Genomic DNA, 144179 nt, shown 5'->3' on the forward strand with positions numbered 1-144179 from the left:
TATCATAAATAATAATACAAACTACTATTCAAAATTGCTGACTCGAATTGTCCGCGTAATTGTCACGGCTCCGGAAAAATTTTGTTGTCAAAATTTTTGCAACGAACGAGGCACGAAAGCCAGCGATGCTGATCCCTTTAAATTTATAACATTCAGACAAAACGGTAATCTATATACAGAAAATTAATTGAACATAAATTTCGTGAAACGTTCTAGACCTGTTTTTATCATATTTCATTAGGTTGAAATTAGTAAAAGCATAGAGATTTCTAAACCGTCACTACAAGTAGTCTTTCTATCCAATCTCGTGTAAAAATATGCCTAAATGTTTTTAAACACTAAAATGAGGTAAATATTTTCGGACATTTATTGCTAACAGCACTGTCGTTACGATGTCAAAATGCACAATTGTGATTCATCAATAAACCAGAACACCCAGAACAACCCGAACAACCAAACCTGGTTACATAGCAGATAATTCAAGTAAATTTGTAATTTGAATAGACAACCGAAACAACAATTCACAAAATACTTCTCATAGCATGTGGCATGAACAAATGAATAAGAATTATGTAAAGCACTGCAAAAGAATGTGATACAAACTTTGCCATACGATATTTGTTGATTTTTTCCTAAGATTATAAGACTAATATTCTCAATCTCAAGGGTTATTTTACCAGAATCCAGTGGAAATTATCGCAAGTATTTCAAATTATCATAACAATTATGTCAAAGGCAGCTGTTATACTAGTGAAAAAGAAAAACAAACAAACAAACATATACATTGCGGAGAGGAAACCCCTCGTAAGTCTTCTGACTGATTAGAATAGTACTTGTGTATGTAAATATATATATACAGAAAATTAAACAAAAACACCGTGAGTTGTAAGTGGCAATAAAAAACAATATACTTTTTTATTCTTATTTCCAAATACTCACGCTTTTACTCACTGAAAGGAATATGTTGAAAAGAACATAGATGCACTTTAAAAAGCACGCAAATAATGAGCACAATATTTCTTAAAGCAATACCTTTCCGGTACACTCATCCAACCATACCAGCCTAATCCTGAAGGACAACGTACACAATCGAAAACCAATGTAGACCATACTATAAATAATGCACGAAAACAAAAAAAAACAACAAATCGCACATCTGCCGAATGTTATGTCGCACCAAAACGAGAAGCACCATTCAACAAATGCACTTAAATATATATATACAAAGTAAAACAAAATGGCGCCTAAATAATAGTAATGCACGAAAAACAATCTAAGCCACTAATTTGTTACAATTTATGTAAAACTATTTTTCAATAAGAGCGTAGATTAGATAAGAATTTTTTGTTACACAGTCATGAATAGGCACATTTCCTCAAGAACATAAATCGCCTAAATATCAATGATGATTACAGAAACAAAACAAATAATGCGTGTAAATATAGTTATACAACAGTGTAAGAAAACATGAAAATCCACTAGAAATATATGCCTTCGTGATTTGCTGGCGTAGAAATATTTCGAACAATAGCAATGCCAAACAATTCAACTAGTATTTAACGTAACCAGTGAATGTTAAAAAATGTTATTTTATTTAGTTTATTTTGACAATCTTTTTTTTGTATCAATAATTGAAAATTTAAATCTAAAATCGCACTTATTTGATCATAGAAATATTGATAGTAATTTTATTATCATGAAAATATTATTTCTTCGATACTGAATAATCATCTCTCAGCAGCCTGCACAATCTGTGAAACAGCAAAGAATAAGGTCTCGTAACAGACAATCGAAATCCAGTAGCACACAAATTTGGTTTTCTGACAAAACCATTACAAACCCACATTCCTGTGAAATTTAGTAATCTAAACGGTCCACCGGATCAGAAGAAAAAAACATTCTTGTATAAAACCAACGAAATAATTCAAATCATAAAATCAAAACTCCCTTTTTTTACAATCATCACATTGATTTCTCGTCGAAAAAGCTTTCAAAGCAAAAATAAACAGATGAACCGTTCTAAACAAACAAAACATCAAACAAAACACATTTTTGCCTTCAGTATGTGATTATTTTCTAAACAGACATGCATAAAAATAAAAAAGAAGCCATTTTCCAGCATAACTATTCTCGGAATATGACAAATACTTATGAGAGAAAATTACTTTCGTTACGAACAACAATTCCAAGCATGCAAGCGTTTGCATTGAACCATTTCTTCGATTTTACCGCGAAATCACACAAATGAATAAGCATAAACAAATAACCAACTTGAAGACATTACTATACCACATAATTATATATATGCAAACATAGAATGATCATATACATCTCTATTTATATAACGTGTAAACTAAACGGAAAAGATGTATGTAAAATAAATGCCTCAGTCAGTATGAACCAAACAACAAGGTTTGATGTGTTTCTTATTTTTCATTCCGAATATTCCTATTCCCAATATGAAGTTAGAAACCATTTCAAAACCAGCTCACATTTGCTGCAAAAGATCCCACAAATTCGTCTCCACTCCAGTCGGGCATGAGCTAGGTATTTTTTGTCGCCAATTCGTTGAACATCTCAACACTAACAGGTCAGATACCAGACCCGCAGTCTTATACCTCACTGAAGGGGGAAGTTATTTCTGGATCAGTAAAGGTCGTTTACACAGAAAAATTCAACGTAGGCTGATGAACAAAATTTCTCCAATTCATTCAGTTGTGGTGTACCGCTCTCCAATTCCTTAGACACCGCGTATTTGTCACCAGATCTCTCTCCACCTGGTCTAACCATTTTGCTCGCTGCACTCCTGTTCACCTTATTCCGACCGGATTTGAAGCAAACACCATCTTTGCAAGGTAGTTGTTCGGCAATCTTGCAACATGCCTGCTCATCGTATCCGTCTTACTTTAGCCGTCTTTGGAATACTGGTTTCCTCCGCCTCCATACTCCGTTCTCCTGTACACCGCCGAAGATCATTCTTAACAGTCGTCTTTTGAAAACTCCGAGCACTCGCAAGTTCTTCTCGAGCATCGTCCATGTTTCTTGCCCGTTACAAACAAACCCTGCGCATTCATTCATATACGGATATCACCGGCCTGTGCCATTCTTATCCGGACACATTTTGGCTCGCGGCACAAAGCCTTTGCGGGATCCGTTCAGCTTTCCGTAGAACTTTCACGTTTCTTGAGAACGATGCAGCCGCTCAAACTCTGCAAATTCTGCTCTTTCGGGTAGCGCTTTTTCCCGGAAGATTTGGTTTCGCTGCATCTTCTTCTGTTTGTGTCTTTCCACGTTCTGACGTATGGTACTGCACATCTGGCCGCCCGCGCAGCGTTCTCTTCATCCATCATCGTCCTATATTCATCGTCAAACCAACCGTTCCGATGATTCCGTGCCACATGCCCGATGGAGCTCTCAGCTACACTGTTAAAGGCTGTTTCGATGATATTCCAACAGTCCTCGGGAGGGGCTTCAGCCAGCTCGTCCTCTTCCGGCGGCAGAGCTTCGAGTGGGTACGCGTAGTTTGCGGCCACATCTGGCTGCTTCAGACGCGCGAGATTTAATCGAGGTTGGCTTCGGTACCGAATGTGGTTCACAATAGAGAGTTTTGGGCGCATCTTAACCATCACTAGATCAATGCTAGCGCTTCGATTAAAACGTGGTCGATCTGTGATTTTGTCAGATTTGGTGACCTCCACAAGTATAGTGTGGAACAATGGACTGGAAGAAGGTGCTACGACGGCCATATCCATGGAAGCGGCAAAGTCGATATGTCTAAGGCCCATTTCATTGAACAGCTGGTGTGCGCCGAACCCGACAATCACCGGTTTGTGTTCCTCCTCCTGGCCGACCTAAGCATTGAAATGTTCGTAGTGAGGCCTGAGCACGTTGATGATGCTAATAGTGAAGAACCGGCCCTTGATTCTTAATATTCAGTACTATATTCGATACGTCGTAGAGCACCCGAGTACTCCCTTTTGGAAGTTGAGTTATTGGCAGTTTCACATCCCAAGTTTAGGATGCATAGTAGGCCGTCCCTTATTTTTCAAAAATTGACCTAGCGATGAGCTCAACATCACAAAATGTTCGTTTTTTTATGCAGAATAAAATGACGTGTTGTTAAGGTCCCTGCGATAACGTTAAGTGGTCCCGCAACGGACTTTTAGATAAAATTATGTGAATGACTGGATCCTCCACATAATGACAACTACACCACTATAATGCGTACGCTTGGTCATCCGTTATTCATTTTAGTGATGAGTTCAACATCACAAAATTTTCGGTTGGCCGTGCAGAAGAAGATTATATGCTCTTAAGACCCCTATGATAACATTAGGTGGTCCCCCAACGCTCCGTAAGTTGTTTAATGAGCGACCTCCAACGTAATGACAAGCTCTTTACTGCAGTGAGCGTTCTAAAGGGTCTAGCAAGCAAAAAATCGAGGCAGTTATCGCATGTGTCATTTTCAAATCAAATAGTTTTATTTCAAACGTAGGGGAATTATGTATAACGTGCCCCCCGTGGCCAATGTGCCCCCCCTTCGTTTTTCGCTAAACAAGCGAAATTAAAATGCAAAACCACCCAGAAACCATAGTATTTGATGGAACTAGCCTACTATGCAAGTATGACAGTTTTCACATGCTGTAAAAACAAAACAAAAATAAATTTGTTTTTGAGCAGCTTCCGATGTAACTTTTGGCGTCATTTCCATAAGCTATTTTCTTGTCAAAATCTGTAAATAACCGGTTGTTGCGATTCGATTGCGTAAAGTGAACTTCAAAATGACATCCCTGCTAAAAATAACGGTATGAAACGCTTGACTTGCTTTAACATTTAATATTTTTTCAAATAAGTAAAAGCAGGCCAAAATGCCCCACTTGCGGTGGTGCAATTTGCCCCCCTTGCAAATGTGGCTTTAAAACTATGTAAACAAATCTAAGTTGAAGTCGATTGCCATTATTTAATTCAATTAGTATTGTAGAGTAACCGTGGTGGGAATAATTTATTACCAACGTCCAAATTCTAGGTAATTCAACTACCCGGTACAAAACGCCACAGCTGCGTATAATGTGCCCCATGCAGAAAAGAAAAAGTGCACCAGAAGGCCGAAACTAGGTTTATTTTACATAAAATAACGATATTTTGCAAAACAAAGGAAATAGTTTTACTTTCTACAAAATAGAGTTGGTCTGTCACTGGTAGAAATACTCAAATTACCGCATTGGGCATATTATACCGCAGGTGGGGCATTTTACCCCGCGCAGACGAGAAACACAACATTTAGGTGCTTTTATTAAATAATTCCTAGCATGTTTATTCCACAATACTAAATGAAATAAACAATTGCAATTGGTTGTCAGCTTAAGTACCAACATATACACGTAGTTGTAACGTTAATTTGGGGAAGTATAACGGAGATATATCCATTTATTCTTAGGGGGGGCACATTATACACTTTTCCCCTAAGTCAATTAGTTCATTTAACGATCCTACAAAGTTACGTAAAGGGATACCTTCTGTTTGTTTGGAAGTTTCTTCCGAAAATCCTCAATATTTAGCAGCAAGTTCTGAAAAGCCTTTTCTTTTTGGCCTTTTCTTTCTAACATTTCTGTTCTAGTCTTGCATTAATTTTATTGGTTAATGTGATTTAGCAGCTGCTAGCAAGATTACTGGAGCAGAATCTGTGCTAACCTGTGCAGCGTCAAGAGCCTGTGCCAATTCAGGGGTCACAACATTCTGTGTTCCTCTGTGTCTTTGTGGAGATTCTGTCGATATACGATATTCGTCTCCATCGCTTGTATTCTCAGAGTCTTCATCTTCACTAGATGTGTAGAGAAGCACGGTATTAGCTGCAGTTTAAAAATGTTGTAATGTTGAATCTATTAAGATAGAGCGCTATTTTGGCAGTGGTCGATTTTCAGTTTATTTCCTTCGGTTTACCATGTGTTTCCAAAATGAATGCCGAAGAATATCTGCTGAAGAAAGCCAGTATCAAAATAGTCTGATACCCTAAATGTGCTTACGATGTTCTTCCAACAGCTTTTGTCTTTGTTTCTTATGTTCCTCTGCTTTCTGTTTCTCCTGGATTTTGCCAGCAAGAACTCCATCGACACCAGCAATAGTACATACACGACAACCTTCTTTCTGATCCTTCAGAAATTGTATATCCTCCAACAGAGCTTGCTTCACTATTGGATTGGATCCCTTTCCTATTAAGCTTTTTGCTGCATATCCGCTATCGCCGTGCGTTTGGATATATCGAAAAGATTGTCAAGCTTTTTGCAGAAGATAGTCTCTCGATTATGTTGCGTTTTGCTCTTCTTTCGTGATATTTGCTTGCAGAGTACCGATAATCCAGCATGGAGGGATACGATTCTCGTAATGCAATGTGCTTCCTGGATTATTGGTATTTCGTTTTCTGCCAGTAGGACAACACTTGCTTAACGGCGTTCTTCGCACTCACTTTAAGTGAAAGTTTTGTCGATCGGAGCTGGTAATAAAACGCAGCTAATACTTGGTGTATCGTGGGAAGACGCGCACCAGTTATAAATTCGCATTCTTACTAAGAAATGACAGCATTGTGAAATTTGTTGGACCTCAATGATAACTAATTGATATAAATAAAACTAATTGATTTGAAAATGACACATGCGATAACTGCCTCGATTTTTTGCTTGCTAGACCCTTTAGAACGCTCACTGCAGTAAAGAGCTTGTCATTACGTTGGAGGTCGCTCATTAAACTACTTACGGAGCGTTGGGGGACCACCTAATGTTATCATAGGGGTCTTAAGAGCATATAATCTTCTTCTGCACGGCCAACCGAAAATTTTGTGATGTTGAACTCATTACTAAAATGAATAACGGATGACCAAGCGTACGCATTATAGTGGTGTAGTTGTCATTATGTGGAGGATCCAGTCATTCACATAATTTTATCTAAAAGTCCGTTGCGGGACCACTTAACGTTATCGCAGGGACCTTAACAACACGTCATTTTATTCTGCATAAAAAAACGAACATTTTGTGATGTTGAGCTCATCGCTAGGTCAATTTTTGAAAAATAAGGGACGGCCTAATGCATAGTTTTTTTTCGTCGGCTGGGTCTATTCCGAATATTCCACTCCAAATTTCCTTGTTCACCGTTCGTTGCTTATTGGGTTTTCATGGTAGCGGCTTGCAAGGACTGTGGCACCAACCCCCGGTCTCGTCGGAGGAACAACGAAGCTCAAAAGAGCCTTCCTGCCTTCCATTCAGAATACGACCTTGGTTTCCATCGCGGTTGGTAACTCGATCTCCACCAAAGTTATTATTATTTATTGAATAAAATTCATCTGACAAAATATTGTCTTAATGAAAAATAAAATGAGCACAGGATCATGATAGTCTTCTCATAAAAACATGCAATGGAACGTTAAAGTCAAAAATGCTGTAAGCGAGATCGGATGCACTGGCAATGGAACGGATTGGCTCATTTTGTCCGTATTGTCGACTACGAGCTGTGTGGTGTAAACTTTTTTTGTACTCGCGCGAATCTAGCAATCCAACACGCTTGGTATGGACACCATACCACACTACTAAACTCAAGAACTGAGCGGACTAGTGCGCAATACAACGCCCGTAGGCACAGCGGATCGCAAAATTCTTCGGAGATTTTGAATATAAAGCCAGGTTGTCTGTTGGCTTTCGTCAGAATGTCGTTGTAGTGAGGTTTGAAGGTCAACTAACAGTCAAGAGTAACTCCCAAGTCTCTAATTTGGTAGACCCGTTGAAGTCTGTGTCTAGCAATTGAATAAGTAAACATGATCGGTTTCTGTCTACGGTGAAAGGTTATCACATTGCATTTGTTGATACTAAGTGTCAAAAGTGTCAAGTTGTTAGTAGCCGCAATCATTAGTACTGTTGATGATATTACATATTTTGACGTCGTCGGCGTCAAACAGGCGGCATCCAGATGGCAGTATGATAGAAAGTTCGTTGATAAATAACGAGAACAAAAGTGGCCCAAGGTTACTACCCTGGGGGACACCCGAAACATTCGTAAACACTTCGGAACTAGAAGCTCCGATCTTAACGCGATGCGATCGGTTTATCAGATAGGATCTGAACCAGACGACTAAGGATCGGTTGACTCCAAGTTTTTCTAGTTTCCTTAACAGTATTTCGTGATCCACTGGATCAAATGCTGCCTTGAGATCAGTGTAGACAGCATCAACTTGTCCACCGTTGTCCATTGTGCGAACGCATATTGATGCAAACTCGGTCAAATTTGTCGCAACAGACCGCTTGGGATAGAATCCATGCTGAGCAGTTGAAAAGTAATTGTTACATGAGCAGAAAAGCGCCTCATTGATAATAATCTCAAAAACTTTAGAACAGCAGCATAAGGAGGTGACGCCTCTGTAATTCCGAACGTCTCTCTTATCACATTTCTTGTGAACAGGGAACATAAATGAGGATTTCCATTGTTCAGGAAATTTGTTCTCTTGCAGTGACCTGTTAAACCTGTACCGAACGTACCCGAAAAGCAATCATACGCATAAGCATTCCAGCGCGGCGTGGAACAACTTCGGCGGAATAAAACGCGCTCCTGAAAAACAACGATTTTTAAACTTTATGTACCTTTTTCTCGGAAACTACACAACGTATCGGAACAAACTTTTTTTGTTTTGTCTTTCACAACTTTTGATGTTTGTAAACAAAACACAACCTGAGAAAAAAGAAAAAGAAGAAGGAAATTTATTTTTTGGCCGTTTATTCTTCTTCTATTTCGTTTTTCTCAAGCTGTTTTTTGTTTACAAAGCTCAAAAGTTATAAAAGTCTCTGTCAAGCTCCTACCAACAAAACAAAAAAAAGTTTGTTCCGATAAATAACTGCAACATTGATTTCAGTGTAGGCTTTACTGTGCAAAATCCGCTATATACAGTGCCACCTGGACCTCGTGGTTGAAATGATCTCGACATGCAGAGCCATGTTAAGCTTGCGGCTCAACATTAAACCAACGAACCCAGTGCTAAGATGATAAACGCTGAAGATGCTGAAAGTCTTTTGTTTACATTTGTTTACATTTCAAAATATTTAGCAATTTTGCGGTGATTGATGGTGTTGTTTTGTTCGTTTCGATTTGGTCTAGTTTTTAGGTTTTTATCCTGATTATTTAAAATAAGCAAGTCCTGAGGCAGCGGGTATATAAATTAAATAACGTACAGTAATTCAGTTAGTGTTTTCAAAAAGTGAATTAGTTAATTCTTCAAGATCTTTACGAAATTTGTATTATCCAAAATCAAAATGCTGTTTACTGCAGTATTTATTTTGTTTTCTACGTCTCAACTAAACAAAAATTAACGAAAGAACGACAAGAAAAACATTCCGTTACTTTCGCTACGTTCATCGCTTTGGCTGGAGGGAGCTAGCCAGTTTATGTCGTGTGTCAGCTTAAGATAGAAAGGTACAGCTGCTGGTGAAAGGTAACTGGCAAACAATCGACCAGCAGAAAGAAGAAAGCCATCTGCCACGCAACGGTTGCAGATTGTCTACCAATTTTGACGTAAAACGGTTCAGTCGCCAGCTCGGGTCGTTGGGAAGGTCACAATCCTCCGGTGGACCACTTCGTTCGGCCATGGATAGGAGCCTACGGTAAAGCACACTTCAATTAGCATCTGTTGTAGTTGTAGATTCACAAAAAAAAGAAACAAAAATAAGACTGCTCGAGGAAAACAAAATCGTCATCGCTTGACCTACTGCGTATTAGCAACCGCTGGCGTTGCTAAGAGAAAAAAAAATAACGTCGCTAGCACGAGAAAACGCAATTTGCAAATTTTTACTTGGATTCAACCTGAGCGAACGATGGCGCTACTTCCACCGGATCCCGTTTACTGCCTAAAATCACCGGATCTCAGCTCCTACCATTCACTGTGCTTCCATACTTCCGAACGATTGCATGCCGGCACCACCAAGGGAACCGTTCAGCTGTGGGATTTGCAGGTACGTATACGGAAAACCAACACCTTAAGTTAAAAAGCTTTTCTAATATCTATTCAATATAAATTGTATGGCAAATTGGGTCAGCTATAAAATATAATAGTCGCTTTTAAACAATAGAAATACTTTCAAAAGTCCGGTAAAAAAAATAACCTTAACCTTTTTTCGTGTGCCCATCGAGCGAAGAGCTTGCATGCAAATTAGTGTAGCATTGTAATGGCAGTCAAATTCTTTATTCATGTAGGCATTGTATTCAGTCAATAATGTTTTGGTAGTTTTACTTTATTTATTCCTTTGCATTTAAAACAATATAAGATACCAATCGTGAAAAAATTCAACTCATTCCTAGGTGAACCCAGATCGATAATTCCTAAAACCTAACGCGAAAAAGTAAGAAGGGTTAGAAAAAATACTGCAGGAAAGGTTATAATGAAGGCCGTTAGGCTTTGGGGGCTTTAGCAATGCTAAACAGACATTGTGAGAATTTTGCATAAGCTGTCCAATGACCTGAGTTGTATTGAAGGGTCAATAATCGATTTTGTAACGAAACTAACCATCTAATATCCATGTTCACTTTCACATTTTATATCGGCACAAATAATCGGCCTGCAACAGCACCATGCCCTGCAGAAATTTGATAACGAATATTAAAATTCTAACAAACTATATTTTCCTCGCCTGCAGAGCAACCGCTCACACTATACGCTCTCGGTGGGCACCAGTCCTATCATCAATGTTGCGCACACCGAAGATGCCTTGATTACTCAGGAAAAGGAGGGCTACGTAAAGCTGTGGGAGCTAACCAACTCGGCGTACGTTCTCCGGCATGAAGTTGCCACCGGCCACGTCGGTTTCTGTCGCTTCGTGTACCACGGTTCAGCGCAACGTAATCTTTCCAGTGAAACACCGGCTGTGATAATCCCGAAGGCGGGATCAAGCATTTCCATTCTCTGCGGACGTACTTTCTCCGAGCGCCAGCAGTTGACCGTACCGGAAGGAGGTGGGCTACGGCTCGGTACGGTTATGTGTTTTACACCAATCGAGCTGGGAGGTGGCAGCTACTTATTGGCCGGATACGAGTCTGGCACGATTGTACTGTGGGACCTGAATACATCGAAACCGATCAGCCATCTGCAGCTCGAAGCCGGAGAATGCTTGATGGCGATGGACTACGATCCGGTTACGAACCGCGGAGTATGCGGTGGGTCCTCCAGCAGAATCACCGTCTTTTCACTGGACCGTCAATCGATGGAAATTCGCCAAAAATCCGTTATAGAAATCAAGAACGCCGGCGTACATCGCCTAAGAATCCGAAAAGACTTGAAGGTGTTCGCCAGTGCCGGATGGGACGGTCGACTAAGGGTATTCTCCTGGAAAAGCCTGCGTCCGCTAGCCGTCCTCACGGAGCACAAGGGAGAACTGATGGACATTATCTATTCAGACGAAAAGGTTTCTATGTGGAAGGCAGTCATCATGGCGGCGGCTGGTTCAGACGGACAGATCTCACTTTGGGATCTGTATAAATAGCATGAGAGAGAGAAAAACAGAAGAAGACTTCGCATGGTGATAAACAAAAACTTGTTACTTGCTGCTTTTTTATTACGTGTTTCAATCTATATGTTTTCGTTACTCAGCTTCTGTCGATAGGCTACTTTGAGTAAACTGACGGACTGTCTGCATTATGCATTAAATTATTATGACTATGTACAGATATTGATTCTTTACAAAATAGAAATCTACAATGTTGACAGCGTGGAACTTCCGCGGTATTCTGATTGTTGGCGAAGCGGATTACTTTTAAAGTACCTACTCGGTTCGCTTGCACATCTATAATAGATTTTAATTTGAACAATTAATTACTGAATAACGGCAAACCTACGACTAGACCAGTAATAAACGTATGATTATTTTTGTACATGTTTACAGAGTTATAAACTGTTTTCTATTCATACCGAACAGTCCATGAGAGTTGGTTGATTATTTATTTAAATAAGTACCTAGATGGAAAACTTGCTATGTAATAATGCGCTATGATTTCATATTTTGATCTACTTTGACTCCTGTTTTATTTGATGGACTTCTGTTAGGCAAAAATTGCGTGTAGTATAGTACGAAATAAAGGTAGTACTAGTTTTAATGATTTTGTTCGGATAATGATTTTAAAGCGGAAACTTAGGACAATAGGAGAAACTGATAATAACTTGGATTTAACAGGTTAGTTACAGAGGCAGTCTTAAATACAAAAAAAAAAAAAAAACAGGAAACGTCCGTACGACTCCTCAAATTTCAAGCTCTAAATTAATAAATATTAGCTTAAGAACACATACTGTCGTTCACTGTCACTAAGATGATGGTAAAAGTGGATGAAATGCTTTCAGCGATTCTTATAAAAATAACGATGCAAAATCTGACTTCTTATGAAGCTAGCTTATGAAACCTCAGCGCCTGTTTCCCAGGTGAGAGGCGGCTCAAAAAGTCATCCCTCTGCTATATTTCGAAAGGATAGGTTTTTCGAACGAAAGTAGGTGGTATTCTCCATTCCGCCAGCAAAATCAAATGGATCACTAACTCGTTCAAAACAATTCGAAGGAAATAAAGATCCGTTCAAAATACAAAATAGGGGTAAGTGTCTACTTCCAAGCGAGCGACTGAATATGAAATACTGTATCCCACAAACTATACCTAACATGATCCATCAGCGGGATGCAGGTATCGCGACCCCAGTAAGGTAGTTGGGAGAAAGCCTGTACGGCCGTACTGCCTCTATACCAGGACACTAGCAATTTTTGAAAAGCAGAGAATGATCAAATTATTGGGAAAGAATAGAATAATTCTACTCTTAATAATAATTATAGGTAATTTTTCAAATAGACCTCTGTGATAATGAGAGACTCTTTTCGTGTCTCCTCTCTTCCGTCCGGTCATACAGGACTTCCCCCTTTACCGAAACTCTCAATTACCACGAACAACAAACATGGAAATATGGAATGGATCAATCGGCATGAAACACGGTAAAGAAAAAGGAAACGATGGATAACTATTAGAAAATTGGTACCTGGAATGCCGGTACTCTCCATGAACCAGCACGATCTGGCTTGCATACTCGAGAGCTACATCGACTCGGAGTGGAGATCGCTGCTATTCAGGAAGTTCAGTGGCCAAATTCCGTAGAAAGGAAGCTATGTGCAGTAAACCCTATCGCAGGCTCTTCCTTCAAGTACCATATTTACTATACTGGCGGTAGAAAGGCAGACCAAGGAGTCGGTTTTATAGCGTTAGGAAATCATAGACAACAAGTTATCCGGTTGAGGTCCGTAGATGAACGTATATATGAGTTGAGAGATAAGGGCATATCCTTCAATTACAGCCTAATCAACTCATTTGCTCACTTAAACGAATTACGAAGATACAAATGCACTTGAATGCATCTGCATTGCATGAATCGGTTGCTGGCATCATTAGCTAACTAATCCTTACGAAACCGTGCGTTGAAATGCGTTTATGTCGTCGTGATAATCGGAAAAGAGAGATATTGAAGAGAATCTCATTGTTGATTGTACCTTTCGATAAGTTTCGCGAAAATTCTTCTGTGCTGTCATAGGCTCTATTCTGTAAGCAGAGTCGGCGTTACAGCTCGCGAGGCCCTGTGCAGATTGAGCAGCGAGGCCCTTCTTTGTATGCCAGAACGGCATTGTGTTAAAAGGCCATCGTGGCAGTCTTAATGATCGTCTTTTGGGGCACGCTTCGATTGCTGTACACAGTTTACGGACCGCTCATACTTATTAACGAAGTTGAGCTAGATAGTAGTAATCCTATGTCCCAATTCGGTTTATTTATTCACGGTTAATAAAATTGATGATCTTTTGAGATTTAAGTTATATAGTCGGTATGGAGTTAGAAGAAAATTTCCGAAGAAGTTATGCCTCGATCCGATATTCTTTAAATGAAAACGAACGGGACGTCCCATGATTGTGCATAGCTCACTGTTTAACTATTTAGTCTACTACTACTACTACTACTTTCCCAGGTCAAAGCCGGGGTGGCTCTTGCCGTACCGAGAATTCCTCTCCATTGAACCTGGGCTACTTTTTACCAATTCGTTGCGTGTGTCGACACGCACTAGTCGGCTTCAACCTGATCGACCCATCTAGCAAGTTAGGCTCCTCAATTACTGGTGCCGATGGGGTTCTTGAAGAGAACGGATTTCACTGCACAGTCGTCAGGTATCCTTGTGAGGTGGCCGACTCACCGTAATCTCCCAACTTTCACCAGGTGTACGATGGGAATCTATCCAACTATTTAGTTACAACCATGTATTTGATTGCAACGAGATAACAGAATTATTCCGAGAAGTTTGATTTCATTACTGAAGCCCAGGCTGCCACCAATGAGTATAGGATGGGCTGACCAAACGTCCCGGATTTGGATGGCTTGTCCCAGATTACTAAGCGCCCCGGAAAGTGTCCCGCATTGATTAATTTTTTAATCGAAACAGTTTCTAAAGATGAAACATAAGAAATTATGTTACATTGCATGAAAAAAGCTGTTGCTGACACCGCTTGTCAACCGATGCACACCCTCTCCAGTCACGGCCCAGCCAGCCGGCACCTCAAACTCCTCATCTGACCAATGTCGCTGGTCTTCAGCTTGCGCTTCATTATCCCCCAGTATTTCAATACTGGACGAACCCTGGAATAATTTGGTGCACTCAGCTCTTTTGAGATGAACTGAAGTCCATAGTCCATTGTAGCATGCATGCTGAACTGCAGCTGAAGCTTATTCATCATCGATTCAGACACATGCATCGCATTTCGTCACCACCCGGCCGCACAGCCCGCGAGACCGGATTCTAGCCTTTGTTTAGTGTTTGAGGCTTCTGTTGGGCTCCCCAATTGCTCTATAACACTTGTAGCCATTTCGAGACGGATTCGCGGTCGGTATTCAGTTTTTACGTCATAGCACAATCCATGGTGCTGAGATCAGCCCTGTCTTTCCGAATGACCCTCAACCGAAGTTGATGATCGAAAGTTCAACTACAATGTCTGGCCTGCGCCTTGCGGACAGCCCTGAGAGTTTCCTTGCACCCCTCAATTACTCACACTACAGCTCTTTTACTATAGTCCGTCGGTCCCGTCAGCTCTGGGCCACTGGGAACGCCGCTATCGTCAAAATGAAGTGCCCAAATTTTAAATAATCCCATCTTTACTACCGAACCGATTTAGCAAATAAGCTATTCAATATGTCCCGCATTCATCCAAAAAAAATCTGGTCACTTTAGTATAGGGCGAGTAACAAAAGGTTTTTTCGCCTAGTGAACGGTATAACGACTGCTCTTGTGGGGTTTATACTAAGCCCCTCTTGTAGACATCATACCATGTTATGATATCCATCTTATGGTTTTTATAGCTCTTAGACGCACTGCGTTAAACTTTCCTCTGACGATAAGTACTAAGTCATCGGCGTAAGCAACAGTCTTGTAACCAAGCTGCGATAGCTAGTGTAGGAATACGGCGGTCACCAGTAACCAAAGCATGGGTGAGAGAATTCCTTGTGGATTTCCTTTCAACTTGAACTCTACTTGAAAGCATTGCTTGAATCTCACTCATTGAAGTCGATTCCGTTTTGAAAGAGAGCCGTAAAAATTGAAGCGAAGGACGCGTTATCGGAAGCCCCTTCAATATCATGGAAAACACAAAGTGTTGTCTCTTGATATTTGAGCGATTTCTCAATTAACGGTAAGTGTAGGTTTACCGTGTTGGTATGCATGTTGAATTCTATGTAACAGAGAGTTCTTTAAAAATTCATTGCGGATATAGTCATCCGTGATTTTATCTTTCAACTTGAGAAGCGGTAATGTCAGACCTTTCGCGAAAGCCTTTCGCTTTTTCTCTGCCTTAGGTATGCGTACTTTCCGGTATCTGTTTACTTTCCGCCAATTCTCCGGGATAGGTCCCAAAGTAAAACTTGCTCGAAAAATGTTGATAAGCTCGGACATTACAACGCTGTCCATTTTCTGTAAGAAAACGGGTAGAATAGCATCAAAATCATGCAAATATTTTTGAACAGCCAATTGTGTTTTATACAACCAGGGATTGTCCACTAGAACTGATAACATTTTTCTCTAGTCATCACCAAGCGCGAGATCCCCCCCCCCCCCCCCGTCCTGAAGCGCGAGGCTCCGTTCTATCGCACAGGTTTGCCGGCCTAAACGCTGGCTCTGCCTGTGAGTCACGTCGAGTTCAACTTTGCTTGACTAGTCCACTTTTGGTATTATGTAAGTCACACACAATTTTGTCGATTGCCTCAACTGAGTCGACCGCTAAAAAGCTGGTGACTCAACTGTCAGTAAGTGTCTCGCCCGAACTTGCTTTGTTTTGGCTATTAATCATGCCGCTCCGCTGCCCGTTCTCCCCGCACTCGACACTCAATACAAAAGTGAGTCGAGTGAAGTTGCTTAACACTTATCTGACCAATGCGTTTCAACATCCCGCGGTTGATGACAGGTGGCGTGGCAGCGGAATACACAGAAAGTTATCAACGGATCGCAAAACAGTAGGAAGAAAAAAAAGTCTACTGAGAAGGAACCTCCATGGTGCCATTGAAACAACTGTGACATATGTGGTAAGTACGACGCGTGGAAGACAGCGTAACAGCTGCTTTGATGCCGAATACTAGAGAAGGACAGATGAGAAGAGCCAGGCCATCATGAGTCGCATCAGTGTCTATCTTTCAGACATTCGGCTCTTGAATCATGTCCGAGCCAGCGCTAGAGAAAGATGTATAGCTATTGTTATAACGCGCAACGATACATAACTGCCGCTGGCTATTGAGCTTCAACTTAAATGTTATCGAAGCCATAGCGGCCTATTATCCGAAACAAACCAGGGCCAGGGGCATTACGGAGCCACTCAATCAGCTGATTTATCCAAACTGTGACCTTGCGAATGACCTTAATGCCCGGCATGGAGCATGAAGAATCCATAACGGGACTGTTCTGACGGAAGACTTCAAGAACGGCCACTACTGCTACTCTAGATCGGGATTTTATTCCATAATGGGTATGTTTCTGATGATTGTAACCATTACTGCAGTCACGGAGGTCTTGGAAGAGCTGGCATCCAATCTCTACCCCCGTGGTGCTGGCTGTCTCTACCGGTATACCGGTACTCTAACAGTAAAAAAACAACCAAGGCGAAACTACATTCATACCAACTGGGTCGAGTTCTATCATCGTATCATCGATGACATTGATCCCGAATAGCTGCTGGATATCCCAAAGCAAATCAATCGGGTGCTTGCTTTATGCCCTACTCTCCAACATGTTGGGAGATCATTCCAAAGGGGTCGTTCTTTCCTTTGTCGATTAGAACGATGAAGGAACAGTTTGGATTCCACAAGAGAAGATCCACCGTCCATCAATTCAGTCGAGTTACCAACATTGTCTAGCGGAACAAGTCTGTATTCAAGACAGCAGCGCTATTGAATATCGAAAAGCATTTCGACATTGTTCGAGCTTCATTGGTACAATATTTCGATCCATCTGATAGAGATAATCAGACGGCGACGGAAAACACTTCAAAATAAGCTAAATAGGGAGAATATTTCCCAATTTTTGCACCAAAAATAGTTCCACCTTTAGTGACCATTCAAACGACTCTAGCAACAATTTAGTGACTATCAAATGGACCGACGACAATTTTATAAAAGCGGTAATTTGAATGGCGCTTTGATATCGAAAAGAAAGGTCGCACCACTTTCGAGGAACCAAATCGAAATCTATGTTGCACATTCTGAGATCACCATGAGTTATCGTGAGATATAGCTAAATGTTATCTTGAACTTGCCAAAAAGCACCAGATCCAATGATTGTTGAATTCTAAGGTAATTGCAAACCTATTTTCCAACAGAAAAAAAATAAATAAACAGAATACAGAATTTAAAACTACTCATGGTTTTCCTAACCTTTCCCGTCGCGGGAATCACTTTCGCGCATTCTACTGCTATCCACCTGTTGTTCGTGATGTACCATCGCCAGTCGTTTCCGCTTCCTTAGGGGCCTACTCCGTTCGACCATATCTCTGCTTTCCTCCTCGTCTTTTTCCTCCAACAGCTTCTTTTCCACACTTGTCAACCGTTCGTGTAGGGAGGACTGTTCAATCCCCTCACCACTACTGTCTACACACTTCAAACCACCGACTCTCGTAATCTTAAACTTCGGCAACTTTTGCTCCGGACTTTTGTCGTCATCCTCCATAGTTTGCTCATCCTGACTAACCGCTTCCAGGGAGTAACTTTCTGCCTCCGGCATGCTACCACTGGTCGGTTGCTCAAATGGCAGCATAACAGTGGCATCCCGTTGTCTCCGCTGTTCGTGACTGACAGTCGTAAAATCCAGCGGAGAATCATCCATTGTTCTATCCTCTTCAAGTTCTGCTTCACTTATCACTGTCCGAGTTTCAGTACGACTGATTGACGGTTGTTCGGTGTTGGATGTAGGTGACTCACTTTGCTCCGGTTCTACCTTGGATGAATCACTACTCTTCTCACCAGTGGTTGCTTTGAGAAAATCAATCAGAGGAATTGGAATTGGGATGGGAAGTGGAAGGGGAATTACGATAGGATATGGAACCAGTATAGTAACCGGCGGTGCCGGTAAACCTAGCAGGGAAGAAGGAGGACGGATTGTGCTGTCGATATTCGGTGGCAGATTGGTCACCGGAGGAGGGGGTGGCATAGGTGACTGCGGTGGTGGTGTCCCGAAACGGAAGGCAGGATTCATCGGAAAGAAGGGATGACGGACAGCTGCCGCAGCCGGTGGCAGCTGCAGGTAAGGTGGTGGCAGGTTTAAAGCGGGACGAGGATTTGAAGGAGAATCCAGGGTCTCGAATTTTTTTGGATGTGGTAGCTTGGGGATTGAGATGGTTGCACGCAAGTCCGAAACAGTGGAACTGATTGCTGTGGCTTGTTTTGAAAGGATTGACGTACTGCTTACAGTCAAATTGTTATTTAGCACATTTGAGTTATTGTTGTTGTTATTGTGGCTGATTTGCGAGAAATCTCCTTTGCTGCTCATGATTCTACGAGATCCGCCGAGTGCCGTCTGCTGTACCGGACGAAGTGCGGTGCGACGTTTTCGCGTAGCTTTGGCAGGAGATCGAGAAATGGTCACTTGCAGGTTTTTCGACAGCAACTTAGAAACTGGAGCAACCGAAATCAGAGGTTTCTTAATGGGGGACGACTGCATCGCCGGCGATGGTTCCGGTGAGGGGCGCATCGGTAACGATGGCGTTGGTGAAGTCGACTCCGATCGATCCGTTGCCGGAGAAGCTGAACGACTTCTACAATTTTTCAACCAGAGATCAGGAGTGATCAGATTACCTAAAATTGGAAACAAAATTCATATGAACATAATTAAACAGAAAAAAGTCCGAATTACCTCCTGTTGACGTACTCTTTTCCTTTAGGTGCGGATTCATATCCAGATGAGCTTGCGTTTCGTTGCAGAAAATTTGCATTTTGTACTGATTAAGACATTTGTCCGAACAGAACTGCAACTGGGTTACACCGTCCTGGAAGTCCACGTAGCTGACGGCGTGACGCACGTGTCGGCACCAGTCGCACGTTTTGGCTCGCTTAAACGATGCTCGACGACTCTGGGAGAAGCACGATTCCGAACAGAAGATTGTTCCTTCTGTTGTGCCAAGAATTCCGGTCTGATTCGGTGGTACACCCCGACAACACCACTGGCACACAGGTTCTGTGAAAATAAAACGGCATTTGATTATAATAGCAGTAAACTAACTGTTTATACATTTTCATACTCCAATGGTTAAATATTGTCGTAATTTCTAATTGCGTCTAACTTGGTCATTCGATGGAAGGACAATAGTTCACTAATGGGCACCCTCGGTGACCTCTTCTTGCCCGGAGACATTTTCTTTGATGTAGAAGACTGCTGTGTGTGTACATATCTAGTTAGTTACGCACCCACATGGACTTCGTTCTTGTGCGACAACGAGCCAAGAGCGGTGGTGGCGTCTTATGACATGAAAACAGAAAAACAGACACCTCTTGAACATGACACAGCCTCCAATCTTCAAGTGAAACAGCACAGGAACTATATGCACACGATCTGCCGATATAATATATAGGTATCGGTAAGTGAGGTGGGGGTAAACTGTCAGAGGCAAAACGAAACCTTTTTGAAATCGAGCTTTTCTCAAGCGGATCAATTTTCACATTATTTTAATTGATAATCATCGTCAAACGAGCATGCTGACTGACTCTACGGTAGAGCTCGGCAGTTCAACATAGCATGGTTGTGTTCGAGTAATGAACCGGACGGTTTGACGTGGGACGGGCCAGCCATTCGAACAGAACCGAGGCGAAATCGAACGTGTAAGTATGCGCCTATGATTCGGAATTGAATGTTGGTTCATTAAAATCGCGAAACATTATCCCGGCTTGTAACGAACGGCAAGAGTGCGCGCCGGTCATGGCTGAGGTCCGTGCTCTCATTATGATTACCAAAATCCGATTTATTCGGGATCAGCTCGAATATCTCGACTGAGGCAGCCCACAGAAGCATGTGAGCGTATTTGGGATTTTTCGAACATTTGTCCAAGGGTGGCACCGCGGTGCACTCATTATGACGCCACCACTGACTGCACAGTAACACTGACGATCGGCTGAAATCCGAAACCGCCATCGTGTTGTTTGCCTGCTGCTATCGGTGGTGGGCACTAGTCAATGAGCCATGGAAAAATCATTTGCCTGCCTATTCGTTAAGCTCCGATGGACGACGTGCTGTCAAATCGGCCAACGCAGATGCAACCGGCTGTGGTGAGCTATCAATTTGCGTTTCGAATTAGTGGACTTCCAATTGGATGCGGCCGCAGTTTCCATTAATAGTGATTTGTTTATTGTACTATCATGCTCGATTGAATGGTACGCTACTGCGTGCCTGCTAATACAAGACGATGGTATCTGAGTTCTGCTGATTGAACTACTTATAATCCGAAGCCATCATTGTTCGACTTTAGTTTAGCCTTAGGGTGGTAATTTGCTCAATTCAATAATAATGATGTCGAAACAGGAATAACTACAGAGACTATAGGTTACAGAGGCGACTCTCCGCTTTCGTTCAAAATTTAGCGGTTTGTGAGTGCCTTGTCGCTTCTGAAATCTATAGTCTCTGTAAGAATAACGTGCGCCATATTTGAATTGACCATTCCAGAGAGCATACAAAAGAAGAAATTGTTGAAATGCGCCAAAAATTCGTTATGTGACTAGCGTCTGCGGATGAGTCATCCCTTGAACACATTTAGACCCGGACATATCTAAAAAGACAAATGCCTTCAAAAGCAACTTTTGTCCTTCTTTAGGATCCTACCCTCTACCTGCACACTATTCCGTATGAATAAAAGAGTTTGCGTTGCTTATCCCATACTGCTTACACGGAAACTGTTTTATTCTTACAGTCTACTGTCTATCGCAGACTAGTTGGTCATCATGTTGTTTTTGTTCCGAAAAATGTTAACCCTATAAACATTGGTCAAATAAAATGTTTGTCAACTTAGTGGTTGTCAGCCATTTGAGACATTACTACGAAAAATGAAGAAAAATTTCAATATCATGCTTTGGCAAACACCCTCTTACTTCAAGCTTTTACTCTCTTACTTGTCCACATGCCACAAATATCTCCCCTCTCTCGCTCTCTCTCTCTCTCTCTCTCTCTCTCTCTCTCTCTCTCTCTCTCTCTATCTATCTATCTATCTATCTATCTATCTATCTATCTATCTATCTATCTATCTATCTATCTATCTATCTATCTATCTATCTATCTATCTATCTATCTATCTATCTATCTATCTATCTATCTATCTATCTATCTATCTATCTATCTATCTATCTATCTATCTATCTATCTATCTATCTATCTATCTATCTATCTATCTATCTATCTATCTATCTATCTATCTATCTATCTATCTATCTATCTATCTATCTATCTATCTATCTATCTATCTATCTATCTATCTATCTATCTATCTATCTATCTATCTATCTATCTATCTATCTATCTATCTATCTATCTATCTATCTATCTATCTATCTATCTATCTATCTATCTATCTATCTATCTATCTATCTATCTATCTATCTATCTATCTATCTATCTATCTATCTATCTATCTATCTATCTATCTATCTATCTATCTATCTATCTATCTATCTATCTATCTATCTATCTATCTATCTATCTATCTATCTATCTATCTATCTATCTATCTATCTATCTATCTATCTATCTATCTATCTATCTATCTATCTATCTATCTATCTATCTATCTATCTATCTATCTATCTATCTATCTATCTATCTATCTATCTATCTATCTATCTATCTATCTATCTATCTATCTATCTATCTATCTATCTATCTATCTATCTATCTATCTATCTATCTATCTATCTATCTATCTATCTATCTATCTATCTATCTATCTATCTATCTATCTATCTATCTATCTATCTATCTATCTATCTATCTATCTATCTATCTATCTATCTATCTATCTATCTATCTATCTATCTATCTATCTATCTATCTATCTATCTATCTATCTATCTATCTATCTATCTATCTATCTATCTATCTATCTATCTATCTATCTATCTATCTATCTATCTATCTATCTATCTATCTATCTATCTATCTATCTATCTATCTATCTATCTATCTATCTATCTATCTATCTATCTATCTATCTATCTATCTATCTATCTATCTATCTATCTATCTATCTATCTATCGATCTATCTATCTATCTATCTATCGATCTATCTATCTATCTATCTATCTATCTATCTATCTATCTATCTATCTATCTATCTATCTATCTATCTATCTATCTATCTATCTATCTATCTATCTATCTATCTATCTATCTATCTATCTATCTATCTATCTATCTATCTATCTATCTATCTATCTATCTATCTATCTATCTATCTATCTATCTATCTATCTATCTATCTATCTATCTATCTATCTATCTATCTATCTATCTATCTATCTATCTATCTATCTATCTATCTATCTATCTATCTATCTATCTATCTATCTATCTATCTATCTATCTATCTATCTATCTATCTATCTATCTATCTATCTATCTATCTATCTATCTATCTATCTATCTATCTATCTATCTATCTATCTATCTATCTATCTATCTATCTATCTATCTATCTATCTATCTATCTATCTATCTATCTATCTATCTATCTATCTATCTATCTATCTATCTATCTATCTATCTATCTATCTATCTATCTATCTATCTATCTATCTATCTATCTATCTATCTATCTATCTATCTATCTATCTATCTATCTATCTATCTATCTATCTATCTATCTATCTCTCTATCTATCTCTCTATCTATCTCTCTATCTATCTCTCTATCTCTATCTCTATCTCTATCTCTATCTCTATCTCTATCTCTATCTCTATCTCTATCTCTATCTCTATCTCTATCTCTATCTCTATCTCTATCTCTATCTCTATCTCTATCTCTATCTCTATCTCTATCTCTATCTCTATCTCTATCTCTATCTCTATCTCTATCTCTATCTCTATCTCTATCTCTATCTCTATCTCTATCTCTATCTCTATCTCTATCTCTATCTCTATCTCTATCTCTATCTCTATCTCTATCTCTATCTCTATCTCTATCTCTATCTCTATCTCTATCTCTATCTCTATCTCTATCTCTATCTCTATCTCTATCTCTATCTCTATCTCTATCTCTATCTCTATCTCTATCTCTATCTCTATCTCTATCTCTATCTCTATCTCTATCTCTATCTCTATCTCTATCTCTATCTCTATCTCTATCTCTATCTCTATCTCTATCTTTCCTTTCTTTATTGTTCAAACACTTACGCATCGACATTAAGGTCGGAGCAAATTTTCCAATTATGTTTAACTGTATTTTATTATATGTAGAGCCATTTGACTCATGCTTAGTATTTTTAGTACATATTTATTTATTCACATACTTGTAGCATGGGCTACGGGAAACAAGTATTATTTGTATCCCTGATGTAGTAATAGAATACCAGATAAACCGTTGCTTTTCAAGAGATGACGCTTTTCTCAAAATTTGTCCGTTATCTATGTTTACCTACCTAAACAATACCTAATCTAATATTATCTAATTTTCATAACTTCTGCCTAACTTTAATAAAAACAAACTTTTCCTATACCTCTTCATAGCATCTTACTATCATTCTTCCGTGAGGCCGAGAAGGTGATTTTGATACCGTGCGAGAGCCGGGAGCTGAATATTTTTACATTTTTATTCAAAGAAATTAAATTTCGTGATATGGACGCGATAAACAAAAATAATATTTACCAACTATTTGTTGGTTCAAATTTCAAAGGTTATACCGCCTTACCGGTAAACACAAAAGAAACCGAGATGAACGAGAGTGCTGCTGCCAAGCTGAGAAAATTTTTTGTTGCGCAAAATTGGGTTGTTTTCAATATGTACAATATGCGTTACCAAGCAACGACATCTGTTGTATTCAACAGGGAAACATTGACAGTTTCAAGCATCTTTTCACACATGACGCATGATGAAACACTAGCGCCAACTTCGGATATTTATTTTCAGAAACTAGAAGCGGTATCCTATACAGTCTTCAAACTCTGCTTAATGCTGTCTATGAACAAACGCCATTCAGCAGCGTCATAGGGCTTACCAATAGCCCCTTTACATTCAAAAAGTAACTTCGAATAGCCTCTTTATATCCAAACACTAACAAGCATTGTCGTAATTGGCATAACATTTATCGGATTGCTTGTCATGATCTATATAAATGGATACACAAAAGGAAACGCAGTTTGCAATGAAGCAGTGAAATTAACGGGAAACTAGCAGTCATTAACTTTTCGTCGTTCAGCCCAATTTCGGAAGCAGTTTTTGGGCCCAAAAGCGGGGTTCTGTTTATAAAAATGTAAATACTGCATTCTTCTTGCCAATCTGCACACAGCGAATACATTTTCATGAACATAATTTTCGTTTCAAACAAAAAAACTGCTTTTGAAATTGGCAAAATCAATGACGACTAATTTCACCTTAACCGGGGTTGTAAAAATATAGTTTCCACAAGCGTAACAGAGTTTCTGTGGATTATTTTCACGTTTAAACTCATGCTTTGTTACGCTCATTTTTCTTACTGTTCTTACTATTTTCATAATTCTTACTATTGAGAATTCAATCAGTCTTCAAGCATGATCATGAGTATGATATTCAAATGCGCAAATATTGCTGTTTTAGTAAAATGGTTATAACTTTTACAGTTTTCAACGGATTGTTATCATTAACCCCATGATTTCTTTGTTTTTTATCGGCCTTTAAGACTCACATGAAATGAAATTTTTGAAACGCTTTAAACTTGTCTAAAACCTTTGATAAGTTGAAATTATTCCAAAAAAAATGCGTTCTTTTTTGTTTTGTTGTGAACAAATTCTCAAATATATACAGTACTATTATTCTTACAGAAAAATGAAGTTCAACTAATCGATAGCAAATTTTTTCCTCTTTAATATGGAAAAAAGAGATTTAAAATTGGTGCGCCGCAGCCGGAGAAATTTGTATTTATGTGCATGTACTTTCTTTCTTTAAGCAAAATTTCAATTTTAATGCATATCTCAAAAACTATCCTACTTTAAATTTTTCTGACAACATTTTCGGATTCAGCGACCAATTTTACACGAAAAATCACCTCCAGCTTGCTGAGTTCACGCTTTTTGTTTTATTTTGTTAACTAGTGTAATTTATTAAATACAAATATAGCGATAAACTGGAAATAAAATCTCAAAAAAATACCTACCAATGCATAATGGCAAAAACGAGCTCGTAATCCCAATAATTAGAAGCCGTTGATTTGGAATCTCACCGTGAAGAATTCACAAACTGTCCATTTTGCCTGATCCTCTTTAGATCCGCAAAAACATTTGCTATGCGTTCATTTTCTATTGCATAAAGCACGCGGTGTTCAAAATACCGTTATTAAAAAATAAAATAGGCCATTTAAACGGAAAATGCCAATTGGTTTGTATTGCCATCCTACAGATCTGAGCAAATTTTTAAAAAAATCGATCGACGAATTTTTGAGTTACGCCCTTTTGCGGTTTTAAAGGGCAGATTGCTCATATAAAGTAAATAAAAATGTTCAATGACACTTCCAAAATGAACGTAAATCACAGCCGGTATTCTTTTTTTATGCAACATATGCCCATTGTCGTTCATTTTAGGAGTTTTACGCTGTATTTGGACTAACTGGAAATGTTCCGGATTAAGTTATTGCTGTGGAAAATAGCCAGTATCGAACATGAAAAATACTTATCATGCGACTTCGAAAATTACGCCAGAATTTAAAAACTAGATCACTGACAGTCAGATCAACTACCTAGCACAACGTTGGTTATATCTGGACAAGTTCCGGGGACTTCCGGGAACACCCAGACGAGTGGCCAATTTCGTCCATAAACAAAAGCTTATCGTGCGGCACCGTAAATCACACTAGAATTCAATAACTAGATCAATGGAAGCCAAATCTGCTTTCTAGGATCAGATTTGGTCATGTCTGGACATATTTGGGGGACTCCGGGAACCCCTGGGAAGTCAATAACACAATGTGGTACATTTTTGATAATAAAAACATGTTCGGAATTGGCCATTGTAGTTCTTGGTACTCAATTTGGCTTACTTGAATCTATTTTAAAAGTTTTAGTGTGATTTAAGGAGTCGTATGATGAGCTTTTGTTCATGTTCGAAATTGGTCATTTCCTAGGGAAGCCCCCCATTTCCTTCCGGAGCCCCCCAAATATGTCCAGATATGACCAAACCTGACCCTAGATAGCAGGTTTGGCTTCCATTGATCTAGTTATTGAATTCTAGTGTGATTTACGGTGCCGCACGATAAGCTTTTGTTTATGGACGAAATTGGCCACTCGTCTGGGTGTTCCCGGAAGTCCCCGGAACTTGTCCAGATATAACCAACAACGTGGTGCTAGGTAGTTGATCTAACTGTAAGTTTTCAAATTCTGGAGTAATTTGCGGAGTCGTATGATGAGTATTTAATACAGAGTAAAACGCCTAAAATGGTCGGCAATGGGCATATGTTGCATAAAAAATCAATACCGGCTGTGATTTACGTTCATTTTGGAAGTGTCATTGAAGATTCTTATTTACTTTATATGAGCAATCTGCCCTTTAAAACTTCAAAAGGGCGTAACTCAAAAATTCGTCGATCGATTTTTTTAAAAATTGGCTCAGAGGTGTAGGATGGCAATACAAACCAACTGACATTTTCCGTTTAAATGGCCTATTTTATTTTTTAATAACGGTATTTTAAACACCGTGCGCGTCATTTTTCAACGATGGTGTCTTTGGAGTAATTTATCAGTAAAATAGAGCATATGTTTTTACATTATTAGGGTAACCATAAATTTACCTATTAGGGTGATAGAAAACTTTAATTTTTCTTAATAAATACATAAAAAAAAATTTTCTTAGGAAAAATTGTAGAACACACTAAAATGTGCTGAATATAGTAACTATATATCTTTTACTAGTTGCGAGATATAACAATTTGTTTTAAAATGACACTTAAAAATCAATTCTGCATACTTTGCGTCCAAATTTTTTATTGCTTTCCACTGTTCTCGAAAGTTATTCAGTATGTTAAAATAGACATTTTTTAGAAGACGAACAGTCAATAAATAAATTGGATCGAGTTTTAATCGCTTAAATTAGGTTTTACTATGTATTTAGCGGGGAATTGGGCAAAATGGACTATTCTTGCATTTCGCGCTGTATGGAATGGATTGGATTTGATTTTTCTGATGTTTTGACAACATTTAGAAGTTGATTGAGTTCATCTCACGGGCGGCAAATAAGTTTTTATACTGTTTAATTAGCTTTTGCCATGATTTTTGGGTATAATAGGGCAAAATAAACATCTTCCCAAGGTCTGCGCAAGATAGGACTATCACCAATCGATTGGTTGCATTTTTTGACATAGGAATTAGTATCTTGTAAGATTCAAAACCAGCGACTTCTAAAAATTAGGATTACGAGTTCATTTTTGCCCATTGTGCAATGCAGGTAACAATAATAGAACATCCCAAGCAACAATGTGAGTTTTATTGTACTCTTATGGTGGTCATCAAGACCATTTTTGGTCTTAAATACCATCATAAGGCTGTAATAAAACCCAAATTGTTACTTGGGATGGGTCATTCCACGCGAAGTGTCCGAGACCCATGCAATCGACCTTCAAATTTTGCCAGATTATTCGTTTTCGGTCAGGAAGTAAAAATCCAAAATTTGGTGCCGATCAGACATTCCCTCGGTTAAAGGGAGTATTTCCATTTTTAAGGAAAATACCCGTTTTTGTCAAAACCTCTTATTTTCTTTTGCTCATATCTCGGGAAACATTAGGTTTAGAAAGACACTATTTTCACAGTTTCATAGGAAATTACCCAAGGAAAAAGATATTATTTTTGAGCACCAGTGCTGCCAAATATTTTTAAAGTCAATTTGAAAACTATATCTACATTTTTCTCTAAATGAAGACTATTTGATCTCAAAAAATCCAAGTTTTTAGATTTTTTTTACCTAAGAATCACTTATCGCCCTGAGGTATCAATATGGCAAAATTTGGATCAAATCCGTGAAGATCGATTACACGTTTGAACTTTTTCTCGGTCACTGGACGTGGAATGACCCACATGTATTTGATGAATTTTAAATAATCCCCGAATACTAAATGAATCATATCGTTAAAACCGATATACTTTATTCAAGTTGCAGAAATATAATATTATCGTTAAATATAAAGCGAGAAATAAGACTTCTACCCCCATGACACACAATTTTCAACAGAATAACTTTAATTGGGTTTCATCTTCACAATAAACGTACCTGGTTTGTCCAGCATCTTCACCAGCAGGGGACTCTTAGAGCTTTCCCGAGAGCTGTCCTTCTCGGAAGTTGAGCTTTCTCCGTGATGGTGTAAATTAACACCGTTTCGAGTGTTGTTGTTGTTGTTGCTGTTATTATTGTTGATGCAGCTACCTCTGCTATCATTACTGTTATTGGTAGAAGCGATAGTATTATTGCCACCCCCACCGATACTGGCACTACTGGTGGCGGCAGCCTTTCCTAACGACGACGACGATGACGCCGGTGAGGCTACACCTGATGCGACGACTGCTGCTACCGATGCAATGGTATCACGTAACTCGCCGGAATTATGCTGCCGCATATTGAATTGCCTCGACTTGTGCTGCTGCTGCTGTTGCTGTTGCTGAGCCTTACTGTGCTTCGATTTCAGCGTGGATGAGCCTTTACTTGTGCCGTTATTGTTATCCTTGTTGTTGGTGTTGCTGCTGGTGCTGCAGCGATTCGATTCGCCACCTCCTGTCGGGGCTGGGGCGGCGGACATCGGCAGAGTGATATCGATACGATCCACACTGTCCCCGTAACCGTACCAGCCGAGGATATCGTTCATGGCTGTCTCGGCGAAATCCTGTGTGCGAAACGAGCGAGAGAAAAACTTGATGAGAACCTGAGCCGCACACTGTAAAGGGATATTTTCCAAAGTAAAGTCATTATTTTATTAAAATCATGATACCGGACCAAGGTCGAATTTCGCCTACCGGTCCCTGGATCCAGTAGGGTTTGAACAGGGAAAAAGGGAAAGAAAAGAAGGGTATGGTAGAATCGGTGAGATAATAATTGTAACAGGATCCTGTGTTGCCTCTTTACTGGTTGTCTGGTTTGGATTGTTGAGGAAAGTAATGAATTCTTTGGTTGGGCAATGAATAATGCTTAATTTCGCGAGTGCAATCTGCTCCAAAACGAGGAAAGCAAATCTTAAGTGTACATATTTTCAAACCATGCAGTCGTCCCCGAAAAAAAGCACGAATGTGCAACTCTTATCTAATCATCGAAATAGGAGCGAATAAGAAAAATGAACTTCACCGGTTTCCCATTCGCAAACACACGCCAAACCCAGCCCGGGCGGTGTAAGCTGAGAAAGCACCCGAAAGAGGATACTTTTTGCGTCAAACAGCGAATGCTACCGGTCGCTCGTCAGAAGGAAACCCAATATCCGCACACGCCTTCCAGGACGATTCGGTGTACCAGTCTAGAAGAGCTGATTCTAAAATTGTGTTCCGTTCCATTCGGTATCGCGAAACAGGACGATATCGGGTTTCACTTCGTTCAGTTCATCGAGGTATCTACTGCTCAGAAGCCGACCTTCGGTTGCCGTTGCCTACATGAAAGGCGAAAATTGTTGACTGATTAAGGCTGCGATCATTGCCGGTGTACCGCAACCACATTTTCTGCAAAAACATTGTTTGCAACCTGCGTTGAGGGACAGGAATATCAATATGAACATTTATGACGCAGCAGTAAACATGAGGGGGTGAGAGGTGACTTTCACACTTTCGAACAAGTTGAGACGGTAATGATGACAGGATGAAATGGAGACATCAACATGAGGTTTTTACGCATAATCGAAAATCTGTGTCCAACATTGCGAATGATTGCGACAGAAACATTCGACCTTTAGGGACTTGGCAAAAAAATCCATGAAATGCGATTTTTTGCGAGTTAAAAAAAATCAATCCTAACACATTGACAATTAACAGAAATGCATCAAAAGCCTCGATAGATCCGATTAAATAAACTTGGACCGAATTAGACCACGAATATTTTCTTATTGAAGTGTAACATTTTACGGGGCGGTCAAGTTTTTACTACCCACAGGTAGGCGATCGATTCCTATTTTACAACCGCAATGAAAAGCTACAGCTATAATCATGCTTACGCGCTCCATTTGATCTGCTGATGGCTTTTGCATCGGAATGTCGATCTATTTAGGCCTCTGAAATATTTCGTTGGATTGATCCGGGACCGACCGACCGGCCGGCCGAGCCGGTCTAGTTTAGCTAGTTGGCGAGTAACCTGATATTTTTGATGGCCCGTCCTCGCGAATGTAACTTAATGATGACAAACTATGCCTCATTAACGGCTTGAGGATGATTAATAATCTGTCTGCTCATCGCCAGTAGGACTAAGTCAGGTGTAACGACACAAGTGGAACGAATCCTAATCTGATTTTGGCACAAACGCGACGCCATTCGGTACGGTTGGTCAGAATTTATCAACGGGTGACGGTTTGACACAAAACCGCGTATGCTGAGGCGATGTTTTAATGTAGAATGGCTTCCTGTAAGTGCACACCGTGGTTGGATAGAGACACAAGAAGTGCACGATGAGCCAAATGACAGTTGCTTGGAAGTTGTAGGTTCAACAACAATCGCCACAGGTCATTCAATTCTCGTTAAAACCATATTAAAATTTAATTTACGACGAACAAATTCACACACAGTAAAATCTACGCTGTTTGGCTAATTCTGTCGGACTGTCCAAACGTTATTTTACTTTACCATAAATTTTAAAATTCTCCTTTTTATTACCGGATTCAAAATAAAAGAGTAGATTAGGCTGACCAGACGTCCCGGATTACTAAGCGTCCCGGAAAGTGTCCCGCATTGCTAATTTTTTAATCGAAACAGTTTCTAAGGATGAAACATAGGAAATTATGTTACATCACATGAAAAAACCTACTGCTGCCAGCACTCGTCAGCCGGAGCACCCTCCCCAGTTACGGCCCCAGCCAGCCGGCACCACTAACTTCTCATATGGCCAATGTCGCTGGTGACTGTTCTCTTCATCTTCAGCTTGCTTTATTATCCCCCAGCAGTATTTCAATACTGGACGGACCCTGGGACAATTTGATGCACTCAACGCTTTTGAGATGAACTGAAGTCCATTCTCCATTGTAGCATGCATGCTGAAACTCCGACAGGCTATCATGGGACTTAATGAAGAGCAAAATCCGTCTGGCGAAGCACCTACCCCTGTGTATCTCCGAATTCTTATCCGTCACAAAACACTGATTTTCTCTCGGATGCCAATGACACAGATCCCTTGCCAAGTCATGACCTTTTATCACGAACCCATCCCCAAAACCAATCTCGAATCTGCTACAAACCCTACCGCGAGCCAGAGCACTTGTAGCCATTCCCAGACGAATTCGCCGTACAGTACAGCGGTCAGTATTCAGTTTTTTTCGACAAAGCACCATCCGTAATGCTGTGATCAGCCTTGACTTTCCGAATGACTCTCAACCGCAGTTGACGGTCCAGAGTTCAACCATAACGGGAGTAGTGTCACATTCGGACTAGTGTTACATTCGGGCTAGTGCCCTTCGGGCATGTGGTATTCGGCTTTTGGTATTCTGGCTAGTGTTATAAAACCGCGTGAGCGGCGGATGCTCCGCACGGCCGCGCCCGGATCCCTGAGTAGGGCATCTCCTCTCATGACCTTCAAAACCTACGAGTATTTCGACTCGTCTGTTCTCAGGATAAGAGCGTCGCCCTTATTCGCTCGCTTCCTTGTCGGTTTAGGCGGAGCTTTCTCTTTTTTTTCTTGACCTTAATCTCGATCCACGGGCCACCCGTCTTGATGCTTTCCGCTGGTTGATCGGTTGGCCAACCCGCTAGCCTGTGGACTTGTACCGATCAGGCGTTTTTGGTCTACCAGGGGTGCCATCCCCCGGAGACTGTCTCAGACGCTTGGTGGATGCCTTACCGCTGTTGGCAGCGCTCTTCGTGGCCTCCTGGGCTCCGTCAACAGGCAGGCATCCGTCTGTAATGACTTCGACGCCTTCACGGCCCCCTTCTTCACCTGTCCTGCACGCGCCACGAAGTCGTGCAAGCTCTGCTTCAAGTCCTTGAAGAAACTGCTGCGACCTGACGTGAACTCGATGATTATATCGAGCTGCTGTGACACTGCTACCAGTTTAGGTAGTGCGTCCCTATTATTTTGCACAATAGTCGGAAAATTGCGATTTTTGGCCAAAATTAATTTTAGATGATATTTGTTACAAAAGAAATTAATTTAACTTATAAGAACTCATATTTAGAGTGATTTGGGGAAAAATGATAAAATGTTTCCGACATAAATATTTGCTTGAAAAAAAAATTTCTTTCTCGCGGAGATTCTCCCATTTTCTCATTGAAACTCTTTTCAGGTACTAAATAAATTTAGTAACAAAGATAATCAAATATGTTGAAAGAGTACTTAAAATTTTAAAGACTTGCTAAAACTATGACAATTTTAATTTTTTTTCGGAAAATGTCAAATTATAGCAAACTTTTAATTCGTGTTTTGATACAACATAATTTTTAATTTAATTTTTTGATTTTTTTTAAAATGACTTATTTTTCAAACTTTTGAAATGGGCAACTTTGACGGCTTATATTTTTTTTCTATCAAAATTTTATTCGCGAATCATAAAAATATAGACCATTTACTACAAAACCGCGTTTAGGCATGTGCTAAAATGTGAAATTTTACATTCGGCAATTTTGGCCGCTACTTTAGATGGAGCCCTTCTTATGTTCCTTGGTGGAGAAAGCTGGATCCTCCGCCCGCGAGCGTAAATTTGTAAATTTGTTTAGAAGACTCATTTTGATTCTCCCCCTTCAAGCCGTTATCCAAACTCATTTGCAGTAGTCGGCTTAAAGTTCGCGTGGCGATCTATGAAAGAGGAAGGACCATGCGAGGGTTGGGGCAGCGCCTTATGGGCAACTCAGAGCCAGATCGGCGTAAATCAGAAAAATGCATCTAAACCAAGGGGCTTCCAACAGCAATGATTACTACGCATCTTTGAAAAAAGTTACTTTTGATTACTTTACTGATTACCTCTGTTTACCAGTAATCAATCTCTTGTGATTACTACAAATTAATCATGATTACCAATGATTACTTAAGATTTTCATTGATTAATATACTGATTACCTAATCAATTCATTCGTAAATGATTACAAAAGTAATGTCTGATTACTACGCACTTACACGCCTTGCTGGAAACCCTTTGATCTGAACCTACACACGCCCGGTGGTCGCCGGTCGATAGATTTGGAACGTACTTGAAGGCCTACCAGGTTTTACGGAACAGAGACACATGCACCGTTTGCCATCTCGCCGTTTCAAATCACTACCACCCGTACCACGCGACTTTACTAAGGGAGCTCGTCGCAAATGCCAAGCCTAAATCATGTTGTATATCGTGTCCGAGTCATGTCCAATAACAAGCTGCCAGTTTACCGAAGTTGAGACCTTACTGGCATCGGCCCCAATGGGTCCCAATGAACCACTCAGACACTTGGTAAACCAGAAGTCTAAGATCTAGGAGTTCTTCTCTTCTTCTTCTTCAGCAGCATAGAGCTGTTTCAAGCACTCGTCTCCATTCAACTCGGTCTTGGGCCACTCGTCGCCAATTTCCTAGTCGTCTCAGAAGTCGCAAATCGCTTTCGACCTGGTCGAGCCATCGTGCACGTTGGGCCCCCCTGCTCCTGGTGCCGGTGGGGTTGTTGAAGAGGACTATTTTCGTCGCACTGTCGTCCGGCATCCTTACGACGTGTCCGGCCCACCGTGGCCTGCTAACTTTCGCTAGATGTACGATGGGAGTCTCCCCAAACAGTGCCTGTAGCTCGTGATTCATACGCCTCCGCCACTCTCCGCTTTCAGTTTGTAATCCGCCAAATATCGTCCGCAGTACTTTTCGCTCAAACACGGCAAGGGCGCGTGTGTCCTCGGTAAGCAGCGTCACGGCTTCAAGTCCATAAAGAACTACCGGTCTAATAATGGTTTTGTGCATTGTTAGCTTCGTGCGGCGGCGTATGCTTCCTGATCGTAACGTTTTACAAAGAGCAAAGTAGGCTCGATTTCCCGCTTGGATGCGCCGCTGGATCTCCTTACTAGTGTTGTTGTCCGCGGTCACCAGCGATCCCAAATACACGAGCTCCTCTAGTTCGTCGCCGTCAACGGTACCGTCCGTGGGAGGCGCGCGTTTGTTTCCTTTTAGCCTCTTCCTTTCATGTATTTGGTTTTCGACGCATTTATTTTTAGCCCAATTCTTCTAGACTCCGCTTTCAGTCTGGCGTAGATTGCCTTCGCCGTCGCAAAGTTCCTGGCAATGATATCGAAATCATCTGCAAAGCCTAGTAGTTGGCTACCCTTGGTAAAAATCATGCCTCTCGTTTCGATGCCCGCTCGTCGGATCACCGCTTCAAGAGCGATGTTGAACAGCATGCAGGATAGACCGTCACCTTGTCTCAAGCCTCGCCGCGTCTCGAAGGAACTCGAGAGTGTCCCAGAGATGCGTACGAAACACATCACTCGATCAAATGTAGCTCTGATCAGTCGCGTTAGTTTGTCCGGAAAAGCATATTCGTGCATTATCTGCCATAGCTTGTCTCGATCGACTGTATCGTATGTTGCTTTGAAATCAATAAAGATGTGATGCGTGGACACGTTGTACTCCCGACATTTCTGCAAGATCTGTTGGATAGTAAAAATTTGGTCCGTAGTTGCGCGAGCCCCATGAAACCCGCCTGATAATTCCCTACGAAAACTTCTGCTATCGGTGACAGCCGGCGTAACAGGATCTGGGAGAGTACCTTGTAGGCGGCGTTTACCAGCGTAATACCACGATAATTGCAGCAGTCTAGCTGATCACCCTTTTTGTAGATGGGACAAACCACTCCTTCCATCCATTCCTCCGGCAGCTTTTCCTCCTCCCCTCTCTCTCTCTGTCTGTTTACAACCACGGGTCCAACCAGGAGTTTCTGGTTTTTCCCGGGACTTGGCTACGATGGATGTGATCCAGTGCTGTGTGGCAATCTCGGATGGATTGTCGGACCCATTCGAATCTCGCAGGGGACTTCGACAAGGAGATGGTCTTGCCTGCCTGCTATGCCTGCCTGCTATGCCTGCCTGCCTGGCACGATTTTCAATAAATTCACAGTCAGCTTTGCTAATGACGTAGAGGCTGTCAGAAGATCATTTAAGACGGTGGAAAAACAGTACACCAGACTAAAACGCGAAGTAGAGAAGATTGAATTGAAGATGAATACGTCTAAAACGAAGTATATGCTGGCGGGCGGGACCGACCACGACAGGGCCCGCTTGGGCAGTACCGTGGTAATCGACAAGGATGGGTTTGAGGTAGTCGACGAGTTCGTATACCCTAGTTCACTGGTAACAGGGGACAACAATACCAGCCGTGAGATTAGAAGGCGTATTATTAGCGGAAGTGGGGCCTACTACGGACTCCACAAACACTTGCGGTCGAACAATCTGAGCCCCCGTACAAAGTGCACACTGTAGAAAACGCTAATTAGACCGGTTGTCATTTACGGGCACGAAACGTAGACACTGCTAGAAGAGGACCTACGAGCACTCGGAGTTTTCGAACAGCGGGTACTAAGAACTATCGTGCGTCTCTACGGCGAACCCAGTATTCAGAAAGTGGTTACAGCTGGACGGACACGTTGGGTAGGACATGTTGCTAGAATGCCGGACAACTATCCTGGAAAAATGATTTTCGAATCGAAACCGGTAGGAACAAGACGAAGAGGACACAGCGAACGAGGTGGCAAGACCAGGTGAAGCAAGATCTGGCGAGTACTGGGTGTCCGCGGAACTGAAGACCAGCTGCCATAGACCGGAATAGATGTAGAAATTATACTGCGGAATTCTTGTCATAAGACGTCAAGCCAATTAAGTAAGTAAGTACTTAACGTGTATGCGTATTTCAATAGTGAATTTCCAACAATAAACTGTTCGAACTTCGATATTAGTATAGATTTCGGTTATACATCCTTATCTTCCCGAAAGACGTAGTTCTAAGTAAAGAAAAGTCATGCTCAATGCACTGTTGGACGTTGCGGTGCCGGTCTAAGAATTTCCTAGCATCATATTGCGCTTCCCACTCTAATTACAAGTTTTTGGCATCAGGTTCTAACCAAATAATGGATGCGTGCAAATGCACATCAAACAAAAGTTCTTACACCGTTGCGTTCATTAGTTGATACAAATTTCAAACGAGTTTTCCAACGAGTACATTTTCGAGTGCATATCCATTTCCAATAACAACGGCCCTAATCGGCAAAAGTTTACTCTCACGGGTTGGGCGTTTTTGTTTTGGTTTCGAGCCGGTTTATTGACCGGGCCTGCAAGTGCCTGGAATGATGGAGCATTCGGTGCGGAGTCCTGCAACATGTTCGAAATGATTCGAGCCGACGAAGCGAGAAGCCCACCGCGAGTTTCGGTTTCGCAAACGTAAGGTCGACCGACACCAGGCAGGGTAAGTGAAACTCATCCACTGTGCCGTTTTGCGGAGTTTATTTTCGCTTTTTCGCGTACTTTTAATACGTTTGGTGTTGTGTTGTAGGAATGCCGTGAGATGTTTTGCAAGTTTATTTGCACTGTATCACATTTCAATTAGCAATTCTCCCTTTGTGTAAGATCTTTTTTTTGCCTCGCTGGTTGTGAAGGTATTCCGTGTCACACGGCGCGGCTTTCTGCCGTTTTACTGGCACTTTGTGCCGCTCGTTGCTTCGATGTGCACGGTCGGCTAGAATTTCCCGTCGTTTCAGGTTTTCCGCCCGGTGTCACTTGCGACAACGCACACACACACAGTTGCTTGCGGCTCTTCGGGCTCGCAATAATAAAAACAAGCCCTACATAAACGATGTATAATTATAATTTGAATCGTATCGTATGACAGTGCCGAGATTCGTTTACGCGAGCTTGGAAACTGACAGCTGCAAGCAGAGTCGGCCTTACTTACGTCTAGATGCTCCATCAGGCCGCCCGGGCTGGAAATTGGACCTCTCCGGCGTGCATTACAGCGACTCCAAAACTGGAAGTTGCTCGGTCCTCAGCTGTAAATGCGATATCGTCTAAATGAGAGTCAATTTCGACAACTTTTGCGGTGCACCTCCTGCAGTGTATCAAAGTTCCCAAATGTTGATGACATGGAAGAAGAACAGTTGATTTACTCCAGCAAATATTACTTTCAAACTCGTAAATTCCGTTTATTGATGGAAATAGCAGTTTTGTGTTTACTGGTTGACCAAAAAATGCATAGTTATTCACCCCTACTGGCCTAGGTAGGGTTCTCAGGGAAAGATCACCACATCGATTCTGTGCGAAACAAAACGAGTGGGAATTGCGCCCAGCTGCCCAGCTCGGACTGTAATATTTTCCGATATATTTATTACCTCCATTGCAGTTCCAGCTCAGTCGGTCCATCGGGTGCTCGATGCTGACTTTGCATACCGGATTGAGTTTCAACAGGTCTGACTCTCCGGTGTCAGTCGTAATTTTTCGTCCATTGCACGTTTGTCACCGTGTGCTCGCCGGCTGGCAGACCAATCATGCGAGTAACAAGCATCGATTAAATTGATTAAATTTCATTTCAAGCTTTAAATTGTAAATTTTAATTCATTTACACAAACGTATCGTGGCACATTGCAATTGTCACCGGTCGTTCGTTCGACCGGACCGGACTGGACTGGACAAGCCGCCGCCGCCATGCGTTCGTGTGAGAAGAGTGGCCACCGACAGCTGAGTCACCTCGGATCGTATTGCGGCCAGACTCGTTTATCCGAGGAAGAAGTACGACACGTTTCCCATCAGTGTTGCAAAACAAAACCCGAGAACCCGTCTGTCGGATTGGTTTTCCATCTGATTGCGTATCATTTTTCCACGGCTTCCACGCAGACAGTGTTTTGCTGGAAACTGGTTTTTGCCAATGTGACATGTTGAGCGAAGTTTCTGCGTATTTTGAGTTGATGTATTTTTCGTCGGACTTTCGGATCGTTTTGGCGTGCTGCTGCTGCTGCTGAAAACAGGATATGGTAATCCGTTTCCGAGCGTTATCCTCATCAAGGAGCTGTAATCATATAACAACCGAGAGAGAGAAAGGCAGCGTAGTTTTTCATCATCCATTACGAGGCGCAGCCCGGAACACGATAGCATAACACATAAATTTGACGTTAAACTTCGCGCTGCGCAACATGAAACCGGTGCTGCAGTATCGAATTCGAAACTCTTCATGAAAAAATATTTCCCACCAGCAGTACAGTGGTGGCACGGTGGTGACGTTCACAGAGGCCATCGTAGTGTAACCGAACGGACGTAAATTTAATTTGAGGAATATGAACAATACTTTTGAATCGGGACTTAATAGGACATTCGCGAATACCTACGTGAATAATGTGATTTACAATAACAATTTATCACGATACCTATTGTAATCGCAAGAAAATTGCAAACATGTCGAACATGTGAAGGCTTATTAAACACTAGCTGAGTACCCGATCTTTTTTGTCGGAAGATTTGACCACTGCGACCATCTTACTCGGGGCGCCTTTGTATCACCGCCACTTGTATATCAGTTATTGTAATCGAAATGCTTATAATGCAAAAATATTAAAATATTGTTCCTCTTTTAGAAGTTCTTCCCCATTTGTCAACTTTCCCTTTCTTGTCTACCCGGTGACGAGCACATCTGTTTTCTTTACGCAAATCCCTATAACACCCTATAAAGAAAGAGAAACAGAGAAATTTTTCCTATTTGCACCTGCCGCTTTTAACAACAGCCACCCCACCCATAAGAAATAAATAGTTTTATTATTGTACTTTTTTGAACACAGCTTTTTATTTAATTATTAGTTTAGTACTGCATCGTATCCTGAAATCGGAAACATGCCATATAAAGCTGACCATGAGAAAAACATGGTGTTCACAGATCCACTACAAACTGTTTGAATGATTGCCCCTGTAACTCAAATCAAGTGTCGGCCAACAACACTTTGCACTAATGATCGAACACTTTTTATACGGGTAAGTGACCCTGTGATTCGGTTCATAATTACACTTGACGAACCTATAGCTGGGAGCATTGCAGTTTAGTGTTTCGTATTCATTTTTTCTGTTGTACGGATACATTGTTACAGTCATGTGGGCGTTACTCCCCCTTCCTGTCAGCAACTCCCGGTCATCAACTCCTCCTTTTGCCCCACCGTCACTTATGGGAGAACCGTGTAAACATTTCGGAGCCTCACCCTGTTATGAACCCCCCCCCTTATGTCAACTCCTTCAGTTCTGATTCCCTTATGTCAAGGAACATGTATGCTAAGTTTGACAAAAAATGGTCAAGGCGTTTCGGAGTTAAAGCTTACCGCCCCCCCCCCCCCCTATTAAGGACCATCCTCCCTTCCTATTAGGGAACCTCCCCCTTCTTTTTATTTACCCCCAGTGCTTCTCTTTATTCAAGGAACATGTGTGCCAAGTTTGATGAAGAACCATCCAGTCATTTCGGAGTTATGACCTCCCCCCTGTTATGAATCCCAAACCCCGCTCCTCTTGTTGTCAATCCATCAGTGCTGATTCCCTTATGTCAAGGAACATGTATGTCAAGTTTGGGGAAGAACCGTCCAGGCATTTTGGTATTATGGCCTCCCTCTCCCTCTTATCAACCCCCCAGCGCTGATTCCCGTATATCAAGGAATTTGTGTGCCAAGTTTGGTGGTGATCGGTCAAGGCGTTCTGGAGTTATGGTGGAACATACAAACTCACGCTCCGTTTTATCTATACCTATAAAGAAGGATTTCTGTCTGTCTGTCTGTCTGTCTGTCTGTCTGTCTGTCTGTCTGTCTGTCTGTCCTGTGTTCCTTATAGAATCAAAAACTACTGAACCAATCGGCGTGAAAATTTGCATGTAGAGGTTTTTGGGGCCAGGAAAGGTTTTAGTGATGGTTAGAGACCCCTCCCCCCACTAAGAGGGGGGGCTCCCATACAAATGAAACACAAATTTCTGCATAACTCGAGAACTAATCAAGCAAATAGAACCAAATTTGGCATGTGGGTGTTTTCGGTGACAAGAATTTATTCTAGGGTAATTTGAGACCCCTCCCCTCTTTATAAGGGGAATTATAACTCCTCTCCCCTTTAAGAGGGGGGGTTTCCATACAAATTTCCTCATAACTCGAGAACTAATCAAGCAAATGGAACCAAATTTGGCATGTGAAAGTTTCCGAGGGCAAGAAAATTTTCTATGTTGAATTAGGACCCCTCCTCACTTTAAGAGGGGGGCTCCTGTACAAATGAAATACCAATTTCCTCATAACTCGAGAACTAATCAAGCAAATGGAACCAAATTTGGCATGTGTGTGTTTTTGGAGACAAAATTTTTTTCTATGATGAATTGGGACCCCTCCCCACTTTAAGTGGGGGGGGGCTCCTATACAAACGAAATACAAATTTCCTTATAACTCGAGAGCTAATCCAGCAAATGGAACCAAATTTGGCATGTAGGTGTTTTTGGAGGCAAGAATTTTTTCTATGATGAATAAGAACCTCTCCCCACTTTAGGAGGGGGGGCTCCTATACAAATGAAATATAAATTTCCTCATAACTCGAGAACTAATCAAGCAAATAGAACCAAATTTGGCATGTGGGTGTTTTCGGTGACAAGATGTTATTCTATGGTAAATTGAGACCCCTCCCTCTTTATAAGGGGAATTGTAACTCCTCTCCCCTTTAAGAGGGGGGGCTTCCGTACAAATTTCCTCATAACTCGAGAACTAATCAAGCAAATGGAACCAAATTTGGCATGTGAAGGTTTTCGAGGGCAGGAAAATTTTCTACGGTGAATTAGGACCCCTCCCCACTCTAAGAAGGGGGGCTCCTGTACAAATGAAATACAAATTTCCTCCTAACTCGAGAACTAATCAAGCAAATAGAACAACATTTGGCATGTGGGTGTTTTTTTGGTGACAAGAATTTATTCTATGGTGAATTGAGACCCCTCCCCTCTTTATTAGAGGAATTATAACTCCTCTCCCCTTTAAGAGGGGGGGCTTCCATACAAATTTCCTCATAACTCGAGAACTAATCAAACAAATGCAACCAAATTTGGCATGTGAAGGTTTTCGAGAGCAAGAAAATTTTCTATGGTGAATTAGGACCCCTCCCCACTTTAAGAGGAGGGGCTCCTGTACAAATGAAATACAAATTTCCTCATAACTCGAGAACTAATCAAGCGAATTGAACCAAATTTGGCATATGTGTGTTTTTGGAGACAATTTTTTTTTTCAATGATGAATTGGGACCCCTCCCCACTTTAGGAGGGGGGGTCCTATACAAACGAAATACAAATTTCCTCATAACTCGAGAACTAATCCAGCAAATGGAACCAAATTCGGCATGTGGAGGTTTTTGGAGGCAAAAATATTTTCTACGGTGAATCAGGATCCTTCCACACTTCAAGAGGGGGGGCTTCTACACAAATGAAATACAAATTTCCTCATAATTCGAGAACTAATCAAGCAAATGGAACCATATTTGGCATGTGGGTGTTTTTGGAGGCAACCATTTTTCCCATTATGAATTAGGACTTCTTACCTTTTTAGGAGGGGGGGGGGGCTCCCATTCAAACGAAATACAAATTTGCTCATAACTTTAGAACTAATCAAGCAAATGGAACCAAATTTGGCATGTGAGAGTTTTAGATGGCAGAATTTTTTTCTGTGGTGTATTACGACCCCTTTCCCTTTTAAGAGGGTGGGCTCCCATACAAATGAAATACAAATTTCCTTATAATTTGAGTACTAATCAAGCAAATGGAACCAAATTTAGCATGTAGGAGATTTTTGAGTCTTGAATTTATTTTATGATAGTTAGAGACCTCTCACCCCTGTGGTAGGGGGATATGGACTCTCATACAAATAAAACAGAAATTTTTGCGAAACTCAAAAACTAATCCAACTCGAGAAATTCGAGACTCTTCCATAAAACATTAATCAATAACAAGACCACAAAAACTATCTATAGTAACACTAGATCATTCAGGACGAGCCGGTCGCGAGTGTTGCCGGTGACCCGCCGTCGGAAGCGCCGCCCACTGCGGGGCTTGCAAAACTCGAGATAGTGACAAAGATCATCCGAGATTCATGATTTATGTACAACACAGGTTAATTTGTGGCAATACGAAGTTTGTCGGGTCAGCTAGTATATCTATAAAAGATGATTTCTGTCTATCTGTCTGTCTCTCTGTCTGTCTGTCGGGATGTTCCATATAGAATCGAAAACTACTGAACCAATCGGCGTGAAAATTTGCATGTAGAGGTTTTTGGGACCAGGGAAGGTTCTTATGATGGTTAGAGACCCTTCCCCCCACTAAGAGGGGGGGCTCCCATACAAATAAAATACAGATTTTCCCATAACTCCAGAACTAATCAAGCAAATGGAACCAAATTTAGCATGTGGGTGTTTTTGTACGCAAATTTTTTTTCTATGGTGAAATGAGGCCTCTCTCCTCTTTAGGAGAGGAATTATGACTCCTCACCCCTTTAAGAAGGGGGGCTTCCATACAAATGAAATACAAATTCCTCCTAACTCGAGAACTAATCAATCAAATGGAACCATATTTGGCATGCGGGTGGTTTTGCTGATCGCTGATGGTCGGATCCAATTTTTCCGGTTTTTGTGTACGTTTGAGATGGTATGACAATTACTACAATAAAAATTAATACAAATTCGTTTTTTATGTTTGTGTGAAAGCAAATACTCACTTTATATTTACGGCATATTTAAATTTCATAAATCTATAAATGAGTAATATTACAAAGAAGATAGCATTCTATACCTTCTGCTAATGCAGCTATGTACAATTGAGTTTAACTTAGGAACTCTTAGTAAAACCAATAGATTGTTTCCACTAATTTTTGAAAATAGTTTTTTTCGAATTAGTTTCACCGGTAAAAAAATATTATTTCAAACGAACCATATTATCCAATTATATATGTGTTATGTAGAAGCATATTTGCGCTTTCTCTCATGAATGCTTAATTTTGACTATGTGCTGATATTTCTACATCCAAATCACTCGTCATTTTTTCGGTACTTTACGCAGAAGTTTTTAATTGCGTGCCCATTTTCCCGAGCACAGAAAACGGATTGCGCACAAATGGGTGACCGTGTGTGGTGTTCAGGATCAGAAAACTAGCTAAGCACGAAGATGTGAGTATCGGAGCAGTTCAAACCGCGTTCAAAAAGTATGAGAATGTTGCACCTTCCAAATTCCCCAAGAGGTGGTAGAAAATCCGAAGATAAGAGATTACTACAAGCGGCATCCTTCAGCATCAGTACGTGATATGGTGGTGAAAAAACTAAGTAGCGTACGGTAGGGTATTTTCAGCCCATTAAGGGGGCATAGTACTTTTTCAATTGAAAAAAATCGAAATTATTTTACTGATTATTTCGAAAGATTAACATTTTGACCATATGTGTTTCAAGTCATTTCGATGAATTCCAAAAATTGACAAAGTTACAGCTATTTGTACCGTGAACGTACCATATTCTGCGCAGTTAAGACATTTTTATGGTTCCTCCGCTATTATAAATATTCTAGAGTTAAATTGATAACGTTGATAGCAGCAACATGTAGTGCTATGGTCTATAATATATGGTAAAAAACATGGGAATTAAAAGTCGACCAACAATTGAGTATATCTTTCGTTTTGTAAACTTATTCACGGTGCCTAATTCTGCGCACTCGCTTGCCCATGTTCCTAATTCTGCGCATGTTTGTTCCTAATTCTGCGCACCTAAAAAGTAACAATAAACATGCATACCATGTAATTTATGTCTTTATACGCTGAAAGCACATCAAAAATCTGACATTAGCCATTACCATTATTAAATCCATGATCTGGCCTTCTTGTGCTGTCCAGGTGGCACAGGAACATTATTATCATTTGGATTGGCTTATTTTAAATATTTTATTGTCGATAACGTGAAGGGCGAGTTCATTCGGGTTTTCTCTATACTGAACATTATACTTTAGACTAATATTAACAATTGTGTTTTCATATAGAAACCACTTCCCCACTCCCTGACAGCTCAATGAAGTTCGACTGTCAAAAAAAAATCAGAAGACATGGTTCCATGAATTGGCGTTCGTAGGTTCGGACCCCGAGCCGTAACACAGGATTCCAATCAATGCAAGTTAAAGGTTCTACTTGAATTTCTATGCCTCTATACCTCAGCCATTTGGGAGAAGTTGCGTATTTTTTCGCGATTTCTTCATAGGATACATTACTGCGCAGAATTTGGAACATGAATAAAAAATCTGTGCCTAAATCTGCGCACTACTGCATCGCATTTTTCCAACGAAAACAAGGCATGCAATCACTCTTTTTGCCTAAAACATGACTAAAACTAATTATTCTTTCTAATTATGCTGGGTAATTTGATCATTGCAAAGAATTTCGATCATAATTTTGTTAATTTTCTAGAAGGACAGTTTTAGCGTTGGCGCTAACGACGTTGTTTTCTGACATATAAAATACTTTCAGTTTCACTTTAATTTATTTCGCTGTCAAATATTATGGCCCTTTTGTGAGTAATGGCGTAATATTCAACAGAGATTTATAAAAAAATAACACTATGGCCATAGTTATGCACAATGTTGAAAAATACATATATAAAGAAAAATGCGCAGAATTAGGAGCTGCGCAGAATATGGTACGTTCACGGTACCACACATGTCTGGAACGATTACACAGCTAATAAAAACTTCAACGTCGTTTTTCTCAAAACCGGGGTTTGAAAGTCGGTACCATAAATATCTCAAGAACGGCTCAAGCAATTCTCATGATTTTTTTTGTTTCAAAGCCAACAAAATTATCTAGTGTTTGACCCATCCTTTTTTCGATATTACAATTTTTGTATTTTTTAGAAATGTTTGAAGTCAATTTTTTCGACTAAAAACCTTACTTTTATGTTTGAATGTCCGCCATTTTGTTATTCATTCGAATTTAAAAAAAAGGGTGGGTCAAACACGAGATAATTTAATATACTTTCATGTCGTTTTGGAATTTTTCAATTCGGATAAGTCCCCCAGCGCCAATCCATGGTACCACAAACCATGTTTTTTTCGAATGATCATGTTCAAGGAGCCGTAGGAGAGAGGGGAAGAGGTTCACATATACAAACAAAATTGTAAATATTAGTATAAAGTGCAATGTTTAGAATGCAAAAAACCCGAATCGATTCGCTTTTCGCGTTATCGAGAAAAAAATATTTGAAATAAGGCAAAAAAGATGGTGTAAAAAGTACTATACCCCCTTAAGCGGTAGCCTGAACAATATTCGTGAAATACGTTGAAACTATATTTATTCGAGACAAGATTCTTATACCAGTTGATAGAATAATATTTACTAAATATCGGCGTGCATTTTGGTCTTAATGAAACGCTACTGAATTTGAGTTATAGTCGCTAGAAATGATGAAGTTGCTGCGGCTAAATTGGGCCAACTTTTATAGTGGTGTCTGTCTTTAAATAACCGGCAGGCCGGAAAAGCCTGCACAGCGATTACTGTTTTTCAAAAACAGATCAAAAGCGAGTAAGATAGATAACGTGATGACGGATAACGTGTCGGTATTGCCTACATAGCGGCTCATTGAAGATAACTAGTTTTGTAATGACAGCCAGCTTGCTGCTGGCGCTAGTGTATCATTGAATCGTTTATATACACTAGCACCAGAAGCAAGTAGTTGTCACTCAAATACTAGGGGAATGTCGTCGTGGTTGGGCGGCCTTTTGACATTCGCCCATAACTTCCGTTTCAAAAAGAATTTTTAAAATCTAAATAGATCATTGGTAAGGTCTAAGAATAAACTATATTTCTGAAAAATCTTGAACTGATTGCTTAAAAAATAATAAAGTTATAGACATTTACGTGAAAGCAAAAAATGTTGTCATACTCGGGCCACGTTGTACAGGTTGGACCACCACTCTTAATCCAAGAAATACGTATTGAAATTCTATGTATAGACATCAAAAGAATGAATTTCGTGAGCAACGACCCATATAAGTATAAATATCCTATTTTTAATAACATTTTCGCGAAATTTTTGGTGACTTTGTATAATCAATATTACTACAATTGCGTTTTCCGAAGTGTATTACTGCAATGAAAAATCAACAACATTCTATGTTTTTTTATTGGACTAATTTTGCTTTATTTCATCACATTTCCCATGACTGACGTTCTCTAGCGAATATTGCGCTTCTGTGCTTAAAATTATAGTGGCCCAACCATGGCTACACAAGTGGCCCGACCTTTACAATAAGCGCTTTTGTAGCATTTACCCCCTTACCATACCCAAACACCTAACTGGACGGGATTTTTCGAATAGAGCACAACACACTTAATAAATTTTCAATATTTATCCCGATAATTGCATTTCATGAAGCATTTCTTGAAGAAAAGTTAACTGCACTTTTTTTGTACTGATTTAATCAGTGAATTCAGTACCCGTGTTTTGAATACACGATTGAAACTCACAATATTGTGAATAGTTGCTGTCATAGTAAGAAGTTTTACAATGCTTGTACATAGGTATCACGAGTTACTAAAACTGAAAAAATCGTGGTGGCCCGACCATAACAGTGACCCGACGATAACGACATTACCCTAGCTATGTCAACACGATAGAAGAGTTTCAGGCGCAACTGCCTCCCATATTGGTAGTAGTGTAGAGCACCATATGCTGAAATTAAAAACAAAATGCTGCAAATTGCTAGCGAATGAAAATTGATTTATATTTTCATATCAGAGGGGAATGTTTGTGTTCTTGGGGCGAACCAACCAACGGTTGAAAGCCCCATCAAATAGTAAATAAATAAATGTTTGTGTTCTTCTGTGATAAGAAGAAGTAGAATTATTCTGTGATACCATATTCACCGCTGTTTAGTTTCTAGAATAAGTAAACGTTATCACAATTGTGTGTCTTCCAAACCATCATCAAGAGCGGATACGCGTAAGCGATTGCTTCTGTTTTTTTTCAGCCTAATTACGTGCTAGTGGACAAACAGTGGTTTTAATGTTTATTGAATAAAATTTAGCAAATTACTTACATTTTTATGAAAATAGTTATAACACATTAAAGCCTATGAGTGCTGTTTCAGTATTGTTATATAGCGGCAAAATTTTTATTTGGGAAAATCTAGCAAAAACATGCCGAATTTAGTAGCGTGCTGGAAATACCATCCCGTACCCTACCTCAGCGACTAAAGTTGCAAAGAGAGAATGGGCCTGCAGACCCATCTGATGCAGAAGGAGTCATAACGAAGCACTAATCTGACTGACGTCCCCATCTAACGCGGGAAGCTGTCAACTCACCCTTTCCCTCTGTCCGGATACACGCTACTGACAACTACCTAAGTAATTGGTTAACAACACATTTTACACATTCCAGACAATTCCTCTAATATGGCATAAATACCACACTCTTAAATGAAATTACGTGTAAATAGGTTGGGTTGAGCTAAAACTTGGTTAAAACTACTCAAAAGTGTACCCTTAAAGTGTACAAACTCACATTCTGAGTAGTTTTTTAACCAAAAAATAAGTAGTAAAGATACAAAACTGCGTTATTTGTCATGGCGAGTAACTCAATTATTGGTGTAGCAAGTAGCCAAAATTTATTAAATTTTCTACTCAAAATCTAAGTTTGTACACTTTAAGGGCATTTTGAGTAGTTTTAACCAAGTTTTAACTCAATTCAACCTACTTACACGTAATTTCATTTAAGAGTGCAGGATTCTACACGTAACTTTGAAGATCTCGTGTTTACGCATATTTTTGTAGAAGTAAGCATTATACTAGGTGGTAAAGATTTCGTGATATAAACGTCACAAATTCGAAAAAAATCCGATTTTTTTATCTATTTTTACTACAACGCGTACTTGTAAAATGTAGTCCCACCCCACCTCCCACCCACCAAGTCTCCATTCATAACTCAAATCATTCAGTCTATTAAATTGCCTTTCTAACACATCTAAAAATTCGGAAATCCATCTAGTTTTTACTGAGATATAGCAGTTTGAATTTTTTGTAGTCAAATTGACAGACAACGTAAGTTTTTTTTTGTACAGACAGAGGGTAAATCCCACGGGTGTCTACGAGCTAGTTTGGGTATTTGGAACATTAAGAATGGTAATGAATAAATGATTTTATAAAAACTCTTATTAAAGCTATAATGCAATTGATAATAGTAAATAGTATTAATGTCGAAAACTACTATTGAGACAACTGGTTGGAGCAATGTTATAAATCTCGGACATTAAAGTGGGTTTTAGTAAATGTTATCTCCAAACGTGGAAATTTTAGATTAGCTTGGTAGACCAGCATCGTACCATGAGATCAACCGGGAGGCCTAACCATTCTTAGTTTTGTCAACTTGATCCCGTGCAAATAAATTTACTCTATCCAGGCTCACTTTAACCAGGTGCAATATGAATGCGTGTACTGAAATATATCCGACGCAGTGAACAGTGTTAAAACTAGATTCTGTTTGATCCATCCTTTAACTTCTGACAAACGATAGATTCAATTTCCGGGCTCGCGTGAGTAGGGTCATTAAAAAGTAATCAAGCTGCCCCAGCCACCCTGCTGGTTAGATGTCTTTTCCTGTTGCACATTTTGCTACCACTTTAGTATTGTAGCTGGCTGGAAAACAAGAAACACGCTTAAAGCTAACAATCGGCGTTGATGGTATGCTGAAATTTCATCAGAATGAGCCAAGCCTAGATAACGGGTTATATCAATAATAGTGAGCTATTAGGCCGTAATCGATACCGCCCGATAGACAGCGTATATTGCTGCTAAACTATGACTAATCAATCACGGCTACCTACTCATCTCTGCAGCAGCATCAACAAAAAAAATCAGCGAATCTCTTCTATCGACGGGGACGATTGGGATCAAAGCCATACACCCTGACTCATGTTGACACACGGTTCCTGAAGAAAAAGGATCCATTCCACATTCGAACAGATTGACGTTGATCTAATTTGACACTCGGTTTGCTTCTGCTACTCGCATATCATGGCAGGAGGCATGCCTTTTATTCCAGTGAGAAGCGCGATGTTGAAATGAAAGTCCAATCAATCATAACAGCCAAACGTTTTAGGATTAGTTTCCTCGGCCGATTGTTGAAGCTGCACTATCAGTCCGACCCCTTATTGGACTGCTTCGGGGCGAGAAATGTAGCTGAGCTGAAATAACGTGACGATCATAACGGTAGCTGAAACGTGACACTACAATACTGCTTCGGTTGATTAACGGGTTAAGCGTGTCGTAATTCGTTCAACATTGGAACGTTTACCGAAAACGCACTTACAACAAATGGGAAAAACGTATTCGTGAAACGAATTAAGCGCTGTTGAAAATGACACATTTTGACACCAACAAAGCGGCAAAGCGTTTGAACTTCCCGATTAGATGTAACCTAAATGATCGTTACTATCGTTACTACCTCTCCTCATTTTTTTGAAAGTGTTCACTAAAAAGGTAAAAACCAACTTTGCCGCACTCAAAAGCCAAACCCTCGATCGATAAGGTCAGATTGAAAACGATAGTCTCTTCGATAACTTGAGACGCAATGATTTATCCGCCACAACCCCGCGTTTCACGCAGCGCAGCGTCAGGAGTTTTTTTTTCACTTTCGGTTTGACAAAGCTGAAACCCATTAAAATAACGAAAATCGGGCGGATCAAGATATATCACGGCACCGTACGTTCTCAGGTTACACTTAATGGCTCTACACTACACGGTCAGCCGGTGGACAGATTTTCACTACTATTTTTTGCCTTTCGGTATCCATTTTGTGTCATCAGATTTCAATCGACAGGTCCGTTTTGCTGATTAAAGCAAACTGATTTAAACTGCTCAATTTTATGACTGGCCGCAATCTGTTCCATCTGTTTATTATGTTCGAATCTAACCACTCACTATATGGAGACTAGAGATTTGTTTTCATAAATGCATAGTAAAACACCGAGACCGAGCTCGTCGGTTATACTTTTTCCGAATTTATTTACATTTTAAAACTGCTAATATCCGAAATCAATTTCAGATTTAAGGCTTTGAATCAAACGCGTTCAAATGATGCGACTTGCGAAGAATTAAATTTCAAAGTAACAAAGTAGAAAATGACTGGAATCGATCCAAATTTTAGCGACTTGTTGCAAGCTTATTTGCATTCTAATAGCATAATGCAGCCAATTATGCCCGGCGTAAATGTAATCGCGATACAAACGATCTCCGCAACATTTGGCTAATGCATTTGATCACGTTGTTGCACGGTGTTTTATTCAAAGTAGGAACGTCTTACGAGATCGCGTCGAAAAATGGCAATGCGACACCAACGGCGGATGCTAAAGCGGCAGCCATTTATTTTTTTTCTCATTTTGCTCACATATTAAATTAATTAGCTTGGCTCCTCTATTCATCACTACACTCAGTGAACAAGACTATCGTTTGAATTATACTTCGGATGCGAAACTAGCAATGTACGACTACAGACACTATCAATGTCCTTCAATACTTAGCATGTAGTTGCTAAGATGAATATATTCCATTAGAATTCATAATGACTGGAACTCAAATCTAACTGTCCGAGTCTAACAATGCTAGCTGCACAGCCTGGGTAAGTATCCTGCTGTCAGTGGGTTAAAGGCATTTTCTTGCTAAAGACAATCTTGATCCCAATGAATAGCGTTTCATACAGAGCCAACCAAAATGGGTGTAGAACATGAAAAACCCAGCAACAAGAAAAATGCAGCCATTTATCTATTTTATGAGTAAAATTAACTGAATTGCATTAAATCATAGTAGAGATTATTTATCAGGATAAGTTCAATTTGTTTACATCACGGCGTCACCGAAATAAGCGCATCGCGAATTAATTCTGCATAGGGGCATTAGGGGCATAATGAGCACCCTAACTTGTTGGTTGATTTAAGCACCCAAAATGACTGAATTTTTAAAGTGTCGCCATTGCAAAACATACATTCACTATCGATAATCAAAGGTATACTGTTAACAAATTGAAAAATAATTCACATGATGACGAAAATTGCAATTTAAATTCATGCTTCCAAAACTAAAAATCGGGCAGCGTGTGGGGCACAATGAGCACCCCCTGGGGCATAATGAGCACCCTTATAAACACATGCTTGAAGGGTGTATGTAAGTACAACAACCACACACACATACACACACACTCACACACATGCATAATCACATACATACACACATACATGCACATATACACATACACATACATACCCATACATACACAAACATAAAACGTGTAAAAACGTCGAAAGTTTTATTGACCGCAAGCCGCGTAAAGCCAATTGAGCCGCGGAGGTTGCTTCTGGAGCACACAAAGAATGTTTCGGATGACGCTTAAGCTAGCTGTGTTTTAGTGTTGAAGACATATGCTTTCCCTCTGACAGGTGATATACGAGGGTTCTGATTTCACGGGTAGTAATACCGTACCATCGAATATACAAAATATGGACCACCAGCTCTTATTCTACAGCGGGAACGAAAAAAGTATTGAAGGTTTTGAATCAGTTTGGTCCACCTCCTGCCCCGAGATTGCCCTTTCGTATGGCCCCGCATACCGAGCTAACGTCTGTCGCCTTGGTACTTGGCGACTTGTTTTGTGGATATTGCGTCTCACCTTATAGTGGTCAAGGCTGCTTGCAAGGCCTTTTTTGACCAATTATGTCTTCCGGATTCCCTTGGCATATTCATACCATCACTGTAAACAAGCATTGAAGCGATAAGCAAAGAAACTGTCAGGTTAGTTAATGAGACATAGTGCTCGTTTCACCCCACCTAAGGGTGCCCATTTCACCCCCAGTCAAGTAGTTAAAGTAAAAATGGGTTTTTACACTAATTATAGTATAAAATCAAATCTTCAATGAAGGTGAAATTTGAGATACAATGTATACATCATGTTGCAGTGTGCACTTGATAGATTAAGATATTTATATGATCGTAAAAGCTTATTTGGTAGTGCATCAAAATTATAATTTTTTCATCGTCTGAGAACCTAGTTAAGTTTTTTAATATAACTCCGTGTTTTAAAAGTAGAGATCACTCATTTTTTGATAAATTGACACTGTAGTACCTACAGCAGTGTTTCGCATGCCATATGATGTTACAAAATGCGTACTTTCGTAGAAAAGAGGGGTGCCCATTTCGCCCCGTGTGCTCATTATGCCCCTAATCCCCCTACTTGCAATGAAAATTCCGGACTATCCGCTAGTAAGTTGGCTGAATTGTTAAATTATCCCAAATCGATGATGTGTCGATGATGAAATTCAATCAATAGGAATAGGTAAAGGTGTTATGCCTTTTCTTGAGCAACATGAAATTAATTTCGTTTTTTGGCACGACAAGCTGTTCAAGTTCGACCAAACAGCCCTGAAGCTGAATACTGGTTGATTGTGCAAGACAAACTTTACAAGCGACAAAAATGAGTGCAAACGAAAATTGAGTTGGTTAGTTGGTTCGGTTACTAAACAAGTGGGAATTTTGGGTCAACGCCACGGTTAGCACTTGGCACGTCCAGTCCTAGCACATTACAACAGAGCTTCATTCTCCCGAAACTCACTCATAAATATTCATGCAAAAAAACCATCGACAAGTTGATGTCGTTGTTCGGATCTACATTTTGCAGCTTCCGCTGGCGATTCAACTGTCTCCAGTTTATTAAGAAAGATAGTGACGATTGGTTGGCATATTCGGGCAACGTGAATGAATCTTGCGATGATTCCAGGCTTTCAAAATTGATAGAAGTGCAGTTTAAAAACTTTATTTACGTCGGCGCAAGTTTTCGACATTAGCGACTTTGCGAAAGATTCTTTTGTTTTTTTTTTTTTAATTTTTTTGTTACACCAAAAAAACAGAAAGGTTGTATTTCAACTACGCTTGGCGGGTTTTTGTAATGACACCGTGAATAAACGTTTTACACCATATTGACCTGGGTATAGCCAAAATAGGAGTGCGCCAAAATAGAAAACTCCTGAATAAAAATAAATTGCTGCAAATTCATATCTTTAGAATAATATTCCAAGTAACAATGCTGGTTTTATTATACACTTACGACGGTTCTGGTGACCAAAATTGGTCATAAAAACCGCAATAAGAGTGCAATAAAACTCAAATTTTTACTGAAAATAATAAGAACCGTCATTTTATCTGGCTTGAGAGGCAGACCCAGAGGCTCATGACAACGTATCTTAGTCAATGGCATCCGGGTTGTTGACGAGAACCTGTCTTGGCGACAGGCGAAAGCCATAGCGGGTAACGGAACCGTCAGCAGTGTGGATCTCTGATTTCATCCTTTTGTTCTAGCGGACCGGTGGACATGGATACAGAAATAAGTGAATAAGATGCTTGATCTGGCTTTACCAACATTCAAATAATTTTACATTAAGCATACGTTTTTCCGTACTGACAATTATCAAAAGCAAAGTTCTCGTTCAATGCCTTTTAATTCTATCCTGTTGAATCTCTTGTCTGCCCTTTTACTCGTAAACTGTGGCGCTGCACCAGTCAAGGCACACAACTTAATTCACATTAGCCAGTCTATAAGAATGTCAAGAAGACGGGGTTACGCAAGAGCCCCGAACAAACCATCATATCTGTTCGTAATTGGAAGAGCTATTAGTGTACAAAATTCTTCATTCTTTCGTGACGCTGCCCCAAATCTAAATCTTGATGGCAAAGATTGATATTAGGGAGAAACCGATAGTGGCTACAAAATGGCTAAGTAAATGAGCTGGATGGAATTGGCTGTTCGTAGTCGGCAATACACGTATTCGGCACGATACATACATCAGCTGTGGTTATGTTTACATGCTCTACTATTTGACATATTTTACCCATACAATGAAGTCGCTTTCTACGCGGTTTTAAGCGACTATTTTTACGCAATTTTCGTGATTTACGCGATTTGCGGAATTTACGCGGTTTTGATTTACGCGGAGCGTATCCTTCGATATGTACTGTGTGGCATCCTAGTATTTATAGCATATTAGAGGATTTACCTTGAATGTGTAATGTGTGTTAATAACACACGTTAGCGTATAACTGGGACAGAGAGAAAGTGTCGGGAGTCGGTTGACGATTGACAGCTTCGCGTGCTGATGGAATGAGTGGTTCGTTTGTGTTATATGGTGAACCACAGGACATCACATTGGCGATCTTTTGGCCAAAATGAACCTTCGATGTGATTTTAAAGGTAAAATCTGATGTAAGAAGTAGGGAATATATTTTGTTGTTTTCAAGCTGGGCTTGGTTGGCATTTGTTGCTGGGTGTGTTGTGTTCATCGAGCATCGAATGTTTTGCATGAAAAGAGGCTGTCGCAATGATTTCCCCCTATTTTGCAACTTCACGTAGACTGAATCGTCCAATTATTGCAACAACACTTAAAAGCAAATGCTTAGGTGCTACATTCTGTTATCAAAACTTGATCTTCTGTTTTAATACAACAGACTTCGCAGTCAGCTGTTAGAGTACAGGACAACTCTTATTAATGATTAAAAGGTGGAACTGTTGATTCGTCGGTATGTTTAGTCGATCGACTAGAGCCGAGTAAGTTGACAATTAAGTAAGGTGATAAATTAGAGCTGATCTACGGAACCAGACGAAATAGGTTGATTAATCCGGAAATAGGGTTCATTGATTTAGTTCATTTAGTAGATATATGCATATGTATGCATATCCTATCAACAATTTATGACAAGTAGTATTTAGTATCTATTTCAGGATATGAAAGGGAAAAGGTCATTACCTTAGCGTATCATAAGATGCGTCCAACATAGCTCTAGCCACCCCAAGTTCCTACCTGGATGTGCTACTCCACGTGGTCATATCCGGTAATGCTCTTTCCTTAAGATTGAGTAACTACGCTAGGAGGTGCGATACTGCGTAAGTTCCAACATATATTCTAATTATTTGTTTCGTTCTAGCTCTTCCAACACCTACTATACAATGGAAACATTAACCGTAAAACTTACTAATATTGTACATGGATATTGTCGGGCTGATGTATGTAGGACTGATGGAAACTCAAATGATGCAACTATATCTGATTCTAAGGACTGCTGGTGAGCTATTTTCTATTTTTATCCATATTAATTTCATTTCATTATATTTCATGTGATAAATTCATTATATGCGTTATTTGATATATTCATAAATACAGAGGCATCATATGAGTGGAAGACTGGATGGAGTGAGGAGTCAACCAGAATCACTAGGAGGAAACTCCTGAAGGTCTGAAACAATATTTATGTTGCACTCTTCGAACAAACAAACCATCACGTGGGTTAAAGCTGGTGCAGCGAAATTGATTGATACATGGAAGGATCCTAATGCTGGAAGGAAATTCTAATAATCCCGGAATGCGCACAAGTGTCTCTGCTTGTGGGTCCGCGCAATCCTTTTTGGTCTTTCTACAACTTTAGTGTGAAATTCATTTGACAATCAAATTTGGATCTACTGTAAGTCTACCCACATACACTGGCAGGATCTTGAACTGATGGTGGATTCCCCCCATACATACAGTAGTATTTAGTATCTATTTCAGGTCGTCACTTTACAAAAGTTAGCGATTTCTCTACAGGCTATGTATAAGAGTTAACGATTTTTAATAAAACAAACAAGAATAAATTGCAGGCTGTACCCACAATGTAAATAATCTGTAATGAACCTGGAATAATATCATATATTGAATTGTTCATATTATGCAGGGGGAGGATGTGGCATCTTGGTATTTCTAGCATATTAGAGAATAGACCTTGAATGTGTAATGTGTGTTAATGACACATTATTTGGATAGTTATCGGTAGTCTGTAACTGGCATAGAAAGAAAGTGTCGAGCGTCGGCTGACGGTTGACAGCTTTGCGCGTAAATGGAATGAGTAGTTAGTTTGCGTTATATCAGTGGTGCCCAGGCATAGGCATGGTGCGGGCCAAACGAGATCGCCCCATGAGGTCGCGGGCCGCAAATTCCTCTGGCCATCCCTGCGCATAACAAAATGCAAAATATGCGGCATAAGTTCACCATCTCTATCAGTCCGCGGGCCGCACAAAACATCTTGAAGGGCGCATGCGGCCCGCGGGCCTCAGTTTGGCCATCACTGTGTTAGATGGTGAACCGCAGGACATCACATACTGTACATCTCATGTATATGTTAATAACCGATGAGTTTATTTTAACGTTGCAATAGTATTGGTAAAACATGCCAGTAACAAAGCTTGTGAAGCTTGTGTGTGTCCAAATATCTATTAAAATGAAGAAAATTCTCTCTCTCTGATTCTTTCTCTCTCTCTCTCTCTCTTTCTAGCTTATTTTCTCTCTGACTCTTTTTCTCTGTGATTGTCTCTCTGCCTCTCAGTTTCTATCGCTGTCTCTCCTCTCCTCTGTCTATCTCCCTCTCTACCTCTCTGTTCCTGTTCCTGCATGCCTCCCTCCCACTTTACCTCTCTTTTCCTTTCCCTGTATGCCTGTCTCTCTCCTTCTCTCTTTCTTTCGCTCTCCCTACCACTCTGTCTCATTCACTCTTACTCCTTCTCTCTCATACACATACACTCACTCTTGCAATCTAACTCTCTCTCTTTCTCTCTTTCTCTCTCTCTCATTGTCACTCCCTCTGCATGAATATGGTAGGCAAGAAAGTATTTATCTGTGAGGATGAGGATTTGTGAGGATTTGGAAGAATTTTAAGCATCAGGCTGTAAGATGAAAAACCAACCAAATAAATTTGGGTGAAAACGAGTGTATAGCAATACAGTAATGTTCCGATTTTGTCAACTCCCAATTTTGTCTACTTTGTCTACCCCGCTTTTTATCCCGATTTTGTCAGCCTATAAATTTTGTTTAACTTTTGTGCTTTTAGATATGATTTATAAAACTTTTCAGCCTGCTTGAAACTATTCCGATTCTCTGGGGAGACTTTTTGAATAAAATGATGCCATCTTGCGAGTAATTCGGCGTCAAAATTAGGGTATTTTTATAGTAAAAGTTCTATAGTTCCTAAACAAGCAAAGATAGAGGTGTACTATATTCAGCAATGTTGTGTATTTTTACTATTTGTACAACTTTGTGAAACAGGAAAAAGTCATACAACAACTACAAAAACAGCTAAAATAGAAAAACTGATTTAAACGATTTTTCATTTATGAGAAATAGGATTTTTCTATCTTTGCTGAAGAGATAGAAGGTTACTGTCTTCAGCAAAATTTCTTGTAATAATATGCTGTAAAACTTTGCAGAACACATCAATGTGTTATATTGAAACTGAAGAAAAATAAATTTTTTATTGCACTTTTAGGGTGATTAATCAAAATTTGAATTCCGCTGGACGATAGAAATTTTAATTTTAAGAAACTCTTCCAAAGGTTCCATAAAATTAAAACCAAGTTTTCCCGCTCAAAGCTAATGCGCACCAAAAAAGGTTCTGGACCAGTGGTTGACCAATTGAGGGTTAAAATTTAATTTTTAGTAGAAGTCTTCGATATTGCAAAGTCTTAAGTCTTGAATTTTGAAAAAAATTTCCCGATTTTGTCAGCCCAAACCTCAAAATGGGGCTGACAGAATCGGAACATTACTGTAGCACGATAATTTTTGTGCGTGATTCTGTTCGATATTGCTCGACAAACTGCTAACAATATTCTTTCGAGTTCAACATTTGGACGATTTTTATGTACATAAATATACCCTACTAGCATAGTTGTTACAAAGTAGTTGTGGTAAGATGATGTAAAAGTAGGTGTAACCATAATAGTGATATTGTTTACCTATTTTTTGTAGTGGTAATAATAATTTGCAAAAATATGGGACTGCACAAAAAAGGTAAATATTTGGTTTTAGAAGGATAGAGCTGCATTTTTGATCTTTTACATGAAACCATCCAGTGTATGATTTATCCTAAATTGTGCAAAACATGCCATAACTTCGTCGCGCTTCTGGTCGTACGTTTATGATGTTTTAATTACTCGGAAAATAAACCTAACTTTAAGGCTGGTTTAATGCCGCCATTCCTAAAATACTCTTTCCTAAAATACTATTTCGCCCTAGACGACACAGGTATGTTCATCTCGAGAAACCCATTTCTCCCCATTTGTTGCATTTCGTGCAATCTTTTGTCTGACGCTAATGTGTCTACACGCTGACTGCTGGAAGTAAAAATAGGTCAACAACATCGGCGTCAAACGCGTACAGGTAAGGTAAGGTATTGCACACTTACGCCCCACAAGCACACAAGCACCAGAAAACTCACAGCCCAACTTGCCTAGGTTCCACAGTTTCGGTCCCAATTGAGGTGTGAGTCGCGAAGGCAAGTATGAATTTCAGACGCGGTTATTTTTGGCCTTCGAAACGAGGGAATCCGTGTTTTTCGAACGTTGTAATCGGATACTGCCGTTTTTCGGAACATGTCTTTTCTCGGATTTGACTGCGGCTCCGGCGGCTAACTGATGGACTGACTGGCTGCTGACTGGCATTGCGTGGCATATGTATTCGCCGTTGCCGTCCTTTGCCGACTCCGGTTGAGTAGAGTACAGAGAGATGCGACACGATCTGCACGACCAGGCGTACACCACACAAGGGAGACTGTGCCTGTTATGCCCGTAGGGTCGGGTGATTCGATTGTTTGTTATGTCTGATTATATCGGAAGGGTATCCAGTTGCTCGGGTGCTGGTGTGCATAAGTGGTAGAGTTACGTGCAAAATTTCTCCTTTTGAAGTAATAAAAACCTGGTGCAATTATTTGTAGGTCCTATGATGGTAACTTACTCTTTGAAATTAAGATTTCTAGCTTATCATTTCACAAAATCCAAAGTGCTAACAAATTGATCTTTACATCCAGTTTAGTGCTTTCACTTATGTCTTTTGTTCTCGGATTGGGTTTTGTAAATAAGAAGAAATTTAATTTCTTCAAGATATAAAGTCGATCGAAGTAATAGTTTCAAACGAACCCATGAATTAGTTTTGAGCTGGTAATTTAAGCCAGCTGATTTTTAGTTTCCATGTTTAAGAAAAATAGCAATTTCCAACACTGACTCGATGCGAAAAGAAGTGAAACAGCTCAGCTTACTTAATTAAAACCGGCAGTCATTTTAGTCGCATCCAACATCGTCCTATCAAAGGCAGAACACAATGCATCACGCAATTCCGAAATTGAGAATAACATCGCAGCGTAACGTGATGCCGATGAAACGAAATACTTTTGCTCGATGCTACGGAACACCAGAGTATCTTCCCACCCGGCAGCCAGCCGTAAGTTTCCCGGTACCGAGCTGAATCATCCTCTCGTGTTTGGCACGACCGTCATCATCACATCCTTTGCCACTTCGGATCCATCCGGACGGACGGTTGATGACTGCTGGCTGGTGCCGCTCACGCTGCTGCGCTGCTATATGGCTGTGGGGATCATCCGATTCAAGATGCGACTCGAGCACAAGTTGAAATCTGAAACAAATACCTACCTACCTACCTACCAGCTACATAACCGGCAAGCACCGTGCCGGGGTTGCGAGGTTGCTCCCGGAGATCCGAGCTCTTGGAACACGGATCGGATTCGGCTTCGAGTCGAGTTGGCCTGCAACGTCGCAGCACCAGAATCCGAAAGCAAATTAATGAATCGGATATTTTAAACTTTAATTATGAACATATTCTCCTCATCGGAAAGCATCATCGGTGGCAGTAAATAACGTGGCTCGATATCCAAGCCAGCTGAATTGCATCAGCCGGTTTCGATTACTCCGGCTGCCGCGCGCGCTGGCCGGTGCAGTTTCACAAGGTGACAACCAACAAGCCGAATAGTGACACTGTTTCGCTTAGCTAGGGGATATGTTTTCACATGTTTATAATTAAAATATTGGATATTGAGTAATGCAAGTCAGTCATGTCCTTACCGGTAAAGACGGAACAGAGCAAAGAACAACGGGGTTTGGTGCGATAAATGCAATATGTTTGTAGATCGTGATATCCAGTCCTAGAAGCTTTCTAGAAAAAATACGCGGTAAAAAAATACGGCTGTGGCATTCAGGAATTTCAAACAGATATCGATTTTCATTAATACCAAGAGCACAAGCGGCAGTAATGGCAACAACAAATACTCAAAATTGTCAAAGCTTAAACGAGAGTTTTCCTACTCCTAAAATGCAAAGAAACGAGAAATTACAATTGACAAGTTAAGTTCAAGTCGGACACAAAAGTTGCTCAAAACCGATGTTTATAACGAATAGTAAAAAATGTATGGAACATTACGATACAATGCATGGATGCCGTCTCGAAGAAAAATTACACATTTTGATTTTTTAATCTTATGGCATATCTACAATGAATTTAGAAAAAGACAAGCATTGAAGACCCCTCGCAATATCGACAGCAAAGCAGCGTCTATCCGCATCCACGGCAGCGCAGGGCCGGCGATTCCCGCCGCTTAGAGTGCCACTTCAAGGGAGTGCCATTTCGGCTACATTAGAAAAAACTGGAGCATTAGATAAATCCTTTAGCAGCATAGAGCCGGGGCCTCACTTAGAGGTACTCTCTGTTATATTTGATCTTGGGCTGCTTGCCGCCAATTCGTTGAGCGTCTCGACACGAGCAAATCGGCCTCAACCTGGTCGAGCCATCTAGCACGTTGGGACCCTCTATTCCTAATGCCGAAGGAGGTCTTGAAGAGAATAGATTTTACTGCACAGTCGTCCGGCATTCTTGCGACGTGACCGGCCCAGCGTACTCTCCCAACTTTTGCCAGATTAAATTGCCTACCAAATTATTTAGAAGAGATTCCCGAATCATTTCAAATTCAGCAAACATCTTTCAATGAATTGTTTTTGAAGGTTTATCATTATGATAATGGGTTTCGAGAAACCGACAATTATGCAAGAGAAATGGCGGGTAACCGTCACTTTGATGTGTCATTTATTTCCGATGATTGAATCCGCTCCTGCCACAAGAAGAAATTTTTTTCAAATAAAGCAGATGACGAACCGACTCTACTCTGAGATTTAACGTACCTAGATGGCTAACAACCTGTTTTAGATACTGCTATCAATTTTATTGAAACATTTTTTTAAATTGTTAGATGTACTAGAAATTAACATTTACATATTGTGTGCTTCAAATTTAGATTCAAACAATTAAAGAATCATCAGAAAATGCTTTCAGTTTTTTCTGTGATATTGAAAGCATGTAAAATAATCTTTTCGTAAGAATCTCAATTTTGTAAATACAAAATTGAATAATCAATTTTATAATTTTGACATCGTTATTAATGCAATATCTACCTGAAGAAATCTCTCTTATTTGTACGACTAAATTATGGGGGCGCCATTTTGATAATTTGTGTGGAGCGACAAATTGGCTAGCGCCGCACCGTGGGATGAAACCCAAATCTAGGTGGACAAAAGTACGCTAAAACCGTTAGTCCTAGGTAAATAGTATGTTCGAACTAAATATGTTATTTTAACTTCCGTAGTTTTTGGTGTATATGACATTAGGGCAACCATCATAGTAAGCGAGTGCAAAATATAAACTTTTTTATGGCTTAAGTTAGCTGAATAAAATGTTCTGCAAAGTTAAAGAACATTAAATTTTAAGTAACTTTGCCAAATAAATTAAAGTTCTATCTCTTATGGTTGATGGGCTAGAGCTATTTAAATTTTTTTGTCGGGGTGGACCTAAAAATCCGTTTTTTCTTTATATCTTCTTTCGTGTTTATTTCTCACAAATCATGCCTTCTGAGCACTTTCACACGAATGGAAAACACATATTTTGTTTGAAGGAATCAAGTTGTTATCTCCTTCGGTTCCGAAGCTATAGGCATTTTTTCTCGAAAAAAAAAATTTTTTTTTTTGACGTAGGACTACGTCTTACGGCAAGTTTTGAGATAGGGTGTCATTCCAAAAAATCGAAAAATGCGAGCGTCACGAAAAATGAAAGGCTTTGAGCGCTAATAACTCAGCAGTTTTCCGATCGATTTTCAATATTCTTACATCAATCGATCGGAAAATCTTCTAAGAATTGATCCAAATGAAGAAAAGTATGGATTCTTGATGTTGAACTATTGAAAAATTGAAAATAATGAACCTATGTTTTACCAGAATTCTCGCTTCGCGATTGGTTGGAACATTCTTCGCGATGATCTAAACCTATACCAATTTGATATCTGTGCTTGGGAAGTAAGCCAAAACAAGTGACAAAGTCTCATTTCAACAAGATTTCTTAACACTGCGGTTAAACCTAGACCATTTTGATGTCCTTGCTTGGGAAGTACGCCAGAAAGAGTGACAAAGCCCCCTCGTGCCAACAGATTTCTTACGAACGCCATTAAACCTAGTCCAATTTGATGTCTGTGTTAGGGAAGTGTGCCAGAAAAAATGACACAAGTTCGTTGTCCCAACAGATCGCAAATTCTTTACTGCGAGACGATTAAACCTCGGCTAATTTAATATCTGTGTTGGAAAAATGTGCTACATCTGTAGTGTTCTGTTATAATACTACTCTGTATGAATACGCATGCTTGCCGTTTCACTAGAAGTGTAGTGAAAAGATGTGCTGTTGATAAAATAGGATTGAATTGGTAAAATCCCTTCAACGTGGGGAACCATGGGTAATAAAAACAATCTTTAATTTCTGTAAGGTAGCAGGAAAGCAATATTTTGTGTTCTTGATTTTGTTAAATTGTATTCAAATGCACAATCTTGTGAGAATTGAACGTATGCAATGTTACTACTTTGATAAATGTTACATACAACGCATGTAGCATGTATATATGTTGCATATAGCATGTATACATGAAGAATCAAATGATTACAAGCATGAATACATGCTACTATCACTACAAAGAGTCTTACGTAGTCCTGCGTCACCTATATATGCGGTCGTGTCTTGTACACAACCCCTCTGATTTTTTCAAAATGACAATAACTTAAAAATTGCTCAAAAGCAGCAAATTTAATTTTGTATAAATGTTTAGTAATATATTGGCTTCCGAAATTAATTGATATCACATCGGTCCAGGTCGGCCCTTTTTTGCTAGACCGTATTGAATATTGAAGTAAAAATTACCGTTTTACTTACCAAAATCACAATTTTTACGTAAATAGAATGGATTAAAAAAGCGAAAGTAAGTCTAAATGATTGTATTTATCTTAATCAAGTATAATTAAAAACGGTATAACTTCTCAGGGCAATTTAAGTTTTTTTTTTAAACTAAAATACCTCTAATTACCTAGTCACAAATCTGAGTAGTGTAGCATCATACTCACCAAATTAATAGTTGTTATCTCTCAAAAACTTTCGTGTATGTCTTTCTCTAACTTGCCTATATATCTTGTTAATTGCTTCCTGTACCTCTTTTGACATCATTCCAATCGGTAATATCAGAGAATCAGCTACAGTGGAGCCATGCATCAAAGTTTTGTGCCTTTACGACCGAAGGGTCCACTGTTTCGAGATACTTAAAGTGTAATTCTTATTTTTTAACAATTTTCAACCAATCAAATACAAAAGTTTCAATATTTGAAGACCTCGCGTCAGTAGTAGCCCGGTTTCAACGAGAATAACTGTTATATTTTCGGCGACCACAGTTAATTAATGTTACAGCATTCACATCCCCTAAAATAAAAGGGGTTTCAGCTCTAAAAAAACCAGAGCCACTTTCATAAGTTGAATACAGATAATTAAGATAAAAACAAGCATTTAGACTTATTTTCGTTTTTATAATCCATTCTATTTACGTGAAAATTGTGATTTTGGTAAGTAAAACGGTAATTTTTACTTCAACATTCAAAACGGTTGAGCAAAAAAGGGCCGACCTGGACCGATGTGACTCAATTAATTTCGGAGATCAATTTATTACTAAATATTTATACAAAATTAAATTTGCTGCTTTTGAGCAATTTTTAAGTTATTGTCATTTTGAAAAAAAAAATTTTGAGAAAAAATGCCTGTAGGTTCGGAACCGAAGGAGATAACAACTTGATTCCTTCAAACAAAATATGTGTTTTCCATTCGTGTGAAAGTGCTCAGAAGGCATGATTTGTGAGAAATAAACACGAAAGAAGATATAAAGAAAAAACAGATTTTTTGGGTCCACCCAAAAAACTTTAAATAGCTCCAGTTCATCAACCATAAGAGATAGAACTTTAATTTCTTTGGCAAAGTTACTTCAAATTTAATGTTGTTTAACTTTACTGAACATTTTATTCTGCTAACTTAAGCCATAAAAAAGTTTATGTTTTGCACTCGCTTACTATGATGGTCACCCTAATGTCATATACACCAAAAAATGCGAAAGTTAAAATAACAAATTTAGTCCGAACATACTATATACCTAGGACTAACGGTTTTAGCGTAATTACCTTTGTCCACCTAGATTTGGGTTTCATCCCACGGTGCGCCGGCCCGGACGGCAGGCTAATGTTTAGAGAAATCGGGAGCAACCGATCCATTATGAGCCCAAAAAAGAAATCAAACTATTATGGAATATCCGTGGTGATAGCCATTAATTCGTTTGAAGTGAGCATTGAAAGAAAAACAGCCGTAATATGCACGAGTCTTTAATTTTCAATTATAACTACACTTGAAAATATTTTGCCATGCTGGTGAAAGATATAAGTATTGTTAGCCACGAACTGCACAGTGGATGATAGAGGGCAAACTTGGGTGTGTGTCTTAGCTATTTTAATATTTTTTTGAAACGGTGGTTCTACAATTGATTAAAGGACGCTAGGAGAAAGTAATGAAGAATTTTTGAATGAAGGAGTGGAAAGGTGAGGGGAGGGGGGGAGGTTAGTGGTAGCTACGCTTAGTAAGTTGTCGTTGTGACTCCTACCTTTTGTCCAATGGTGGAAGGTGCATGGATCGAACCAAGCTATAACCTGAGATTATAACCGGATTCGAACCCATAACACCCGCCAGGGCATGTGGCTCGCTGGTACTTGTACCTTTGAACCATAGAGGCGCTGGACTCCAGCGGTTTTTGGGCTGGTTATTACTAGGTTGGCTTATCTTAGTTCCTTAGGTCAACGTAGTGTGTTTCCCCCTACTTGGCAAAGGATGCGCCGTTAGGGTAGGCCTGGCGCGCAATTCTCGGTTGTGTTTTCGACGTAGCTGTACCGTTGCGAGTCTTCGCGGTAGTATTAAAAAAGCTTTCCCGTATGAGTGACCCCTCCGTCCGACGACTTGGAGTGCTATTACCCATACAAGACAACCGACTATGTGCCATTTTAGTAAAGTCACTGGACTCATGCTGGAAGTGACCGCTCCGTCCGAAGACTTGGAGTGTTATTACTCACATACAGGGAATCAAAAATCACGAACGCACAAGAGACAAAGATATTGTCCCTACTTCAAAATGTTGCGACAATATATGATGAAAGTTTGTCACTATTGCATGGAAGTTAGGACAATAACAAGACATCGTAGCTGTTTATCGTGGATACAGATGTTTCATGACAACCACGTTATAGCCTACGAAAAAGACACACTACTGTATGCAATACCTATTGTACGCAACAAAAGTAATCCTAATCATGTCACACTGTGTCGGCAGCGGGAATAGTTGATAGTTAATAAGGTAGCATTGTACGCCAGACTTTGAATCAAAGTAAGCTAGCCATTTTCTTAAGGTTTCTGCTGTTTATCCCTTTTGTTCAAATTGCTGATAAAGTATTGTCTTTAGCCAGCCGACATGCGACAAATACATATTTTATTATAAACCAGCATTACTAACAACAAGCGCTTGTGAGAGCAAGTGTGTATCAAAATATATTCTCACCGAAAGTTTTCCTTCTCACTGGTGTGAAGGGACATTCATTTGTCCTAATATTGTGGTATCGTGATACATTCTGGTTGCTACGTATGTTTGTTTTATACGCATAGAATAACGAGTTTATCACTCTTCGTCTTTGTCGGTTATTTCTGTGTATCAGGCATTCAATTTATCCTCTCCAACGCGCGATAATCTATGAATTTTGCCGACTACGAATAAAAACTTAACAAAAGTGAAACGAGAATGTTTTATACCCGCTTATTGTCGTTCGTGAGCATGGGTTACCTAGACTTTCATTTATCCCAACGAATACACGATCATGATTTGTTTATTTTTAAATTTTCGTAACACGAGTTTATCCTCTCTTTGTGTGAGAGGATAAAGCTGTATCAGCCGTTTTTCAGAGACGAAAATGCACAGGTTACTATTGAATTTACCAAACAATCAGCCAACAAGAGAGTGAAATAAAACAACCGAGTTTATGTATTTGAGTATCACCATGGTATCCTGTTATATACCTATTATTGCATTAGATTTTCGCGCCAAATCTACCTGCGATATTTATTTATCATGCCTTCAGTGAGAGAGGATAAATGTTTTTCAGGGAAAATGAAACGAAATATTATCAACTCTCTTTCTTCAGCGGAAAAATGTTTTTCTTCCGCTTTATACGAACAGATAACTACAAAATCTATTTGTCTAGTGAGAAGAATGGGTGAGCGAAATACGCTTATCCTACATATGAGTGAACATTTTAATCCCTGCTGTGTATGAACAATGCTCGCGTAACTTTTCAAAAGGACCTAAGTAACAATGAGAGATTCTCTTTGTGCTTCTTCTCTTTCGCCTCCCACGGCAATGCAAATGCACTTTAAAGCACCAGCTTTGCATGAATCGGTTGCTAGCGTTACTATCTAGTTAAGCGTGAGGAAATTTTTTGTTAGAATGCATTTATGTCGCCGTAATAATCAGAAGAGAGGGACGCCAAAGAGAGTCTCTCAATGTTACTTAGGTCCTTTTGAAAAGTTACGCGAGAATGGTATTTTGATATATAGTTGCTCATATAGTTGAGAGCTCGCCTGCAGATGTATGCTCGCAATCCACATTGGAGCAAACTCTCCCCTGTGAGTGACCTCTCTTTCCGAAGACTTGGAGAGCTATCACTTCTACTCTCCACAGTTTGCTCAGAGGCGGACTTAGGATGTAGGGTTTTTAAGCAGTTGCAGAAAGCATAGTAAATTGGCGGAGACAATACAAAAACTTGTAACCAACGGTTACAATATTTGACCGTTATTTATTTATCCGCAATCATCTGGATACCTAAGCAAAGTAAAGCAAAGCCTGGGTGCTCTATATTCCGTTATCGAAACTTGACCTTCTGGTTTTTTATACGACAGACTTCGCAGCAAGCTGTAAGAATACAGGGCAATTGCGTGGCTAGTGCTACGATTCTATTGACTCTAGCAACCTCTTCCAGCCGAGACTCGAACATACGACGACTGGCTTGTGAGAGTAGGCCAACTGGGATTTACTCATTTCCTAAAATTGTTTTTTTTATTAAAACTCATCGAGATGATTCAAAATAAACGATATTCGTGCTTGTACCGCCCGGTTAGCTTCGAACTTCGATGATGGTCTAAGAAACCAGTCGTCGGATGTTCGAATCTCGGCTGGGCGGCTGGGCTGGGCAGCTTCTAGAGTCAGTAGAATTGGTATACTAGCCTAATAGAAATAAACCCTACTTTTTAAAAAACTTAGGTTACTTTATTGTCCAAAAGTATTCAGGCGTTGCATTTCTAACCAATGCAAAGTAGAAACCTAGTCCAGGAGTTTGTTTAAAATTTTTAAAGACGTCCATTACGATACATGAGGATTTCGTCAAATAACACCATACAATTGCCGAGCCAAATCCCGTTTATGGTTGGCAGTTGGGGACTAATTTTTGTAAACTTGGTTTTATATAACTTTAATTCTTAACGTAGCTGAGAATTCTGATCGAAACCTGAAAACATTCCGTTCTCGAGGCATTAGTATTGATTTATAGTAATCATATTGTGATATAGTTTTGAAGTCCGTTCTTGAGAATGTTTGAAAGCACATGTTTGTCTGCAGCTGCACTTATAATGCTCAAGCTGATGTCTATGCCAGCAAAACACCTGGTTTTCTTAGCAAATGAACTGAAAATATCAAAAAATGCATTGCGTGACATTAGGCAATTTTTTAATGGTGCTAAAAGTCTAAGCGTAGAAGATTTTCCGATGGTTTGGATTTTCCGAACAATAAGAAATCTTCATTATATCATGTTTGTAGAATCAAAACAAAACAGGCCTCGCAATAAATAATTAAAAATAATCGAAATTATAGCCCTATAAAACATACATATATAAATAACAGAATTTTGCTTCAATCCATCTACTGTGAATTCCAAACGTTCAAACTCGCTTCGATCGGCGATAAAAAAAACCCCAAATGGTGATGATCTAACAGCATACCCCAAAGCACACTCAATTTGTCCCAGTTCTAGCGCATTACCCTCTTCCCTAGAATAAACACAAAACGCAATTCTTTTATATCCGATACAAATCAGACGGCATCGGGTTACATTTACCATGTCCGAAGAGATAGTATTACCGCAGACGCGGTTCTAGCACCAAAGCGACAGGCTTCCCGTTGCTCTTATATGTTTATGCGCCTGTACACGGTTGCGCCAAACCTACCGTCCGTCCGTCGGTCGTCGTCGCCGTCAGCGACAGCGTTGTCGGTCGTACCAAATGATAAAGAGAATAGGAAATTTGATCCGCCAGTAAGAGGGATTAATAATGGAACCCGAACGTTCCCAACGCGAATTCGGTTGAACAGCTAAACCGTAAATTCTGCACCTTGTCCAAAATCTAAAACACCCCGCTGTACAATGTTGCAAATCTGAGCCCGAAAAGCTTACCTTAATGTTGTCCGGTTCGCTGCCGAGTTCCTTCTTGACCTTAATCCGATGAGGTGAAGAACTTTTCGGTGGCGCAGCCATGACTAGATCCATGGAATCTTCCCGTTCCGGCTACGTGACTGGTTCGCTCCTGCTGGTGACTGACCAGTCGATCGTGGTTGTTGGTGCGCCGGCTCAGCAAATGTTCAATTTTCTGTTGACCTCGCACACGGCACGGAACGCGCTTTTCGGATCGTGAAATTCGATCCGTTTCACATGCCCCAACGAACGACGAACAAACGAACGATGGGCGAAAGAATGCGATGCGATGCGACGCGGGAGCGTTACAACGGCACGGAGTCAACGTGTCGTCGGAATGGGTCACACGTGTGACGTCACCGTCGTCGATACACCCCGTGAGTACTCGTCGTCGGTCCCACGCGATTCAATCGAGCGGGAAAATATTTGATTTCAAAATTTTAACCACACCGCACCGCACCGGTGAGAGATGGGTGTGCTCGGCCAGTAGTAACCCGAAACCCGCCGTTACATGTGATCTGCATATTTGCGCTCTCTCACCGTACCGAGTGACAGACCGTCGCGCCGCACAGGTCCACCGTTTGGAATGGTGTCGATTCTGAGCCGTAGCTGTTTACGATCGTAAAGTCTTCTGCTTACAGGCGGGTGGGTATCTGAAAGGTAGAGGATACGGAAGAATGAAATGATTATTTTTGAAATGATTATTTTTTTATATCACAGCAATTAATTCTTATTTTTCTAACAGCAATGGGTTGCCAACACATCGAAACTAAATGAAGAATTATGCAATGATGAGTATTTATTGATATCAAAACGCCATATTATAGGTAATATAGTAGATATAATATAAAAAACTGCATCAGACTATCAAGCGGAAGGATGATAACGATAAAAATATGGCACCAAAGTCCCGAAGAAAACCAGGATAGTAATTACTCATTCATATGCGATTTATTTTATACAACAATAGCACGCGTACAAAGTACAAGTACAAAATACCAAATCATAGTGATAAACAGAACGCGGTGGTCAAAACTCGCACAAAGAAACTGTACAGGTAGTGGCTTACAAAATCACTCTACATTGTGATGAATGATGAAATCTACATTAAGGTCGACACCAGACAAATACCGGAACAGGAATTGCAGTTCCCGAGAATGTATGGAAGAAAAAGTTGCCGAATTTCGCCAAAAAAAATCCTTATTTGGCAAGTGATCTGTGGTTGTGATAAAATAAGTTCGCCGTTCATTACCTCAGGCACCGTCAATGACCAAATTTGCAAAGAGGAATGCATCCAAAAGCGATTTTTACCCTTCATGATATCTAGTAGATCATGTTGCGGCATTTTTGTTTGCTGTCGCACTTGATGCAGAACGGTTTTGAGAGCCACTTCCTATACAGCTTCCTTGTGCGAGCTTCAACCGTTATATTCTGTTTGTTACTCCGGGTCGGTGCCTTCCGAACTTTATACACATGTAAGTCAAAATGTATCATTGTTATTTAAACAAAACAAGTATAATTTTTCGACATTGTCGCTACATTCTCAATCAAAATATTGGGTTGCGCTTGAATGGGTAACTACCATTTTGGCATTCTTCGAGTCTGTGGTGTTGCGTTTCCAACCACTTCGATAGCAGTTTGCCGATATAAACAACATATTCAACTATTATGAATCAATAAGAAGCTTAAAGTAATTCACTGCTTAACATCAAATGTTATTCATTCTGTTGGCGAATAAAAAATTGAGCATAAGCATCGTGCACTGTGTAAAATACCACGGATCTTGGGTACTGTTCTCCTGGAAAAGTTCGATCGTTGCGTTTTAATGGATGACTTCTGGGTCCGCGATTTTTTAACGCTGTCTAAGGGACAAGTGCTCCTGATGACGTAAGATGCACCAGAACAAAAAAGTTTTGAAGGAAGGCCTTGCTGTGGCAAGTAATCTGCTCGTGTAAATTCTAAGTTCTTCGAATGCGGGCACGATCAGCAGTGAGGACTATATTATATTTATATTTATATTTTATTTGATTCTATCATAACGTACAATCTTTTTCATATCATGCAACCCAAATTGATGAATTTGTCAAAAAATAAATAGTTTTCTGCTAAAAATAGATGCCCTCGACTGGTACAACTATTGCGGCATAACGCTGGTAAACGCCGTCTACAAGGTACACTCCCAGACCCTACTACGCTGGCACCGACAGCACAAGGTTTCGTAGGGAATCATTAGGCGAGCTTGATGGGGGCTCGCGCAACTGCGAACTAGACTTTTAGCATCCGACAGACCTTTCAGAAATGTCGGAATACAGCGTGCCCATGCCCTCGCATCACATATTTATTTATTTCAAAGCAGCATACGATACAGTCGATCGAGACAAGCTATGGTAGATAATTCATGAACACGGTTTTCCGGAGAAACTGACGCAACTTATCAGGGCTACATTGGATCGAGTGATGTGTTTCGTGCGCATCTCGGGAACATTCCAAGTCCCTTCGAGATGCGGTGAGGGTTGAGACAAGGTGGCCGCTTATTCAGCATGCTGTTCAATATCGCTTTTGAGGAGGTAATCCGAGGAACGGGCATCGAAGCGTGAGGCACGATTTTCACCAAGGGTTAGCCAACTTCTGCGCTTTGCAGATGACTTCGATATCATAGCCAAGAACTTTGCGACGGCGGAGGCAATCTACGCCAGACTGAAAGCGGAGTCTAGTAGGATCGGGCTAAAAGTAAATGTGTCAAAGGTCAAATACATCAAAGCAAGCAGCTCAAAGGAAACGAACGTGTGCCTCCCACGGACAGTAACCGTTGACGGCCACGAACTAGAAGTGGTAGATTTGGGATCGCTGGTGACCGCGGACAACAACACTAGTAAGGAGATCCAATGGCGTGTAATCGGGGCTATTTGGCCCTTCGCAAAACGTTACGATCAAGAAGCATATGCTGCCGTACGAAGCTTACTATATGTAAAACTCTTATTAATAATATTAATAATACTTCATAATACTTTATGGACGACAGTTCGCACTCGTTATAATTTTCGGCGTGCCGACTATGAGGGTTATTAGGTGCGTTACACGACGTCGACAGGGCAAATGCTCTAAATGCAAGTGATATCGACTTGACTGTTAATGTGTTCACGTCAATCATTAATGGCTTGATTGATCGCTTCGTCCCTAAAACGCAAAGGCGTCCACGGAAAAATCTTCCCTGGCAGTCAGCGAAACTTCGACGACTGAAAACGATAAAAAATGCTGCTTTCAGGAGGTTTTCCGCAAGTCACGCATTGCCGCTGCGTGACCATTATCGACGGATTAACTACGATTACAAAAGGCTCAGGCGACGCTACTACTTGAATTATAGAGGACAAATGGAAAGAAGCCTGAAGTCAGACCATAAACGGTTTTGAAATTTTGTCAACAAACAGCGAAAGCAGTCAGGTTTGCCTTCTACTATGGAGCTAGCTGGCGATACGACCAATAATACTGCTGACATATGCAGCTTATTTGCAACGAAATTTGCCAGTGTATTCTGCAACGAAGTACTCACTACAGGGCAAGTATTGGAAGCCGCGAGCAACGTTCCTCGCTTTGACCATTCGTTTGCCTCGATCAACATTGACGATAACATGATTCTGGCCGCTTCCGCTAAGCTAAAACATTCCTACTCTCCAGGGCCGGATGGGATCCCGGCTACGATGCTTAAGAAGTGCATTTCTGGTTTGCTTCAACCTCTCACTCTCCTGTTTCGTTTATCGCTTTCTACTGGTAGATTTCCTGTAACATGGAAGCAGGCGTTTTTGTTTCCGGTTCATAAAAAAGGCGATCGGTCGAAGATCGATAACTATCGAGGAATTTCAGCGCTGCGTGCGACGTCGAAATTATTCGAGTTCATCAAACAATTTTTTTCGCACTGTCAACAAGCGATGGCAGATGAGCAACACGGATTTCTGCCAAAACGGTTCGGTGCTACGAATTTACTTTACTTCACGAGCTATGTAACGAACAGTTTTATTGAACGATGTCAAACCGACGAGATTTACACAGACCTCTCTGCTGCTTTTGATAAGGTTAATCATTACATCGCTGTCGCTAAATTCGACCGTTAAGGTTTTAGCGGTGGTCATGCTACCTCCGGGATTGCACAAGGCAGCCATCTGGGTCCGCTGGTATTTCTATTATATTTTAACGATATAATCCATTCACTAGAATGCCCACGTCTCGCATTTGCGGATCATTTAAAGTTATTTTACGCAGTTCATAACACTGACGATGCGTTGTTTCTCCAGTAACAGCTTAATACATTTGCTAGCTGGTGCGAGACTAATCGAATGCTGCTAAATCCAACCAAATGTTCGCTCATCACATTTTCGAGAAAAAATCACCCGCTACACTTCCAATATACACTAAATGGGATTCCAATTCAGCACGTGGAACAAGTAAAGGATCTCGGCATGTTACTTGATGTAAAGCTCACTTTCAAACAACACATTTCTTTCATTGCCAAGGCCTCTAAATAACTAGGCCTGATTATGCGAATGACACGTGACTTCAACAGCATAGAATATTTGGTAGCGCTCTACGGGTCACTAGTTCGAGCCTCTCTAGAATACTGCCCTGTAGTATGGGTCCCTCACTGCAACAATGCAATCTACCACATCGAAAGTATCCAGCGTCGGTTCGTATGCTACGCTCTTCAATGGCTTCCATGGCGTCTACCAATGAGAAACACGCGATACGACGATCGTTGCCAGCTCATTCGTATCGACACTCTCGAACTTCGCCGAGAAACAGCACGCGCCATGGTTGTCTCGGATACCTTGACATCCAGCATCGACTATCGTACCATCCTTCGTCAAATCAACCTGAATGCACCAAGGAGAGTACTGCGGAGGCTACCCCTACTAAATCTACCTTTTCGTCGCACCAACTACAGTGCCAACAGTGCCATCACTTCCTTGCAGAGGTCGTAAAACCGAGTTTCATCAGTGTTCGATTTTAATTTGACTCAACAAGTATTACGTTCAAGATTTGTGTCTATGTTTCGACGTTTTGTGTATTAGTTAATAAGGGCCATTAGGGCAAGCTTTGTCTGTTGGTAACAATAAATGATAAATGATAAATGACTTAAAGCCATGACACTGCTCGCGGAGGACTTGCGCGTCCTTGCCGTGTTCGAGCGGAAGGTACTGCGGACAATATTTGACGGAGAACTGAAAACAGAGAGTGGCGAAGGCGTATGAGTCACGAGCTACTGGTACTCCAGGAGACTCCCATCGCACATCTGACGAAAATCGGTAGACTACGGTGGGCCGGACACGTCGTAAGGATGTCGGACGACAGGGCGTCGGAAACAGCTCGCTTCAACAACGCTACCGACCCCAGGAACAGGGGGGCTCAACGTGCAAGATGGCTCAACCAGGTCGAAAATGATTTGCTACTTTTGAGACAACTGGGAAATTGGTACAGAGTGGCCCACGACCGAGTTGAATGGAGACGACTGCTTGAAACAACACGACAGTGAAAATAAGGTGGTAATACCTAGTGCAAGCTATGATATTGAGTACCGTCATTGACCGTGCATGGGTCGGCCTTCCAACATTGGACAAAAGGTAGGAGTCACAACGACAACTTGTTAAGCGTAGCTACCAATAGCCCCCTCACATTCACGCTCTTTCTCCTCCACTCAAAAAAAATTTTTCATTGCTATCCCCTACCGTCCCTGCAGCAATTGTAGAACCACCGTTTCAAAAAATATCATAATATTGAAGATAAGGGTTAGCGAAGAGCGGTCAGATAATTTCTTTAATATCTCTTATTCTACGGAATTTATGAACTAGGAAATGATTTAATGATAATATAAGTAGTCAATAGCCAAACAGAAATAAAAATAAATCAATGTTGACAATCTTTGTACGAATACGTTGGGGCATGATCATAACATCAACTGAAGTTAAAAATCCTTACAAATTCGAAGGGATCCCAGAGTGCTATCTTCAATAGATCTATTTTGATTCGAACTCATCTGACTTCAAAAATTTGTAGTTCATAAATCAAGCGCCATCATAATTTTAACTAATAAAATCACAAACAAGTCGGCAATTCGATACAGTAATATTCCGATTTTGTCAGCCCAATGTTGAATTTTGAATTAACAAAATGGGGAAACTGACAAAATCGGGATTTTCTTTCGAAATTTTTTTCAAAATTCAAGACTTAAGACCTTGAAATATCGAAGACTCCTACTAAAAATTAAATTTTAACCCTCAATTGGCTCAATCAACCGGGCACAGCACACTGATCCAGAACCTTAAAAAATCGTTAAAGTCAGTTTTTCAATTCTAGCTGTTTTTGTAGTTGTTGTATGACTTTTACTTGTTTAACAAAGTTGTACAAATAGTAAAAATACACAACATTGCTGAATATAGTATACCTCTATCTTTGCTTGTTTTGGAACTGTAGAACTTTCACTATAAAAATACCCTAATTTTGGCCCCGAATTACTCGCAAGAAGGCATCATTTTATTCAAAAACTTTTCTCAGAGAACCAGAATAGTTTTAAGCAGGCTGAAAAGTTTCATAAATCATGTTTAAAAGCACAAAAGTCAATCAAAGCAGGCTGAAAAGTTTCATAAATCATGTTTAAAAGCACAAAAGTCAATCAAAATTTATAGGCTGACAAAATCGGGATAAAAAGGTGACAAAATCGGGAGCTGACAAAATCGGAACATTACTGTATATAAATAATTTCGTAAAATTCCACCCACCTAGTGAAGGAAAATTCCGAAAAAAGTGGGATCTTTTAATTATTTCATTAAAAAATAATCTCAAAATCCCTTTTTACAGTTGTAGCAACAACCCTTTACCATACCCTTCACTTCATTTTTAAATCTTTGAGTTTGATTGATGCCTAAGAGAGGCGGAGAAAAGGGGGTCGACTTTGAGCTACTTTGTTACCTACTACTTGATATTTTCAACCAGCAAAATAAAAAAAAACTAGTGATATTTCATCTAATCATATTTGAACGCGTAAAAAACTAAGTATCTGCCTCTAAATTACTTAATTGTATTGATTTAAGTATGATAGCTGTAACGACTATCTAAGAATTCATGCCGCTATTCTAAGCTTTCTTGACAACATGTTCACAATCTAAGTTTCGCAATTTCATTGTATCCAAATAATCTACTTGACTTACGAACAGTTTGTTCCACATACTCACCTCACCTTTGCCTTTTCAGTACATCCACACGGTAGCTGCACACAGTAATTGGCCCAGCTGAGTGAGATCCGAGACCAATCCAACTGTCAAATTAATTAATTCACAAAGTCAAAATACCACGACTCCCGTACAGAGACCAGATTTCTCACCGACTCAAGTTACAACATTGTATCTATAGTAGCACTCAGTCACTTTCAGTTTTGCAACGCTCGGCCGACACTGGATATAATTGATCGCGACAACGGCGCGGCTGCCGAATGTTTCATACGCCAATTCCCAAGCAGCAGCGAATCTACCGCCGTACCTACAAGTAGGTAGATGAAGGACGCCCCGAACTCGCGGCTTCAGCACGGTTACACGATCATTGGACAGAACTCCAACAGCGAGCACATTTGGTTCGCATTCTAAGGAAATGTATCAAATTACACCTTTTTTCCGTCGTTTCTCACAGCGAAACCGGCCACATTCGTATGTACGTAATTCTTCCTCACAGACTGTTTTCGATGAACTCGCGAACGCGGAAAGCTATTTTTAATTCATTTTCTCCATGTTGCAAAAATAATAACACCAGAAAACGTTTCACCGTTCTTCAGCTTCTTGTCGTACGTGAATCGATCAATTGCTTGCAGTGCATTTCACAATCTACTAACGGTTGTCTTCTTCGTAGCAGCCACTCTGTCCCACATTGTAGCACAATTCAAACAATCCATCACCTCCCGGTGCCAGGTGCTCAATCTTGCAAAGTCCCAATCTTGGCGACACTAACCGAAAAAACGTCTCCACCGCACACCGGCGGGAACATACACTTAATTAAAAATAAATTTCCCACGGCATGCACATTCACGCCGCGCCGCGCCGCACCACCAACACACACGGTCGATAAAACACCTCGAACAACCGGAGGATCAAACTATGGGATGCCCTGCAGCAAATCCACCAGCAGCAGAAACATTATCGGATGCACATGGAAACAGTCTACGAACACAGGCGAAAACACGTCCACTCCGAACGGCGGTTGAATCGAATCTGCGCTGTGTCCGATCCCGAACGACGACGGTGCCGCCACCGTGTTGATACCTACCAACTAGCGAGCGCAAAGGTTGTTGTTTCTGTTGCTGCTGCTGCTGCTGACGGCGATGATGATGATGGCGATGATGACGGTGAAGATGACCTAAAAGCGATGAAATGAGGATATAGAATTTCCAAACGGCACTGTATCGGCTATGCTCCGGCTCCGTGCTCTGCCGGATTGAATTACACCTTTTTGAAGCTTCACACAATGTTTTGATTCCTTGCGAGTAGCGAGAGCTCTATGCCCACGTCCTCGTGCTATGCTGACGGTGCGTGCTTACAGCTGACGGAGAAGGAGGCATAACTACTAAATATGATGCAGCTGAGTGCTGGTGATGTTGGTTTATTGATGGTGGAGCCACGCGGTCGCTCATGCCATGCGCGATCGGGTGTTTTGTATTCAATTCGTATCGAACTGACTTTCCTGTGGTTATTGAAGTTATGAAAATTTTCGGGAATATACACTATAGCATTAGTATTCAGGAATTATATTATCTTAGATGATCCATTGTGTTTCGTTTTTAAAGTCTCGGAAAGTGTCCCGCGTTGATTAATTTTTTATCGTACAGCTTGAATATTGAATGTTAAAGAATTTTTTTTGGAAATTTCGTTTTTTTTCAAACAATTGGTGAAACAAGTACATTCAACTGAAAAACTATCCCGCATTCGCCCAGAATCCGATCACCTCGAACACTAACTGACCACGTGCCGTCCTCAACAGCGCACATCCATCGGCCCGAAGTCTAGGGCCTCTTCCAGGTGGGTTTCTGCTGAAAATAGTTGGGCATTCTGGCCACGTGCCCAGCCTACCGCAGCCTGCCACATTGCACTACGTTCACTATATCAGCATATTTGTTTACTTAATACAGCTCGTGGTTCATGCTCCAGCGCCACACTCCATTTACCATTTTGCCACCAAGTATTGATCGCAGAATTTTACGCTCAAAAACCCCAAGCACTCATCGGTCAGCTTCCTTTAGCGTCCATGCTTCATGTCCGTACAGGGCCACTGGAAAAGTTCTGTAGAGCGCCAGCTTTATGCAAATTTGCAAACTACGGGACTTCCGCTGGCTACACCTAATCCATAGAAAGCTCGATTCGCAGCGGCAACTCGTCGTTTCACTTCTAGGTTTACCTTGTTGTCACATATCAAGAGCGTACCAACGTACATGAATTCCTCAACTACTTAATATCGTTCCCATTCCAACGCAACATTGGCACCAACACCGTTTGGACTTCCACGTTCCCTGCCAGGAACCATGCACTTCGTATTGGCCGTGCTAATGGTCTCGCTGCTTTTCCATTTGAAAATACTAAAGATCTCATCCGCTGCTCTACAGTTGATTCCGATGATATCGACCTCATCCACAAAACCAAGAAGCGAGTGTAATTTCGTGATGATAGTTCCGTTCCTTTCCACGTTTGCTCTTCGTACTGCACCTACCTAGACAATCACCTCGATTCTCGTCATTCCATTCGGGCCAGTTCCGATCAAAAACATCCCGATCGACGTGTGTTACAGCATTCGTTGTATTCCGATCAAAGCGCAATTTCTGAACGGATCCGGTTCCGATCGGTATGTAGAATAGCGACGAATGTTGAATAGAAGGTTTGAGTGCATTCACTTGCTTCAGTCCATCCAACGTTATGACAGCGGCGGATTTCTCGCCCGTTATTCTGACGCAAGATTTTGACCAATCCAGCGTCGCTCGAACTACTAGGAACTAGGAACTAGCTTTGCACCACGGAGGTTCCTCCACAGCTCACTTATATCTTCTTCTCTTTCTTCCTGCTGTTCTGCGATTCGCTGATCAAGCTTTCTGACGTATTCCACTGCCACGCCATCTGCCGTCAACCGATAGACGTTGAAACGCAGCACCCTTGCAGCGCAAGCATTCACCGCGTTCGACAACCTTGCGCGAATCGTACACACGACGAGATATTGATCAGAGTTGAAGTAGGTGCTACATGTGGCCTTTCCTCTGGCTGCGGGAAAATTTATAAGCATCGTTATCATTGGTCCACAGATGAAGACTGTCTTCCAAGGACAGGACGGAAAAATTCTTCACTCCCGATCTGCGCGTTTGCATCTCCGATGATGATGAAACTGGATGAACTTTATCTGTCAGATAGGAGCAAATGAACACAAAAAATTCATCCGGTTCCAATTCGGATTGAATTTTTTTATTCGCTATAAGATTTTTATTTATTTATTATTTAATATGTTTCTATCCATCCGACCTGAGAGGTCTCCATGGAGAAATGGAGATTGTATGGGGAAAAACTAAGTTGAGGCCATCCTCACGTAGGCATAAAAACCCTATCATTTTTACAAAAATACATTAATACAATTTACATCACATATCACAGACATCAATTGTTACTCACTTGACTAACTTAAACTAAATACAAAAAACTACAAGGTATACAGCCCTAAGGGTTGTACGAAAGGGTGACGTAGGACTATATCAGAACATCAGATCAAAGACTAATGTTAACTTCATTTCTGGCATATGTATGTTTATAAGAACCTGTGAGTGCCATTGTTTAAGTGAATGTTTAAAAGAAAAGAGATTCATTGAATGCAATGGTGGCTTTGAAATACGTGGACGGGTGTTCATAAGTACAACGCCAGCAACCATTGAGACATAGAGATTTCTTTTAAAAATCACTCGTGTGCATCATAAAGGTTGAAATGGTAATGAATGACCAATTTCTGTTTCATTTATATGAGAGTCCTTATCCTCTTCTTAGAAGGGGAAGAGGTTTCAGTACACCGTAGAAAAAAATCCTGCCTTCTGAAACCCCCGCATGCCAAATTTGTTTCCATATGCTTGATTAGTTCTCGACTTTTCAGGAAATTTGCGTTTCATTTGTATAGAAGCCCCCCTCTTACGCCCCCTTTAAAATTGCTCTTTTACCCCCTATAAAACTGCTAGTCATTTTATCTATCCAACGTCATATAAATTGTCCAGTTTCGTTCAGTAGTTTAGTAGTTATTAACATTTGAAATCTTTCATTCAAACGTTACACTTCTATTTTTGTTTTCACGAAGTGCTACCCAGTCCCAGTATAGTAAAGAAAGATATAGTCCTACGTCAAAATCATGGTCACTTATAAAATACTAGAATTTGAAATCTTTCGGTAAAATTTGTGCAATGGTTCTCCAAATTCAGACGTATGTGCTTCACTAAAAACAAACGTTCGAATCCACGGAATCCACACGCTGCAATAGGTTCGTTGAATTCGAAATGAACCTCTTCTGCACTCGTTCAATTCGTAAATTCCAGGTTAGTTGACATAAAGTCCAGATAGGACAAGCGTTTTCCACTAGAGATCTCACCAGGAAACAGTACAAAACCTTTAAGCAGTATGGTTCCTTAAAATCTTGTCCAATTTTCGAAATAAAGCCGAGCTGCCGAGTTGCTTTAATAGCCGAGCGGTTCAGATTGAAGTTAAGTTTTGCGTCGAGAATGATGCCAAGATCTTTGAAAACCGGAAACATGAAGGACTGCTTCCAAATTGCCGGAAATTTTCTCTGCTCAAACGACCGGTTAAAAACACGGCATAAAGGTAAGAGTAATTTCAAATGGGGCTCAAATCAATCAGATCAAGTTACAGAGACTATAGATTACAGAGGCGCCGAGACACTGAAAATCCGCTAAATTTTGAAACAAAACGGAGAGTACCATCATAAATAAAGGTAACTCTCCGCTTTCGTTCAAAATTTAGCGGTTTTTGAGTGTCTCGGCGCCTCTGTAGTCTATAGTCTCTGTAAGATCAAGTATACAGTCATACAGGGCCTCCATTGGATATCCCGTCACTGACGAACTGACGTGACATAAGCGTTTCATTTTTGATTCACAAGATCTTGCAAGCAAACAACCACTTCATTTATGGATCAAAAGGTCTGTGCCATAAAGGAGAAAGGAAAAAAAACAACCACTTGCTTACAAGCGGGCGATCGCTTATGTCAAACAGCACAGCGATGTACAAAGGTGCGGGAAACAGATTTATGCAAAATTCAATTTGTTTCATCAGAAATCTGTATGAATATCGGAAATAACCCGGTAATTCTTTGAGTATTGTAAAAACAAAGGACTAAGTAATTTTTACAAAGGATTTTATGCATTCACTTAAGTGAATTGTGCTCCTACTGTGTTTTTATTTTTTCGTGTTGGTCACACATAGGGTACGGAAGGGTATTTCCAGCCCATTAAGCGATAGTCTGAACAATATTCAGGAATTACGTTGAAACTATAGTTATTCGAGACAAGATTTTTATACCAGTTGATAGAATACTTACTTACTTACTTAGTTGGCCTAACGTCTTATGACAAGGCCTGCGCAGTATAATTTCTCCATCTGTTTCGGTCCATGGCAACTGATCTCCAGTTCCGCGGGCACCCGGTGCTCGCCAGATCTCGCTCCACCTGGTCTTGCCACCTCGCTCGCTGTGCCCCTCTTCGTCTTGTTCCTACCGGATTTGATGCGAAAACCATTTTTGCAGGATAGTTGTCCGGCATTCTAGCAACATGTCCTGCCCAACGTATCCGTCCAGCTTTAACCACTTTCTGAATACTTGGTTCGCCGTAGAGACGCGCGAGCTCGTGGTTCATTCTTCGCCTCCATACACCGTTCTCTTGCACTCCGCCAAAGATGGTTCTTAGCACCCGCCGTTCGAAAACTCCGAGTGCTCGTAGGTCCTCTTCTAGCAATGTCCACGTTTCGTGCCCGTAGAGGACAACCGGTCTAATTAGCGTTTTGTACAGTGTGCACTTTGTACGGGGGCTCAGATTGTTCGACCGCAAGTGTTTGTGGAGTCCGTAGTAGGCCCGACTTCCGCTGATAATACGTCTTTTAATCTCACGGCTGGTATTGTTGTCCTCTGTTGCCAGCGAGCCAAGGTATACGAACTCGTCGACTAGCTCGAACTCATCCCCGTCGATTACCACGGTGCTGCCCAAGCGAGCCCTGTCGCGCTCGGTCCCGCCCGCCAGCATATACTTCGTTTTAGACGTATTTATCTGCAATCCAATCTTCTCTGCTTCGCGTTTCAGTCTGGTGTACTGATCTTCCACCGCCTCAAATGTTCTGCCGACAGCATCCACGTCGTCAGCAAAGCAGATAAATTGACTGGATTTGTTGAAAATCGTGCCCCGCATTTCGATCGCCGCTCGCCTTATAACACCTTCAAGCGCAATGTTGAATAGCAGGCAGGAAAGACCATCTCCTTGTCGAAGTCCCCTGCGAGATTCGAATGGGTCCGACAATCCACCCGAGATTCTCACACAGCACTGGATCCCATCCATCGTAGCCATGATAAGTCTAGTAAGCTTACCCGGAAAGCCGTTTTCGTCCAAAATTTTCCATAACTCTTGTCGGTTTACGCTATCATATGCGGCTTTGAAATCGATGAACAGGTGGTGCGTGGGGACTCGGAATTCGCGGCACTTCTGGAGGATCTGCCGCAGGGTGAAGATTTGGTCTGTTGTAGACCGACCCTCCATGAAGCCGGCCTGGTAACTTCCCACAAATCTATTGGCTATTGGCGATAGTCGTTGAAAGAGGACTTGGGACAGCACTTTGTAGGCGGCATTCAGGATAGTGATGGCTCGGTAGTTCTCACAATCCAGCTTATCACCTTTCTTGTAGATAGGGCAGATAACCCCGTCTTTCCACTCCTCCGGTAGTCGTTGCGTATCCCAAATCTTGACAATCAATTGATGCAGACAGCCGGCCAACTTGTCCGGGCCCATTTTAATAAGTTCCGCTCCAATGCCATCCTTTCCCGCTGCTTTGTTGTTCTTCAGCCGCTGGATGGCTTCTTTAACTTCCCTTATCGATGGGGGTGGCACATCTTCGTCGCTTGCTGCACCAATGTGGTCACTTCCTCCGCTATCATGGTCTTCCGCCTGCACGCCATTCAGGTGTTCATCGTAGTGCTGCTTCCACCTTTCGATCACCGCACGGTCATCAGTCAAGATACCTCCATCTTTATCTCTGCACATTTCGGCCCGCGGCACGAAGCCTTTGCGAGATCCGTTGAGTTTCTGATAGAACTTCCGTGTGTCGTGAAAGCGGTACAGCTGTTCGAGTTCTTCGCACTCCTTCTCCTCTTGGTGGCGCTTCTTTTCCTTGAAGAGTCGGGTTTGCTGCCTCCGCTTCTGTTTGTATCGCTCCACATTCTGACGGGTGGCTCTACGCAGCATTTGTACCCGCGCTGCGTTCTTCTCATCCAATATCTGCTGGCATTCCTCGTCAAACCATTCGTTACGTCGATTCGGTGCCACACTGCCTAGGACGTTCTCCGCTACGCTGTTAATGGCTGTTTTCACGGCATTCCAACAGTCTTCAAGAGGGGCTTCATCCAGCTCTCCCTCTTCCGGCAGCGCGGTTTCGAGATAACGCGTAGTTTTCGGCGACCTCTGGTTGCTTCAGTCGCGCTAGATTATACCGTGGCGGGCGGCGGTATCGTATGTTGTTCACAACCGATAGTTTTTGACGTATCCTTACCATCACTAGGTAGTGGTCCGAATCAATGTTAGCGCCCGGATAGGTTCTGACGTCGATAATGTCTGAAAAGTGCCGACCATCTATCAGAACGTGGTCGATTTGTGATTCTGTTTGGTTGGGTGATCTCCAGGTGTACCGATGGTAGAGGTTATGCTGGAAGAAGGTACTACGTATGGCCATGTTCTTGGAGGCGGCGAAGTCGACAAGTCTTAGGCCGTTTTCGTTCGTTTGCGGGTGAGCGCTGAACCGTCCAATCACCGGTTTGAATTCCTCCTCCTGACCAACCTGAGCATTACAGTCCCCGATGATAATTTTGACATCATGTCTTGGGCAGCGGTCGTATTCACGCTCCAACTGCGCGTAGAATTCGTCTTTGTCATCATCGGTACTTCCGAGGTGAGGGCTGTGCACGTTAATTATGCTTATATTGAAGAATCGGCCCTTGATTCTTAATCTGCACATTCGGGGGTTGATCGGCCACCACCCGATCACCCGCTTCTGCATCTCGCCCATCACTATAAAAGCTGTGCCCAGCTCGTGTGTATTGCCGCAGCTCTGGTAGATGGTATGACCATCTCTATACGTACGTACCATCGTTCCTTTCCAGCATACCTCCTGCAGCGCTACGATGTCGAACTTGCGGCTCTTCACTTCTTTAGAAAGCACGTGGGTACTTCCGAGGAAATTTAGAGACCGACAGTTCCATGTTCCTAATTTCCAATCGTTAGTCCGTTTTCGTCGCCTGGGTCTTTGCCGATTGTTCCGATTAGAGTTATTATTATTACTTACGGAGTCCATTGCTTTGGTTTTTTAGTGGTTCAGGCTTGCAAAGCCCGCAACCAACCCCACAGTATCGCCGGAGGGCCAACGTAGCTCGAAGGAGCCCTCCCCCCCTGTCAGCATACGACCTTGGTTTCCACCGGGGTTGGTTACCCGATCTCCACCCGAGGTTGCTCGTATCCCGGCTGGTACCACGAGGAGGTTGGGGTAGGAGTTGCTAGGTAAGAGGCTATGAACCACTGTGGGGTCTATTTTATGCCCAGTGCACAAGGCACCGATGGTACGCATTACCAAGCCATTTACCAGCCAGTTGATAGAATAATGTTTACTGAATATCGGCCTGTATTTTGGTCTTAATGAAACGCTACTGAATTTGTGTTATAGTCGCGAGAAATGATGAAGTCGCTACGGCTAAGTTGGGCCCATTTTCTATAGTGGTGTCTGTGTTTTTTAAATCCGACCAGCCAAAACAGCCTGCACAGGGATTAGATGCTTTGCAAAAACAGATCAAAAGAGAGACCGCTGGATAACGTGTCACTATTGCCTACATTCCGGGCTCGAATCAAAAGCAAAATGCTGCTAATGGCTAGTGAACGAAAATTGATTTATATTTTCATATCAGAAGGGAATTTTTGTGTTCTTCCGTGATAAAAAGAAGTAGAACTGTTCTGTGATAGCATATTCACAGCTGTTTAGTTTCTAGAATAAGTAAACGTGATCATAATTGTGTGTTTTCCAAACCATCATCAAGGGCGGATACGCGTAAGCCATTGCCGCTGGTTTTTTCAGCCTGATTACGTGCTAGTGTAAAAACAGTGGTTTTGATATTTATTGAATAAAATTTAGCAAATTACTTACATTTTTATGAAAATAGTTATAACACATTAAAGCCTATGAGTGCTACTTTCGTTTCAGTATTTTTATATAGCGGCAAAGTTTTTATTTCGGAAAGTGTAGCCAAAAAAGGTAATGTATGCCGAATTTAGTAGCGTGCTGGGAATACCCTCCCGTTAGTTAGTTAGTTAGTTAGTGAATGACATTCTGCCAAACCTGTTCTCTACTTTTCCAAGATAAATAGCGATCCGTTGTGCAGATGGTGTTACTGTTTAACGTATTTTGATTCAAATATTCGGACACAAGTCTTTTAAGGAAAATGTATGGGATGTCGGTGATCCCGTTGCTTTTGCTTTCCCAACACACTCAAAATATTCTGCCCGTTGCAATATGATTTTTATGTCCCAAAACAAAATCCACCCAACAGCACACATGAAAATTATACGCTTCTTACTTTTGGCAATTTGGTAGATAGTTTAATGTACACTAGCGCCAGAAGCAAGCAATTTTCACTCCTAAACTAACTGTATTCAACTACATTCATTGATTTATTGAAGGCTGCGCCACCTGCACGTGAATGTCAGCTACTAGCTAAATAAAATAATTTTTTGAAGATTTCTCTGCCAATCTTTAACTTTTCATCCTCTAACGTTTGTTTTCATACTTTTTGCATCGGGTTCGTCTCTAATCTGTGAACGGAACCCATATTGTTTTTATGATTTATGTATTTTTTCTGCTGCGGCTACCTCTACCTCTACTCGATAAAATTTATGAACGATAAGGTAAAGATAACGATCATCTAGAATTCATTTCTTCTATCACTTCGCAATGTCTAAACTACCAAAATCAGCACTAAGCTTAAAGCAGGTAATAACCAAACGCTTTACTAAAGAGCACAATTTTTATAAAAGTGATTATTTTCGCAGTTTATGCTTCGCCAAGAAGTACTAAAATTGTATCGAACCATTTTTCGCACGATACGGCTGGTTCCGGACGCATCCAGCAGGCAGGAGCTCCGGGAATGGGCACGAGCGGACTTTCGAGCTAACAAACATCAAACAGAGGAAATAGCTATCAAAATGCTGATACAACACGGCAACCGGTCGCTGAAAGAACTACAAACTAGTTTAGATCTCAGCGGAAGTTCTAAATCTTAGGATATCGGATAAAAACGTGCTAACCTGTTTTATGCTTGTTGCGCTTTAGTAAGCTTTGTTCGAATGGAGATTAAATATTTGTTATAAGTTATAAACAAATCAGTCATTACCTTTTAAATTACTGCGTCTTATACTTGTCGTGAACTGCATTCTCACCAGCATATATCCGTTTTGCAATCAAATAGTCTCGGGCTATTCTGAACAGAGTAAAAAAGTTAGTCAGCAGCAAAAAACCAAGCGAAATTAGATAGTGCCATTCACGTGACAGACAAAGGATTAACAGTTGTAGAACAACCAGTGAAATCTGAATTCCAAAAAGGATCATGTAAATCAGAACTGGATTTTTAAAGATGGTCTGCAATAAAAATAGTCATTAGTGTATGTAAATATTCGTTCATTTTAGTATCAATCATACAAAGAATCGTATGTGACTATTATTGGCTGGAATGGCGGAAGTGCTGAATGCGGATGCTCGGTAAACCTCTCCCATATATTTTACGTACGTCCCATAAGGAAAAATGGTCGTTTTGGACCAAGCGTATGGCGGCGGATGATGTGCTCGGTGAGTAACGCGACTCCACTGTCCTAGGTGCAAGGCAGCCCGATGGAACACGTCGCAATACTTAACCGGGAAGCAGTAGGTCACACACATGGTGAAACCGCCGATGAAGACGAACACTAGATGTTGCGTTGCCCAAAATATATCGTAGTACAACTGCTTCGGAACAATAACACACGGAACAAAGCCGGTGTAATATGCGTTCAACACCGAAGTGAAGATTATTTGTTTGAATCGATTGTTGAAATCCGTTTTAAGCGTGTCGATTTCTGCTCGAACGGTAGCTGCGTTCGAGGAACAACTATGCACTGGCATTCCGTTAATGCAATTATCTCCAGTGTCGACGGTTGTTCGTAAGAATTGCTCCAGATTAAATCCGAAAATTGTCAAGAACAGTATGAACGGATATGATAGACAGAACAAATAAAGATAACTGCTTTTTCGAAATATTTCTATCCCAAAGTAGGTGAAAGTGAGAGATAGAACGATCAAGAAAACATATTTGTTTATCTTTTTACTAATATCCACGTAAGCATCTGGGAAGTGACCTTCGATGAGCTTAACAAAGCAGCAGTAGATCAGCCGCCGGCTTACCATCACGTAAATAAAAATTGATAGATTAAAATCAATCAAGTAGAAATTCTGTGAAACATAACAAAGCGTAAAAATATGTTTAAATTCGATTTTCTCTTACGTAAAGCATACCACAGCCTGGTGCGTGTAGGAGTTCGGCAACCACCATACCGTTCGGTACAGATGTAATAACTGCGTCGCACTGGCTATTGCGGTAAACATAAAGATAATAAATTCATTCATCACTTCCGAACTGAAGTCCTTATTTGGAAAGGGAACATGTTTCGGGAACGGTACCCCAAAACTGTACTGTCCATCTTCCTCCCCGTTGAGCGCTGAATTGCCACCACCACCGTGCTGCTGCTCATCCGCATTTAACCCACCGGCGCCAGCCACTGCACCGTTGTTCGACACCCCAGCGATCATGCCGCCTGCTCCACCGCTGGCGAACCCGCCCGGATGCTGGAAATGTTGCGGATGGGGCAGGTGGGCTCGATGATTCGCGAGTCGCGGGATTCGTCGGTTTGTTACCGTCATTTCGTGTAATTTACTTAGCACAACTTTAGAAACACCAGCGGGAACAACTGCACTGCATTGCAAAAACGTATGGCTTTATTTTAGAGAACGCAACAATACAAACTGGACTGGAATTGCGTAGTGCGTACGTTGTTAAATTTTATTGTCTTTATGACAGTGGTTATTTACGAAGGAACACAGAAGATCGTTCGGGGGCGTCGTTTTCGTTTCTTCTCTCAAGTTTTTTAACGCTTTTAAGCTTTTAACCTTTCCTCTGCGTCTGCGTGGTTCGCGTACTAAGAAGTATTGTGAACGAACCCCACAACAGGGTCAACCAAATGATTCGACATGCACGAAAATAATTATTTCAGAGTGATTTGCGATTTTATGTTAGGTATGTCATCACTGCGAAAACTTTTCGTATAGTTTCTATAGGGTGTTTGCAGAGTGCATATGTGTTGGAGATCTGTTGGGCAGGCAAAAGTGACAGCTCCATATAAAACACACGGGCTGGGAAGAGCAAAATTTTTTAAATGATTTATTTTCTTCATTTAAAACAGAAATTACAAATTGCTTCATACATATGGCAAGGTAATATATCTGTTTACTAAATAAAAAAATTATTTTCAACAAATAAGCTAAGACGCGGTAGCAATGATCAAAAATGTAACTATGACCTAAGTTAGCGGGATAAAATTAAACAAATATCAATAGCCAGCAGTTGCTTTCGGCTAAGAGAGCAATTTGTTATGCTAAAACCAATTTTATATTCCGTGACTTTCAACTTGGCCTATGCCGCCTATGCCGTATACTGCTGCAAAAAACAGTATATTTGGGACACCGATTTAACGCGAATTCACCGAAACCCTAGTTACCAAAAGTCAGCATATATTTCAGGGAACATTTGTCGGATACTTAAGCTATTAGTTGCTTTAAAATGATGAATAATTTTAGAAAAAATGATAATTTTATCCAGCACGTTTTTGCTGCATCGAATAGGAAAAGTTGCAATGTGTGCCCAACAGATGTCTTGCATGTGTGTGTAGCAAAAGCCCTATAAACCTTTCCATTCTTGTGTGTGTTGGTGCTTGAAAATGAGGCAAACAAGCATCAGCCCTTTGCCAAACAGAGGCAAATATCATGTATATACACGCGTTTTTCGTGTTCGCTGTGTGGGTGGTTGAGCTGTCAGAAAGCTCTATTGTCGAATTTGTTTATTCAATCCGGATTGGAAGTTGGAACTGGATGAACTTTTTGTGTTCATTTGCTCCTATCTGACAGATAAAATTCATCCAGTTTCAAGCCGGATTGAATAAACAAATTCAACATATGTGTTTCACATATAGATTTTTTCCATGTGCCCAGTAAAAGAACTTTATGTACCATTTATGTGTTTTTGAAATTTACCTTTAAAATTTGCACATACTATTCATATGCATATAATTTTCATGTGTACTTCTGGACGGATTGTGTTTATATGTGGCACATAATAATCATAAGGATTTTCATATGGAAATTTTCCATTAGTTATGTGCGGATTATTTTGAATGATGAACTTTCCACAAATTTATTTGCGCGTTAATCACCTTCGTTCGATCTTCTTTGTTCCTGCAGTTGCCTTTTTCGCCTCTTTCTCGCGTGAACTGTCAAAACGGTGGAAACCTCAACGCGAAAAAGGTGAAAAGTCAACCAAAAAAACAAGACCGGAGAAGAGAGCAACACCGCGCCGCAAGTTGCGTAAATTAAATAATTATTTCGAATTGTGTCTGTTTGCAGTTATAAACAAACGAAAATTTTATATATTTAATGTTCTAATCCGTTAGCCGCGCGATCGTAAGTTCAGAATCACAGTGTTTCGGCGATAGCACATTAGCCACTCTGCTAAGATGAAGTAATTAGTTGACTGTCGCAATTTTTTCGAGAAAACCCCAACAGGAACAAGCGACTTGCAGAATGGATATGTTGATCATTCTGGGTGTGGTGGTCCTCATCTACGGACTTTTGTTATTTTTCGATAATTTTTTTAAGGTAACTTTGTAAACACCCAAAATTGCTGAAGTTATACCTATTCTGATTTATTTTTCAGAGCTGTATGCATTACCCCTACGAAGTGTTTCTAAGAAAAACTGGCCTATCGGTAAAGCTGTTCCGGCTGCAATGGCACACAACGGCTCTAAATCGGTCTATCGTAAAGTGGAGTACGGCCTATCCAAAGCTATTGGATCTAAACTTTAGCTTGGGAGTTTACGTTTCTATTCTGCTTATGCCCGTGGCATCCTGTTTGTTGATTGCTACCGCTTTTCATACCAACGCTGCAGGAAAAACCAGCGCGGAAGCCGGATCCGGAAAGCAAGCGGTTTCGCTTGAACTACTTTTCCCTGGTGTTAACCTACCGTTCAACGAAATCGGGTACTACCTAGCGGCACTGGCCATTAACAGCATCGTGCACGAGCTGGGTCATGGTTTAGCGGCCGTTTTGGAAGACGTACCCATCAAGGGTTTTGGTTTTCATGTTATGTTCATTGTTCCACTGGCCTACACGCAGCTCGATTCCGATCAACTGAATGCGGTTAAAATGTGGAACCGGCTAAAGGTACTCTGTGCCGGCATCTGGCACAATCTGCTACTGGCGGGCTTCACTTATCTTCTGTTCGTGGCTACGCCGGTTATGCTTTCAGGTCTCTATCGGGTCAACGAATCGGTGATGGTAACAGATATATCGAATAATTCACCGCTGCTTGGCTCAAAAGGCTTGGAAGAAGGTATTTATTAATTGAATTCAATTGGTATCAATATTCAGAAGGCGATTTTCCTCGCAGGCGACATCATCACATCAATCAACAGTTGTGAGGTACGCAGTGAATCGTTGTGGTATGGCTGCCTGCTGGAAACCCTCCAATCTCAGCCTTCCTACTGTATATCACCGGATTTCGTGCATTTAAATGATGAATCTGTCCCGATATCGCACAAGAACGACGGCCTCATAGAATGCTGCAATGCCGAAAACAAGGCAGCAAGTTGCTTCGAGTATATAGTGGACGTGAACGAGGAAGATGTTGCTCTGCCACAGCACATGTGTCTCAGTATCCGCAAGGTAATCGAGAACTCTTTCGGCTACTGTCAGCACAAGCCGACCTGCTCGGAGGGGCATTGTTTCAAACCGATGATTAACAATTTCACAACGATCATGCAAATCCGAAGAGAGGCCAAACCGGACGTAATCTATATAGGCCATCCGGCTGATCTCACTCGAACGGTTCGAATTTCGCAGTTCGTTCCAAAGACATCCTTCTTTCGGCCGGGATTAGCTGACTTTCTGCAACTGTTGCTCAAGTATGTGGTTGTTTTTTCGATAGGACTAGCCATCATCAACGTTCTTCCCTGTTTCGGTGTCGATGGGCAGCACATTGTCAGCACGTTGCTGTCCAACGGTGCCGTCGTTAGCCGGGTGCCACACAAGAGCAAACGTGAAATGATTGCACTGTGCATCAACATCGTTGGAACATTGCTTGTGTTTATCCTGGTGACGAAAGTATTCTGGCAGATGATCTTCAGCGCCTTGTGGTAAATGAAATGAAAACCCCTTTCCGGTTGACATTGTTATGTAAGGAATCGAACGTGAATTTATGTAAATTATTAAATATGAATTACACTAGTATGTAGAGTAAAAGCAAATTATAGTCAATAGTTTCTAAGATAGGGAGATCATACAGTGATAAAACGATTATGATAGCAATAGTGTTAGTCATCGGTAGATGATAAAGATTCAATCATTCAATTGTGCATCTCTATTACTGTAGTAATTGTACTGAAAAAGGTGTAGCTAATTAAAATTGTTCATTTTAAGAAACAGATTTCACACTAGTCTTATTTCACGTGACTGTTCGGTACAAAGAAACCCTCAGCACCGCGTAACGCTCTGCTTCTACACTGGAAATACTGAAAAAAGAAGCAAACTAACTGGAATCCACACCGTAGCGGCAAACAACTCAGCCGTATGTGAATGATGAATTAAATAATGGTACTACCACCAGCTTTAGCAGAACGTCCGTTAAAAATGTCATGACAAAAAGAATTGGACACGAATCGGAACACGGAATATACCGAACACTACTCGAAGCTACTCGAGAGAGAGAGAGAGAGAGAGAGAGAGAGAGAGAGAGAGAGGATTTGGATTCCTACTAATCCCAGCGACAAAACCCTGATGAAGTGAGAACCGTAACACAAAAAAAAATATTCGCGGTCAGATTCAGAACGCAAATTAGAAACCTTATTGTGATCCAGTGCTATGTGTCTTGATCTTGCTCGTACAACGTCGAAACGCTATGCGGAGCAAATCAGATGGCCTTTCGAGATCTCCCAAGTAGCAGGTCTCACAGTAAATGTAGCGAAAACTAAGTCTATGGTAGTGAACACTGACAATTCCGCCAACTTCACAGTAGCGGGACAAGTAGACGCCTTTCAATACCTTGGTAGCCAGACAACGCCCGATGGTGTTACTAAGACTGATTAATATTTGGCGCTCAAACCAGATCACTCTACATGAAAAACCTGTATTTTCAACTCAAATGTTAAATGCGTATTGCTCTACGGCTGCGAAGTACGGTGCGTCTCATCGGATACAACACAAAAACTGCAGATATCTGTTAATTAGTACCTACCCGGTGGTCTGACAACAAGATATCCAACTAGGAACTCCATCATCGATGTTACCAACGGCCGATAGCAACAGAAATTCGAGGACGTAGATGAAAGTGGATAATACACCTTGAGAAAAGGAGCGAGCGAGATCTGCAAAGAAGCATTCGATTGAAATCCGCAAGGACAACGTAAAAGAGGCAGATCCAGAGGCTCATAGCGATGTAGCTTAGTGAACGACATCCGGGCTGTTGACGAGAACCTATTATAAAGTTGTTTATTTATTTGTACATCAACAGGCCTTGTGGCCCAAATGATAATTTAACCTAAAAACTACGCGCTATTGAAAAAAAGCGATTTTTCAGCACTGACATCAAATTCGAAGCTGGAGTAAAAGCGGTTAAAGTGGCGTTGGAGACCGGTAATCGTGCTGAAGGTGCTGTAGTTAGCAGTAAGCAGCATTCGGTTGTCGACACACCATTTGTCAAAGGTCGATAGTTCCTCCTGAAGGACAGCGGCTTCGGATAGATTTTCGACTTTTGAGTATAACTTGAGGTCGTCAGCAAACAAGAGTCGCGGACCTTTAAGCAGGTAGTTGACGTCATTGAAGTAGATTAGGAATATTAAAGGACCAAGATGGCTGCCATGTGGTATTCCAGAATGAGCAATGAACGATCCAGAGAGACTGCCCTCAATGTTCACCTTTAAGTGGCGATCGGATAAGTATGAACGGAACCAACGCAGCAACGGACCACATATGCCAAGTTTATCCAGTTTAGCAATAGTGATTTGGTGGTTCAATTTGTCGAAAGCTGCGGAAAGATCAGTGTAAATGACATCTGTTTGCGACCGAGCAGCGAAACTATTTATCACGTAGGATGTGAGAGTCAAGAGATTGGTAGTCGTGGAGTGCTTGGGCATAAATCCATGTTGGTTATCAGAGATGTACGGTTTGAAAAATGCAAATACTGGTTCAAACAGGGCGAGCTCACAGTTTCGAAATTGAGTTTAGAGCAGAGATTCCTCGATAGTTATCTACGTTTTTCCTATTTCCCTTTTTATGCACAGGAAACATGTAGGCCGATTTCCATGCTGAGGGAAAGACACCTGAGTTAACGGATAAGCTGAAAAGATGGCTCATTGGAGCAGCAATAGCGTGGATGCATTTTTTCAGGAACACAGATGGTATACCGTCCGGTCCAACGGATCGAGAAAGTTTCAACTTCGCGGCGGCCGATGTAACCATCACTTCGTCGATGGTGAGGTTGTTCAATGAATGACCCAGGAAAGGAACACACTCGGTCGCTGTGGATATCTCTGCAATCGTCAAACTTTCATTATTTACTGATGACTGGAGAATTTCATCGAGAACAGTTCAGAAATTTGCTGAGAGTTGCTGAGAGGGTAGACCGTCATCTTTCCGTTGCTCGTTGACATATTTCCAAAAAGATTTAGGGTTACGCTTCAATCTTCGCTCGACATTTCTCAGGTAGTTGCGAAAGCAGGAACGACTCAGACGTTTGTATCTTGTATTAATCGACAGGTAGTGGTTGCGGAGGGGTAGGGTCCTGTACCTCGTAAATTTCTTTAGAGCCGCTTTCCTTTCGGATTTGAGACGTCGCAACATAGTGTTTAGCCAGGGTGTCTGGTACTGAGCGGGAGCAGTTCTTTTGGGAACGTGACGATCGATAACGTAGTTCAAGATATTGGAGAAGGTTGTGGCAGCAGTGTTTATATCGTCATTATCTAAAACTGTGCTCCAGTTGATGCTGCTTAAAACATTTAGAATATCCCCAAAATCAGCATGGGCGTAGTCGTAGAAGACGGCCGGAGGCGCAATATTTACGTCACGGATAATTTGTTGGCTTGTAGTAATTAGCAGAGCTGGATGATGCAGAACATGCTTGACAAGCGGGGTAGGCGCCATCGTCACTTCCGGGGCCTGACTACGAACACTGGCAAAGCATAGATCGAGGAGGCGCCCATTTTCGTTGGGTATATCGTTTACTTGTTGAACGGTTGCAGTACTATAGCAATCGAGCAATTCAATATTGATAGGCGATAGAGTTGACGAACCCATGTCAGCGTACAGGTACCCGTTGCCGCGTTCACGCCACTTAATGCTTGGTAGATTGAAATCGCCCAGAATAATAATGTCATCCGACGCAGATGCCATCGATGCTATTTGGTTAACTGAATTAATATGTGCATTCAGAATAACCGGGTCTCGGATGCGGTCAGGAGGTACGTAGATAGCACACAAGAATAGTCTACGGTCTGAAAGTTTGATAGTTACCTATACTTGCTCGACCGGTAACCACTCGACGTTTTCGATGACGAAGGTCTGCAACTGGCGGTGGATCGCAATCAAGACTCCGCCTCCCGTAGCTTTGCGGCTGTTGAGCACACTTCGATCACAGCGAAAGACTTCGTAGTTCGGCCCAAATATCTGCCGAGAGCACGTACGGTTGTCAAGCCAGGTTTCGGTCAGCACAATTATCTCGTACGGGCTGTCGGCGCATGCTAGCAGGTAGTCAGGAACACTCGTGTTCATACCACCAACGTTCTGGTAATAGACGTGAACGGGATGGAATTTCAAGAGGCTCGATGGTGATGAACTACAAGTGGAGAGCGGATCAACAGTGGGGCTGGGATCAGCGATTTCAAAACTTGCCTGGAAGGCGATTCTGGAAGCCCCGCTCCCTGCACCCTTCAGCAGGACCGGGACGGCTGCTGGTCGCTGGCTGGAAGGGCTCGACTGCGGCGGGGGGTCGGGGGCGTCCATAATTCCATCTGTAGTGCGTCCCAGTATCACGTTGGGCGAGGAGACATGCGGATGTCTGAGGTCACGGTCATTCTGGTGGAATGTCAGTTCAGCAGTTGGAGTGTCGTCATCAACGTGTCGTTCAGTAAGGACCGATGTCGGAACATAAATGTGTACTTGCCGTGAAGAGAATTTTGGAAGCCCCTTTCCCCGCACTCACGCGTAAGACCACAACGACTGATGAACGCTGGCGGCAATAGCGCGACTACGGTGGGGGGGTCGGGGGCATCCATAATACTAACAACAGTGCGTCCCAGTGTCATGTTTGGTGAAATAATCGGTCGTTTGGAGATGGCAGTAGCGTCGAGTTGACAGAAGTCGGCCAGTAGAAACTCGGTGCAGTCAAGTGTCGTCGATGTTACGGGAACTATGGTCCCTCTACTGCAGGGGTCAACGATGGAGCTGCAGTCGAAGGAAGTTCTAAAGGGACTGGAGTTAGCACCATAGGAATTACAGATGATGAGCCAGCACCGGAGTTATCACTGTGTCCAACTAAAGGAGTAGCGGGAGGGTCGGGAGCGGTGGGGGGTAGCCATACCACTGAATTCTTTCGCACATCGTCGAATTCCATAAATACAATTCCCTGTGGCCAAGTATCTGGGTTCAAGGCCGCATTTTTGTACGCCAGGGGAATGCCAACTTTGAACGAAATGAAGTTGAGCGATTGAAGGTCGGCCCCCTTTTTCACCAGTGAAATTACACGAACGGGCTCCTGGTTTAGTAAACCATCTCGAACAAGCCGCTCGACAACCTCAGAGGTCACGGTAGGGTGGAAACGCGAGAGGTACACCCAGAATAGCTTGGGCGGGGTGCCGACCACAAGGTTTTCGGGGTTATCGACGACTCTGGTGCCAGAAGTCGGTTTATTCGGGGTTTCCGAGTCACCGCGACGACGTTTAGCAGGACGATCGCGAGCTGGTATTCGCATCGGGGTTGCCGCATTGACCTTATCGGCGAGTTTGGCAACCTCGTTGTTATTCCGCACGATTTCGTCTTTTAGCTCCGAGATTCCGCTCACTTGCCCTGCTACGACTGACGATATCACGTTTCCCAGGGACGACACGGTACTTTTAAAACGTGCGAATTTCATAAGCCTAACGCATTCATCACACATCAACAGTGTTGGGCACCGCTAATTCGCTAATTCGCTAACCGACTAATCGAGAAACGCTAGTTATACTTTATAATTTATACTCAGACTAGCCGAATTGTTGCTGGACCATGATTGCAAATAAAGTGCCGCTGTTTATTTGAAAATTAACAAACTGTAAAACATTTTATCCATTATAATAGGTTTTGATCGTAGGTAAATTAAGAAAAGTCATGTAATAAATGTAAATTACAAATAATTTGTACAGCGATAGATTACAATGCAAGTTGTTGCGATATGTTCAAAAATAAACAGTAACTGTTAATTTGCAGTTTGCTATTAGTGATTAGCGAAATTTCCACGACTATCGAGCAAATTGCATCGGTTAGCGAATTAGCGAATTAGCGGTGCCCAACACTGCACATCAACATTAAACAAATTGTTGTTTGACCGGACGAATTTCATGAAAGGAACGTTCAAGCCAGCGCACCGAGTGTGACACACTTGGTCGCAAAAACCCATGCATCTTAAAAGGTTCTCCTCCTTCTTTATCGTTTTCGCGCAACGATCGCAAGCGGTACACTCTGTCATTATGACAAACAAAAACGAAAATCGTGTTAGGAGTGTACCAGTAGGTATGCCCTTAGTTGCGTGCGCGAATATCGATATAGCGGGTAACGATACGGTATCGCCCAATTTATCGGCAGCTGTGCACAATGTAAACAAACAAATCCAGCAATACTAAGTAGCCACAAATCACAAAAAATCACTCCGATTAAATTCCGGAAGCGTTGTTTCGACAATGAAACGCCGAATAAAGCCTTTAATTACACTTTACACGAATTATGAACAATAAAACTAACGATAAACATGCATAAAATAGCAAAAACTTTGCGAGAAATCAGACACAAAAACAACCGCCGTTTAGTACAGTGTTGCCATGCTATCCTATCCTGACGACAGGTGAATGGCGGGTAACCGCCGGCACTGAAGATCTCTAATTTCATTCCTTTGTTCTAGTTACTTGACCGGCGGACATGCACCAATAGGTAAGTAAGTTGTATGAAGGGTCAAAAAGGAGTTAGTCGGAAAGCAACATCACTTACAAGTACTGGCGCCGCTACCTTATATTTCGAACGGATTGGTTTTTCGAACGAAAGTTTTTTCGAACGATGGTCAGCAAAATCAAATGGGCAAAAAAACATCTCGTTCGAAACAAGTCGAACGAAATATAGATTCGTTCGAAATACAGATGTATTGGTGTGGGTATGAAATGGGAAAATTATCTGTGCAGGAGCGCCCAACCGGCTGTGGTTTTCGGCTGCCTAATCTTACAATTTGGCGCCAGTTTTTCGGAGGGACGTTACTGGGTGGTATGAACAGACCGAGTGAGGGTTATGTTTTTGCATAGAAAAAGAAACCCTCACTCGATCCGTTAAAATTCTGCACTTGCGCCCCTGTTGGGTGGTTGGTACCAAATTGTAAACCTAGGTAAAAAAAATTGGCCATGGGGCCTTACCTTGCCGTAAGAGTCAGCAAAACATGAGCTCCTAATTTAAGGTGTAGCTCCGTCGCGATGACTAAACGGTTGAAGGGGCGAGAGCATGTCAGTCGCAAATGGAGTACTTTGGGCATCTTACCTCTACTGTACCATGCGAGGCCCTGGTATGGTCGATCTTTGTTGTCCCCAGCGTTTCGCGGGAACAACATAGAGATCTTGTCACCTCTGTGGAGCTAGATGCTTCGACCCTCGAAAACGGATGGAGTAGGATACAGTCGGCCGTCAACGAGGCCGCAACCGCGGTGCTAGGTGTGGAAACCTCGAGTGCACGAAATGATTGGTTTGACGGGGAATGCCAAGAAGCGATAGAGAGGACAAAAGAGCTTGGGAAAACTATCTGAGCATATCCACGAGAGAGAATTTGGCCAAATATCGACGAGCGAGGAATAAGTTGACCACGATACTGAGGAGGAAAAAGCGCCTGAAGGAGGACAGAGATCGTGAGGAGCTAGAACAACTATTCCGGGCTAACGACACACACAAATTTTACGAGAAAGTGAACCAAACTCGCAAGGCCCACATACCAAAACCTGACATGTGTAGAGACGAGGGAGGGGATCTAATCACAAACGAGCGCGACGTGGTCGACAGGTAGAAGCAGTTCTTCGATAAGCACCTCAACGGCGATATAGCAGCAGGAGACACAATGGAAGTTAACCTCGGAGTACCTACAAACGACAACAGCGTACCGGCTCCCGATCTCGAAGAGATCCAGCGAGAAATTGGTCTGCTGAAGAATAATAGAGCCGCCGGAAAGGACCGACTCCCGGCAGAACTCTTCAAAAATGGCCAAAAACCGCTAGTAACGGCACTTCACTGGCTGATTTCAAGGATTTTGGAAGAAGAGAAACTACCGGAGGATTGGATGGAAGGCGTAGTCTGTCCCATTTACAAAAAGGACGACCGGCTAGACTGCTGTAACTACTGCGGCATTACGCTGGTCAACGCCGCCTACAAGGTGCTCTCCCAGATTTTATTGCGTCGTCTATCCCCAATGGCAAAAGAATTCGTAGGATAGTATCAGGCGGGCTTTGTGGGGGCCCGTGCTAGTACGGATCAAATTTTTACTCTTCGATAAACCCTTCAGAAATGTCGAGAGTACAACGTGCCCACGCATCATATTTTCGTGGATTTCAGAGCAGCATACGATACCGTTGAACGCGAACAGCTATGGCAGATATTGCACGAGTACGGTTTTCCGGACAAACTGACGCGGCTGATCAAAGCTGCTCTGAAACGAGTGATATGCTACGTGCGCGTTTCGGGGACACTCTCACTTTCTCTATAAGTGATAGGTAAGCTTGAAGTGTACAGTCAAAGAAATAAACGGGGAATACCACAATAGTTCTAAATACTGGACGCAGTGGTAAGAGTACCCAACAGAATGGAATGGAGCAATGATCTTCCGTAATCGGACCCCCGAAGTCTCCCACCATATGAGGACAGATGCAAGTTACTTAATATCGAAACGCTGAGTATCTAAAGAACTATATCAAGAACTGTCTTCGTTGCTCAACTCCTAAAGTGCGAAATTGATGCTCCTGAACTTCTGTCCTCGATTAACGTTAGCATTATGCCTCGACCGCTTACACCCCAAGAATTTCTTCGGTCGGTCTACTTATTATCGTACACAATACGGACAACATGAACCAATCCAGGTGATGTGCGGTGACGTTCCAACATTATGCAATTCGAAATTTTGATACGGACCGCGTGGAACCTTTCAAGCAGGGTCGGAAATCCCGCATATAGAACTGAGTCATTTGTTGAAAATCTCGATTTACACGAATGCACGTTCCAACAAACACCTGAAACCAAAACAGCTGAATTAAAATGCTACTGATTTCACTCTGAATACAGGTGGTAGACGCTGAATGAATTTAAGCTCTGTATTCTGTAAGTGTTTAAGCAGCCAACGAATGCGCTGTAAATCAGCTGCTTCACTTTCTCAATAATTGTGCTATACTAGCTGAATAAACGATTTGTCATCCTAATGAACAGCCCTCCCACGAAATATTTATACGCTGATTAAACATTTTAGCAGCCATTATTATTCAACCACAGCTGAATATGCATCGAATAAAATTTATGTAAACAATTCTACAACACTTATTCAGCCGAAATTGGATAACTTATACAACCTATTTCGTTTGAGGCAGAAAAACGCTTGTTAAGCAATTGTATCGCCTTTTATATAACCTCTGTGTGCCTTGTTTCCAGCTTTGCGCAAATTGGTTATTTAAAAACGCGCAAACGCCTCTATTAAGCTTTATTACAGCTTCGAAAGCAGCTATTAGCAAGCCCGAAGCTTGATAAAATCATCAAATTTACATGTTTAAGAGCTGAAAAAAGATTTTTATTTCTAAAACTAAACCATAATTCAGCCACAGGTTGAATAAATTCAGCTATAAAAGCGTTTGATCAGTTTGAAATTGCTATTTGGGAAGCTGCTTTCAAAGCTGCAATGGAGCTTAATAGAGGCTTCTGCGTGTTTTTAAATAACCAATTTGCGCAATGCTGTCAATTCTATTTTTAGAACGAGAAATAGTTTTGCAATGCTTTTTCAGTCGCTTAATCGACGTCTCATCAACCTTTATGCAGCCAAAAAAAATCTATTTTTAAATTTAAAAAGTGGAACGCGTCGTATTTATTTTGCTTTGGCGTCAGAAGCTATATTTCAAATTTCGAATAACTTGAATTCGTATATCCAAGCTAATTAAAAATGCATGTCGTCATCTTTCGGGAATTGAACCGCCATCTTCTGCAAATAAAAACTTTCCAATTAAATTCTGTTATTTATATTTATTCGTGACAGATCCGTATTTCTGTAAGTTGGCGAGTGGTCGCAGTGGTCAAAATCTTCCGACAAAAAAAAGTTGGCGAAAATTTGGAAACAATATCGGACTCAAAATTGTTGTCACATTGCAAAGGTTTAGCCAATCTTGTCGTATTTCAAAGAATATTCAACGATCACGTTGTCACCCTCTGGTAAGCACAAAATGAAATGAAAGTTTGAATGACCAAGCGCCTCCGGCATAATAAACCAAATGTAAAAGCGTGATTATCTGTTGAATGAATGAACACAAAAGGAATGAATAAAATCAGAGCCTCCTGCATGCATGTAGGAAGGAATACTATCGTTTCGAAAAACGTCATATAGGGTAGAGGCCCGCAAATGCGATTCATACATAAACCTTACGATAATCTCTTTCTGAACCAGCGAAGCAAAAAAAAACGGGCAGCATCCGAAGCACGCGAACCATGTTTTCGTATCAGCTGTTGCGATTTTTTTTTGTTTTCGCCAATATTGCCGATGCAGCTCGTGAGTTCATTTCATTCATTCGTCCGAACTCGTCCGTTCGTAGCCCGAAGTTCGATGAACGATGTTCTGGGCTGGTGGGTAGAGACGGCAGGCAACATACATAATGGTGAGAGTGATCATAATTACAGCTCTACGATATTCTCAGCATTTTCTACTTCTACTATACGAGATAAGCGACATTGTTTTTAGTAGTTGTTTATGTTTTTCTCACTGACTAGCTGACTAGATTTTAAATTGCCAGAATGGCTTACTCGCATTTGAGTAATCAGTTTCTTAGGTCAGTTTGAGAGGCAGACGAGTATTGTTTGTTTACACTAGCGCTTTTGACACATTTTCGTTGACTCGTCGGGCTCTTTGACAAAATCCGACCGAAAATAACTCTGAACAAGCAAACGATATTTTCCCATCGCACTCTGATGGTCGATTACGATGAAACCGTTGCCAAGGGGGACAGAATGAAAGCAAAAAACAAAGACATTAGAAAAAATAGTAGAAAGTGTTGTAATCAGTCACCCAACAGGGACTCAGTACTACTATCATTTTTCAAGTGCTTTACCTCCCCGCACGAGTGACGCTCTCCCACGTTCATCGCGTACATTTCCCAACCCAGCCCAACCGCGCCGCCGCTACGCTGGGTGGACGCGAGAGCTCAACTTGCTGCCGCATCGTGCTTCTGTTTATGCGATTGGGCTGCCAACCGCGTGGAAAAGCTAGCAGCAAATTCGGCAGGGATAGCATTCATTCCCACGAAGCAAGGCTCGGCGTGCTGCGGATCTTTTTTCCCTCTCGCCATCGGCAGTTGTATCAGTGCCGTCGTCCGGTTCGGATTCGATACTAGTTCGATGCTAGTTTTGCTTGCATGCGGATCGGGAGTGTTTTGTGCAGACGGAAGACACAGAGATAACCGAGCAGGTGCCGCAAAAAGTACATAGTATAGTTGTCATAGGAAGTGAAGAGTAAAAACAACAAAACATATAGGTAGTTTCAGGACCTGCAGTACCGGTTTCGAGTTATACACGCGCGTTTGGCTCTGCGGCACTACATTTAGTAAACGTAACGAGTCGGTTTGTCGGTCGGTCGATTGCCTGGTGGGTGAGTTCCGTGAGCAGTTCCGTGGTGGGTGGTCCAAGGATACGCCGTGGATGGAAAAGTGGTTTAGTTTTTCTTCTCGCTATTTGGATGAAGGTTGATCATAGGCATGGTAGTGTGCAAAAAGTGCATTTTGGGATGCTTTTCCCAAGTGATGCAGAGTGTAAACGGTGCACAGACAATGAAATCCAGTGCTGAAAAATGGTGTAATTAAGCAAAACAAGAGCAACAAAAGAGCTTAGAAAATGTTGCTCACACCGTGATAGTGATGCTGTTTTGACGGATGGTGAAAGAAAAGTTTTCAGAAAGAAAACGAAAGGAGTGAACGCAGAGCAGAGAATGATAGGTCTAATTTTAGCGGAAACGATGAGAGAAATAAAAATTCAAGCAATTTCTACACTGTCAAGCGTATGTGCTCTGGTTGTGCTTCATCGGTAGCGAAAAATTATAATGAAAAAGCCCTTCGCGATTGTGGCGTTGGAGTGTATAATCGATTGGACTAAATCGTGAGTTTACGTGATTCGTTGGGTAACAGTGTCGCCAATATTGTCGCTTTCCGGGAAAGCTACCGGAAAGTGTCTCTGCTTTGTGCAATTAACAACGCGCAGTGTGACAAAGTTCGTTAGGGAATGGTATTCATGTAAATGAATGTATTAGGATTAGTTCACCGACGGGTGCTTGGGTTTAAACGTTATTACACAGATTTTCATGTTAACGCCATTGCAAAAAATGCGCTTCCCAATATTTTGTTAGAATTTTTAACAACTATAAAAACGAAACTGATGGGAATTCTTCCGATACACCATAGAAGCAAAAAATGTGAATTTCTTTTTATGACATGTTATGCTTTGCATAGCATCAAAGCTTTTTTTAGGCAAAATGGAAAATAAGGATGAAAACACAAATTTGCGGTTTCATTGCGACTTGTTGTGGATTTTACTGCTTTACAGAGCATGTGCATTACGGAAATTTTACTTTATTTTACACAAACAGGTGGCCATACAAATTTATAGCGGTGTCTCGCAGTTGAACTCGAAGTGTTAGATACCAAAATACTTATCGCAACAGTTTATAATCCTCCCGAATGCGAATTATCCGCATTTGCTCGTGACGAATTGACAAGTCTCATAGTAAATTATGATACTATCGTGTTGACCGGAGACCTGAACGTCGATTGGCTCCGTCCTAGTCCAAAACGAGATAGGCTAGAAAGTATGTTGGAATCTTTTGGTCTACGCGTGATCAATATGGAACCCACACACTTCTATCGCGAGGGCTGCTCGCAAATTGACTATTTAATCACAAACTATCTTGACTACGTTACGGTCTTCAACCAAGTGTCCGTCCCTGGTCTTTCAAAACACGACTTGATTTTTAGTTCCATCGACATTGACACCCGTCCACAGTCTTGTCCGATCTCTTTTCGAGATTATACGAACTTTGATCCGATGGCACTACGCTACGCGGTGGAACAAATTCCGTGGGAGACATTTTTCTTCGGTACCAGTAGTGTGGAGAGTGCTACTGAGTTTTTCATCAGCAATATTACTGGAATTCATAACACCTGCATTCCTGTTCGGACCGTCACACAACGTTCACGTTACAACGCATGGTTCAACAATGAAATTCGCACAGCGATTGTGGAACGAGATCTTGCATACAGGGACTGGAAGGTGTCACTGCCTGAGCACAAGGAAGCGAAACGAGTTTTATTCAACAGACTGAGAAACCGAGCTACCATGCTCATTCGACGAGCAAAGTATGATAGACTGACTACGTGCTTCAACTCTTCTACGTCCTCGGGTACACTTTGGAAGAAACTTAGAGGTTTGGGCGTTGGAAAAAATAAGTCGCAGGAGGTTTGCACACATGATCCGGACGAAGTGAATAATGCTTTTGCTAGTCATTTTACTACAGACGACGATATCATACCCATACGGGACGATACTGGAGAAGGCTTTTCGTTTCAGCAAGTGCACGACCATGAAGTCGTTAATGCTATTTTTGATATCAAATCGAATGCGCCTGGGTCGGATGGCATCCCGACAAAATTCTTGAAAATGATTACGCCTCTCGTAATCAACCAGATCACTCACCTGTTTAACATGATCATCACAACGTCAACGTTCCCAGCACAATGGAAAAACGCAAAAGTGATTCCTTTGCCGAAAAAGAAAAATTTACGCTCCATAGAAAATCTGAGGCCGATTAGTCTACTCTGCGGATTGTCAAAAGCATTTGAAAAAATTATCAAGGTACAGATGTCTTCGTATTTGGACCGTTACCATCTACTTTCTGCGCAGCAAGCTGGCTTCAGAAGACAACAAAGTGTAAAAACAGCCTTGCTGAGAGTTTACGACGACATTGCAGCAGTAGTGGATAAAAAACAGAATGCTGTTCTAGTCCTCCTTGACTTCTCCAAAGCATTTGATACTATCTCCCATCGGCGTCTATGCAGGAAGCTCCATTCTAGTTTTGGATTTAGTCATGGTGCTGTTTCATTGATACAGTCATACCTTAGCGGTAGGAGCCAAACAGTTTTTTGCGGCGATGCTCACTCGCAAAGCCTGACAATAACCTCTGGTATTCCACAGGGGTCAGTACTTGGGCCTCTGTTGTTTTCGATCTACATCAACGACCTCCCCAACGTGCTCAAGTATTGTCATGTGCAGATGTTTGCTGATGACGTACAGCTAATCTGTATAAATCCTAGCATGAAGATTGAGCAGTTAATATCGCTTATAAATTATGATTTGCTTGAAGTAATCCGTTGGGCAAGAATAAACGCTCTCAGTGTAAATCCAATGAAGACCAAAGTTTTAGTGTTCGGTAGCAGCCGCTCGTCTGATAGTCTACCAAAAGTGAATGTCAATGGTATTGATTTGGATTTTAGCAACCACGCAATTAATCTTGGTGTCATGTTCCAAAATGACCTTGCATGGGATAAAGCCATATCGTTGCAATGTGGAAAAATTTATTCATGCCTCCGCACTTTGAGAACATCTACAGCTAATCTCCCGCAAAACGTAAAGCTTAAATTATTTAAATCACTGATACTCCCGCATTTCACATTTGGAGATGTGATTCATTTCAATATGAGTGCTACATCGAGATCAAAACTGGAAGTGGCTTTGAACGATTGCGTGAGGTACGTTTTCAACCTAAATCGAATGTCATCAGTGCGTCACTTGCAGAAACACCTGATTGGTTGCCCTTTCCGTAACTTCTACAACATGCGTGCTTGTTTATTCTTATTCCGGATACTAAAACGCCAGACACCTGCTTATTTGTTCTCAAAATTACTGCCATCTCAAAGTCAACGGACAAGCAATCTTGTGGTGCCTGTTCACAGTACGGCTAAGTACGGCGATTCGTACTTTGTGAGAAGTGTGGTGATATGGAATAGTTTGCCACCAAATTTAAAACGTGTAAATCAGGAAGTGATGTTCAAAAAAGGCTGCTTATCTTTTTTCAATCAATAGAGGCTAAAGTTTAGAAATTTTATATAAAAAAGGTAGAAAAGGTTGCTAGTTATTTTGTACGATTTATTCTCGTTAATGACACTTTAAAAGACAGAAGTCTTATGTCATGTATCATGTTTTAATAAATAAATAAATAAATAAAATGATTCCTCACTTATGTACTTTATGTAGCTGTAGGTACATCGATGAGCTCAACTTGAAAAAAATTGTATTTCTAGTTCAAGCAGCACGTTTCACTTACTGATAGGGGATTTGTGCATTATGTATGTATATATTAAACATGAAAAATTAGTAGAGTGTGTGGTCCATGCCTAGATCCTGGACATTCTGAGAGGAACGGCGAAAGATCATTTGTGATACAACACATCGTGTTCTATGAATTGGGGGAAAAAATTTTATTCGAAATGGTTATGTACAACCGGTAATTTATATTTTTCAATTAAAATACACTTTTATCCCAAAGTGCTGCACCAAAAAAGTGCGGTTTTTCCTACCAGAACCAACGGTAGCTTAGTTGATAGAACAAGTTTGTGGCAAGTGCTGCTGCTGACATCGTTTTCCTCCGGAATTGCTAACATGTGTTCTGCTTCTTACGGCTCCTGTCAATGCACGGAGCGGTTTCCCAAAATATGTATTTCAGTTAGCAATAGGTAGTTGGCTGAAATGTTGTGACTATGGTAAAGTTCAGAGTTACTATACCGATAAACTATGGCTTGACCTAATAACAAACTTTTCCATCCATAAAAACCAGACTTTAATTATGAAGGCCTCTCTGTACCCTCTCCATTCTATCGCTAAAAAATAGCATTATTTTGGGTAATATAGCCCATATTTCATTTGCAATACAAAGTACCGTTTTTATTGCGAGACCATAAATCCTGTTTTTCTAATTGCAGACGAATAAAACAAAATTCAGAAACAAACCGGACTGAAAAAATTAGCAAGAGCAAATGAGGAACCCATAAAATAAACAGCATCATTATGCCGTACTCATAAAAACCATACACTTTGAATTCAACTCAAAAGGAACACATAAATGTGTTCCTTTTGATGTGCTGACATCGTTTTAGTTTTGCACTCATCGGCAAAAAAGTGATACATTTCATTAACTTCTACTGCTATTAAAAACTAGCCAACCTGGCCAGGTACATGCTAAGTCCAGCAGAGGTTCTGTTGTTGGTTGACGCTCAAGTTTTCCCAAACTTCTTTAATATCTTTTTGGGCTTTAAAAGACTCACGGCATGCGTCCATTTCGAGCAGTTTTGACCAAATGAAGGGCATTTTACCCTACTTTTCTTAGAGTACACAGATATATTATTCAATAACTCTGGAACTTACTTATTTACTTATTGGTCCATGTCCGCATGGTCCAGCAGAACAAAGGGCCATGACTTTTACCTGTCGCCAGGACAGGTTCTCGTCAACAACCCGGGTGTCGTTGGCTAAGCTGCGTCACCATAAGCCTCAGGATATGCTTCTCCACCGTTGTCCTTGCGGATTCCAGTCGAGTGCTTCTCTACAGATCTCATTCGCACCTTTCCTCAAGGTATGTCTGATCCATTTCCAGCTAAGTTCACGAATTTCTGTTGCTATTGGCCTTTGATAACATCGACGATGGAGTTCTTTGTCGGATATCCAGTTGTCCGGCCACCAGACACGAATTATCATTAATCGCAGGCAGCGCTGCGATCCGCTGCGTCGCACGGATTTAACGTTTGAGTTGAAAATTCGGGATTTCGTATGTAGAGTGATCTGGTTCGAATGCCACACGTTTCGCAGGCCTGCAAAGGTACCCTGGCCTTCCAGATTCTTGTGGATATATCAGTCTTGGCACTACCATCGGGCATTGTCTGGAAACCAAAATATTGAAAGACTTCCACCTGCTCGATCTGCTGTCCCGCTACTGTGAAATTAATGGGAGAGTCTGTGTCTGTCCCCGGAACTTGTCCAGATATAACCTGTGGCGCTAGGTAGTTGATCTGACTTTGATTGATCTAGTTTTTAAATTCTGGCGTAATTTGAGGTGTCGCATGATAAGTATTTGTTCATGTTCGATACTGGCCATTTCCCACAGCGATAACTTAATCCGGAACATTTCCGGTTACTCCCAATACAGCGTAAAACTCCTAAAATGGTCACCAATGGGCATATGTTGCATAAAAAATGAATATCGGCTGTGATTTACGTTCATTTTGGAAGTGTCATTGAAGATTTTTATTTACCTTATATGAGCAATCTGCCCTTTAAAATTTCAAAAGGGCGTAACTCAAAAATTCATCGATCGATTTTTTTTAAATTGGCTCAGAGATGTAGGATAGCAATACAAACCAACTGGCATTTGCCGTTTAAATGGCCTATTTTTTTAATAACGGTATTGTGAACACTGTGCGCCATATCAAGCAGCACAAAATCATGAATAATAAATAGTTCATGATCTTGCGTTGTGTTGTATTGCAAGAAGTACGTGATATCATAATTATTATTCATGATATATTTCCATTAAACCTAAGCTAGACCCCTAAAATCATGCTCACATCATGGACACACTCACGAGTACGCGAATTTCGTAGCGTCGTCCTGCTCAGCCCGCTCACAAAACCAACAGCTCGTGTGCTATAAACAGTCCGTGGACGTGAGTAGGATGTATGGCTGCAGATTTTGCCTTACTTCTCCTTTTCTTCTTCATCTTACGCCCTTGATTCACACCCGGGAAAGGGTACGGATCCTCGTGAGCAGTCGGTATCAATTGCGCGGGTTACAACTTACAATGACGAGCACAAGCGACGATCGTGGCTGATAGCTAAATACACACTCTCAAAAAGTCGTCGCAGGGTATGAAAAGATGAGAAAGCGAGTCTGAAAAAGATGCTCATGCCGCGTGTTCGTTAGAACGAGAACGCGTGTATGAGATAATTAGACCACACGAGTGCGGACTTCGCAACACTGTTCCTGGCGCTCTGCTGGATTTCATACTTTTGATTGCTGTTTCAATTTCACCCAGTGATTGCGACGCAGAGTTGACGCGGTTAATGCGACGAACTATTGACGTCATACGCTGCTGGGTTTGCTGGTCTCAGCTATTTGAAACTTTGAAAATTTGAAAATTTGAAACAGTCCTGTACGGTCAATCAGTAACTGACCAGCTCTGTCCTTTAGCAGTTTTTTTGTATTCATCCTGCTACTACTAAGGCGGCGAGAAATATCCTACAACAAAAAGGATATCACCATTGGTAGCGACGGTTTCTCCTTCTTCGACTAGTTCGGCGTATCGTTGATGGGCAGTAGTGTTAGCCGCTTTTCGCATCTCTTCGCTTGTCGATCCAAATTTTATCCGAAATCCACTCCTTCCGCCCGCTGCACTTTTTGCTGAGAGTTTCTTCACTGGTCATGCTGAATGCATTCTTGATACCGGTCCATTGATTTTCGGTTGTTATACCAGCTCCGAGGCTCGGGATTCAAGTTGATCAACAAAAACCTTTTTCACCTTGGGATTTTTTTTACCGGCGGACGTCATAATGGCATCCAATTTTTATCTCAACCTGGAAGAGTCTGACCGGATTAGAGTGACTTACCCGGATAATTATATCTTGTGTTCGTCAATACCCGGCCAGCGGATCTCGTTCAACCGTAGGATAATACGTTAGTCCGATTAGTGCATGATTTTGAATATTTTACTAACCTTTCTAAGATAATTTGGTGGCCCTGAACTTACTTGAACATAGTTGCTCCTATTTACTCGGTTATGGGCTACCGCTCTCCAATTCCTTGGACACCGAGTACTCTCCGCCAGATCTCTAACCATCTTGCTCGCTGTCATCTTGTTCCTACCGGATTTGAAGCGAAACCCATCTTTGCAAGGTAGTTGTCGGGTATTCTTGCAACATTCTGATGTTAGCCGCCGCCACAGATGTTCTGCCGAAAATATCCACGTCATCGGCAAAGCAGACGAATTGACGACGATCGTGCTTGTAACGCTATATTGAACAGCAGGCATGAGAAACCATCACTTTGACGAAGAATAAACTCGACAATCGATTCGACTTGACACAGCACTGTGTACCGTTCATCGTAGATTGAATCAGTTCAGTTGGATGAGCTTCTTGGGGAAGCTGTTCTCGTCCATAATTTTCCATAACTCTTTTCGGTTGCTGGTATCATATGCGGCTTTGAAATCAACGAACAAACGGTGCGTGGGAGCTCTGTATTCACGGCCCTTTTACAGGATCTGCAAAAGTGTAAAAATATTTGATCCGTTGTTGACCGTCCTTCAACGAAGCCGTTCGAATCTGTTCGCAGTTGGTGATAGACGGTGGAAAATGATTTGGGACAGAACTTTGTAGACGGCATTGAGAACGGTGACACTCGTTCCCACAGTCCAATTTGTCGCTTCGATGCCATCTTCTCCAGTCAATTTATTATTCCTTACTAGCACGGTTGTTACAAAGTAGTTGTGGTAACCAAATTATGACTAATTTCAGTCGTAATCCGGTTGCTTCAACTTAATGGACCTAAAGTGTGCTACTTGGGTTCTTTTGCTGCATGATGGCTCCTTAACTTCGCCGTTGAGGCTAGCACATCTTCTCCGTTTATTGCACCGTCGAAATTGCTTTTTGCGCCGCCATAGTTCTTTCGCCTTTCCTGAGAACGATGCAGCCGCTTCTACTCCGCATACTCCTGCTCTTCCAGCCAGTGCTTTTTCTCCCGGAACATTTAGTTTTCTCTGCATCTTCTTCTGTTTGAGTCTTTTCACATTCTGACGTGTGGCACTGCGCATCATGGCCGCTCGCGCAGCGTTCTCCTGGACCATCACACTCCTACATTCATCGGCAAACCAATCGTTCCGTTGATTCCGTGCCACATGCCCGAAGGAGCTCTCCGCTACACTGCTAATGACTGTTTTAATGGTGTTCCAACAGCTCTCGAGAGGCGCTTCGTCCAGCCCGCCCTCTTGAACGAGTGCACGTAGTTTTCGGTGACGTCTGGCTGCTTAAGCCGCACGAAATTTGACCGAGCCTGGCGTCGGTATCGAATGTTGTTCGCAACGAAGAGTTTTGGACACATCATAACCATCACTAGGTAGTCGTCCGAGTCAACGTTTGCGAACGAAACCAGTTAATGATGATGATTGCAATTTTCCGTTCAGTAACCATGATGTCCACAGTTTTACTGATAGTTTTCTGATAAAATAAAGAATATTTGAGAAGAATTTTGATCTATTTCCAAGTAACGTGGTAAACGTTTTACCATTGCCCGCTAAGTTCAAAAACATACTGCAGGCAACATTTTTTCGAATATTCGTGCCAATACATGCAAGGATAAATCTGCACAGTCCATCGCAAGAGGCCGAAAACAGACCTTCAGAAAATTTGCCAAATTGATGGTTTTTCTATCAATTTACTACACCAAATTTGCTTTTAACGTTCAAAAATCATTGTTTTTTGACAAAATAGAAGCATACAAATTATGATTGATCTCTGTTTTCTGTTATTGAAAAAATTAGAATGAACTGCACTTGAATATTTCCCATTCTACGATGAATATGATCAAAACGAAATATACTGCGTAGTTTTCTCAACTTAATAACTTTTCATATGGGACTGGCATGACATTATAAGTAGTAGAATTCATATTCAGTTGACACCTAGATACCTAAATCAGCTTAGCCGCTTGCGGATGACGTGTTTTAATCCTTGTAAATATGCTCAACATCTTGGTTGACTTAAATAATTGTTAATAATGCATTATTTAATTTTAAATTTCAATTAATTTAGAATTGTGAACGGATTTTTCGTAACCTATTGAATATATTCAAATTATAGATACAAATCAGAAAGATACTGCAAACTTTAGAAATGAAATGCAACGAAACAAGCCGGATTGAGCGGATCTCTGGTGTTTGTCGGACCAACACCTCGACGCAAAAAGTTAATACTGCTCGAGAACGATAAGCTTTCATAGTTGGGCAGACTTCCAGGATTATTCCGGAGCTCGGAAGAAAAACGGATACCCGGTCTATCTAACGGCATATCGATAGATCTGTTCCGGTAAAAAAGTTTCAATAAAGCGTAAAAGTTTCCTTCTGCATAGTATTGCACGACAGTAGAGTATAAAGTTTAAGGATTGAGAACATTTTTGAATGTGTGCCATAATCAGAGTATGAAAGTGAGTTTTTAGGCTTCAAAAGCAATGAAGCTGACATAACCGGATCACTTGTAATTCCAAATGGTGTGTCATCTCTATGGAGATAGTTGAAAACAGCAAATTGTTTCGATTTTCGTAAAAATTAATTAGAAAAACAAATGGTAAAGTTTCAAACCACTAGTAACATTGAATGAGAAGCTATTTTTTGATAGATTTTGGTGGTATTACAATGGTTTTATAAAACAATATAATGTTCCATATGAATTATTGAATCAATAGGAACGATTTATTTCGATTCGCTTAACAATTTACCTAATAAGCTACCAGAAAAAATATGCTTTTTCACAACATCAGCTATCACAGTACTAAGAGACAGCTAATTTTCAGTTGATTTTTCACAGACTGAAATGTAAAAAAAGAGTCAAATATTTTTCTAGAATATAAACAGTGCACACTGTATGTTGCACACTTTTATTAGTTAACTAGCTAAGTGCCCGATCTTGCTGTGGCTTCAAAATTGTCCTGAGCTTATGGGTTGAATTAAACTGGCAGTGCTAAAAATGGATACAAAAAGTGCCAAAAATAGTGAATTTGTTCACTTCAACCCACACTGTCACACACTTTGTTTCAATGTATTTCAAATTGTTTTCCATGCTTATTCCAGTTACACAGCTTAGTAGAAACTCAAACTAAAGCAGTTTGTCAGTTGTAGATTTTATGGCACTGCATCATCATTTTCCAATAAATAGCCTACGTCCTTTTGACATGACAGACGTTTTTAGAGCGTCTTAGTAGAATACGTTTCACCGTATTTTAAACCCAATATTGTTTGACTATCATGTGGACGGACTGAAGCTAAAGAGAGTCGACTCTGTAACTGATCTCGGTGTTGTTCTTGACTCTAAGCTCACTTTTCACTTACACCATGCCACTCTGATATCGAAAGCCGCACGTCAACTTGGTTTTATCTCAAAAATTTCCCGTGACTTTAAGGATCCACACTGCCTGAAAGCTCTTTATTGCTCTTTGGTTCGTCCGATTCTGGAAAACTGCAATTTGGTTTGGTTCCCTCACCAGTTGTCTTGGAATTTGCGGATTGAACGTATCCAGAAAAGATTTGTCCGACTTGCGCTACGTGAGCTTCCTTGGCGCGATCCTGTTAATCTACCACCGTATCCAGACCGTTGCCGCCTACTGGGTATCGATACGCTCGAGCGCCGTCGGAAACTGCATCAGGCTATTTTTATTGCGAAACTGATGAATGGTGACATTGACTCGCCGACGCTTTTGTCTCGCATAAACTTCCGTGCTTCACAACGTGCCCTTCGCTCTACTGGCCTGTTACAAACCAATTATCATCGTACGTTGTTTGGTTATCAAGAACCCATTACCGCCTGCATTAGGACTTTTGAATTGACTGACGAAATTTTCGATTTTAATGAAACTACACAGCAATTTGTGACGAAACTTAAGAGATCTAGTATTATATAAATTTGACGCTAATCCATTTATTAAGAACATTGTTCAGATAAATTATTGTAATAATAAATAAATAAATAAATAAATACGAAATTAAAATAAGAAAACTTTCCAATTAAATTATACTATGTATATTTATTCTTGACACGAACACACGAACACGACTTCTTGTCAAGAATAAACATACATAGTAGAATTTTATTGGAAAGTTTTCTTTTTAATTTAATTTCAGATGACAAAGGAAACAAATACCAAACAAATATGACTATAAATTCAAAATACGCGAATTTTTATGTGAACAAAAAAATGAGTTAAATCATAATTTATAAAATTTAGGAAAGCAAAGTTCGGATAGGCATCGACTCATATTTCAATAAAGGCATGAATGTTTTTGCCATGATTTAGCTTTTTTAGGTTGTCGAAAAATGAAATTCGAAGCAGCAAATGTTTTATTCATTGAATGCATATATTAGCCATTATACGCATAAATTGCTTTATGCATCGAAATTATATTGGTTGCCAATTTAGTGTACAAACGAGAACTAAAACAATTCCTGAATTGAATATGAATGTTTAAATGTGAGTTATGAGTTCTCTACAACTTCCAAATGACTCACACAAACACCCAGAAAACATCAGATAAATATCAAATCAAATCAACGTAGGTTAAAATGAAAAAAAAAACTATTTCTCCAGCTCAGTGGACGAAACTTTTCCCATTTCTGTAGCCACTATCTGTTTGCATATCAGATAGCGATTCTGTGCATCCACCATCTGTTACTCTGGGAAATAAAGCAAGCTTGTGAGCAGGAAAAAATCTCAGCATTAGCATTTTATTCGTAATGCGAATCACCAAAACGAAATCACGAACTACGGAAATCCGTAAACCGACTTATCTGCCCTGCACATTATACCGCTAACGATTTCTATTAGAAGATAAAAGTAACTGAAGACTTCGTGCCTTGAATAATACCATCCACGTCGCCTGTTTGCTACTCCGAGACCAACATCTTATGATAATCGAGCAATCTAATGATGTGAATTATACTTTCATACTTTTTTAAAGGTCGCAATAAATTATATTTCCTGATTAAAAATGCCAAATGCTTGAAAAATATTATACGATTGAAATGTAAATTAATAGTTAGAGTTGGAGATGAACAAAAAAATCTGCCCTAAAACTAGAATGGTGTCTCGGAAGCACATCCAAGTGTCACAAAATATTTAATTGCCGTGCACGTAGTGGGTGACAGTGAAAATCTGTGTGGTATCACCCTTAAGCAATTTGTATGTCATTTCTAGCCTCGAAATCTCACAGTTAATGAGCCGATCAAGTGAAAAAGCAATGTCAAGTGAGAGCTATTAAAAAAACACACAAACACAAAAAAAAACAAAACGAGGAAGAGAAAATGCCGTCGAAAGTTGTTTCGTAATCTTCGCGCTTTCTCTCCCGCGCACGGTGGCGACAGGCACCGGTGCCAACGAGCAGCAGGAGCACACGGTGGCAGGAGGGAAAACGCTCGACAACCCACCGCCGAGTGAGAGAATGCAATTTTCTGCTGCTACCGCTGGGGAGTTGGCAACCGGTAGCACAGGGACGGTCGGCGCTGCTATCGCGGTAATTGTCCGCACGGTCAAAGTCGGGGGCACAGTTTACGTTACCGACACTCGACACCCGCGGGAAAGATGAGTGACAAGCTGTCCGGTGGTGGCCGATACAACCGTATCAGCCCATCATCAGGCCGCGGTTCCATCATTGCCTATTCACCGTTACCGAAATCGGAGCAGGATTGCCTGCAGGCGCCGGGAAACAACTGCCTGGCGATTCCACTGTCCGCCATTCAGACGGATAATAACAACTACCAGAAGCCGATTCCGCCGCCTTCGGTGGGGCCCGGCGGAAAAGGATCCACCGGCAATCCGCATCCGGACTCAATCGCCCACAAACATGCCGGTCAGAACAATAACACTAATGGTAACGTAGATCTAGCTATATAGAAATAGATGGATTTTTCTTGTTTTTCTCTCGCTCGGTTGAAAAACTCTTCACCACTCGGTATAATGCACTTTCTTCTCAGAATGCACATCCCACTGAACCACTAGAGAATGAGTAACGATTCCTATCGTTAGTGTTCCTATTGCTCTGTGTAGGTAGCATGTTGTTTGTAGTCAATGTTAACGAGCTCGGTATTTTCAAAGTTCATCTCAGCTCATTATGCATCGTTTCTCATGGTATGTTCTTTCTACTTACCGGATCATTAGTAATTCAGAGTAGCATAATAGTGTGTGCCATCCCGATCCCGGTAGTTGAATAAATTATTTCCATCTACGCGTATTATTCCAGTTGCTCAATTGAGTAGAGGATCGTTTATTTTACTGTTTTGGGGTTAATCTTTTTTTCGTTCATTTTTCTTTAGATTCTTATGATCGGGTTACATTATCAATGAAAGACTTGCTCGAGATGCCATGTTAGAAAAAAATGATGCTGCTGTACAGTACTACAAATATTGCACGAGGCACTATTCTTTGATACACTCCGATGGCATTACATTGACCTTTCTTTCGTCTATGCTTTATTTCATAGAAGATTATAAATAGGAGTGCGTTAACATTTTGCATGTCCTTCGAGCACAACAGTGTTTTTTGGAATACATCGGAGGGGACACATTACGGAGAATTGCAAACATTTTTATTGGAATTTGTATTTTTTTAACTCAGTGGCTTAACTCAGTTTTTAACTTTTTCAAAGTATTTCGCCTTTATGGAATTTATTATATAGTTGCTTCAACATTGTTTAGAAAATAGCATGTATTTCAAAATTTTACGAAAAAATTTCCTATCAACAGTTTCAAGTCATAATTTCATTTCCCTGTGAAATATTTTTAGCTTACAATTTGTTAGTTAAACTCATAAAATGATTATTCAGCCCAGAATACGCATTTAATCGTGTCTTTGGAAAAGAATTTAACTATACTATAATATAGTGGATTGGTTCTCAGTTTACGCCACCCGAGCCATATGTACAATTATCAAACCCATTTAAATCATGCCAATTACGTGTCACTGACTTTAATGTTTTGTATTTTAATGCCAAATGGCTTGAATGAATGAAAGTTCAATGAAATTTGAACGAAATATCACCCTCCTCTATCCTGTAAAAAACCGAATCCCGGTGATGACATACGAGCTAACACGTATAAAGCGGGAAAATTTATGGTTCATTCCACGCCAAGTGACCGAGGGAAAGTTCAAACGTGTAATCGACCTTAACGAATTTGAACGAAATTTTCCTAAATTATTCCTTTTAGGTCTGACAGTAAAAAGCCAAAATTTGGTGCGGTCGGACCTCCTCTCGAATAATGGGAGAAGCTCCATTTTTAAAGAAAAGTCGCGTTTTTGACAAACTCACTTATTTTCTTTACCTTACACCTCCGACAATATCAGGTTTAGAAAGACAGTATTTTCACATTTTTAAAGGTAATTACCCAAGGAATTTGAGGGTTCGCTCCTACGATCTTTCGATTGGTACTCGACTGTCTTACTGACTAAACTACCGGCACCCGTTATATCAGGTAGTCTAACACCTAATTCTATTACTATTCCCTCGATTATCCCACATACGCATCACGCATTCCACTGCGACGGTATTATTTCTTTGACTGTACTCTTTGTTTCTACCGCTGAGAAGAAAAACTGCTATCTACTCTGTTAATGCGATAAATACAGTTTCTGAGCAACATTTGCCGTAGAGATGATTCTTAAAATGTATCAAGATCAAACATAATTTGATCAACGATATATTTTCGAATCTACAGGGGAAGAAGAAACGGGGACAACAGTACCATCCGTTCCCATAATCATACATAATTATATACGTTGGGAGTATCATTGCTAATAAAGGTTAAGTGATACTCCGGACCCTCGCGGATGAACTTATGGCATTAACCACAAGTCAAACTGTATTATAGCGTCTTATTTCGCTCTCTGAAAAGAGATAAAATACTCTAGCTACCCTAGCTAAATAGATAATTATAAACTGGAAGAAAACGAGTGTTATATTAATACCGAAAACTGGAAAGTCCTATAAGACACTGGTTGGTGAACGGTTGGATAATGCTTAACCATCGGAGCCTCGCGTACTCGTAGGTATGAAGGAGACCCCATAGAGGTCCTTAGCCTCTTATGCAGCAAATCCGATCCCTACCTCCTCGTGGTATCAACCGGAATACGAGTAGCCTTAGCGAAGCTCGGCTAACCAACCCCGGTGGAAACTAAGGTCGTATACCCACAAGGAAGCAGAAACTCATGCGAATGCTGAGTGTAGCAACGAAGTATAACCTTGTCAACCTTGAGCATCTGTTTCCATGTCAGGGGCAGCTCTGGTTTGACGATTCCTCTACCAAGGGTGCGGTTATACTCGAGGTTAGGAGCGGCTCACGACAGCGTCTGATTCTGAATGGGCGACTGAATAAAAATGGCGGCCCCATCACGAGACTCGGTACCGTGGCCCTAGTAAGGCAACCTTTCTAAAACTTATTATTCTTATCTTATTGCGAAAAATCAATAAATTCGACTTGGTATATTCTACATGAACATGCGACGAAATAAGCACGTATACTGGATGCTTGCTACCTGGAATTTATTTATTTATTTATTTATTTATTAATCTTTTTTCCATCCAGCCTAGTGGCTTTAATGAACTTAATTAAGCAGAACTAAAACTAAAAACAGAACAACATCATATTATTAAAAATGCGTGCTGGTTCACCGAACTCAAACAATTCTTCGGCCATGCTGAAAGTGCGGATCATGGATGTGATCGGCTCATTTAGCCCATAGGAGGTGCGATGAAAGCTGTGCTGTAGTAACGCTGTTGACCTCGTAGGTCTCTGCTGTGCTCGAAAATTCAATGACGATAGCAGCCAGAATTGCAGGAATTGCAGATCACTGAATTTCGTGAGACAGGCTGCTGCTCGATCAGTTAGAACCCTGAAAATTGTGGCATAGTGGCACTGTACGAGATCTATCGCAAAGGCAAGAAGGTATGGAAAATTACCAGAGCGGTGGAACATCTAAGAACGGGTATTGTAGTGAAAGTGCAAAATGCAGGATCGCGTGATGCACTGGAAGGCGATCAACGAGAGGATGTTGTATGTTAAGGATAGAAGACAGTTTTTTTTAACTACACCATCATAAACGTTCCCGAAGGAGTAGTCGACCTCGATGCCATTGAAATTACTCCAATAATGGTTGTTGAAGCAGCACGTAAATTGCAGCGATCCTTCTCCGCTGGCCCTGATGGAATTGCTGCTGCTATTTTTGCCGCTGTGCATCAGAATTATATATCCACCTTTTCGAGCAGTTAATGGCGGCTAGTGGGTACACTTTTCGACAATGTTTATTTGCTTTGGGAACTCCGCTCACGTACGCTTGAAAGTTCTACAACAACAATCAAGGCTGGAAATATCAACCTGACGTGAATAAAGTTGCCAAAGGCATGCTAACGCTTTCCGAAGGTTGTAAGAGTGGTGATCGCCGAAATGTACGGAACTACAGAGGTATTACAAGCTCGTCTGCTACCTCCAAGCTTTTTGAAATTATCGCGAGCAGTATTATTCTCAATCGTACGAAGAAGTATATAGTTATTCATCTACCAGCACGGGTTCATGCCTGGGCGATCGATCTCAACTAACCTACAGGATTTCACCTCCACGTGCATTGTGTTACTGGAGGAAAAAGCACAAGTGGACGGCTGTATACACTGACTTGAAGGCTGCATTTGATCGTATCGACCACTGCATCCTTCAATGAAAACTTGAGCAACCGGAGGCCTCACAACGGCTATTGTCGTAGATTGGTTCATATTTATGCGACAGAGTCTTGTAAGTCAAACTAGAATCTGCTGTTTCATCTGTGTTTACTAATAAATCTTGTGTCCCCCAAGGAAGAAACATGGGACCTTTGCTCTACATTCTATCTTTCAACGACGTTCATTCTATCTACGCTGACCTCAAATTGTTTCTTCCCGTGCGTTCCATCGACGATTGTCACCGGCTGCAAGATTACTAGACGTCTACGTGAACTGGCAAGTTGAACTACCTGATTGTGAGCACAGCAAAATGTGAGGTAATCACTTTTCACCACATCCAGAGCCCAATTATCTTCGATTACAACATAAACGAGAATACTCTTCGGAGGGTAGGTCAAGTTAGCGACCTCGGCATCGTACTCGACTCCAAGCTACCTCCACTATTCTGCTATTATTTCGAAAGTATCCCCGACAGCATGGGTTTATTGCTAAAATTGGGAGAGATTTCAAGGATCCTCACTGCTTAAAATCGTCATACTGTTGGTTAGTCCGTCCTGTGCTTGAAAATGCAAGTATAATTAGGCAGCCCTATCAGCTCACTAGGATTTTAAGAATCGAACACATTCATTAAAGATTCATCCGTATGGCCCTAAGGGATTTGCTCTGGAGAGATCCTGATAATCTTCCCCCGTATCAAAAACGTTGTCGCCTGCTAAACTTAGACACTTTGGAACGGCGCCGCAAAGCTCAACAGGCAACGCTAGTGGCAAAAATACTGAACAACAACATTGATTCACCTACCTTACTGACAAAATTAAACTTTCGCGCATCGTAAAGACATTTAGGGTATGTTGCTGCTTCGTCGTAATTGCCTATTCCCGTCCTATCCAACACAAATTATTAAAAATACCAGCCTTTTTTAGACACACAATGCAAAATTAGTTATTCCCTGATATTTTAGTTTGTTGACTATCATTCGCGATCAGTCAAAGTGAGCTAAGATCTATTTGAATGTTTTTTATTTATTAAAAAATTTCTACCAGCCAAATTTCCTACGTTTTTTCGTGCGACGAAGAAAATGTCTACTAATCGTTTCAGTTGAAAAATGAAAATGAAAATGACTCACGCAGCGCATTATCGTTATTCTGCAGCCGGGAAATCTTGCGTGACCAACAGAAATTTTTGCAGAATAATATTTGTCATGCCGTCCTACACAAATACATGCGCGCTAATTTCACAAACATTGTTGTGATCTTTGGTCCGAACGATGAAAAATTTTGATAGACGGATGTTAAAACGGTACGACGAATTTAAGAAATAAAGTCAGTTGCGTAATTTCAATAAAATGCTTTGATAATCGCTTTTTAGTGAATTCAAAGTGCACGGATCGGAAGGTAAGTGTGTTTGAGTGAAATCAGCACAAGAACTTTTGTCGAATTCATTAAATCCATCCAAGAGATGATGGAAATTAGATTGACAAGACCACAAAAATTATCTACAGTAACACTAGATCATTCAGGACGAGACGGCCGCGAGTGTTGCCGGCGACCCGCCGTCGGAAGCGCCGCCCACTGGGGGGAGACAACTCCCCGCAGAAATCACTACTGTCTAGGTTCATTTGTTTTCCTAGGTCTACCTGGGTTTCCTGGAACGAGCGACAGCGAGTAAGGAGAGGATCGCGAAATGGTACTTTCCACAAAAAAGTTTTCCGTCAAATGGTACCGCTTAAGGTTTTTCGCAAAATGATATTCGGCGAAATGTTGTACAATCATGGCGAATATTACTATCCCCTTACTTCACTCCATCCAACGTCACGAAAGCAGCTGAGGTCTAACCCGCTATTCTAACGCATGATTTGGATTCGTCCAGCGTCGCACCAATCAGCGCAACTAGTTTCGTCGGAAAACCATGTTCTAGCATTATCTGCCATCATTTCGTTTAACTGAATCGTACGCCGCTTTAAAGTCCACAAACAGATGGTGTGTCTGCAAGTTGTACTCCCGGAACTTGTCTAGCAACTGACGCAGGGTAAACATCTGATCCGTCGTGGAGCGACCCTCACGAAAACCAGCTTGGTATTCGCCGACGAAGGACTCCGCCAGCGGTCTCAGTCTGCAGAACAGGATACGGAAAAGCACCTTGTAGGCAGAATTGAGCAATATAATTCCTCGATAGTTTTACATGGAATTGTTACATGGGATAGTTTTTACATACATTGCATTGTGTTACTCGAGGAAAAAGCACAAGTGGGCGGCACTGTACACTGACTTGAAAGCTGCATTTAATCGTATCGACCACTGCATCGTTTCTCGAAAACTTCAGCGACTGGGGCCCTTACAACGGCCATTTTTGTGGATTGGTTCATACTTATGAGACAGAGTCTTGTAAGTCAAACTAGAATCTGCCGTTTCATCTGTGTTAACCAATAAATCTTGTGTCCTCCGAGGAAGCAACATGGGATCTTTGCTCTTCATTCTATTTTTCAAGGACGTTGCTACACTGGTTAAGACCGGTAGCGCACTTATCTACGCTGACGACCTCAAAGGATTACTAGACGTCTTCGTGAACTGGCAAGTTGAACTACTTGATTGTGAGTACAGCAAAATGTGAGGTAATCACTTTTCACCGCATCCAGAAGGAGTGGATGGAAGGTGCAAGTTGTCCAATCTATTTGTGATGACGGCATTAAACGAAATTCCCTTATGTGAGTGCGAGTGAAAACTTGCCAAAATGTTCCGATCTCTAGCGACAACAAACAAATTCTTATTCTGCTTCACCCCTATAATAAACTTTTGGAGGTGGCAATAGCTTACGTTCGTCAACGCGACTAAAAAGAGTGATCGGCTCGATTGCTGTAATTACCGAGGCATTACGCTGATCAACGCTACCCAGATTTTGTTACGTCGTCTATCCCCAATAACAAGAGAATTCAGGTTCAGAGAATTCAGAGAGTCAGGTGGGCCTGACAACGTGCCCACACACCATATTTTCGTGGATTTCTGAGCAGCATATGATACAGTCGAGCGCAATCACTTATGGCAGATATTTCGGACAAATTGACGCAGCTGATCAAAGCTGCCCTGGAACGAGTAATGTGCTACTTGCGTATTTCGGGTGCATTCTTGAGTCCTTTCAAATCGCGCAGAGAGTTGCGGCAAGAGGATGAATTGTCCTCTGTGTTTTATTTGAAGGTGTGAATTGGCGAGTGGGTATCGAAACGAGAGAACAACCTTTAACAAAAGTAGCCAATTCTTAGCCTTCGCAGACGACCTCGACATCATTACTAAAAACCTTGAGACGGCGGAGGCTAGGAGGATTGGACTACAAATCAATGCGTCGAAAACCAAATATATAGTGTGGGTAGAGGTTCCAGAGAAAATAACGTTCGCCTTCCGTTGACCGTGACTATTGACTGTGATGAACTGGATGTTATTGGTGAGATTTGTTCTCGTTAAGAACCCCACCGGCACCAGGAATAAATGGACGCAAAGTGCTAGATGGCTTGACCAGGTTGAAGCAGACTTGCGTGTGTCGAGATGGTCAATGAATTAGTGACGAGGAGCCCAAAACGAGGATAATAAATAAGATTTCTCAATACAGCAAGAGCCACCTTCACTCTATGCTGCTAGAAGTAAGAAGTAAGGAGGGTCTGGTAATAAACCTGTCAAAAACAACAATCTGAAATGAAAATCCTTTTGAATTACTTAACTTTATGCAAGATTCAGCACCTGCCTGGCCAACAAAAACAGATAGTGAAAAGATCCGATTGACCTGTGTTCAAAAGTACAGTAGTTACATACAACATAATTACAGCAGTGAAAAAACAACTGTCTTCGCAAAAATAAAGAGGGCGAAATGTGTTAATAATCAATATTGTAATTATAATTTTTTTATATTTTCCCAAAACTGAAAAACATATGCTGATGCAATCAATCATCATAACTAGCAAAATGATTCCACCCTCACTTTTCTACTCATAAAGTCAATTAATTTTCGGTATCGCGGTGCTGATAAATTTCAAGCGTCAAATGCAAAGTAAATCATTAATTTTGCACACGAAAATAAAACAGATAGGTATACAGTGCTAGAAGGAAATCCTGATAGAAATGTAATATTATCAATATTATAAATTAAATTACCACTGAAAAACAAAAATTCATTTACGTTTTGAATCCATTAACATACGCCATATGTTTACTCTGCCAACATTTTTTGATTACTGTATCGTTGCATATGCAATGAAAATTTTACGAAACCAAAAACGAAATACTTGAAATACTTTATCCCTTTAAGTCCCAACCTACTCAATTGTGCAGGCGAAAGCGTTTGCTAAAAGTACAATGAGTAAAAGTAGGACAATGTTAGCTGAATAGTTACACTTCGTATAACAACAATTAAATACTTTCTAGGAGTAGCAGTTGTTTCGCAGTATAACAATTTTTCGCAAAATTTAAATAAAACCAAGGAGAATATTTGTGTGAATTGTGAGAATATCCAAAGTTTATCAAGCTACATGGTGATTCATCTGTAAATTTACTTGGATAAAACCACTAGCTTGGAAACTTTTTGAGTGGCCGACCGCGCAGTCGGCCAGTAAGTATTTAGTTCGAAGCAAGCTGAACTTCTAAACTTATGTGGCACGATGTTTCCGCAGTTGCGTTCGCACAATCCATCCAGAAATCACGGCCTTCATCTTTCGAAATAGAGCAGGAATGCCGAATGCCTGCTAAATGCCGGAAGATTAAACAAACAAAAACACAACTTTCAGCATTGGACTCCCTCAAATGAGGAAAATCTCTACAAATAATTGTTTTTAACTCAAATTACCTATGTTGAGTTCCCCTGGAAAGTTATTCGTCTTTGATATCATCTTGTTAACTATATAATGCTCGACACGGTTGATCGTATTTATTCAATTTCAATTAAGTGGATTGTGATCTATCTCAACCATTTGACCATTTGAAACCATTTGAGTTTTATTACGCACTTGTAAAACACCGCAATGTTTATGTTATATTAGTTTTTGGGATTACTGGTACTGATGAAGTGATCTACAGTGCCTCTCCATTTGTAAAAAATAAATGGAGGCGCACGGTTGTGTGTGAACAATTGCAGTGAAATAGCTAATTTTTTCTGAATAAAAAAGAGTCGCTGAAATGAATGGAACATTCATGTTAAAATATTGATGTGAAATTGTAAATGGGACCTTTTTCAAATTTTGTGAACCACTGTAATTCCCCGTACGAACTGACTTACTACAAACTATTAACCACTAACTACCACGTACCGCATGAGTTATTGTGCCGAGCCAGACAAACTATGCGAAACCACAGTTTACTTCAGTAACGCTCACTAGATAACATTCCATTCGTGCCATCACATTTCGGTGCTTCGTTCTGCAGATTCCACTGTTTCAGGGAGGGCTTGTGGTTTTAGTTGAACTGCTACTTGCTAACATCACTAAACGGCTATGACCTTTCAAATGTTGGTCATCATGGGTGTCGAAGAGTACACAATTTGGAATGGTGGAAGCAGTTGCAGCAATGGGATAAACGATATGGAAATACATGGTTACACTATCGGTAACCTAAATAGTAAAAATGGTATACTAGAGCTCATCGGCATAATGGAGACGATAAATAGAGAACTTGAAACTTTTGAATGGTTTTTTTCTTCCATCGAAAAACAAAAATCGAAAATTGCCTCTTACTATCTATTTTAGATACCTCAAGCCGATTGTCGATAACCGTTTCTGTTTCAATTTCGGATATCACAACACCCGCAAACAAAAACAAATTTATGATAAACCAGTCACGCAAATGCGACATGAAATCGATATTCTTTGTTCCGTGAATTACATTTCTTTCCGTCGTGTTCCCGCTAGCTTCCTGTCATTTCCGCTCGTTTCCAATCAGTTTAACAAGAGCGATGCGATAGTATAGTAGAAGCAGAAGCAGGAATCGAGCAATGTTAATGTTCGCCTGTCTACTGTTTTGTTGTTAGACAGTCATATCTAGCGGCTATATTTTCGTTCCAAAAACGCTCCTACTCTCTCCTCGTGCGCGAACGATTTTCAAACATGCAAATGCCATCTGCAGTGAAGTGTTGCGACCGCCACCCATTGCTCATCCTCAACAGCCGTCGTATGCGATGTTACGTTACGTTGCATTAAAAGCCTCACATTCTTCGTAGCATACAGCCGTACGCCGATGAGCTTGAACGATGAAACCATGAGTAGTAGTAGTAGTAACAGTAGCAGTCCGATACTATAACAATATCCTGTTAAGTTTGGGTTATTGTACGGCCACACTGATACATATTGTACAGGTTGGTACATATAGGCATATGCACGGCAGTCAGATATGGGCCTGTAAAGCGACAATGTTGTTCAACTTATTCCAACTCATTTCCCCTGCAGTGATGATTATTATTCTGCAGGCATAACTGTCACCCCTTTCTACCGCAAATGATAATTAGTTTAATTTTTCATTTTTATTATTTAAATAGGAGAGCAGATTACATTGTTGGCTTTTACTGTACACATCATCTGTTGGAAAAAGCATGTTTGAAAATAATGTTTTTCGTAATTGAGATATAATTTATTCTTATTCTTATGCGTTGGCGTCATATTCTGCAGATCCAACAATTAATTCATTTTGTTTGCGTTGATAAAACTTCTAGAATAGCAATTTATTATCATTTCTCATAATAAGGACTGTTTATTATATAAAGTGGATATCTATTTTTTGCAGGAAACTGTTTATTTTCGTACAATTTCATAAGTTTGGGTTGCATATATGGAAATGTTTATACATGATGATAGAATCAAGCGAAATATAAGATTTACTACTTATTACGAAAGAATGCTCTAACTTTTCTGATGATGCTCTTCATGAGGTTTTGCACAACGTTCACTGAAACTTCTCGCACTGATGCAGACCACATTTTGTTGGAACTTCTCCTTTTTGAGGTGCCTTTTGTTCATAGCCCAGTATCTTTCAATGGGCCGCAGTTCTGGCAGTTTGGTGGGTTTTGAAATTTTTGAACCAACTCAACTTTTTCATTTCTAACGGCACGAATACGGCTGAGGTCTAATGCATGATTTTGACCCATCCAGCGTTGCACAAATCAGCTTCACTAGTTTTATCGGAAAACCATGTTTTATTTTTATCTGCCACTGCTCATTTCGTTTGACTGAATAGTACGCCGCCTTAAAGTCCACAAACAGATGATGAGTCGGCTAGTTGTACTGCTGGAACTTATCTAGTAACTGATGCAGGATAAACATCTGATCTGTCGTAGAGCGACATCTTCACGGAAACCAGCTTGGTATTTGCCGACGAAGGACTCCGCTAACGTCTAAGTCTACAGAACAGAATACGGAAGAGTAATGCAATTGAGCAATCCTGACAATGATCCAGTGGATTGCTTCGTACAGCCGCTCGCTCCTCGCTTTTACAAGTTCAAACGGGATAACTCCTGTACTGGTGGCTCCAGCGCTTGGCTATCCCTCGCAATTTTTGCCCTGTTCCTGCTAATCTCCGTGTTTGCTTCTCCATTCAACATCGTATGGAAGTGCTCCTTCCATCTGACTGCTCCCATCGTGTGCTGCGTCCCGTGCTTGATAACAGCAAGTTCCCATTGTACATCACGGGCATGGCAAAATTCCCGCACCATTTCGTATAAATTCCAAAACCAGAAATGTATCTAAATTGACGTACGTTTCGTCGTCCATCAAAACACACAGATCGGAATCTATCGTACATTAAATTACTAGTGCAATTTGTTCGAGGAAATTTGCTGGGCAGGAATCATTTTAGGTGCTTGTTATTTCTTGTAGGTACGCCGTAATTATCGGGAGTGAGGGATATTGAAGAGAGTCTCTCAATTGAACGTTTCGAAATGTTACGTGAATTACTGAGTGAGTAGTAATAACTGTCAATAAAGTAAATAGTCACAAAAATAAGACGCTAGCATGAATTTATTTTGAGTGAATTTCGTATGAAGTAAATCCATAACATTTGTCTTAAATTAGTGCAATTCAAATCTTTCTCACTTTGCTTTAATTACCAGTCACAATCGCTGTGGAAAAGCGTTACAGCTGGCACGCACTATATCGTGGGGCATTTCATCCCAGACCTTCTCCAAACGTTGCTTGAAAGTATCCACAGTCAATCCTTTGGTGCTCCCTAGTTTGTCTAGCATGTAACCCCATGCATAGAAATCGAGAGAATTCAAATCAGACGAAGAGGCAAACCACTCTTTCGAAGAAATAAGATTTGGGAAACTGTCCTCACATCAAGCCTGTGTAGCTTTCGCCTGGTGAGACGGTGCAGAATCTTGTTGGAAGCAGTATTGTTCATTCTAGTAGTGTTTTTTGACGATGGGAAGCAAATGGTTCTTCAAAACATTATCGATGTAATATTTAGTGTTAATTTTAATACAATGAACAGCAATGGAACCTTCAAATTTTTGGAGAAATATCCCCATATCATCACCCTGGAAACATTCTGGAACCTTTGAACAGCGAGAATATCCAGAGATTGTCCAGAGGAATATCAGAAAGATGTGGAATATAACATATCCGATACGATCAATTTGTTGGTTGTGGTGATCCTGTAGCAGGAATATTTTTTCGTCCGAAAACAGAATTTCATAATCACTGTGCCGCCTGAGCAGCAGCCGACATCTTTCGACTTTGCAACCTTCTGCTTTTCAGTCAAACCGTACACCCGTTGTATTTTTGTATGGAATCAATCGAAGATCAATCAATCAAAGTAGATGGCTTCCAGCATCCTTACAGTGCGTTCACGGCCAGATTTGGGGAGCATTTACCAAGAACCGGTTTCGTATTATCGCTTATTGGTGCGAAAGATGAATCTTTCTTATGGTATTAACTGGGCAAGAAAATATAATAAACTCTTCAATCGTTGTGTGGCCCTTAAAAGAACCGATTCATTATTCATTATCATAACTCCAGCTTTCAATAAACTTACACTAACGCACTTAACGTAATTCTCTTTTCGGTAAATTGGAGTACTGACAACCGCAAACCAGGTACGGCTTGTTGCAATGGACCAACACCAGAAAGCCTCAGCAGCTATGCGATCGACGAAGCCGTTCGTGTATGGTCATGAGTCACAATGAAATACCAGTCCAGTCCAGGTGGTCAGCTGCAAGTGACGTGGGATAATTCTCGTCGTTTTGTTGTCGCGAACAGCATATTTCCTGCCAATTCCACAACTTCAGCAGCCAGATATTCCATCACGGCAGCGAGACGAGTGCTCCAGCTTCAGCACGCTCAGCATACTTTCCTTTTCTGAGCAGTCAATGAACACGACCGATCGGGAACTGCAGACGTGCACGACTCGAGCGTGACTTTCGCTTGCCCTTGATGCTTCCTCCTTTGTCGCGTCCAGATATGTCAATAAGATGTTGGCAGTAGCTCAGCTAGCGTTTGAATAATTTAGTTCGCCGGCTTACCTCGTGTTTTATACCAGAGCAAGCGGTTCAAGAATCGGTTCCGCCTATTTTTCATGGTCCATCATTCCATCATCTACGTTGAACAAACTGGAGCATTTCAATTTCAGTCTGAACAAAAGAGCAAAGTTACCAGTGAGTCGTTCACCTTTTGCTGTCAAAGAAATATTACGCTACGTATTACTGTAGCCATTGTGATGGATAGATTTGTATTGTAAAGAAAACCGAGTGAGATGCCCCAACTTCCAAGTTTCCTATGTTTCATCAATTACCGAAAACCGTTCTTTTAAGAACGAACAAATTCTTATATGAAGACGCAAAAGATGCCACTAAAACTACTAATACTGATACTGCTTATATGAAGATATAAAAGATTATTGTTCTTCGCTGATCACAATAAAGTTTATTGGGCCAGCAATAATTATTAAAACAAAACATTCGGTTTAGTTTTTAATGCGTTTTCCTGCGCATTTGTTGCGGTTAATAGTGTTTAATTTGATGTTAACTTGGTTTTAATTCCTATCACTTGTTCACGGTAGACAAGTTTTCAATGTGACGATTATTGAAATTAAACTAACTGCGGCACCGCTCGTGTTGCCGTCGGTGGTACAGCACAATAAGGAATTATCAAGGCAAATAACGATCAAGGAGAAATGGTAGGATTTCATTTAATTCCCTCGGAACTTTTTTGTACTAGAATTAAATGGAATTTTCCATCGACTTTCTCGTTGATTCCTGAATTGTATCAAGACTTGTTCGATTGGAAATTGAAAATTATTCCAACCAATCACAAAACGACAATTTCTAGTACGACCGAATTAGAGTTATTTTCAATTTTTCAATGACGCGCATTGAAAATCAATAGTTTTCTATATTTTCTATATTTTCGAATTTGATTTTCCGATCAATTGATGTAAATATCTTGGAAATCTATTAAAAATTCAGAGAATTATAAGCCGAAGCGTGAAAATGCGTTACCACTTTAATGACGTCATTTCCAACAACCAATCACGAAGCGAGAATTCTGGTTAAACATTGGTTCATTATTTTCAATTTTTCAATAGTTCAACATGAAGAATCCATACTTTTCTTCAATTGGGTCAATTCTTAGAAGATTTTCCGATCGATTGGTGCAAGAATATTGAAAATCGATCGGGAAACCGGTAAGCTATTAGCGTTCAAAACCTGACCACTTTTCGAGAAAGATTTCGAGAAACCTGTGTAGTTTGATTCTACCGCAATTTTTTTTGGAAAATTATACTAAGTTGTAAATAAATCGTGAATAACTTTTTATAATTAGTCTTTAGTTTATAGATTTTATGAACACTTGGTTCTTCGTCAACTGAAAATAAATTCACAGTAATCTTGTCATCCGAATAAAGCCATGAAACATTGGTATTACTGCATTACTGCAGAATCATGATTGGCTTCTGATAACTGCTGCCTATAAACCTAACGCAGATCGAAACACCTCCAATAAAATAAAAACAATTTAATCCGTTAATCCATTCCTGAATTTACTCGTGATATACAAAATGCCAACTTGAAGTTATTATAAAAATTATAGTAGAAAAGCTCATTGTTCGAGAAAAACTAAAATAAAATAAAGAAAGGAAAACTTTCCAAACGAACGTAGAAAAAAATATTGCATGAATTTCCATTGCATACCTCACGCTCTGTTGGAATCGGTACGCTTAAAGATACGTTAGGATTTCACTGTACCTCAGTGGCTTTCAAGTTTTTCTTTTTCTGACGGCCCATCATTCTAGCATCAACATCCTTCTAAATACATCAGTTCTGATTCAGTTCAGGATGTAGACGTTATTTTAGCTATAAAAAAGTCGCAAAACCCCCGCTCGACTCCAGTTATTCATAACTAGATTCGTGTTTTTCCCTTTCAACCAGAATATTTATGAACCAGACGGAAACAAGGTCTAAAACAAAGTTAAAAAAAACGAATCTGATCGACATCTAATTTATGATGAATACCAAATTAGTCCGACGTTCACTGTACACTGCCAGAAAAATTGTCCTTAGTTCTTAGCACACGGTTGTAACAATGAAACATAGTAACACACTTTTTCACTTCCATTCATTAGAATGCAATTGCATAAAACACACCGAAAAAATAACAACTCCATTGCTCGGTATAATCCTGCCATTCGTTTGGCTTAAAACTTAGTTGCAGCACACAATAGAAGATTAAAGTGCCACATGCCATGGCCATCAAATCAAACGGCCCGCCGGTGCAGTTTGAAATTTCCAGTTCCATGTCAGCGCCGGCCTGGCCTGGCCTAGCCGTGGTCAGTTGTCCCCATAATTCTACGTGCCGGTATTTGATTGTGCCAGACTAGGTTATCGGGGGAATGTCTGTGTCGCACGCTACGTTCGTTTCTGACTGAGCTGCCGGAGGAGACCTAGACTGTTCACATTTGTTTCATACCGAAAAAGCGTACAATGCGATAAGTTTTCCGTGGAGAAATTATGCCTTTCGGAGATTAGCTTGATGGCGGAACAATAGCGGAACCCACAAGGCAGCGCTAGAGCACCGAAAATGACAAAGTGGTTTGCTATTTTTACTGCCGCGGTTCTGATTTGACATTGCCAGCACACGTTCTTCCTTTCCTAAGCCTTTTTATACAGCTAAGAACAAGTTTTACAACAAACTTTACCACACAATGCTGTTGTTCTGATGCATAGTAAATGCAAAGTTTCTTCCTCCACTTTTCTAGCACAAATCCGTACCGGTATGTTTCCTTCCATTAGCATTATTCCGCTGTGCAAGTATGTTCTGCTGCACTTCATGCTGACGATGTTCGATAAAACCACTCTCTAAAGGTAGAAGTTTCTTCGGGCTGCACAGCTGTTGGAACTTTCCCGTTGGATGACGAAAAATGGCGACTATTCGACTTTGCGCTCTCTAACGCATAATAAGCCACCCGTCAAGCGGATCTAGGAGGTACCTGTTGAAGGCTTGCTAGCAAATCCGCTGCTTCGCTGCTCAGCCAGCGTTCGTTGGTTCCGGTGATTAATGGCTCAATTTTTATTCCATCGGCATCGGCTCTGGTGCGTTCGGAAAAACGGTCCCCGTGGAACTGAAAACAAAACTTAAAACGGCCCTACCTACCATCTTTGCGCTCCTCCCTCACCCAGCCTAGCCAGTGAATATTCTTTATTTGTTTTGAACTTCCTTCGGGCCATTTATCATCGACGCTAGAACAGTTTGAGAGCTGAAATTTGCTGTCAATAATATAGAGAGCACGCTCCCCCGTAAAGGAGGAGAGTGCCAGGGTCAAATTGTGTGACACCTGTTAAGCGAGATTCAAACAGGTGCTGCTTTATTGGGTCGTTCGCAGTCAATTGAGATGGATTTGTGCGGACAGAGGTTGTCGGGGATATTTGAGAAAATTTTATTAAAGTCGGCATTTGATTAAAGGCTGGATCATCTTTGTTAAGAACAGGATCAGGTGATAAATCTTGTGTAATATAATAAAATAATAATAATAATATATTGTGATTCGACGTTCTTCGAATATTATTCCGATTTGGTGTTAAACTTCTTTGAATTTGATGATTCTGAATTTTCTTTGTGCTTTCCGTGCCGTTTTGAGTGTAAGTTAGCCAGATAGTAGCAGCTTATTTTTTAAGATATAAAATTTTGGTATCATAAAAGTCACACAATGAAAATTAAAATCAGCAACTCGAACCTATCATTTCGCAAATTATTTCAAATTTGTACCATTTTTCCACCTTACATAGCGTAGTATGTCTCACACCACTCTACAATATACCATATAGTAGTACATAAAGTGGAAAATCAAGAAAATTAAATTCCACACCGGTACTTACGAGCCGGGGCCAGCTCCACCGGTTTACAACCTGCTTCTTTTATTGTATCTGATAAACTTTCGAGCACGCTCTAGTCACTAGAAAGGTGTCCTTCCTGCAAGCAAGTTAGTAGGTTGAATACGCAATCTGCCTGCCAGTTCATTGGTTCGGGGTTTTCAATCTAAACAGCTTTTAGTACCTACACACTGTATGTGCGTGGGGCGCTTGTGGGGAAAACTCATAAAAAACCTTCCCCATGGGAGACTATCTTGTCACGTTTCCAGATGAAAATATAGTACGCTGAAGCAGAACACTTTCACTGACTGTCCTACGGACGCTTTTCCATTTCGTTCAAACCCCATCTTGACAAGCTCATTGCAAAAGTTATGATTGCTCTGCTTGAAAAGCCCTGCGTGAGGGCTCTAGTTTCGTAGGTTTAGAAGGTGCTTTTCATCATTTACATCAAGGAGGGTAGAAAAACGGACGACCAACAGAACATTGCCTGCAGCCAGCCAGTCAGCCAGCCAACAGGGAGGGAGGCAACGAAAAATTTTAATTTAAATTCTGCCTCTCACTAACCGTCGGAACGACCGAGCAGCGACCATTTTATCGCAACAAGCTCGCCCCAGTGAAAAGCGCGCTACAAGTTAGGGCAAGTGTTGTTTCACACCTTTTCACCGAAGATTGTAACGATGGCAGCTACATAGCAATTTCCGTCGGAAAGAAAGAAATCTTAAAAATTTGATAAGCGAGGAATCTTCCAGCATCGCTCGTTTCACGTCGTTTGAATCGTAATCACCGAGTCGAATCTAAGCGCCGTCGTTGTCTTATTCCACTTCCATTGAGAGTACTTTTCTGTCTGAATCATTTTGAAAATCTGTTTGCAGTGCCATGTTGCAAATAAAGACAGAAAAATACAGAGTTGTTTCCCGTTTAACATCTAGTTTAGCTTGTCTATCTTCGGCAAACCGTTGTTTCAATATCACAACAGATTGGTACAATGTCACCGAAAACTCGCTTCGTCAAGAATGACAAGCCTAGATAACAAACTGCCACGGAGCGCTGGCGCTGCGCTGCTGTCTTGTTAAAAGTCGGTGAAAGTTTACACATTTTGCTACGCCCACCAAGCGCCAACAAGCGATGATGTTTTTTTTTATTTCTTCTGCACAAAATTCGCTCTCAATTGAAAACCAAATATCTGTTCCCTGAGGTAGCTTTCCTCCGATCTCACACCGCACAGTTGAGACGTTAAAAGTCACCGGCTTTAGCGTCTTTTTCTCCCCCGTCCGTCACCCACCTTTCGTGACCAATGAATGTTCGCACATGAGCACCTAGATCTAACATGTAGCCGGCAGCATCTTACGAGATTTATAGTCGACACGAAGGAAAAAACAGAGCTGGAAAATGAATGGTACCGAAGGAACAGAATGACATGTTGGGCTTCGATAATTTTTTTCCGTACACCGGAGAGGCGGAGTAATTGCTTTCAATCCCGACAACGTGGATATCTTGTAGAGAATTTTTCTAATGGCGAAATTGTAGAGGGAAGATACATACTTGATCTTATTGGAGAAATAGCACCGACTGCCAATCGATTTGTTAAATCAACAGTAGAATTCCAGCCCAGCCTGATGTGCGAAGCATTCGTGCAGTGAATATTTTGTGAATTTTACAATCTTAGAATTGAAAGGACCATTTCTCGTTTTCCCATATTGGAGATTCTACATAGATCCAAGCGATCCGAACTTTTCCGACTCCGAATCTAATCTCACACTAAAGCAGTCAATTCTTGAAGGCTTCTTGGAAAATGACGATTACTTGAATCAAATATTTTTCTTGTCAACGGCCAGGCCAACTGTGCAAAATGTACCGCAGAAAGAATTCCAAGGAATCAAGTGAAATCAGAAATAATTGCTTTAGACCCCTTGAAATCAAGAGGAAGGAAGAAAGCGTGGACCCCCCGTACCAAACGCTCCCCATATAGATAATGATTTATTTACAGTCGTTGGTAATATATTTGCTAATAAAGGTAAAGTGATACTTCGGACCCTCGGGGATGAACTAATGGCATTGAGACCAAAAGCCAAGCAATTGGCCAAGGATATAATGATACATTAGTTTAAATAATATAACACTTAAAAATAAAGTCGTGTGGTTTAATGGTGTATGTATGTATGTAGGTATGAGGGTAGCCACCATCACCTAAAAGGTTTCCCATTGTATGCAAGTAGAATTAGGGGGACTAGGGGTATAATGCCCACGTTAAGAAGAATATCATATTATTCATCAATGCGGAATGCATTTCCAGAAACTAGACTATAAACCCTAAAGTAGAACAGTTTTCTACCTAACATGCTCGTCCTGAAGCATAAAAATCAGTAAAACACGTTTGAATCGTGAAATTATATAAGGCATTTGAAAATTTGTTTTCAGATTCGTTAGGGGTAAAATGCGCATAGGTGTGTACAAAACGAACCACAACAAAGGGTCAAAATGCACCACAACAAATTGGCAAAATGCGCTGTCTGTTTTATTTTAATGCAAACCCGGCACGACTCAGAACAGAGTGAGGACCTACCTACTTGTTAAATCTGTTATTCCGGATCGCGGTTTTGCAATCGCCAGGTCCATCTTCGCTGGAGCGGTCGATGCTAAGATATCACACAAGGGTTTTTCTTGGTACCTTGCCGGCAACGCGTCTTTCACTGTTTTTCGCTGGTTTTCACTACCGCCGCAAGTGGCAGGCTCCGGCCAAGACCGACGGTGGGTTTTTTATGTAGCTTCGCGACATCTTAACCGGATTTTTCGGAGCGAATCAAAATTAATACAACACTTTGCCTTTTGCTTTTACCAACGTTTTGACGTTTGTCTAAAAGTGTATGGGCTACTAGATCGATTAACGTTTGGTTGCACTGCAAGTAAATTCATGCTTCTCACGGCGCATTTTGCCCCGCTAGAACTTGTTTAAAAAAATCGTTTAAATCACACAAATAATGATTCAATTAAGCAATTTTACATTGGCTGCTGGATACCGAGACCATTGTTCAAAACAAGAGCCATTTACAGATACGTAATATTGTTTATTGGTGGCGTAATGTCTTACGAAAAAAGTTGCGAAAATTGTAAGAAATAAGACAGCAAATAATTTTTTTGTTTTTTCATAGGATTTATGTAATTTAGAAAGCTGATATGCTCAACACAAGTTTGTAATGTAAAATAGAAGCGATTGGCACCTTAATTACAGTTTAAAAGTGAGTAATTCGTGAAATATGACAGCGGCGCATTTTGCCCCGACTGGGCATTTTACCACCAGTTACCCTACTGTAGAATCGAACTTATCTACCCAACCACTTTCATGTCAATGCTGTTCGTGAAGGACCTAAAGGGGTTGGGTAGATCTATAAGCAATGTCGCTTATATGATTACACGGGAATATAAGACACTCCTTTCAGCATAGACGTCCGGTCTCTAGATACATAGCTTCGCCATGCAAACTTATCTTGCGTGATGATTTGGGTGCTAGAAGGGCGCATAAAAATCCTCTCCGACCTTATATGACTTGGGCTGGTTACCAGACCACATCCTTCCTCCAGTCTTCGATTCATTTGATACCCTGATGATCCCTTTACGGTAATGATGGAATATGGCAATTTTTTTAATTTTAATTTTTTTTTTTTATTTATCTTCGACAAAAAGAAAACATCGCACAGACATAAAATCTTATCTAACTAACTAAATACTACTAATTCTTAGCCTAAATACACTTTTTGACAAACCAAAGTCGAATAGATAGTAAATTTCATTGAAACGACTGCAGCAAACTTCCAGCGGGCTATTCATTCCGTAAGCAGTGCGATGAGGCAATTGCCGAAAAAAGTCAGTTTGGCGCATCACCCGTGATGGCGTGTTGAAGCGTAGTTTGCTCAATATATCCGCACAGTCGATGTTGCCTGCTATAACGTCGAAAACAATCATGCGTTGAAGGAATACTCGCCTACTTGACAACGTTGGTAGGCCAATAAGCATACAGTGACTTTCATACGGTGGTAGGTTTGTCCTATCCCTCCAGCCATACGGTGGCTCCTACCGTATGGAGAATTCCCCTCCATTGTACTTGGTCTTGGGTTACTCGTCGCCAATTCGTTGCGCGTCTCGACACAAACAAGTCGGCTTTAACCTAATCGACGCGCATAAATGGAAACAATTGAGAAAATGGTCATAACCATATCGCAATTATAATCTTTATAATCACCATAAGATCAAATGTTACAGTACATTCCGAAAGCAGAAATTTCAGTGGCGTCTACTATTTATATTATGGTTCAACTATTACCATTATCTTCATCATATCCTACGCTCCAATATGTATGGAAAATTGCGTTTTCGTATGGTGAACATTCTTAACGACCGATTGTTTTTATGGTTACTTGACGGATAACCATAACTAATATACTTGATATTATACCAGGCAACAGTCGTGATACGGTAAGAAACCATTACAGAAATGGTACTAGATTGGAAGATGGACGACAATATTTATGGTTAGAGTATAGTTCCAATTAAAGCGGGAGCCATGTAGCACGTTTCGCCCCTCTATTCCTGGTGCCGTTGGGGTTCTTGAATAGAACGGATTTCACTGCATAGTCGTCCGGCATCCTTGCGACGTGGCCGGCCCACCATAATCTCTCAACTTTCGTCAGGTGTACAATGAGAATCTCTCCCAGCAGTGCCTGTAGCTCGCATACGCCTCCGCCACTCTCCGCTTTCCGTCTGTACTCCGCCAAAAATAATCCGCAACACCTTTCGTTCAAATACGGCTAGTCTACGTATGTCCTTCGTAAGCAAAGTTACTGTCTCAAATCCACAGAGGACTACCGGTCTGATTAGCGTTTTGTACATCGTCAGCTTTGTGCGGCGACGTATGCTACCAGATCAAAACATCTTGAGGAGGGAAAAGTAGGCTCGAATTCCAGCTTGAATGCGTCGTTGGATCTCTTTACTCGTATAAGTTTCGGCAGTGGCCAGAGATCACAAATATACCAACTCATCAACCACTTCCAGTTCATCGCCATCAACAGTCACTATCCGTGGTAGGCAAACGTTGCTTTCTTTGGAGCCTCTTCCTACCATATATTTGGTTTTTGGCGCATTTAATTGTAACCCTATCATCTTTCTCTATCATCTATTCTATACTATCTAGTCTCTAGTTTCTAGTTTCTAGTCTCTAGTATCTAGCTTCTAGTCTCTAGTCTCTACTCTTTAGTCTCTATTCTCTAGTTTCTAGTGTCTAGTCTCTACTCTCTAGTCTAGTCTAGTCTCTAGTTTCTGGTATCTACACTCTTAAATGATTCTACCCTTAAATAGGTCGGATTTAGTTAAAGCGAGGTTGAAACTACTCAAAATGCCCTTAAAGTGTACAAACTCAAACTTTGGGTAAAAATTTTCGACCAATTTTGGCTACTTGCTACCGATAATTGAATTATTCTATATGATAAATAACGCACTTTTAAGTTGCTATTACCAATTTATTGGTTGAAAAACTACTCAAAATCTGACGTTGTACACTTCAAGGGAATTTTGAATAGTTTCAACCCAGCTATAACTAAATCCGACCTATTTACATGTAGAATCATTTAAGAGTGTAGCCTCTAGTTTCTAGTCTCTAGTCTCTAGTCTTTAGTCTCTAGTCTCTAGTCTCTAGTCTCTAGTCTCCAGTCTCTAATTTCTAGTCTCTACTCTTTACGTTCCACTCTCTACTCTTTACTATCTACTCTGACTTTATCAATTGGGATTTTTTTCCTCGTCAGAAAACACAAGGCTCGGACATTGTCACTTTGGCCAAGCGAAGCAACTCCTAAGCTCTCTCAAGTTTAATTTGTTGCCGCTTCGGTGTAAGGGCATGCGCCTTTTGGAACGTATAAGACTTTTCCCTGACAGTGAGATTATTTTTATTATGCGACGGGTCCCAAGTAACAATTCAAGTTTCATCCTTTCTTTCTTTTTATCGACCGAAATCATTTTACTTTTTGTTTTTAGGGGATGTAACAAATAAAAAATTGGTTAAACTGAAAATTTGATGTTTAAAATCGACTAAGCGAAGGTGAGAGTCGAACTAACAGCTCTCAATCACTAATTGAGCGTGTTAGTTTAACCAATTACACCGCTAAGCCGTCTTCATTCGTCGCATGAAGCATTTACTCTTCCCCAAAAAATGTTAGTTTTATTATACTCTTCAAATGGTTCTCAACACCAACTTTATAAAACTGCTAACAAAACTTAGAGCTCCTCATAACCTTCTGACAGCAACCATAAAACTTTTATACTGACAAATGTTCAACTCTGCAGAAAGCTTTTATACCTCATTAAAAGTAAGACTATAATTACGCTCTGCTAAAAGTCTCACTTAATCAGAACAGATTTTGTACTTTCTCCGACGTTTCGACTATATTTTTTTTTATTTATTTGCGTACTGTTTCCAGCTTAATATTTCTTTAGTATTTATCAAGGATCTAATACTGTCTGTTATTTTTTAATTAGACCAACCTTGTGTCCTAGCTTCGGCTGGACATATACTACTACTTAGACCAACCTCGTGTTTTTAGTCTTGACCTTGAAATGCGGTCAAGCATATACCTATATTAATATTTTTTGAAACGATGGTTCGACAATTAATGAAGGGACGATAGTGGAAATTAATGAAAACTCTCTTTTTTGGACTGGACGGGAAAGTGTGGAATGGTGGTTTGTTAATTGTCTTTGCTTTGTTAAAGTAACATGTCCTAACTGAAGTTTTTGAGCATCTTAGTGGAATGCGAAATTGAAACTTGCAGAAAAAAATTTCACGATTGAGTTCCACTATTGATTCTATTCACGACAGATACGTATTTCGCCTTCTACTTGTAGGCTTCCTCAGTGTCTGTTTTCAAACTGTCTCTAATTCGAACTTTCGAACTATACAACATAGACAGTAGCAATTTAATAAGACACAGTTCAATCCAGAGATGTGTGTTTATAGTTTTTGGTATTTCCAACTTACGGTATTATAAATGGACTGGCCGATTGTAGTATTTCATTGATTATTTTTCGAGCTAAGTCATTGTTAGGTGGATCTTTTTTTTTATTGTTGTTTAATGTGGTTTTAACCAGTTGGTCATTCACCATAGGTGGATTTTATTGAAGGTGAAATTAGTCGTCATCGATTCTGCAAATTTCAAAAGCAGTTTTTTGTTTGAAACAAAAGTTCTGTTCATGAAAATATATTCGCTGTGTTTAGATTGGCAAGAAGAATACAGAGAATACATTTCTATAAACAGAACCCCGCTTTTGGGCCCAAAAACTGCTTCCGAAATTGGGCTCTCCGACGAAAAGTTAATGACTGCTAATCAGCCCGTCCTACGTGGCTGTTCATCACGCAAAATAATCCACACGTTCTTTCCACGTGAAAAATCACATAAATTTCTCTACAGGGAGTTACGTGACTTTCAGTTGAACATTATTGGAAAATACAATAACATCTATCTGATTTCCACGTAAATGCTCGCATACTAATGCAAACTACGTTAAATTCACGTAAATAGTACGGGATAAGTTAGATGGAAAATAATCACATAACTTTTCACGTAATTTCGACATGAAAATTATTTTGAGTGATGGACATCACCATTGTCCCCAGTTAGATTGATGTGCACTTGTGCTTGACATTCGATCATACATTTGTCTTACCCTTGATGCAGTTGGAGAATCAAGTTCTCGAAGAGTCTTGCTATAGAGTTTGCTGTTCTAATTGACTGACGGACGGCTTCCCCCATCTATTGACGTTAAAACTAACACATACATTGTTTAAGTACAAATATCCTGTGACGTTGTCGTCTAAATCCTTCTCACTGGTCGGGTGAACTACATACATCAGTACCTATCTAAAATAATCCTCTTAAAAGACATGCCGTCAAAATAAGGGAAACGAAAGCTAGTTTGCTATAGAACTGGGATTATTTTACTACTACATCGATTTCCGCTATGGCAGTCGAAAGAAAGTCGATTGGCTGTATGTTTGCGTAGGAATAATAAAATAATCAATGAAGCTCCGACCAGAGCAGCTTTCAACAACCTTTAGGATGACTCGTACAAGTGAAAAGATAACACCAGGGTTCGACACAAGATTGACGTGTGAACAAACGCGACCCCGGTAGCGTCCGTTATGCTTATGACAAGAAGATTAATGTGTTTCAACAAGGGCTTCGAGCGAATTCAAAGGGTTTTCGCTGGCAACTTTCTAATGTCAACTCATTCGAACCTTTCCGCAAACGTGCACTTCATTAAATAGGAAGGAACCCCCGGAAGCGTTTGACCTGATTGTGACTAGCAGTTTCTTGGAAAAGATTATGCAACATCGTTTGATATAAGTCTTAAGATATTTCAGGGACTAACACGACCTTCACACACTGCGGTGCTCTGTTTTAATGAAGATGACCGACGGACGCCGAACGTGCCAGAAACGTCCGAAAAAGCTTGTACACATTTGCCTTGGATACTCGGCCGGTCGCATTAAAGAACCACCTTTGAAAGGCTAAATACACTTCACCCGTGCCGTGGTGGGAAGCGTAACGGGTTGGTAGGCGATGGATCGAAAAATAAAAGCCTTGCGGTCAGATTGCTTGCGAAGCTGTACGTGATAATTTTCTTCTATAGCTTTCCACTGAATAGCTGCTTCTCGAACAAAAAGCAAACATAGCCGGTTAAGCGATTTCTTTCGTGCGTCAAGAATTTCAGCCATTCAACGTTCCACAAAGATGTACACACAAATAATGCATGAAAGATAATTGACCAAACAAAACTCTTCAGATACACTATAGCATTGATTAAAAGAAACGTTGGGATCAGCTACCGACAGCTTCACCTCGAACAGACTTGCATTTTATACATCCATCATCGTAAGTGAAACTAGTAGGTACTCATGAATGGTGTACTTTTCATGACACCCAGCAACGGCTGCCAGCTTACGAAATGGAATTGTGGGGAGCGGGTGGTGCAGGACCGTAGTTGGGAAGGATGAAAACGATAATGCTCACTTGATACTTCCTTCCTGCCATTCGCCGTGTTTCCCACTGTTTCCGTACGATCGTCTTGCTCCGGTACCTATATAGGTAATTTCCAAAGGATACCGCAATTTACTACTTACCCCGAGTGAGCCCCAACGCTAAAGTGGTGCTCGAGCTGCGCTAGTCATTATCGTGGCAGTGGGAAATAGCTGATTGAAGTGAATGCTACGATAGGGATGGTATTCGTATCGAGTTTTCTTCAATCAGCTGGTCCGTCCGTACCGTTCAGTGGAAGCGAAAACATACTACCGGCCAATTACCGGGGGTTAAACGACCGACTGAGTGCTCCGCAGGTGGTATCGCTAGATTATGGTAATTAATCAAAGCGTAGTAGAAAGGAAAAAGTGTACATCCGCAATGCGGCTGTTTGGGTGAAATCAACCGTCTAATTTGATGATGGCGAAAAGTGAAATCTGCTGTAATTCAACTGCTATTACTAAGTTTGAATATTTTTTAAGCTGGTGCGGATGGCCGGAGTACAAAAAAAAAATGAAGATAGCTATTAGCATGGTCTTTCGAAAAGGATATAGCAAAAGCAATGAAGCGCAGATAAGTGTCACGTCCGACATCGTGACACCTTACTCTGCAGCAAGGATGGCACGATTGGGGGCGGAAATTAAACTCTATAAATCATCGTTTTTCTCCACCTGAGGACCAACCTACTGGTCGGACCGAAGAAGCATATCGTCATGCTGTGCACCACATGTAGAGTTTCAAATATGGAATGCAAACGATACGCTGATTTGAGACGATGGGCGACGATAGATAAAAAAACATCGAAAGACTAAACCTTGACTACACTACATGGAATGATCGTTTAGCTAGAACGGAGCAGGTCAGTGATACGCTAGAGCAAATATTACCTACTCTAGTTAAAGCATATCGGTTAGGTACACTTGGACAAGTGTAAATGTAGGAATGTCTTTCCACTAGCCTTTTCGATTAGGCACATACAGTTTTTCCGAAGACTAGCACCTTCTGTATGTTGTATTTCTGCTAAGCTTTGAGTGAAAATAAATGCTGTCAAGTATAACACATTAGGTATTTATCAATCACATGGCTAAGAGTAATTTCAAAGTTTTAAATTAAATAGCGATAAGGAATCAAGCTATTAATTAACTAGAGTGTTGCAAATGAAATTTTGCCACCTTGTCAATGAACACCTAAACCTAATAAGGAAACTTTTCGTTTGTCGACATTGATACATATTCCAATAACGTTCATGTTCAGATGAAACCCAAAATCCAATCTTTTTTTATCCAACATGATACGATAGATAAAGATCGATAAACCGAAAAATTACTTTTCTGCTCCAAATCTTGCCAGTTTAACAGCCCATTCGTTTTCAATTATTATAGAATGGTCAGAAAACCAAACCAGATGGACGGCATTCAGAACGATTAGTTCTGCAAAGATTTCAGCTTGAAAAACAGTGCAGTAACTACCCAACAAATATGATTCCTCCAATTCCAGCTCACGGCAGAAAATAC

At 40.8% G+C, this 144179-nt stretch overlaps 4 protein-coding genes across 4 annotated transcripts; 2 read left to right on the forward strand and 2 right to left on the reverse strand.

The window, feature by feature from the left end:
- Window positions 1-9130: 9130 nt before the first annotated feature.
- On the forward strand, window positions 9131-11877 carry LOC128736940 (guanine nucleotide-binding protein subunit beta-like protein 1). Its single transcript, XM_053831454.1, has 2 exons — window positions 9131-9983; window positions 10665-11877. The coding sequence occupies exons 1-2, from the start codon at window positions 9846-9848 to the stop codon at window positions 11505-11507; spliced, it is 981 nt and encodes a 326-aa protein (XP_053687429.1). The 5' UTR covers window positions 9131-9845; the 3' UTR covers window positions 11508-11877.
- A 6060-nt stretch (window positions 11878-17937) lies between these two features.
- LOC128735114 (sine oculis-binding protein homolog) lies at window positions 17938-69685 on the reverse strand. The gene is made up of 4 exons (XM_053829608.1): window positions 69605-69685; window positions 28985-29591; window positions 19417-19737; window positions 17938-19358 (listed from the first exon to the last, which is right to left on the reverse strand). The coding sequence occupies exons 1-4, from the start codon at window positions 69683-69685 to the stop codon at window positions 17938-17940; spliced, it is 2430 nt and encodes an 809-aa protein (XP_053685583.1).
- Window positions 69686-87236: 17551 nt separating this feature from the next.
- On the reverse strand, window positions 87237-89087 carry LOC128734827 (transmembrane protein 39A-B). Its single transcript, XM_053829192.1, has 3 exons — window positions 88465-89087; window positions 87616-88401; window positions 87237-87555 (listed from the first exon to the last, which is right to left on the reverse strand). The coding sequence occupies exons 1-3, from the start codon at window positions 88867-88869 to the stop codon at window positions 87319-87321; spliced, it is 1428 nt and encodes a 475-aa protein (XP_053685167.1). The 5' UTR covers window positions 88870-89087; the 3' UTR covers window positions 87237-87318.
- Window positions 89088-90567: 1480 nt separating this feature from the next.
- On the forward strand, window positions 90568-92681 carry LOC128736917 (membrane-bound transcription factor site-2 protease). Its single transcript, XM_053831427.1, has 3 exons — window positions 90568-90876; window positions 90935-91610; window positions 91668-92681. Exons 1-3 carry the CDS (start codon window positions 90802-90804, stop codon window positions 92414-92416), a joined length of 1500 nt encoding a protein of 499 aa, XP_053687402.1. The 5' UTR covers window positions 90568-90801; the 3' UTR covers window positions 92417-92681.
- The last annotated feature ends 51498 nt before the right edge of the window (window positions 92682-144179 follow it).

The sequence above is a fragment of the Sabethes cyaneus genome, chromosome 2 (assembly GCF_943734655.1).
Source record: "Sabethes cyaneus chromosome 2, idSabCyanKW18_F2, whole genome shotgun sequence".
Classification (NCBI taxonomy): domain Eukaryota; kingdom Metazoa; phylum Arthropoda; class Insecta; order Diptera; family Culicidae; genus Sabethes; species Sabethes cyaneus.

What these genes read in the sequence shown, in the direction of transcription:
- LOC128734827 (XM_053829192.1), bottom strand. Translation starts at nt 88,869, where the DNA reads ATGACGGTAACAAACCGACGAATCCCGCGACTCGCGAATCATCGAGCC. An exon ending in CCTACACGCACCAGGCTGTG is followed by an intron (nt 88,402 to 88,464) that starts GTATGCTTTACG and finishes TATGTTTCACAG; the next exon opens with AATTTCTACTTGATTGATTT. An exon ending in ATAGTCACATACGATTCTTT is followed by an intron (nt 87,556 to 87,615) that starts GTATGATTGATA and finishes TTTTTATTGCAG; the next exon opens with ACCATCTTTAAAAATCCAGT.
- LOC128736917 (XM_053831427.1), top strand. Translation starts at nt 90,802, where the DNA reads ATGGATATGTTGATCATTCTGGGTGTGGTGGTCCTCATCTACGGACTT. An exon ending in TTTTCGATAATTTTTTTAAG is followed by an intron (nt 90,877 to 90,934) that starts GTAACTTTGTAA and finishes TTTATTTTTCAG; the next exon opens with AGCTGTATGCATTACCCCTA. An exon ending in CTCAAAAGGCTTGGAAGAAG is followed by an intron (nt 91,611 to 91,667) that starts GTATTTATTAAT and finishes TTTTCCTCGCAG; the next exon opens with GCGACATCATCACATCAATC.
- LOC128736940 (XM_053831454.1), top strand. Translation starts at nt 9,846, where the DNA reads ATGGCGCTACTTCCACCGGATCCCGTTTACTGCCTAAAATCACCGGAT. An exon ending in TTCAGCTGTGGGATTTGCAG is followed by an intron (nt 9,984 to 10,664) that starts GTACGTATACGG and finishes CCTCGCCTGCAG; the next exon opens with AGCAACCGCTCACACTATAC.
- LOC128735114 (XM_053829608.1), bottom strand. Translation starts at nt 69,685, where the DNA reads ATGGCTGCGCCACCGAAAAGTTCTTCACCTCATCGGATTAAGGTCAAG. An exon ending in GCGAACCGGACAACATTAAG is followed by an intron (nt 29,592 to 69,604) that starts GTAAGCTTTTCG and finishes TTTCGCACACAG; the next exon opens with GATTTCGCCGAGACAGCCAT. An exon ending in GAAGATGCTGGACAAACCAG is followed by an intron (nt 19,738 to 28,984) that starts GTACGTTTATTG and finishes TTATTTTCACAG; the next exon opens with AACCTGTGTGCCAGTGGTGT.